Source organism: Ornithorhynchus anatinus, chromosome 1 (genome assembly GCF_004115215.2).
Source record: "Ornithorhynchus anatinus isolate Pmale09 chromosome 1, mOrnAna1.pri.v4, whole genome shotgun sequence".
Lineage (NCBI taxonomy): Eukaryota > Metazoa > Chordata > Mammalia > Monotremata > Ornithorhynchidae > Ornithorhynchus > Ornithorhynchus anatinus.
In genome coordinates, this window is record NC_041728.1 from 106759277 (window position 1) to 106903455 (window position 144179).

General features: G+C 48.1%; 2 protein-coding genes and 1 non-coding gene across 8 annotated transcripts; 2 read left to right on the top strand and 1 right to left on the bottom strand.

The window, feature by feature from the left end:
* Positions 1 to 9485: 9485 nt before the first annotated feature.
* On the top strand, positions 9486 to 9623 carry LOC114815655. The gene has a single exon (XR_003763456.1). It is a non-coding gene; the product is annotated as a small nucleolar RNA SNORA7 (small nucleolar RNA).
* An 11135-nt stretch (positions 9624 to 20758) lies between these two features.
* Positions 20759 to 98021, bottom strand: LOC100074040 (U2 snRNP associated SURP domain containing). Of its 6 annotated transcripts, none has more exons than XM_029061114.1 (28): positions 97933 to 98021; positions 69717 to 69764; positions 64752 to 64886; positions 62116 to 62214; positions 60710 to 60824; positions 59500 to 59633; positions 58510 to 58577; positions 54033 to 54127; positions 53904 to 53936; positions 53731 to 53813; positions 52056 to 52221; positions 51044 to 51255; positions 49996 to 50039; positions 46345 to 46449; positions 45723 to 45789; positions 43020 to 43183; positions 41685 to 41847; positions 41051 to 41130; positions 39933 to 40020; positions 37961 to 38083; positions 36572 to 36728; positions 36045 to 36140; positions 34924 to 34990; positions 32587 to 32749; positions 27205 to 27315; positions 24941 to 25059; positions 23369 to 23545; positions 20759 to 21297 (listed from the first exon to the last, which is right to left on the bottom strand). In XM_029061114.1, the coding sequence occupies exons 1-28, from the start codon at positions 97975 to 97977 to the stop codon at positions 21159 to 21161; spliced, it is 3096 nt and encodes a 1031-aa protein (XP_028916947.1). In that variant the 5' UTR covers positions 97978 to 98021; the 3' UTR covers positions 20759 to 21158. The 6 variants fall into 6 exon arrangements, with proteins under 6 accessions (XP_028916947.1, XP_028916938.1, XP_028916933.1 ...); XM_029061105.1 differs by having other exon boundaries at positions 53901 to 53936; XM_029061100.1 differs by having other exon boundaries at positions 53904 to 53939; positions 97933 to 98019.
* Positions 98022 to 142211: 44190 nt separating this feature from the next.
* On the top strand, positions 142212 to 143793 carry PAQR9 (progestin and adipoQ receptor family member 9). Its single transcript, XM_029062588.1, has 2 exons — positions 142212 to 142236; positions 142339 to 143793. The coding sequence occupies exons 1-2, from the start codon at positions 142212 to 142214 to the stop codon at positions 143385 to 143387; spliced, it is 1074 nt and encodes a 357-aa protein (XP_028918421.1). The 3' UTR covers positions 143388 to 143793.
* Positions 143794 to 144179: the final 386 nt, after the last annotated feature.

The window sequence follows — 144179 nt, forward strand, 5'->3', positions numbered from 1 at the left end:
CCAGGGGTCGATGGTGGGACAGGCATGAACGGGGGACAGTGAGGAGGTAAGCGGCAGAGAAGCGGTGTGTGCGGGAAAGAAGGGAGGTGAGGTAAGCAGGGGCAAGGTGATGGAGAGCTTTGAAGCTGAGAGTGAGGAGTTTTTGCTTGATATGAAGGTTGATAGGCAACCTCTGGAGATTTTTGAGGACAGGTGTGACATGCCCAGAACATTTCTATAGAAAGATAATCCGGACAGCAGAGTGAAGTACAGACTGAAGCAGGGAGAGACAGGAGGTTGGGAGATCAGAAAGGAGGCTGACACAGTAATCCAGTTGGGATATGATGAGAGATTGTACCAGCAATGTAGCTGTTAGGATGGAGAGGAAAGAGCGGATCTTGGCGATGTTGTGAAGGTGAGACCGGCAGGCTTTGGTGATGGATTGGGTGTGTGGGGTGAGTGAGAGAGCAGAGTCAAGGATGACACCAAGGTTGCAGATCTATGAGACGGGAAGGATGGTAGTGCCATCCACAGTGACAGGGAAGTCAGGGAGAGGACAGGGCTTGGGAGGGAAGATAAGGTGCTCAGTCTTGGACATGTTGAGTTTGAGGTGGCGGGCGAACATCCTGGTGGAGATGTCCTGAAGGCAGGAGGAGATACGAACCTGGAGGGAGGGGGAGAGAACAGGGGAGGAGATGTAGATTTGGGTGTCATCTGCATAGAGATGATATTTGAAGCCATGGGTGCCAAGCACTGTTCTGGAGTGCTGGGGTAGATACAAGATAATCAGGTTGTCCCACGTGGGGCTCACACTCTTAATCCCCATTTTACGGATGAGGTGACCGAGGCACAGAGAAGTTAAGTGGCTTGCCCAAAGTCATGCAGCAGATAAATTGCGGAGCCAAGATTAGAACCCACGACCTCTGACTCCCAAGCCCCGTGCTCTTTCCACTAAGCCACCCTAATCAATCAATCCATCAATCAGTGGTATTTACCATGTGCAGCATACTATACTAGGAGCTTGAAAGAGTAGAATGCAGTAGAGTTGGTAGGCCGGATCCCTGTTTTCCAGGAGCTTACCATCTACGCCAGGGGAGGAGAACTTGAAATAAATACCGACAGGGGAAATGGGAAGCTACCACACTGATCGAAGCACTCATCTTTTTCCACCTTGACTAGTGCAGCAACTAGTCAACTAGAAGCAGCGTGGCCTGGTAGAAGCAACGTGGCTTAGTGGAAAGAGCACAGGCTGGGGAGTCGGAGGTCATGGATTCTAACCCCAGCCACTTGGCTGTGTGACCTTGGGCAAGTCACTTCACTTAGCTCTGTGCCTCAGTTCCCTCATCTGTAAAATGGGGATTAAGACTGTGAGCCCCACATGGGACAACCTGATAACTTTGTATCTACCCCAGTGCTTAGAACGGTGCTTGGCATATAGTAAGCGCTTTACAAATACCATCATCATCATTATCATCAACCTCTTCTCTGACCTCCCTGCCTCATTAATAATAATACTAATGATAATGGTATTTGTGAAGTACTTACTGTGTACCAGGCACTGTTTTAAATGCTGCAGTAGATGGAGGATAATCAGGTTGAACACAGTCCCTGTCCTACATAGGGCTCACAGTCTTAATCCCCATTTTGTAGAGGAGGGAACTGAGGCATGGAGAAGTTAAGCGACTTGCCTAAGGTCACATAGCAGACAAGCAGCAGAGCCAGGATTGGAACTCATGACCTTCTAACTCCCAGGTCTGTGCTCTATCCATGTGAACTGGAGTGGGGAGAGACAGGAGGCTGGGAGGTCAGCAAGGAGGCTGATACAGTAATCAAGGCAAAAGAGAATAAGTGCTTGGATTGACATGAAAGCAGTTTGGATGGAGAGCAAAGTGCAGATTTTAGGCAAGTTGTGAAGGTTGAACAGACAGGATTTAGTGATTGATTGAATATGTGGGTTAAATGGTAGAGAGGAGTCAAGGATAATGCCATGGTTACAGACTTGTGAAACAGGAAGGATGGTGGTGCCATCTACATTCATTCATTCAATCGTATTCATTGAGCACTTATTGTGCGCAGAGCACTGTACTAAGCACTTGGAAGGTACAATTCAGCAACAGATAGAGACGATCCCTGCCCAACAACGAGCTCACAGTCTTAAAGGGGGAGACAGCAAATCAAAACAAGTAGAGAGGCATCACTACCATCAAAATAGATAAATAAAACCATAGATATATAGACATCACTAATAAAATAGACAAATAATATATACAAATATACACAAGTGCTGTGAGGAGGGGAAGGGGGTAGAGCAGAGGGTGGGAGTAGAGGAAATGAGGGGAAGAGGGGCAGAGGGAAAGGGAGGGCTCCACAGTGAAGGGAAAGTCAGGAGATGGACAGGGTGTGGGTCGGGGAGGACAAGATATGGCTGGGAAGATAAGGAGTTCTGTTTTAAGGTGTTATGTTTGAAGTGATGAGAGTACATCCAAGTAGAGATGTCTTGAAGGCAGGAGGAGATGTGAGACTGCAGAGAGGAAGAGAGATCAAGGCTGGAGATGAAGATTTGAGAATCATCTACATAGAGGTGGTAGTTGAAGCTATGGAAGCGAATGAGTTCTCCAAGGAAGTGGGTGTAGATGGAGAATAGAAGGGGACCCAGAACTGAACCTTGAAGGACCCCCACACTTGGGGGTCGGGAGACAGAGGAGTCTGCAAAAGAGATCCAAAGTGAGCGGCCAGACAGATAGGAGAAGAACTAGGAGGAGACAGTGTCAGTGAGGGTGAAGTTGGATAATAATAATGTTGGTATTTGTTAAGCGCTTACTATGTGCAGAGCCCTGTTCTAAGCGCTGGGGTAGATGCGGGGTAATCAGGTTGTCCCACGTTCATTCATTCATTCATTCATTCAATAGTATTTATTGAGCGCTTACTATGTGCAGAGCACTGTACTAAGCGCTTGGGATGAACAAGTCGGCAACAGATAGAGACAGTCCCTGCCGTTTGACGGGCTTACAGTCTAATCGGGGGAGACGGACAGACAAGAACAATGGCAATAAACAGCGTCAAGGGGAAGAACATCTCGTAAAAACAATGGCGACTAAATAGAATCGAGGCGATGTACAATTCATTAACAAAATAAATAGGGTAACGAAAATATATACAGTTGAGCGGATGAGTACAGTGCTGTGGGGATGGGAAGGGAGAGGTGGAGGAGCAGAGGGAAAAGGGGAAAATGAGGCTTTAGCTGCGGAGAGGTAAAGGGGGGATGGCAGAGGGAGTAGAGGGGGAAGAGGAGCTCAGTCTGGGAACGCCTCTTGGAGGAGGTGATTTTTAAGTAGGGTTTTGAAGAGGGAAAGAGAATCAGTTTGGCGGAGGTGAGGAGGGAGGGCGTTCCAGGACCGCGGGAGGACGTGACCCGGGGGTCGACGGCGGGATAGGCGAGACCGAGGGACGGTGAGGAAGTGGGCGGCAGAGGAGCGGAGCGTGCGGGGTGGGCGGTAGAAAGAGAGAAGGGAGGAGAGGTAGGAAGGGGCAAGGTGATGGAGAGCCTCGAAGCCTAGAGTGAGGAGTTTTTGTTTGGAGCAGAGGTCGATAGGCAACCACTGGAGTTGTTTAAGAAGGGGAGTGACATGCCCAGATCGTTTCTGCAGGAAGATGAGCCGGGCAGCGGAGTGAAGAATAGACCGGAGCGGGGCGAGAGAGGAGGAAGGGAGGTCAGAGAGAAGGCTGACACAGTAGTCTAGCCGGGATATAACGAGAGCCCGTAACAGTAAGGTAGCCGTTTGGGTGGAGAGGAAAGGGCGGATCTTGGCGATATTGTAGAGGTGAAACCGGCAGGTCTTGGTAACGGATAGGATGTGTGGGGTGAACGAGAGGGACGAGTCAAGGATGACACTGAGATTGCGGGCCTGAGAGACGGGAAGGATGGTCGTGCCATCCACGGTGATAGAGAAGTCTGGGAGAGGACCGGGTTTGGGAGGGAAGATGAGGAGCTCAGTCTTGCTCATGGTAATCAAAGCTTTGATGGTAGTCAAAGCTGTGAGAGCGAATGAGTTCACCGAGGGAGTGAGTGTAAATGGAGAACAGAAGAGGGCCAAGAACTGACCCTTGAGGAACTCCAACAGTTAAAGGATGGGAGGGGGAGGAGGCTCCAGCGAAGGAGACCGAGAATGACCGGCCAGAGAGGTAAGAGGAGACAGAGTCCGTGAAGCCAAGGTGAGATAAGGTATGGAGGAGGAGGGGATGGTCGACAGTGTCAAAGGCAGCAGAGAGGTCAAGGAGGATTAGAATGGAGTAGGAGCCATTGGATTTGGCAAAAAGGAGGTCATGGGTGACCTTAGAGAGAGCAGTCTCGGTAGAGTGGAGGGGACGGAAGCCAGATTGGAGGGGGTCTAGGAGAGAATGGGAGTTAAGGAATTCTAGGCATCGATTGTAGACGACTCGTTCTAGGATTTTGGAAAGGAAGGGTAGTAGGGAGATAGGACGATAACTGGAGGGGGAAGTGGGGTCAAGAGCGGGTTTTTTTAGGATGGGGGAGACGTGGGCATGTTTGAAGGCAGAGGGGAAGGAGCCCTTGGAGATTGAGTGGTTAAAAATATAAGTTAAGGAAGGTAGGAGGGCAGGGGCGATGGTTTTAAGAAGGTGAGAGGGAATGGGGTCCGAGGCACAGGTGGAGGGTGTGGCACGTGCGAGGAGGGAGGAGATCTCCTCTGAGGATACTGCAGGGAAGGATGGGAAAGTAGGGGAGGGGGTTGGTGGGGGGGAGGGGAGAGGCGGGGGGTGACTTTGGGGAGCTCAGACCTGATCGTGTTGATTTTCGTGAGGAAATAGGTGGCCAGATCATTGGGGGTGAGAGATGGGGGAGGGGGAGGAACAGGGGGCCTAAGGAGAGAGTTAAAGGTCCGGAACAATCGGCGGGGGTGACGGGCATGGGTGTCGATGAGGGAGGAGAAGAAGCTTTGCCTGGCGGAGGAGAGGGCAGAGTTAAGGCAGGAAAGGATAAATTTGAAGTGTGTGAGGTCGGCTTGGTGCTTGGACTTTCGCCAGCAGCGCTCAGCAGCTCGAGCATAGGAGCGTAGGAGGCGGACGGAGGAGGTGATCCGGGGCTGTGGGTTAGTGGAGCGAGAGCGACGGAGGGAAAGGGGGGCGAGAGAGTCGAGATGAGTAGAGAGGGTGGAGTTGAGAGCGGAGACCTGATCGTCGAGAGTGGGAAGAGAGGACAGGGTGGCGAGGTGAGGAGAGATGCTATTGGAAAGACGGATGGGATCGAGAGAGCGGAGGTCTCTGTGGGGCAGTAGCGAAGATTTGCAGGGGGAGGGAGTGTGAGAGATGAGGCAGGTGAGAAGGTTACCACGTGAGGCTCACAGTTAATCCCCATTTTACAGATGAGGTCACTGAGGCACAGAGAAGTTAAGTGACTTGCCCACAGTCACACAGCTGACAAGTGGCAGAGCCGGGAGTCGAACCCATGACCCCTGACTCCGAAGCCCAGGATCTTTCCACTGAGCCACGCTGCTTCTTTCCAGGAGAAGGAGGTAGTCGATAGTGTCGAAGGCAGCCGAGAGGGAGGAAGATTAGGATGGAGAAGAGGCTATTGGATTTGGCATGAGGAAGTTCCCTGGTGACTTTTGAGAGGGCAGTTTCTGTGGAGTGAAGGGGACGGAAGCCAGATTGGAGACCGTCAAGGAGAGAATTGGGGGAGTGGGTGTAGACAACTTGCTCAAGGCATTTGGAGAGGAAAGGAAAAAGGGAGATGGGGCGATAAATGGATGGACTCGTGGGGTCAAGGGAAGGGTTTGGCGGTGGGATGGGGAGACGTGGGCGTGTTTGAAAACAGTGGGAAAGAAACCACTGGAGAGCAAACAGCTGAAAGTGGCCGTTAGGAAGGGAAAAAGGGAGGGGGTTAGTGTTTTGTTAAGGTGAGAAGGAAGTGGTTGCCTATCCACCTCATCAGAGGTTCCTTACCACAGGCTTTAAGGCACTCAGACAGTTCTCCCCCTCCTACCTAGCCTTGCAGATCTACTTCAACCCAATCCAAATACTTCACTTTTCCAACACCAACCTACCTTCCACTATCCCACGGTTGACCACTTGTCATGTCCTTCCCCGAGCTTGAAAATCTCTGCCCACCTTCAAAACTCCCCTAAAATCACATCTCCAAGAGGCTTTCCTCGACAAAGACCTCTACCCGCCTTCCCCTCTGCATCACCAATAGGCTTGGCTGTGCACCCTTTAAACACTTTGATACTCACCCCACCCTCACGGCACCTGTGTAAATAAGAATAATAATGATGGTATTTGTTAAGCTCTTTCTATGTGCCGAGCACTGTTCAAAGCACTGGGGAAGACACAAGGTAATCAGGTGGTCCCATGGGGGGCTCACAGTCTTCATCCCCATTTTACAGATAAGATAACTGAGGCACAGAGAAGTGAAGTGACTTGCCCAAAGTCACATAGCTGACAATTGTCAGAGGCGGGATTAGAACCCACGACCTCTGACTCCCAAGCCTGGGATCTTGCCACTAAGCCAAGCTGCTTGAAAAGTAGAATTCAGCACTAAAGAGGGGAGACAGACAACAAAACAAAACAAGTAGGCAACGATAGCATCAAAATAAATAGAATTATAGATATATACACACATCATTAATAAAATAGAGTAATAAATATGGACATATAAACACAAGTGCTATGGGGCGGGGAAGGGGGTAGAGCAGAAGGAGGGAGTAGAGGTGATGGGGAGGGGAGCAGGTGCAGAGGAAAAGGGGGCTCAGTCCGGGAAGGCCTCCTGGAAGAGGTGAGCTCTCAGTAGGGCTTTGAAGGGGGAAGTGAGCTAGTTTGGCTGATGTGAGGAGGGAGGGCATTCCAGGACAGAGGTAGGACGTGGGCCAGGGGTCGATGGTGGGACAGGCAAGAACGAGGCACAGTGAGGAAGTTAGCACCAGAGGAGTGCAGTGTACGGGCTGAGCTGTAGAAGGTGAGAAGGGAGGTGAGGTAGAAGGGGGCAAGGGAATGGAGAGCTTTGAAGCCAAGGATGAGGAGTTTTTGCTTGATAGGAAGGTCGATAGGCAACCACTGGAGGTTTTTAAGGAGGGGAGTGACATGCCCAGAGCGTTTCTGTAGAAAGATAATTCGGGCAGCGGAGTGAAGCATAGACTGAAGTGGGGAAAGACAGGAGGTTGGGAGATCAGAAAGAATGTTGATGCAGTATTCCAGTCGGGATATGATGAGTGACTGTACTAACAACGTAGCGGTTTGGATGGAGAGGAAAAGGCGGATGTTGGCGGTGTTGTGAAGGTTACTCCAGTGCTTGGTACATAGCAAGCGCTTAACAAATACCATAATCATTATTGTTCATTATTATGAATACTGGGGATTCAGAAGCACAGCAGGACCAGTTTTTGCCGCTCGTTTGGATCACTTGGACTGCTGTTCCCCTTCCTGCCAGGCTCTCTAAGGTGCTCCTCTCGTTAGAGCACCCAGCAAGAAGCAGGGTGGTCACACCCTAGACAACGCTGGTGAAATTACCCTCAGGGAAACTAGTACCCAGGTTGGAAAGTGTACCTTGGCTGAAAATGATTCTTGAGAGGGTGAGAACATCTCTCCTCTCACCTCTGTAACTCACATGGAGGAAGTTGAGGGCTATTCTGCAGCCAGAGGATTTGCTACAGCCCCAGCCACCTAGTTTAAAGCATTATTCCAGGCATGGGGTGGGGAGGGAGGGGAGGAGGGTCCTCCCGCCCCCTCCCTCGACCTCACCGGGAGTGGGGGTGCCCAGAATGACTGTCTTCCCCAGCAGTCTAAGGGAAAGGGGAAGCAACCCTGGGCCGGGTCAGAGTTCGCTGGCCACCCTGATGGCACAGATTTCCCGGCTGTCATCTGGAAACGTGATTTCCTTGACTTTTTCCCCTCCTTCTGGTGCTGTGCAGGGTTACCAAATGGTAATTTCCTTAAAGACTTTCCTGTTGCCTCAAGGGCCAAATGGTGGCCTCATGCCCATGGCCGGACATTGTTTCCAGCCAGCAAAAGCGGACGATTCATTCAATAGTATTTATTTATTTCAAAAGTATTTATTGAGCGCTTACTATGTGCAGAGCACTGTACTAAGCGCTTGGGATGAACAAGTCGGCAACAGATAGAGACAGTCCCTGCCGTTTGACGGGCTTACAGTCTAATCGGGGGAGATGGACAGACAAGAACAATGGCAATAAACGATAGACCAGATAGACGATCTGGTCTATCTCACAGTTGCCCCTTTCCCATTTACTCCCCCCCCACATACTCCAGACCCACCACTCTCTCCACCTCCAAAGCACTATTAAGGTCACATCTCCTCCAAAAGACCTTCCCAAGTTAAGCGTTGTTTTCCCTGGCTCACTCTCCCTTCTTCGTTTTCTATGCACTTAACTGACTTTTGAACATTTGCTATTTGCCCCACCCCTAACCCTACACCACTTATGTACATATCTTTAAATTATATATTATTAATTATTTATTGATATTGATGTCCGCCTCCCCCTCTAGACTGTAAGCTTGTTGTGGTCAGGGCTATGTCTGCTAATTCTGTTGTGCTGTACTTTTCCAATAACTTAGTACAGAGCTCTGCATATAATGAGCACTCCATAAATACCATCGATTGATTGATTTAGTTCACCCCTGAGACCCACGTCTCCATGTGCTCTTTTGTCTAGGGCCCTCTTAGGGGCTAGCACAAACACCGGACTCATCTTCCTCTGCAGACTCCTCCTCCAGCTTCTTGGTTTAATTTTCCATCTTAACCCAAAACTCCACCATCTTCCCTGTCCCATAGGCTGACAACCTTGGTCACACACACACACGTTGATCCCTAAGCCTTACTGGTTCTACTTCCACAACAATGCCCACGTTTACTGCTTTCTTTCCAAAAAATAGCCTCTATCCTGATTCAAGCCCTCATGGCTGGATTACTCCATAAGTGGTATTTATTGAGCACTTATTGTGTTCAGGGCACTGTACTAAATGTGTGGGAAAGTGTAATAGAGCTTGTAAATATGATCCCTCCCCACATGGAGCTTAAAGTCTACAGGAAACTCCTCACTGATACCTTAGCTTCTAACCTCCCTTCTCTTCAATACATATTACACATTACTGGCAGGATCAGCTTCCCAAAACATTTGGCAGGCGTGCCTCCCCTTCTCAAAAATCTACAGTGGCTACCCAGTTGTATTTAAAAACAAACCCAGTTTGTTTTTATGGTATTATTAAACACTTACTATATGCCAGGCACCGTACCAAGCCCTGGCAGAGGTACAAGATAATCAGAGTGGACAGAGTCCCTGTCCCACATGGGCTCACAGTCTTAATCTTCATTTTACAATGAGGTAAATGAGAAACAGAGAAGTGACTTGCCCAAGGTCACACAGTTGACAAGTGTCAGAGCCAGGATTAGAACCTAGATGCTTCTGACTCCCCGGCCCGTATCCACTAGGCCACGCAGCTTCTTGTACGTTTGCTTTTTGCTCCCACTGTGTGCACCCCTCTCAGTATCGCTCTTGGAGAGTTTCCAGTACTCTACCAGTCTCGGCTATGGGAGGGAGAGTCAGGCAGAGGCCTGTCCATTCCATTCCTAGCTTGGCCAGTGGCTTGCAAGTGGAAGGCAATCTATTACAAGTCAAAACTCACCCGTGCTGGGCAGCAGCGGCACTGGAGAGAGTCAAGGGTGGAGGTTCAAGTTTACTGCATGGAAGAAGGCAATTGTAAACCACTTCCGTATTTTTACCATTCATTTATTCATTCAGTCAATCGTACCAAGAAAACTCCATGGATACGCTGCCAGAACGATTGCAGATGGAAGTGGGATGTTCTGGGAGAGATGTGCCCATGGTGTGGGCGGAGACAACTCGACAGCATAGATAATACAATACCCGCTGTAATCATACAATTTGTGTCTGCCTGCCTCCACCATTAGAATGTAAACAGCACTAGAGTTTTTATTTTCAGAGTAGTCTCTCAAAGCACCTAGTAGGCAACCCCAACAAATTAGGTGCCCAGAACAGCACTGTGAGGAACATCCTGAGCACCGTAGGTGCCAAACAGAATATTTCTGTCCACAGCTGGTGCCCAGCACAGGGCTCTTCTAGACTGTAAGCTCCTCTAAACCGTAAGCTCCTCTAGAACGTAAGCTCGTTGTGGGCAGGGAATGTGTCTTCCAACTCCATTAAATTATACTCTCCCAAGCGATTAGTACAGTGCTCCACACAAAGTAAGTGCTCGGTAGATACGATTGATTGATCTACACCCAATACTTACATCTTACGAAGGTATCATACACGGTACTTACGTGATAATTAGATGGTATCAGGGATTCCAGACTCCTTCATGGAGGCATGGCTGGATCAGAGACAAGGGTGCCCTGTCAGATCCATTCTCCACTGTCAGTGGTGTAGAGCAGAGATGGGTAAAGAGCTGGGACCTGTCCTCTTCATCCCATTCTAGACAGCCATTCTGGAGGAAGCAACAAGTGACCTGATGCAGGTGTTAGAGTACACTTCCATATCTTTTGGAAATTTCCAACTCAACAGACTGCAAGCTTCATCCAGAGTCCTAGAAACGGTCATTCAAGAACTGTGGGATACTGAAGCCTGCCTGCATCCTGGAAGTCCCACTCAAGAAGCAGCGTGGCCTAGTGAATAGAACACGGGCCCGGGAGTCAGAAGGACCTGGGTTCCAATCCCCACTCTGCCACTTGTCTGCTGGGTGACCTAGGGCAAGTCAGTTCATTTCTCTGTGCCTCAATTACCTTATCTATAAAATGGGGATTAAGTCTGTGACCCCTATGTGGGCCAGGGACTGTGTCCAACCAGATTAATTTGTATCTCCCCCAGCTCTTAATACAATTCTTGGCACACAGTAAGTGCCTAACAAATACCATCATTATTATAATGCGTGGCACATGAAAAGCACTTAGCAAATTCCTCTTTTTAAAAAATAAAAAGGTCTCACATGGGGTCCACAGTCTAAGTAGGAGGGAGAACAGGCACTGATTCCTCATTTTTCAGATAAGAGTACTGAGGTCCAGAGAAGTGAAACGACTTGCCCAAGATCACATAGCAGATAGGTAGCAAGTCCAGGATTAGAAGCCAGAACCTCTGACTCAGGCCCACGCTCTTTCCAGTAGGCCGAGCTGTTTCTTTTTCTTCTCGAGCATAAGTTTCATAAGAAACAAGACACAACAAACAAAAGAGTAAACAGCGGCAGGTGCATCAAACCTAACCCTTCCAGGGACTGCCCCTGTACATGTGTGTGTGTGTTTGTGTGTGTGTGTGTGTGTGTGTGTGTATACAATGAGGCCAGAACTGTGCCCACCCGCATTCATAGGTGAATTTCTCCATCAGTGGCATTTTCGACAGCTTGTCCGTGCATACATTCAATCCTATTTATTTAGCCCTTACCATGTGCAGAGCACTGAACTAAGCGCGTGGGAGAGTACAGTGCAACAATAAACAGACACATTCCCTGTCCACAGTGAGCTTAGAGTCTAGAGGGAGATGCCAACATTAATAGAAATAAGTAAATTACAGATCTATACATAAGTGCTGTGGGGCTGGAAAGGGGGCTGAATAAAGGGAGCAAGTCAGGGTGATGCAGAAGGGGGTGGGAAAAGAGGAAAGAAGGACTTAGTCAGGGAAAGCCTCTTGGAGGAGATTCATTCAATAGTATTTATTGAGCGCTTACTATGTGCACAGCACTGTACTAAGTGCTTGGAATGTACAATTAGGCAACAGATAGAGACAATCCCTGCCTTGGGCAGCAGGGATTGCAGCCGCAGAGACCAGGCTCTGTTCTTTTCCGTCTCGGCATTGACATGGCCGGCCTACTCTGGGGGCCAAAGGGGCTCTGATGCCCTGTGAATGGGCAGGAGACCCCCAGAGAAACAAGATCACAGAGCCCCAACCTTCAGGGTCGCCTCTTTCCTAATGTAGTGATTTCATCTGACCATCCCGGGAGGAAATTGCTATTTCCAGGGGCATCTCTGCCCTTTCCACAGTCTGAAAACCCAGCCTTCAGCTTGCCAATGAAACTAGAAGGGAGGCTTCAAGGGAGAATATCTTGGGTAAGCGGCCCCAAACCCCCAGCTCAACTCAGTTGATTGTTCTGTCCCCTGGCATCTGAGGGAACGCAACTATTGTTTCTATGCCGCAGAGAAAACATCTTGTATTTCACATTTAAGGTGTCAAGGCTCATCTTGAGCTTAGGTGAATAATACAGCAATTCTTTCTGGCAGTGTTTCAGTGCATGCCATTCTCCCTCTGATTTCTCTTTAGCTGATCCCTTGTGTGTGTGTGTGTGTGTTTATATATAGTTGTCTTTCATACACCAAGAAGATGCAACTGAATATGAAATTCATCCACGGGGGCATATTTGGCTGAAAAAGCCAATGAGGGACTCAGAGTCACGACAGTGTTCAAGCCCTAAGTACACTGCTCTGCACGCAGTAAGCGCGCAATAAATACAATTGAATGGAAGAAAGATTGTCCTTGGTCGTACTGTTGTGATTGTTGTTTGCAGTGCGGCCCCATTTTGGCTTTTGCCTCTGTCCCACAAGCCTCTTAAATTTCTGCTCCAAAAAAACTGCTTGTTTCTGAGTTGCATGCCATGCTGGTCTGATTACCTTGTTTCTGGGGGAAGGATTATATTTTTTAAGTGCTTACTATGTGCCCAAGACTGTACTGCACAGGGGTAGATACAAGTTAATCAAGTTGGACACAGTCCAGGTCCTATATGGTACTCAGAGTCTTAATCCCCGTTTGACAGATGAGGGAACTGAGCCACAGAGGAGTGAAGTGACTTGCCCCAGGTCACACACAGGAAACAAGTAGCGGCGCCAGGATTAGAAGTCGGGTCCTTCTGTCTCCAGGGCCCACGCTCTTTCCACTAAGCCACACTGCTTCTCATTCATTCATCCAATCGTATTTATTGAGCGCTTACTGTGTGCAGAGCACTGTACTATGCGCTTGGGAGAGTACAACAATATAACAGACACATTCCCTGTCTACAAGGGATCTTACGGTCTAGAGCTTACGACCTGATGCTTCTCATCGGTGGTTGGCTCCCAGGTTTCAGCAGAGATGCGGCAATTTTAGAGGCTCCATTTCAAATGTTTCTTCTGATCTCCTTGCTTTCGTTTCCCCTATTTCAGCTCAACCTAGAGTGGCCTGCTTGGGTGGGCCCACTGTCGACCATTCTCCCCACAAGTTCCACCCAGCTCAGCGGTTGCCGCTGGAAGACTGAACATCAAAACTCCCGCCTCACGTTTCCCACATCTATGTCTTCTTTGGAAGCTTCCATCGCTGCAAATTGGAGTCAATACTCCAGGTGGGAGCGTCGATAGGAAAGCTTAGGAAAACTATGGAAATTCTAAAGAGGATATCCCTCTCAAGAACGATTTTGAGAGGTTGGATCTGGATAGCTCCCCAAGGAGTCAGCTTCCCCTTTGCTTTTCTCCGTCGTCTTCTCTCCCTTTCTTGGTAACTCTGGAAGCAGCATGACCTAGTAGATAGAGCATGGGCTTAGGAGGCAGAAACCTCTGTTCTAAACCCTGTTCTGCCACTTGTCTGCTGTGTGACCTTGGGCAATCACCTCACTTCTCTGTGCTTCAGTTACCTCATCTGTAAAATGGGAATTTAGACTGTGAGCCCCATGTGGGGCAGGGGCTGCGTCCAATCTGATAAGCTTGTATCCACCCCAGAGCTGAGTGTTGTGCCTGGAACATAACAAATACTATAATTATTATTATTATGTGTCAAGACAAGGGATCAGATTCCTCCAGACTGTGCCAGAATGGAGAATTACACTTTGGGGACTTCTTGAGGCCCTTCTCCCTTCCCCCTCTCTCTTCTGCATCACGCTTGCATTTGAATTTCCACCCTTTATGAACCCCTTGCTCAGTCTCACAGCACTCATGCACATATACTAAATGTATTTGTTTACATTGATGTCTGTCTCCCTCTAGACTGTTAGCTTGCTGTGGGCAGGGAATGTGTCTGTTATATTGTGGTAATAATAATTAGTAGTAATAATTTTGGTATTTCTTAAGTGCTTATTATGTGCCAAGCACTTTACTAAGCCCTGGCTGGGGTGGATACAAGCAAATCGGGTTGCCCCCGTCCCACGTTTTACAATCCCCAGCTTACATTCATTCATTCAATAGTATTTATTGAGTGCTTACTATGTGCAGAGCACTGTACTAAGCACTTGGAATGTACAATTTGGCTACAGATAGAGACAATCCCTGCCCATGGACAGGCTCACAGTCTAATCAGGGGAGACAGACAAAAACAATAACAATAAATAGAATCAGATGAGGTAACTGAGGCACAGAGAAGTGAAGCGACTTGCCAGAGGTCACACAGCAGACAAGTGGCAGAGCCGGGATTAGAAACCATGACCTTCTGACTCCCAGGCCCGTGCTCTAGCCACTACGCTACGCGGCTTCTACGTAAATAAATGTACCATTAGGGTGAGAGGGACTGTCAGAAACTTGGATCTACAACCAGTGCTTAGAACAGTGCTTGGCACGCAGTAAGCACTTAACAAGAACCTTTATTATTATTCTTACTATTATATTATTATATTGCACTTTCCCTCTGCATACCAGAAGCACTCAAATACAATCGACTGCCTGACCCAGATTGTCCATAAGGATCTTAATTAAATTCAGCACAATTTGCTTTTCCCTAAGATAAGCAAAGCTTTCATCTCAGCCACTGCAAGCTTGACCTCTTGAACCAGTCCTCCTCCCGCTCCGAAAAGGAGATTTTACACACCTACTTTAGGGTCGACCCTAGCGGGGAGGAGAACTCTTAGAGCTGCAGCGCTCACCGACTTCAAATCTCCAGTTCCAGTCAAAATCCTTTGAATTGTAGAGTTTATCCCAGCAAGAAGGCGAAAACGCTTGATGGGAATTTAAATCCAATTGCAAATGGCATTCTGAAAAATGTTTTTTTTAAATGGTCAACAGTGCGTAAAGTCTAGATGGAAAACCTCATAAGTAAGTGCCTCTCCCACTCTTTTTTAAAAAATTGGAAAGAGATCATTTGGGTTTTAATCCCATGGGAATGGGCTGCACAAAGCTAAACTAGGCCAGCATAGTGCCCTGCAGCGCAGTCGATCATACAAATAATGAGGCTGGCCCAGGGTCCACCCAATATTTTTGTGTTTGTCACTTCCGTTAGAGTGGAAACTCCTCGTGGGCAGAGAGCATGTCACTGTTCTTCTCCACTTCTCAAGTGCCTACTTCCCCTCTCCCTAGCAAATGGGAGTTTAATAAATGCTTTTACTTCTACTTTTTTTAATGGTACCTTTTATGCGCTTACTATGTGACAGACACTTCGATGATCAGGTTGGACACGGTCCATGTCTCACATAGGATTCAGTCTTAATCCCCAATTTACAGATGAGGTAACTGAAGCACAGAAAAGTTGGGTGACTTGCCCAGGGTCACAGAGCAGACAAGTGGCAGATTCGGAATTAGAACCCAGGTCCTTCTGACTCCCAGGCCCGTGCTCTAACCATTAGGCCACGTTGCTTCTTGGCACCGAACACATTTTCTTGTGAGTCCCTTCTGCCTGCCACGAAGTTCAGAGACAAGGAAGCTTTTGGGGCATTATTACTGGGCTTCAACACAGCTGGACTGGGTAAGACTGTGTGGAGAATGTGCAGCACAAGAGTCCCGTAAAACTGCTAACCTGAGAAACCAAACAAGGCAACTGAAAACAAGATGGGCAGAGGAAATCGAGTCCAATACAGTCGCTACACTGGGAAACAAGGCAACAGAAAACGGGCAGAGGAAATGTTATGAAGGATTCAAGTCCAGCCTCAGGCAACATGACGTCTCAAGCAAAAGCTGGGAGACAAAAAGGGGGCAGACAGATTGCGTGACTCACTACCATCCCGAATGGAGAATGCTTCCTGGATCATTCTTCTGCAGAACTGTTCAGTCCATGTTCCCGCATTCCTCAAGAACCTCCAGGGGCTTCCCATCCCCCTCCATGTAAAACAGGAACTCCTTACCATCGGCTTCAAAACACTCAATCACCTTGTCACGTCCTACCTCACCTCACTGCTCTCCTACTACTTTCCAGCTCGCACACTTCACTCCTCTAATGCTAACCTTCTCACTGTACCTCAGTCTAGACCATCTCACCACCGACCGCTCGCCCGCGATCTGCCTCTGTCCTGGAATGTCCTCCCTCTTCATATCGGGCAGATGATCGCTCTCCCCACCTTCACATTCTTATTAAAAGCACATCTCCAGGAGACTTTTCCCGTCTAAGCCTTCATTTCCTTTTCTCCCACTCTCCTTCTGCATTGTCCCTGCACCCTTCATTTCCTTTTCTCCCACTCTCCTTCTGCATTGTCCCTGCACTTGGATTTGAACCCTGTAGTCACCTCTCCCTCAGCCCCACAGCACTTACGTACATATTCATTCATTCGATCATATTAATTGATCGCTTACTGTGTGCAGAGCACTTTACTAAGCACTTGAACATCTGAACACTGTTCTGCACACAGTAAGCGCTCAATAAATGAGAATGAATGAATAGCTGTAGTTATTTGTATTAATGTCTGTGTCCCCTGCTAGACTGTGAGCTTGTTGTGGGTAGGGAGCATTTCTACCAAGTGTTATATTCTACTCTTCCAAGTGCTTAGTACAGTGCTCTAGCCTACTGTGCTCAAGCTCGCTATGGGTAAGGACTATGTCTGTTGTTGTATTGTACTCTCCGAAGTGCTTAGTCCAGTGCTTTGCACACAGTAAGCGCTCAATCAATACAATTGAAGATTGACTGGGTGGTTCATTATGAGCCAAAGCGTCAAGAGAATTTTAAAACAAAAAGACATAAGACAAAATAGCATCAGGAGCTGCAGACAACCAAATAACAGCCTGAAAGATAGTCTTTAGTTGGGGACATGGGTCCAATATCTGGCTTTTTTTAACCATACAAGGAACATTTCATCACCAGTGGCACATTCTTCAAGGTTTTTTTTTTTAAGTATTTGTTAAATAAAAACAATAATGATGGAATTTGTTAAGCACTTACTATGTGTCAAGCACCATCCTAAGCCCTGGGGTGAATACAAGGACTGGGGTAGAGACGCTTTGGACACAGTCCCTGCCCCACCCGGGACTCACAGGGGCTAAAATCCCCATTTTATAGAAGAGGTAACTGAGGCATAGAGAAGTGAAGTGACTTACCCAAGGTTGCACAGCTGACAAGTGGCAGAGTCGGGATCAAAACCCAGGTCCTACTGATTCCCAGGCCCGTGCTCTTTCCATTAGGCCACACTGATTTTCTTTCTGGATTTGGCAATCTGAGAAAAGGTACAGATGTCTGGATCTCTTCATGCCCTTGGTGAGCATACCTCATGAAAAATGATTTCCTAGAACTGAACCTCTCTATTCACTCGTCATTGCTGTTTCAAAGTAGGTCCTTTGTTTCCACAGAAGGAATTCAATCAATCAATTGTATTTATTGAGCACTTATTGTGTGCAGAGCACTGTACTACGAGCTTGGGAGAGTACAATACAAAAATATAACAGCACATACCCTGCTTACAATGAGCTTACAGCCTAGGGGGGGATAGACATGAATCTAAATAAACTACAGTAGGTATAAGTGTCCCGTGGGGCTGGGAGGGAGGATTAATAAAGAGACCAAGTCAGGTCGACACAGAAGGGTTTGGAAAAAAAAGTAAAGACGGCTTAGTCAGGGAAGACTTCTTAGAGATGTGCCTCAATAAAGCTCTGAAGCGGGGGAGAGTAATTGTCTGTCAGATATGAAAAGGGAGGGTGTTCCAGGCCAGAAGCAGGATGTGGGTGAGAAGTCCGTGGTGAGATAGATAAGACAGGGCTAGATGAGTAGATTGGCATTAGAGGAGCAAAGTGTGCGAGCTGGGTTGAGGTAGGAGAGTAGCAAGATGAGGTAGGCGGGGATAAGGTGATCGAGTGCTTTGAAGCCTATGGTAAGGAGAGGTAGATGGACAACCACTGGAGGCTCTTGAGGAGTGGGAAAACATGGACTGAACATTTCTGTAGCGAAACGATCTAGGCAGCAGAGTGATGTATGGACCGGAGTGGGGACAGACAGGAGGCAGGGAGGTCAGCAAGGAGGCTGATAGAGTAATCAAAGCAGTCCCATCCCCCTCTAGACTGTGAGCTCGTCGTGGGCAGGATTCTATTTATTATTGTACACTCCCGAGCACTTAGTAGAGTGCTTTGTACACAGTAAACACTCAATAAATACAACTGAATGAATGAATCTGAAAAGTGGGAAACTGGAGCCAGAACCCTGAGCCGCACCAGCAAGGGCCACCTTGGTGGGGAAGTTAACTGGCTCACCGGCCCCTTAGTAAAATCAACTGCCCTACCAGCCCGCCCTGGGCTGGCCATCAGAAGTTATTTGCAAGCCCGCACTAGCCCCCAGGCTGACGGCCCTCCTGCCGCACCAACACTGAGGGTATATCTAGTTCTGGTTTCCAGCAAGAGGAGTTCTTGGAATTCCACCCCCATCTTCTCCCCAGCAGGGCCATGAGCAGGATTGAAGAAGATGCTCTAGAGAGGTGTTCATGGTCGGATGAAAAGCTATTTTGTAAACAAAAACCAATGGGCACGGAGCTCTCCTGGCTATCAGCTCATGCCAAAATTTCAAAATCTTCCTCCTTACATGGACCAATCCAGTGAGAACCGTGGCATTATTAAACTCACAATCCCAGCCTTACCGCCCCAATGATCATCTGGCAGCCGAAACCTCGGCAGCTTCATCTTGCGTCGCACGCAGGCGGGTGGGATTTTACCGCAGTGGGCAAAATGTATTAAAACAGAGCTTTTATATCCAGTTTTCTTAAGATCTTCATGATGAATCTACTTTTCAACTTCTCACCTTTACTACTTAAAAGATAAAGCTCCCAAAATATCCTAAATCACCACACAACTGGCATCCCCAAATGGAAACTATTTAGACCGACAGTCAGTATTCTCTACCAGATCCCAAAAGACCCTATTTTGGCAGCCATCTGACAATGATAATGATGGTATTTATTAAGGGCTCACCCAGTACCGGGCACTGAGCTAAATATTCAGATAGATATAAGATGAGCCACCTCTCAGGGTCACACCTGGAAGAGTTTCCAGTACCCTACCAGTCTCGACTACAAGAGGGAGAGTCAAGCAGTAGCCTACCCATTCCAATCCTAGTTTGGGCAGTGGCTAGCGAGCAGAAGGTAATCTGCTACAAGTCAAAACTCACCTGTAATGGGGAGCAGTATGGGAGAGTCAGGGGAGGAGACTCAGGTTTACTGCGTGGAAGGCGGCAATGGTAAACGGCTTCCGTATTTTTACCAAGAAAATTCTACGGATCCACTACCACAACGATCGCAGATGGAGGTGGGGCCTTCTGGGAGAGACGTGTTCGTGACGTCACTATGGTTCAGACACGACAGCATCAAACAAGATAATCAGCTCAGACACAGTCAGTCCCAGGTCCCATGTCTCTGGCCTGGAACTCACTCCCTCTTCATATCCAACAGACGATCACTCTCCCCACCTTCAAGGCCTTATTTAAAGCACATCTTTTCCAAGAAGCTTTCCCCAACTATGCCCTCATCTCCTCTTCTTCCAACTCCCTCCTGTGTCTCCTTTGCTGTGGGATTTGCACCTTTTATTCACCCATCCCTCAGCCCCGGAGCACTTAGGTACACAGCCATATTTTATATTAATAGCTGCATCCCCCTCTAGACTCTAAGCCCCATATGGGCAGGGAACACGCCTACCCTGTTTCAGTATACTCACCCGAGCACTTGATAACAGTGCTCCGCACACAGTAGGCGCTCATTAGATTGATTGATGGGGCTCACAAACTAAGAGACCAGGTCTCTTATTTACACTTCACAGATGAGAGGCCCAACGCCACCCAGCAGGCTAGTGGCAGAGCTGGGTTTAGACCCCTGGTTTCCTGAGTCCCAATTCCAGACTCTTCCCACTAGACGACACTACCTCCTTTCACGTACAGACATTATCCGGCCCTTTCTTCTCCCACCAAAGTCATTCCCTCCAGCCTGAGGTACAAGGGTGCAAAACTTGCAGCAGGGCCAGCACATCTAGGAGCGTTTTCCAACTCTCTTCCAAACTCTCCAAACTCCAAACTCTCTCTTCAATTTTCTAAACAGTCTTTCAGGAAGCTGCCAGTCAGATCTTTTTTATTTTTATTTTTTTGAGATTTGAACGGTGGCAAGTGGAAAAAGATGGTACATAGCTGAAATGCCATAAAGGGGATTCGAAGGGCCACAACAGGACCTACAAACCTCCCTCTCAAAGGCTTTCCCATAACAATAGGGTTAGGAAGTGTAATTATTGGAACTTTTTATTGCTTTCCCCACTCTTTCTGTCCTGTGACCAAGAATCCATCAAACGGACATCTATTTAAAACAAGCAATTCAGAACATGGATTAAGTTGAAACCAAACTCGTTTTGTTAAGAAGAAATATATATGTGTATTTTGCTCCGTTCCCATGACAGAGTAGGTCTTTCCCTGGGCTGGGGCCTAGGGATCTGACTATGAGAGGTCCAGGACGGCAAACGCCGCCAGCTTCTGAATCCTCGGGTGCCAACTCTTCTAGTCATCTTAAGCCCACAGCAAGGGTTGGCTACCTCATAAAGTGCATTCTAGCTACGCGACGTAGTCCACATTCCAGCTCAGATGATCCTGAAGAAAACTCACTGAAAACAGGGGAGGGGAAAGTAAACGACATCTTCATTTTCTGTTGAGATTTTATTTGAAATCTAATTCAAATTGTCAAAGCTACAAAAGGGGGAAAACATCTGTGTGTTATTTTTGCTAGGTCACAACATCCTAAAACAAAATATCACTACTGCCAGCAGATCAGTTACACACATTTCGGATGGAATTCCTAACACAAAAATGTTCCATTTGGGGAAATAGCCACGATGAAGAGATTTTGTACAATATAAAACAATGACAGGTCTACAGATGCAGTTACTCATGAGTGTACACGTGCATTCACAAAAAAAAAAAAAATCAGGAATGCTCTTTTGTTTGATTTTTTTTTTTTTTCCAAACAGACTGTTCAGGCACAAAAACAAAACCGCAATTCCAGGAAGTGACAGCATCATAAAAAACGGGAACGTGTTGTCAGTGTTTGCTTTTCTTTGACTTCTTGTGAGATCTGTGCGGAGATCGGGACTGGGATCTGGATTTTTTCCCTGACTTTTTAGGGGACCGAGATCGGGACCGCCTCGACCTCTTCGGGGTCCTGGATCCGGACGGTGACCTGTAAATAAACCGCAGGGGGTGAGCTGGTGGTCTCTTACAACTACAGAACAAATGACCACCGGACGGGTTTAACACACTCAACTCGCTGGTGAACAGGACACTAAACACGCCGAAACCCTTTAGCTTGGCAGAGCGTCTTGCAACCACTTCAGCTCTGCTTCTACAGGGGCCACTTGTCTCTCTGTGGGACCACCTTACTCTTTTCCTTCCCTGCCCTCTTCCTCTCCAGGAGCAGCTGGGTACCAAGCACGAGCCTCTCCCTCCATTTCCACCCAGGAATGAACCGACACCCGCAATCACGCCGACTACTCAGTGCTGAAAATCAGCTAGAACCAAGTCACAGCTCACTCCCAAAGATTACGAGGAAGCACGCCAACAGATATACCGACTTGCCTCGTAAACCCCTCTCTCCTTTTCTTCTTTTCTGAATGGTATTTATTAAGTACGTGCCAGGCATTGTACGAAAAGCTGGGGCAGAAACAATCTAATCAAGTTGGACACAGCCCATGTCCCACATGGGGCCCAAAGTCTTAGTCTCCACTTTACAGATGAAGTAACTGAGACCCCGAGAAATGAAGGGACTTGTCCAAGGTCCCACAGCAGACCAGTGGAGGATCCGGGACTAGAACTCAAGTCCTTCTGACCCCCGGGGCCATGTTTTACCCACTAGTCCATGCTGCTTCCTTTTCGTAAATTAATTCCACCGATTAGGAACAAGTCCACTGTTCCCCGCTGAGCTAGATCGGGGATGTGGGATGAAAGTAGGCTGTGGAGTCTCCTGTTTTGGACACGGTGAATGGTCAAATCTGCCTGGAAAGAGACAACCGGCAGGGCACCTTGGAGACTACGAGGGGATCTCTGCTCAGCACGGTTTTCGACAACCCCTCAGCTAAGCCCCCTTTTCCCCCTTTCCCTCTGCTCCTCCCCCTCTCCCTTCCCCTCAGCACTGTGCTCATCTGCTCATTTGTATATATTCTTATTACCCTATTTATTTTGTTAATGAGATGTACATCCCCTTGATTCTATTTATTGCTATTGTTTTTGTCTGTCTCCCCTGATTAGACTGTAAGCCCGTCATTGGGCAGGGATTGTCTCTGTTGCCGAATTGTACATTCCAAGCACTTACAGTGCTCTGCACATAGTAAGCACTCAATAAATACTATTGAATGAACGAATGACAACAGCCACCTGACCCAGGCTCCGGCCATGGGCCACCTCCCGGAGTCACACGAATCACTCCAGAGATACAGCCCACAACAGCTGGGGCTCTTTTCTTTAGCTCAAACCTCTCTAGTCCCCGGTGACCCCGATCTCCCCATATCGGAAAACCGTCCAGCAATGCTCAGCTACCGAAGGGAAGCCAGTCTGCTCTGCCACTTGAGAAACAAAAAAAGCGAGCCCATATGCTGCCTGAAAGCTTCCCTCACAAGCTTCCCTCACATGGCTCAGAGAAGAACTGAATCCCTACAATTACCAGGAAAGGTGGGAGTCAGTACGGAGAAATTACACCAAATACTCTTGCAGTTGTAAAGTAACTGAGGAAAATGAGGGAGAAATGCTGACATCAGCCCCACGTCCTCGCCGGGATCCCTACTGCCTTCTAAGGTGCAGGCTGCCGATCTACAGCCCCTCTGCCCTTCCTTCCACTGGGGCTGGCTCAGGCACCTCAGAACCCGAGCAGTGGCGAGGAAAGTTAAGGAGAATCCTATCCAGTTCTTTCCCCCTGAGAAACACTGGTTTTGACCTTTCTTGGATATCTGCCTTGACTTACTTCCTCAAAGCCTTGAATTCACTCCTAAAAAGGAAAACGCAATAATCTAAAAAAAAATTCTGAGACGAGTGGGTGGAGGGAAAATTAAGAGTAAAATACACCACTGAAACCGCATTCCTCAATCTCTCGGCAGTTTTTCAGCACCAAAAGATGGAAGGAACTAGAAAGGAACCAGTTCCCCAGGAGGAACTAGAAAGGAGGCTACGTTTCCAGTATTTTCGAGGACCACAGCACACGAGCCCCTCCCTCCCTCTCCTCCCCCTCCACCCTGTTAAAACCACCATCGACTCCAGTTTACCTTTTGGCTTTTTTACTAACGTCTCTGGGTGAGTCTTTGTGAGATGACCTGGAGCGGGAGCTCTCTTTGTGCGACCTCTCTGATCGTTCTGAGCGTTCCGATTTTGGTGAGGGAGATTTTACTCGTCTACCACTGCTGCTACGGGACGGGCTGGGGGATGTGCTATGCCGCCTCTTCCTGCGCAACAAAATCCCAAAGACAGTCAGCACGAAACAGGGATGGGTGCACCCATCTTTACTTCCACTGGCTCCATGCTCAGACTGTTCAAAGTTATAACAGCTTGACTCTTTCTGGCTACGTCCTCCTTACTTTGGTATCGGTAACTCAGAGTTCAAATTTCCCAAGCGTTTTCTCCGACAAATGATTGACAATCGCTTTCCGATCAATCGACGCCAAGAAAATCATTTTCCTTTCCTGGCAGGAAATGTGATTTTACATTTTCTGCAGCTACCGTCCAGAACGAGCAGTGCATCTATTACTCTGCTGCATTTGTTTAGTCTCTCCTTTACATTCCCACAGAGCTGATTTAAACTGTTGCTCTCAAGGACAAGGGCTCGGGTTGCTTATTTTAGGCAGAATTTGCTTTCTCAAGAGATTTCTTTTTGTGCTCATGCAATTCACCTAAGCTCCTGCTTTTACTGAGGCTTTGGGCTCTGTACCGCGGTCCCTTCGACTAATTTCTAAGAGACCAAAGAGTGGGGCCCCGGAGCTCGGTATGATGCGTCTGGTTGCTGACGCCCATGTTGTTCGCTGGCAAAAGGGCCGGTGAACTGCGGAAGCCCCACGCTCACAGGCGAAGAAGTTGTGGGCTCGCCCAGAATCGCTTCCAGTCTAACAGAGCGTAGACCAGGCCGGACTGCAAGGGGCACAGGGCTCTGCTCAGGCAGCCCAACCACTCGGACTTCGATTTGCCTGGGTTTAAATGGAAGGGGATCTTCCTGGATCTAAAATGCAAGATTTCTGTCAATCCAGAAATACCCACGTTTGGAACTAGAGGGGCCCCTTTAGACTGTTAAGCCCATTGTGTGCAGGAAATGTGTCTAACAACTCTGCTGTGCACTATGCTCCCAAGTGCTTAATACAGTGCTCTGCAAAGAGTGAGCGCTCAATAAATATGACTGATTGATTGACTCCGGGTTGAAGTCAGCTTTCCCAAGGGGATTCTGCTCTTTGGGGTCCATTTCACAGGGGCCTCTCCTCTCCTTCAGTTCCAGAGGAGCATGGTTGCTGCCGGCACTTCGGTTTTGGCAGGACGCTTTGGAAGACTGGCCGGGCTGTTGAAGCCCCGGGTGTGCTATATAACACTGAAACTAAACTCCTTTCTTTAGTACAGGCTGCAGGTCCGATCTCTTCTTCAGTTCCCCTGAGAAAGAGGGCTCCAGCTGACTAGCGCCATGGCAGTTCCAGCTCAGTTCTACCCTGCCCCGTCTGCTCCTGGTTCCACAGCCCCACCTTCCAGTGCTCATTATCCAGTCAGCAGGGAAGCCAGTCCATTTCTCAGCCCAGCAGCAGAGCCAAATCCAACTAGAAACTGCCCAGGAGGCTCAGGCGCGGTGTAAGAAGCAACATTACCTTTCTTTCCGTGTTGGGGTACATTCATCTTTTTCCTTCTTGTCTTTGGATCGAGAGTCTGTTTTTTCCTTGTCCTTCTTGTCTCGGTCACGCTCCCTCTCCAACTCTTTCTCTTTTTCCTAGATTTACACAAACCCCACCAAAAAAAAAAAAAAAAAGGGATTGTTTTGGCCATATTTTGTCATTAGTTTATCAACACTTCTACCCCCAAAAAACTCAACAAGCTGGCTCAAACTATTTTGAGACCATTCAAAACCAAGAAATACTCATTCCTCTCAATCGCGTACTTTTAAAGGATGATTCTAAAGCAGCAAAGAATTTACGAATTTTTGAATCAGCCAGAAAGGGATCTGCATTATTCAGCAAAGCATGTAGATTTACTTCTAAGAATGCTGAATCCCTCAAATGGAAAGTAGCTTCCTAAACCCCAAATATTTGAGATTTAAATAGTCCAACGGTTAAAAAAAAATTTAATGAGCATTAATGTGCAGAGCACTGTCCTAAGCACTTGGAGAATACAAGAGGTTCCAGCTTCTTCCCCCAGGCCTTACGGCTCCTACCTATTCCAGAATCCTTTATCCCCAGGCTCCCTCATACCTACTGCGGGCTGCCAGGGACCGCTGCACTTTGATCTGCCTGTCCTCTTAGGCACCTGATATTCACCACTGAATGAGCGAACAACAAACCAGGTACCGTAAAACCCGCCTTTTCTGCTCCAATAGACCGGCTACCACGATCATGCAGTCACTCATCTTATCCTGCCTGGATTACTGAGTCAGCCTCCTTGCTGGCCTCCCAGCCTCCTCTCTCTCCCCACTCCAGTCCATACGTCACTCTGCTGCCCAGATCATTTTTCTTCAAATATTTTCAGGACATGTCTCTTTGCTCCTCAGAAAACTCCAGTGGTTGCACATCCACCTCCACATCAACAAAAACTCCTTACCATTGGCTATAAAGCACTTAATCACCTCTTACCTCACCTCACTACTCTCCTTATTCAACCCAGCTCCCACACTTAGCTTCTCCAATGCTAACTTTCTCACTGTGCCTCGATCTTGTCTACCTCACCGCCAACCCCTTGCCCACATCCTGCCTCCGGCCTGGAACGCCCTCCCTCCTCAAAGCTGACAATTACTCTCCCTCATTTCAAAGCTGCAGTGAAGGCATATTTCCTCCAAGAGGCCTTTCCTGACTAAGCTCCCCCCTCTCCTCTTCTCTCATTCCCTTCTGCATCGTTCTGACTTGCTCTCTTTGTTCTCTCTCTCCCGGTCCCACGGCACTTTATATTTATATTTATATTAATGTTGTCTCCCCCCCCTCAGATTGTGAGCTCGTTGTGGGCAGGGAATGTGTCAGTTTACTGTTGTATTGTACTCTATCAAGCACTTAGTACATGACTCTGCACACAGTAGCATTCAAAAAATACAACCGAATGAATGAAAGTGTAGCCAAATTAATTGAAAGGCTTTTATAAACTCTTCACTAAGAGGCATATTACTATATTCCTTAGGAGGGTGCATGCACAATGGAGCTCTTTTTGACATCTGTGGACTGACGTTGTATATCAGTAAATCTAAATGTATATCAGTCTAAATGTACATGTAAATCTAAATGTATATCAGTCTGGCTCCACAAAACAACCGACTCAACCTCTAAACCCAGTGGGATCAGAAGTCTAGGGTATAGGGCCTCAAGCACGAGTTAATTCTTTTGTTTGCAGGGCTCACGTGGCAGTTTTAAAACCATTTGATGCATTAATCTTTCTCTGAACATGCCATCTCATCCCTAAGATGGACACAATCACTCCCTGATTCACACTTTCTGATTGACCAGCCTCTAGACTATGCGATCGGGCCCTAATTCAGGGCTACAGTGCTCTTGGCTTGTTTGGACACTTCAATTTGTGAGCAACTGGAACTGGCCCTTTCTGACCGTTCTTTCCCCAGGTGTCACCAAAAGGAAAAGCAGGGGCAGTTGTCCCAACAGGCCCTCTATCACACCTCATGGTTAAATCCAATGACTTCTACCAGGACCAGACCTCCTAAAAGCTCCTTAGCCCGAGAGCGTCTCTTCAGCTCAGTTAAGAGGAAGAGGGATGTGGAGGAGCCCCAGCATCTACCCTGGGACATTCGTCAAAACCTGTGTGACACCTGCCACCCCGGGGCCCACAGCACCAGGGATACCAACCAAATTTCAGAGTTCTTGGTTCTGCCAGGGGCCAGGACGGAGGTGTGTACCCCTGGGTTCAGAAGGGGGTTGCTTACCCTTTGAAGAAGTTTGTCTCTGTAGTGTTCGACCTGTTCCTGAAAACTCTGGCCTGGCTTCTTAGGCCTTTTCCCAGACTCCAATTCGTCCTGAAACTTCATCACTTTAAGCTGTGAGACAGGAAACGTTCACAATCAAGCCCTCATATTACAGCAGGATTACCAAGCAAGAGTTCACAGGGTTAACGGTAAATGATCACAGCTTGTGTGCAATTTTTCTGGTACCAAAGGGTAACGTTTTAGCTAGATCATTTACTTGGCACTGGGGGGTCCATTCCTGAGAGTATAACACCACCACAACAACATCACAGCAACATATGATGTTATCAAACCCACACTGAATAACAAACTCTAATGGATAGTCTAGTGGAAAAGGACAGAAAGCTTTCCTCTCAAAAGATACTGCATGGTTCTCTCTTCATGGAAGAAACTTTCCCACTTTCTCCCAAAAGGAATGCTGAACATGCTAAGGCTTTTAGCATCTTTAAATTCACAAATCCACGATTGGACAACCACCCACCATCCCAGAAACTCAGGATCAACTATTTCCCAAGGCTTCACTTGAACAGAGACAGAAAATATCAGTTACATTTAAATGCAATTTAATTATTCCAGGGCCACAGAGAAATGATTCCCATCCTTGGAATTCTCAGTCTGCTCATCTACACAATATGATCAGAAACTATTTTAACGGCATTTGTTAGGCACTTACGTGCCAGGCACTTTACTAAGTGCTGAGCTAGTTATGAGATAATCAGGTTGGACACAGTCCATGTCCCACATGGGGCTCACAGTTCTAATTCCCATTTTACAGATGACGTATCTGAGGCACAGAAGGGAAGCGACTTGTCCAAGGTCACACAGCAGACAAGTGGCAGAGTTGAATTAGGGCCTCTCACTCCCAGGCCCGTGCTCTTTCCACTAGGCCATGCTGCTTCACCTATCTGGAGAAACAAAGATTGGGCTTTCCAAAAACTGAGTTTCTATGAAATATCTTTCGAGGATAACTCGCTGTAACTAGAGCATTAGTAACACCTGAATTTGGGTGAGCAATTTAACTTCTCCAACCTTACTGACCTGCACACCCACTGCCCATGCCAAATGTTTCACATTTAACTCCCTCCTCAATCCGCCGGTCCCCACGCGTGCACACACGCACGCGCGCACACACGCACGCGCGCACACACACACACACACGATGGCCTTACCTCTTACTTGATCGATAAAACTGAAACCATCAGCCATGGCCTCCCTAAAATCTCCCTTGCTTCTCTCGAGTCCCTTCTTTCTCCTGCCTCTTCCTGGACACCCTTCGCCTTCCCAGCAGTTTCTCAAAAGATCTCCTGCTTCCTCTCAAAATCCACTTCCTCCACCTGCGCCTGCAAACCCATCCCATCACACCTCATCGAAACACTTGCCCCCTCTCATCTGCCCTCCCTGACCGCCATCTTCAATTGCTCACTTTCCAAGAGCTCCTCCCCCATCACTTTCAAACATGCCCATGTATCCCCTATCTTAAAAAAGCTCCCCCTACCATTCCTCTCCAAATTCCTTAAGCAAGTTGACTACACCTGCTGCCTCCACTTTCTCTCCCCCAACTCTCTCCTCAACCCCTGCAATCTGGTTTCTGCCTCCTTTACTCAACGGAAGCAGTGACCTTCTGGCCAAATCCAACGGCCTCTACTCTATTCTAACTCACCTTGATCTCTCAGCTGCCTTCTCCTGGAAACATTATCTAATTTTATCTACCATTATCTAACTTTGGCTTCACTGACACTGTCCTCTCTGGGTTTTCTTCTTCTCTCTAACTGCTCCTTTAGACTCGTCAATTCCTCGTCTAACTTCCACCTTTTAACTGTGGGGGGTCTCTCAGGGTTCAGTTCTAGGGATCCTCCTATTCTCCTACTAAACCCACTCCCTCGTAGAATTCACTCGCTCCCAAAGCTTCAACTACCATTTCTATGCAAATGATGCCCAAGTCTTCCTCTCCAGCCTTGACCTCTCTCCTTCTCTGCAGTTTCCAATTTCCTCCTGCCTTCAGGATCTCTCTCCCTGGATGTCCTGCCGACATCTCAAACATGTCCAAAACTGAACTCCTCATCTTTGCACCCAAACCCTGCCTGCACTCCAGGAAATTCCCATCACTACAGACATCATCACTATCCTCCTTACCTCACAAGCCCATAACCGTGGCATTATCCTTTCCTCATTGCCCATTTATCCCACATAATTAATATGTCACCAAATCCCGTCGGTTCTACCTTCGTAACATGCTAGGATCTGCTCTTTCCCCACAAAACTGCTAAGCTGTTGCAGCACTTAAAATCATATCCCATCTGGACTGCTGCATGAGCTTCCTCGCTGACCTTCCCGCTTCCTCTTTCCCACTCCAGTCCATATTTCACTCTGCTGCCCATAACATTTGTCTAAAAAACCATTCAGTACACATCTTTCCATGCCTCAAAATCATCCCGTAGTTGCCCACCCACCCTCACATCAAACAGAAACTCTTAAGCATCATTTTACGGGAGAAGAGGGAGGGAGGGAGTGCCAGGGCAATTAGAATCAAAATCATGAACAAGCAACCTGTGACAGATTTCTTTGGAGGAGGGGAGCGGGAGAGACTTCCCAAAGAAAGCTGCTTTAGAGAACCAGCGTGGCTTAGTGGAAAGAGCACAGGCTTGGGAGTCAGAGGACGTGGGTTCTAATCCCTGATCTGCCACTTGTCTCCTGTGTGATCTTGGGCAAGTCACTTAATTTCTCTGTGCCTCAGTTCCCTCATCTGTAAAATGGGGATTAAAAGTGTGAGCCCCACGTGGGACAACCTGATTACCTTGTATCTACCCCCCGCTTAGAACAGTGCTTGGCCCATAGTAAGCACTTAACAAATACCATAATTATTATTATTAGTGGTATTTGTTAAGCGCTTACTATGGACCACGAACAAGAAAGTAAGTGCTGGAGTACAATACAAGATAATCAGGTCACACATAGTCCCTATTCTACATGGGGCTCACAGTCTAAGGTCACGACAGGTTGGGTATTTAATCCCCATTTTATAGAGGAGCCAGACAGTAAAAATTCCCATTTGCATTGCCTTTGCAACGGGATTCTTATGATGTCCGAGGGGAGATGGAGAAGAGCAGCATGGCCTGTGGAGAGAGCACAGATCTGGGTGACAGAAGACCTGGGTTTTAATCCCGTCTCCGCCCCTTGCCTGCTGGCTGACAACGGTCCTCGTCTGCAAAATGGGAATTCAATACTTGATCTCCCCATGAGCTCAGTGAGGAAAAGGGAGACTCTGGGCAACCTGATTATCATGCATCTACCCCAGTGTTTCACACAACGTAAGTGCTTAAATACCACAATTATCAATTATTTGAATGAACACAGGTCAGCCAGGAAGAAAAGAGTTGCAGTCCCTACCTAAACCTAGACCCCATCTCTCAATGACAACGATGGCAGAGGTCTTTTGCAATCCGGGTTTCACCTCTGTCACTTGACTCTCTGGAACCCAGGAGATTAGGAATAGGCAGCTTCCTGCTTCCAGATCAAGTTTGCCTCAGCTCCTGACCAGTGGATAGTGTAGCTAAACTGGGCCGTGGCCCGGCTCGGACACCAAGAGCACAACTAGAATTCCCTACACCCACAGATCAGTCATTTCAGGTAGAATGCACGCTTACATTACATGCTTTGATTAGGGCTAGCTAGAATAGGGGAATGCAGCAGCTGTAATACTAGGCATTTAAATATTCACTTTCCCATCCCTTCTCCCCCCATTTACACATAAATCTTTAAACTCCGTTGCTCACCCCCATCTGTAATTTAATTATTGCTTGTCTCCCCACTAGATTGAAAGCTCCCTGAGGGCACAGGTTGTGTCAACTAACTCTTCTGTCTTCTTCCAGGTACTTAACAGTGTTCTTCATAGAGTAAACTCTCAATTAATACTATTACTTATTGTTATTTATGGCATTTGTTAAGCACTTACTATGTGCCAGTCACTGAACTAAGTGCTGGGGTGTCAGGTTGGACAGTCCCTGTCCCACATGGGGCTCCCAAAAGTTAAGTAACTTGCCCAAGATCACACAGCAGACAGGTGGTGGAGCTGGGATTAGAACCCAGATCCTTCCCACTCCCAGGCCCGGGCTCTATCCCTTTGGCCACACTGCTTCCTTAGTTAGTGATTGGGTTCTTTCAGGAATGCCTTTTCAGGGGATGATAGAATCATGGCCTTGTTATCAGATGTTTGTGGGTTTAAATGATACTTGTTAAGCGCTTACTATGTGTCAAGCACTGTTCTAAATACTGGGGTAGATACCAGTTAATCCCCTGTCACACGTGGGGGGTTCAGTCTAAGTAAGAGGAAGAACAGGAGGTCTTGAATCCCCATTTTTACAGATGAAGGACAGAGGTCCGAGAAGTGAAGTGACTTGCCCAAGGTCACAGAGCAAGAGCTGGGATTAGCTCTCAGGCCTGTGCCCAAGGGAACCGTTTGTGGATACTTAAAATTCATAGTTTCCCAGAAAATGATTTTAAGGAGTACAAATTGGCGTCTGTGGAGTGCCAATGACTACTAAGTGTCAGAGAAAGAAGTACACCAGAGTAGGACCCCGGCATCTGCTGGTGACTCTTATCCACGGTTGGCTGGATCTGTACTCACAGCTACGGGCAGCCTTTCTCGTCCACTTCCTCTCCTTGGGGCTGACCTTGGCCATGAGCTGCTGAATATACTTTTGTCTCATTTATGAGGGCCTCTCTCACCACTCCAGGGCACTGAACTGCACTTTCCAAGCGTTTAGTACAGTGCTCTGCACACCATTAGCGCTCAATTAATACGATTGAATCTTGAATTTCAACACGTGCAAAAGATGCCAGGTATTTCAATTACTTTCACACCACCTTTCTCTGAACCCATTAATTCCCCCTGAAACTACTGTTCCTGGGAATTTGGGAGTAGGACGGGGGTTGGCAGGAACCCAGCCACAGCGATGTAGGGGGAAATGCCTGGACATGGCCACATAATTCAGCCTCTGACATACTCTGACAGAAGCAGTGTTGCTCAGTGGATAGAGCACGGGCTTGGGAGTCAGAGGCCATGGGTTTGAATCCAAGGTCTGCCACTTGTCCGCTGTGTGACTGTGGGCAAGTCACTTAACTTCTCTGCACCTCAGTTACCTCATCTGTAAAATGAGGATTAAGACTGTGAGCCTCACGAGGGACAATCTGATTACCCTGTATCTACCCAAGCGCTTAGAACAGTGCTCTGCACATAGTAAGCGCTTTACAAATACCAACATTATTATTATTATGCTCCTAGAACTCTCAATTGTGTCGCTTAAAATTTCTTATGCACATTTTCAATTTCACTTTAGCACTGACCTCAATTTCTCGAAGTTTCGCTCGCTTTTCTTCGCTCATTTCAGAATACTTAACAGAGGACTTGGACTCTGTCATTTCTTCTTTGATGGGATTGGAGTACATATGATGCTCTTCTGACTTGGAACTCTGAGTATCTTCCTCATCTTCACTTTCTTCTTCTTGGCTTTAGGAGTAAAAAGAACATACCGCCATGTTAAAACTGTTGTAGTGACCCATAACTCATGACGTACTTGGGCGATCTCCTTTTCTGCTGGGGAAAAAGGGAGCTATCGGGAGAGAATTAACTCCGATATTCATCCTCATCACCTGGAAGTGAGCTAACCCACCCACCCTAGTCCCTCCTGCTCTCCACATTCTGAACTGATTTGATGCCCTCGAGTGGTTGCAGTCAGATATTTTCCCACTTGAGAATGAAGAACAATCCAATCGGCAGAATTTATTGAGCGCTTACTGGGTGTGGAGCTACAACAGAGTTGGTGGGCTCATTCCCTGCCCACGAGGAGCTAACGGGCTACGGAGCAGGATGAAACAGATGGCTTCTAGGACCACAAGCGAGTCATCAGTCTAGTTCACACTCAACTTCGGTTGGTTTGAGATTTCCAGTAATGGGAGGGCAGGCTGGCCGAATGGAAAGAACTCGAGATTAGGAGTAAGGAGATCCCGGTTCCTAGTCCCGCCTCTGCCATAGGCCTGCTGGGTGACCTTGGGAGAGTCAGAGCTTCTCTGGGCCTCAGTTTCCTCACTTGTAAAATGGGGACATGATAGATTCTATGTCCCACGTGGAGCTCACAGGGTCTGTGTCACATAGGAAGCATTCCAAACCATTATTACTCTTATTATTATTTCTACCTACTCAGCCCCTTGGGATAAAAGAGGGATGATAAACGCATTTGCAAGGCCAATAAAGTAAAATGCTCCTCGTCCCCAGAAATTCCCAAAATCTCCCCAACCTCTCAGCTAATATTCAGCAGGAACAACAGCATCAAATCAAACTGAAAAACACACCCAATCCTACCAGGGCCTTTGCGGAAATATATGGAACGCTTTTCCCCTGGCAGCAGCTTCGAAACTCTGGCTCACACACAAACAGAAAACACTTTCTGCCTTCAGATTCCACTTTCTCTATTCCTCAACTTGGAATAGAGGCTCCTCTGGAGCCCACAAAATCCCCAATCTGAAAACCTATAGGATAAATTTCCACCTCTTATATGGCATCCAAAACCTCACCTCATCTTTCTACCATATTCCTGCTTCCTCAAATGCTGAAATAACCTTTGTCCATCTCACACAGCAAGCACAATGTATTCATCGGTAACCATGTTCCCGACCTGGCCACCAGAGTGCTCCCATTCAGACCTGTACAATTTCAAAGGCACTCAAGAAGAATATTCCCCTTAGCCTTTCACAGACAACTGTAAAAATAAATCCGTGGTTCTTCCACTTCAAAGAGTGGGATTACGGTCATACGTTTTTTTTTTCTTAAAGCAATCTCACAGCCAATGTTTTTCTGTCTATTAGAAAAACAAAAGTGAAATTTAGAAATCCTGGCCACCATTACCTGAAAGTTCCCTTTTCCTTGGTTTCAAATTGTCTCCTCTGATGAAAGCTTTTCGCTATTTATATTGAGTAATTTTCACAATATGTAAGGGATCAATTTCCTCTGTCAGAAATGAAATTGGCCTTTCAGGCCCTCTCTGCCTCTACTCAAGACTGTTCTCTCCCCAGCCGAGAAAGAATAAATATTGCTGAATGATTCTTAGACACCTGAATAAGCAGCCCCAGACAATCCTTTCAAATCCACTTGCAAATCAGTCTTTGAAATGACTTTATTGCATTTTTAAAATGTTCCTACTGTTCAGGTCCATTATGGGTGAAAATTTTCAACGTGACACAATACACATACCAGACTATAAGCTGAAACAGAAGTCCCCAAAGCTCCCTATTTGGGGGGCTTGAGAAGCAGTGTGGCCTGCTGAAAAGTGCCCATGCCTGGGAGTCAGAGGACCTGGGTTCTAATTCTGCCTCTAGCACTCACCTGCTGTGTAATGACACAAGTCACTTAACTTCTCTGTGCCTCGTCTGCAAAATGAGGATCAATACCCGTACTCCCTCCTACTGTGAGCTCCACTTGGGTCCTGTTTATCTTGTATCTAACCTACCCTAGCACTTAGGACAGTGTTTGACACACAGTAAGCGCAAAAGAACTAGCACAATTAGGCATCGTCTTATTATTGAGAATAATTCCCTTCCATTTCTTTTCTCATCGCTTTTTCCTTAAGAGGTATAGTGGAAGTGGCAAACCAAGGAAATGGGTGGGTACATAATCTAGAGTCTTACTTTTGATTTTCTTCCTCTTCTGATTCTTCATGCTGGTCAAATAACTCCCACTTGGATGTTGTTACAGCTGAATGAAAAATGGGGGAGGGGAGGAAAGACAATATTACATGACAAACTAGCACTGCTAAAACTGCTTAAGTTCCAGGAATTAGAGTTGGGTTTCAGGAGAGTGGGTGAGTGAGCGTAGGCCTTAGCAGCAGTGCAGCACTAGTAGCTTAGCTGAGCTCTGAATCCTCTCCATGCCTGCGGTGGGGGTTTGCGTGGACAGAAAATGTATTTATTATATTGCTTCATTGTACGCTCCCATACGCTTAGTACAGTGCTCTTCATATTTATAGAGTGATGAAATGGTGGTGGCCAACCACTGGGGTACTCTCAGGGAGCCCCGAGAGAGCCCTTATTATGGATGACCATAAAGTGTCCTGGGGTTTTTAATGGACGCCCAACCTGAAACCGTTACTGGAAATATCACAGGAGTCCCCAGAGATTGCTGAGGAGGGACCGTCTTTAGCGGTTTAATAATAATAATTACGGTATTTGTTAAGTGCTTACTATATGCCAAGCACTGTTCTAAACAATGAGGTAGATAACAAGGTAATCAGGTTTTAATCCCCATTTTACAGATGAGGGAACTGAGGCACAGAGAAATGAAGCGGCTGGCCCAAGGTCACACAGCAGACAAGTGGTGGAACCGGGATTAGAACCCCGGTCCTCTGACGCCCAAGCCCGTGCTCTTTCCACTAAGCCATAAGTAAAGGTAGAGACGGGTAGCTACAGGTTCATATCTTCATTCGATCATATTTACTGAATGCTTACTGTGTGCAAAGCACTGTACTAAGCGCTTGGGAGAGTACGACACAACCACAGTCAGGTTGGACAGGGCACGGGGAGAGAGGCTATTACAAGAGTGCAGACAACACACAAGTTTCCATGGTAACAGAGCTCCTGGTTCTTGGTATCAGTTGGTCAAAAGCACTTATTGAACATTTACTCTATACAGACGATTGTATTAAGCTCTTGGGAAAGTGCAATAGAGTACGCTAATGATATCCACGATAAAAGTCATACAATTTAAAGGGGACGGCGGTCATATATCTTTACATTTCTTTTTTTCAACTCACCCTGGGCTTCCAATTCAGATTCATCTACAGCTTCCCACTTAGATGGGGCCACTTTAAAGATGGGCTCGTTCTTCTTAGAGTCTTCAGATGGATCCACTGGTGGAGAAAAGAAGAGCAATTCAGTATACAACTATTATTAGGGATGGCTAGCTCAATCCATTTTTTGGGGGGGGGGGTGCTTTTTGTCTTCAGGGGGTGATGGATAGCAATTAACAGATGAACAATGAGGGAATGTCAAATACCCTCAGGTTTATTGGAAGCTAAAAAAAAGTTTACTAAGTAGAGAATAACATTTTCTGTTTCACTGCTCTGATTTCCAAGCTGGGGAGCTTAAGTTTTAAGTTTTAGGCACTGTAGCTGGGGAAATCCAGGGAAAGAAGCAGAAAACGGTTAACGACTAGACATTAAATGAGAGATAATGGGAAAAATGGGCATTCTCCCTTTCCCCCTCTCCCACCGTGGGTGGGGATGGTGATAGAATGCTACACCGCTCGGGAGAAAAGTCGACTTTTAGCTCTTTCTCTTACAAGGCACACCATCCAGATCGTCATCAAGAGATTTAATAGGGATTCCATCCAGATCATCCATCGGAGCAGCATCGATAGGAATTCCGTCCACATCCTCCAATGGGGCACCATCAAGCTCTTCCTCGATGGGGGCCCCATCGAGATCATCAGGCACTTCCTGCAGGGCATACACAGGTTTCCTGAGAGAGTCGTTTATCCTGAACGGGGCAAAGGTCTTCTTCCCACCGTGACCCTGAACAGTCTCTCGAGTGACCCCCTCCAGATGTGCATAAGAAAGGACAAAAGGATCCCTTGTCCTGTATCCAAGCACCCCCACCAGAACTCCCCCAACCACCCAAGCTTCTCATCTCAAGCACATCCACTCGATCCCCTCTTGTGATGGGAACCACAGCCTGCAGCTTCTGGGAAGGTCAGGATCTCAAGCAGGAAGCTACACCAGTGGGCAGAAAAAAGTGAAATGCTACTCCCTGCCTCCAGCCCCACGGCTTTGGGCCAGATGTTAAGAGATCTGATCTGTTGCTAACTGTGGCTAGCCTGTCACTGGAACCCCTCTTAGCGTTACCTTGTTCTCCTGGCCCCAGTCAAGGACTGCAAATTTGTGTGGACGAGAAGAGGCCTGTTTGCCTTCGCCCCACTAGGCAATCTGGCACACTTGGGGGACATGGGAACCCCTAAGCATGAAGGCACTCCCCGATACGCCCAGAGCTAGCTACAGGCCTGTGGGGACCAGTGTGCCCAGCAGCTGCACTTTAGATACTAGTCGCCCCAAGTCTAAACCTCAAAACCTAGGGGGAGCTTCAGACTACTAGATGCCCTGAAGGTGCCCACTTGTACCAATGCCAGACCCACTCCTCTGCTTCACTGAGGATCCAAACCAAGGAGCCACCGAGCAAAAAACCCAGAACTGGTCCGACGGTCCAGGGCCCTGGAGATCCAGCACGACCTCAGAGATGGCCAAGGGGTTCGCAAAGGTTGCTGGAGCTACTGCTGTCCTGGGTTCTGCTCCGATCCCAACTCAGCAATCCAGTAGTACGCCCAAACCCGGGTACATTTAACCTGTGTATGTGTTTTCATGTCCAACTTTAGCCCCGTGCCTATCCAGACAAATGGATGCTGAAAGTACAGTGAATCCCATTTTTACCATCCTCCAGGGTCCATGGAAGATTCAGCAGATGGGACATGAGCAGTTTTAAAATGAGAATTGGGAGGGAAGCACGTTCCCACTACACCAATATTTTATTTTGGCAAAATTCTGGAGCCAGCCCACTATTAATAACATCCTGTGAAACAAAAAGTAAGGTCTGGGTTTACCAACTCCTTCAGAGTGACAATCTATACCCGTACTGAATTTTTTCCCCTTCTGAACTGTTGTTCAGTTCAAGCACCTACCTCAGTTTCCTTTTCTTCTATAATATTTACAAGTCCCAAGAAAATGTTCTGAAGTTTGATCAAAAAGGGTTCAGGATAAATTGCCCAGTCTTCCCACGCTCTGAAGCACGTCATGACCCGTTGCTAAAGACAGAATATGGCCGGTTAACTGACGAGTTGGGTTAGAAATATCTATCCAAGCTGGTCCATGCTAGGTCAACTCCCTTTGCCTTTTCCCAAGCTCTGTACAGACTCGGGGCCCATGCTGGAAATAGCACCTACTGAGGAGGCTTATACAACACGTGGATGCGGCTCTTGGAGAGATGCTAAATAAGATGGGACGGTGTGCAGGGCTAAAATCTCAGCAGCAGGTGTAAGGTGCCTGGAGACACGAATGGGCAAACAGTCCATAATGGATTCCTAGAGGGAGGGCTCGGGAGGTTGGAAATTTGAGATTTCATGGTGGAAACTAGGCATGGCTCACAACAGAAGGAGGCCCACACAATTTTTTTTTCTTTTAAATAGTATGTTGTTAAGTGCTTACTATGTGCCAGCCACTGGGGTAGACACAAGCTGATCAGGTTGGACACAGTCCCTAGCTCACTTAGGGCTTACAGTCTTAATCTCCATTTTACAGATGAGGGAACTGAGGCACAGGGAAAGAAGTTAAGTGACCTCCCCACAGTCACACAGCAGACAAGTGTCGGAGCCCGGATTAGAACCCAGGTCCTTCTGACTCCCAAGCCTGGGCTCCATCCACTAAGCCAACCAGCTTCTAAGAGGCTTCCAGGAAGGTTTCCGCTGTGGCCGTGGTGACTATTGGACGCTGGCTGTCCTGCCCGAGCAGCAGGGAGCCTGAAAACGGTTCCTTCCATCACAGTGTTCTGGAACTCTCAGTCTGTTCCAATTGTCTGAGGGTTCTTATATTACTGTGCCTACAATTATTCAATCTTTCCTTGTGTGCCCACCACCAGCTTTCCAGTCCCTCTTTCAGACTGGGAGCATCCTCGGGCTCAGTGACAAAATCCTATCGACCCTTCACTATATTTCTTCATCAGGGTTTGGTAGTACAGTGCTTTGCACATGGTAGGGAGAAGAAGCGAGGTCTGGTGGAAAGAGTACACGACACAGAGTCAGAAGACTGGGGCTCTAACACTGCTATTGTATGACCTTGGGCAAGGCACTTAATTTCTCTATGGGCCTCAATTTTCTCCTCTGTTCAGTAGGGATTAAATATCACTTCTCTTTCCCTCCTTAGGCTGTGAGCCCCACTTGGGACAGGGACTATATCTGCTCTGGTATCATAACTACCGAACCACTTAACCCAGGCCTTGACACATAGGAAGTGTTTAACAAATAACCAAAATTATTATCATCACAATAATTATCATCATTAAGAGCTTGATAAATACCACTAAAGTTAGGGACAATAGATGGTACAATTGAAATTATGGGAAACACTGGTCCTCCAAGAATCCTGTGGTGATAATCCTGGGATGGATGTTGACATTAAAATTTGGGCAACACCAATCTAACCAAGTGCAGAATTCATTCATTCAATGTGGATTATAAACCAAGAAATTTAATTATTTTTGCCCTTGAGAGGAAACTGGTAAAATATCTTTTCTTAAATTCAGGGTTCCGAGACAAAATATCAATAGTGTACTTAGAATGCAATCTTTCTAACAATGAATCAATCGTATTTATTGAGCGCTTACTGGGTGCAGAGCACTGTATCAAGCGCTTGGGAGAGTACAGTACAACAGAGTGGGTAGACACATTCTCTGATGACAATGAGCTCATGGTCTATAGGGGGAGACAGGTATCAATATAAATAAATTACAGATATGCACATAAGTGCTGTGGTGTTGAGGGAGTGGTGAAATAAAGGATGCAAATCAGGATGCTGCAGAAGGGGGTGGAAAAAGAGGAAATGAGGACTTCTTGGAGATGTGCCCTCAATAAGGCTTTGAAACATGTCCCAGAGAAGTACCTTGAAATTTTCAGATTGCAGGTGACCTTGTATCGTACGGTACGTAGCGTTGAGATCTGAAAATATCTGACATAACTTCGACTCGAAGCTGAAAATGAAAGAAGATTTTCACACACTCTATCATTTCCACCTTCCTGTCAATATCTGGTCACAATCCCAGGTCCCATTTTACTTAAAGTGCTACCTGAGTTGCTTTTCGCTCTAGGTTATACAAAGCTATCGGCTAACTGTGAAACCGGGAAGAGTATTCTGCACACCCTAGTGGGGATATCCACGGGAGTTTTTACTCTGTATTCCTACTAACCTCTGCAACGGAAGCGGCAGATACTCTGGGCTCAGAAAGTTGGGCACGGCTTAATGGCCCAAGAGAAAAATGCTATCAAGGAGTCTGACTGGAACTCTAATGCCAGTCTCAAGTGAAAAAACCAAAAAGAGCAGTACCGACTACTGCTTTAGAAATCAGTTTAAGCCTTTAGAGCTGTTTGGTTCCCTGGGGAAAACAACCCTCTGAATGGAAACCACAGGGAAGATCAAAGATGGGCAGGGAATGGAAGAAATGAGGAAGAGGAGACTTCGGGAAGACCAACTGTCCCAGAGGCACCTTGGTTACAATGAATGCAACTATGAGATACTGCTGGCCTACAATCAGTAATAATGAATAATTATGGTATTTGTTAAGGGTTTACTATGTGCCAAGCGAGGCAGATGCAAGGTAATCAGGTTGTCCCATGTGGGGATCACAGTCTTAATCCCCATTTTACAGGTGAGGGAACTGAGGCCCAGAGAGATTAAGTGGTTTATCCAAGTGGTGAAACCGGGATTAGAACCTATGTCCTCTGACTCCCAAGCCCGTGGTCTTTCTACTAAGCCACGCTGCTCCTCAAAGAGTTAAAAATATTTACAAATAGTTGGACAGCTCTGACCACATGAAATGACCAAGAATAAGGCCAAGAACAGCACCCTCACAATGTTTAAAGCCTTTCTGAGCTTAACACTTCCTCTGGGACGTGGTCGTTCAATTCACTGGCAGAGCAAGTGGATGATTCCATCTCATAAGACTGTGGGTGCGATTCTTTAGAATACATTTTGAAAAATGATCCTAAAATAATTATACTTACAATTTTCTGTAGTATGAAGCATTGGCAACTTTGGCTGAGGAGTTGTACAACACATCAGAAACCAAATACAGTCTGGCAATCTACAATACCAAAAACAGTGATATGAGAACTAGAGCAACACTCTGGCAAGGTCCAAGCTGAGAAGAAATGAGAAAAGAGCATTCTGCCGGAATTTATCCCAATTGGGAAAAACTTGATATAGTAATTACTTGTTGACAGTGCATTTGGGGAGATTGTGGTGAGACCAGAATCATCTTGGTCCAGGTAAAACGTACATTCTACAACTGTGACCTTGGCAGGAACAGGATTTGTGTTCTAAAATTTAACTCCACTCGATGGAGTGCAAACACTCCAATCTTTCATTTGTTCAACCGTATTTATTGAGGACTTACTGTGTGCAGAGCCCTCTACTGAGTGCTTGGAATGTACAATTCTGGTGCAAGTAAAGCAACCTTCTGCAGGTAATTCATTTGAGGATGGAAAAGATAAAGTGGAGTTCTCACAAAGAAAAATGATCAGTGATAAAAAGTGACTTCAACAACAACAAAAAATAACGCAGAAGGGTGCAGAATTTAAAGTATGATCTTAACTGCCCCAAGCGTCTTCAGGGGGAAAAAAGAATCTTCTTACATACCTTCTTTGGAAGTGGTGTTTTCAAGATGGACAATGACTCTGTAATGCAATCTACTATTTCTTCGGCAGCTTCGGCATTGTTCAGACAGAAAACCATTGCGTCTCCTATATCATTCTTCCTTGGGGTTAATCCACGCAGGATTTCTTCCAATTTGTCCCTCTGCCTAAAATGATTTGCAAACTGTAACTAACTTTTGTCTTCAAACCAATACAAATATTTTAGAGGAGGTCTAATTCCCCCTAAGTACCATACCCTAAAAATTACAACCTGGGGAAACAAGCTTTCTGGAGTCTTCCACCATGCTCTTACTTTGAAGCAAGGTGTTAAGGTTTATTCAGTACCAAATTGCCAGGACTATTTTGATAAAACACTAAAACTGTAGCAAACATTTTCCCTCCAGGGATACTGTATTTACCTAATGAGAATCATTCTCAGCCTCGAAAATAGCATCAGTGCGTAGAGCCATGTCAGAAGAAGTCTTCACAAGCAACAAAGGGTTTTCCCAGCCAAACGAGGAAGAACACTACAAACTTCTAGAGTCAGAAAGTGTAAAGGAGGAAAATTCACATAGTCCACCTCTAAACACAAGAGTTGGGTGTCTAGAAAGGAAACTTTCGCTTGGTTCCTTCAAGCACCGTGCTGCCATTTGAGACAGAATACTAAGCTAAATGAATTACCGATCACTCAGAATTGACATTGCTGATGCTTTTATTGCTTTTGAAGAAAACAATGGGTTTAAAAACACTTCCGCAGATGAAAATGACATTTCTTTGAAGCAAAGCTGTTTTCGGATGATACCCAGATTCTAATGTGAGCATAATTAAACAGAGGCAAGTAGTGAAAAAGTCCATTCTGCATTGTGCCAATCTGGACTTAATTCTTCTCGCTACAGATAGATTTGGATGGGAACTCTTGACTTTAGCTAGGAACACCTCCCAGGGAGGTCCCTGGAGATGTAGCTAGGAACACCTCCCAGGGAGGTCCCTGGAGATGTGGGGTGATGCTCTTCATCAGAGCTCCCCAGCGACTCAATGGATCCTGAAACTTCAGGTTCCAGAGGGGGGAAAAAACTTTTGGCCAAGCTTGACATCTTCATATTCCACCAATAGCAACGATTTGACACAGGGAAAAAGGACCAGAGCAGAAACGCTGTGCAGGCCCCACAAACACAAGTGGCTAACATTTAATTGTGTGTCCAGGTTTTTCCCCAGGACAAGAGCAATGGAGTTATCCACATCCAACCACTGCCTGCTGGATATCACTTAAAATGTGTGCTAAAAATGCTTGCAAAAGTAAGTGTTCAAAAGAGACAAAAAAAAAAATAAATCCACTTACTCTTCTTTAAGTGCTCCTTTCTTGCTCGGTTCCTCTACGAAGGCTTCAGTTTCTTGCTCCTCTGACATCCCGTGTAAGTATGGATTTAAGGGTGGCGGCCTCCAAAAAGAGCCATTTTTGAACATTCGAAAGTCTTCTGTCCTCCACTTAGTTGGAGCATCTCCCTAAAGATCAACAAGAATGAGGAATAGAGGAAATCTGTCCTGTTCCTCCACAGAACTCTCTTTTGACCCCATCCACTTTTCTCATAAGTCTCCACACCCAAACTATCTTCTCTTGACTATCAAACTGACACCCTCCACATCACCCTCTCTACTGAACTCTACTTACTGGCTCTCCTATCCCTTTGTCTATCTTATACCACTAAGCCACAGACCTGAATCACCTTCACAGTCTGCTTCCTTCACTCTTAGGCATGAGCCACAGAGCTCTACTGGCGGAAATCTAGGTATCAGGCCAACCTCCTCCACCTCGAGTTCATCCTTGCGTGCTTTAACTTTGCCCTTTCCTGTGGCCACTACAATTACTTCTCCATTCTTTTTGACTCCCATGTCCACTGCCCTCGCCAGTTGTTCCAGACACTGAATTCCCTCTTCAAACCCCTGTCCCCCACCTTCCCCAATCCCTGCCCCTAAGGAACTGGCGACCTACCTTATTGAAAAAATTGAAACCATCAGGCGTGGTCTCCCTAAACTCTCCCCTGCTCCTCTCCGGTCCCTCCCTCCTCCTGCCCCTTCTTCCACTCTCCCATCTTTCCCAGCAGTACCTCCAGAGGCAATCCACCCCCTCCACCTCCACCTCCAACCCCATCCCTTCGTATCATATCAAAGCACTTGCCCCATCCCTTCCCTCCCTGACCACCATCTTCAAGTGTTTGCTCTCCAATGGCTTTTCCCCCACTGCTTTCAAACATGCTTATGGTCTTCCCCATCCTAAAAAACCTCCCTTGACCCTACAGCACCCTCCAGTTATCACCCCATATCCCTTTTACCATTCCTCTCCAAACTCTTGGAGCGAGTTGTCTACACCCATTGTCCCTACTTCCTCTCCTCCAACTCTCCGTGATTCCCTCTAATCTGGCTTCCATCCTCTTCACTTCACAGAAACTGCCCTTTCAAAGGTCACAAACCATATCCTTCTTGCCAAATCCAACGGCCTCTACTCCATCCTAAACCTCCTCGACCTCAACTACCTTTGACACTTGTCAACCACGCCCTTCTCCTAGAAACATTATCCACCTGTGACTTCACTGACACTGTTCTCTCCTGATTCTCCTAGCTCTCTGGCCACTCATTCATTCTGTGGGTTCCTCCTCTGTCTCTCACCCACTAACTGAGGGAGTCTCTCAAGATTCCATTCTGGGTCACATTCTATGGAGAATTCATTCATTCCCATGGCTTCAACTACCATCTCCAACCCACATCTCCCTCCTTCTCTGCAGTCTCACACTTCCTCCTGACTTGAGACCATCTCTCCTTGGATGTACTGACAACACCTCAAACTTAACATGTCCAAAACAGAATTCCTTATCTTCCCACCCAAATTCCGTGCTCCCTGAATTTCCCATCACAGTAGATATCACCACCATCCTTCCTGTCTCATGAGCCTGTAACCTTGGCGTTACCCTCGACTCACCTCTCTCTTTCAACCCATATGTTCAATCTGTCAGTTCAACCATCACAACATCGCTAAAATCCACTCTTTCCTCTTCATCCAAAGTGCTACCAAATTAATCCAAGCATTTATCCTGTCCCAACTTGATTACTGTATCAACCTCCTTGCTGACCTCCCTGCCTCCTATCTCTTCCCATTGTACTCCATATTTCACCCTGCTGGGTGGATCATTTTTCTACAAAAAGGTTCAGCCCATGTTACCCCACTCCTCAAGAACCTCCAGTGGTGGTCCAACCACCTCTGCAACAAATAGAAACTCCTTCTCATCGCACTCAATCACCTTGCCCCCCCCCCCGTCACTTCGCTACCTAGACCGCACACTTCGCTCCTCTAATGCCATCCTGTACCTGTACCTCCATCTCGCCTATCTTGCCGCCGACTTCTCATTCACATTCTGCTTCTGGCCTGAAACACCCTCCTGCCTCTCTTCATAGCTGCCAGATTATCACTCGCCCCACCTTCAAAGCCTTCTTCAAAGGCACATCTCCTCCAAGAGACCTTCTCTAAGCTTTCATTACCTTGTCTTCTACTCCCTTCTGCATTGCACTGCATTTCGATTTTCTCCTTTTGTTCACCCCTCCCTCAACTCCACAGCACTTAGGTACATATTTGTAATTTATACTGATGCCTGTCTTCCCCTCTAGACTGTAAACTCACTTTGGGCAAGGATCATATCCACTGATTCCTGTTGGTTCAACCTTCACAACATTGCTAACTTGCCCCTTCCTCATTACCACATTAATCCATGCACTTATCCTATCCCATCTGATTACTTAAGACTGTAAGCCCCTAGCAGGATGGGGACCATGTCCAACTTAACTTGTACCTTCCCCAGCACTTGGAATGGTGTTTGACACACAGTTAGCACCCAAGAAATACCATAAAAAAGCTCTGTTATACTGTGCTCTCCCAAGTGCTTAGTACAGTGCTCTGCCCAGTAAGTGCTCAATAAATACAATGGGGTGATTGACTGATTAGCGGGAATTATCGTACAGATCGAGCTGGAGCTTATATTGATCCACTACTTGCCTGTAAAATGGAATAAAGCTTCCACCTATAGTACACGTGGGCTGGAGTCTGGTTTTCAAACAAAAACCTAGAAAACAAAAGAAAATATAACGATGCTTATCAAGAAGTTAACTGAAGATGCCATTTAGATGCGGTCCCAGAGGAGTACTAATACAAGAGAGCTGAAATGATACATCATCTGGTTACTCTAAAGGACGTAAGATGACTTAAAATGAAGAACCCAAGAGCATGAGGCAGATGAACTGAGCTTCATGCTTTAATGACTCGGGCACTGAGGCCAGGGACAAATCGTATATGGTTTAGATGTCCACAAATGACTCAAAGTTGCTTAGGTAATTGTTATTAACTGCTTCCCAAAGCAACACAATGGAACAATTTACCAAGCGTGCAACTGATACATTTGATTTCTTCCTTTTGAAAATCTAGTTCAGAGGGAACTAATCACGGAAGATGGTAAATCATTTATTTCTTTTCTGGGTCTCCATTCTGCCCAACTTCCTCTACCCCGCTGACCACTACGAAAGCACGTCTGTACTATTTTGGAACAGCACAGTTCCACTTGCAAGGGCAGAGAATTGCTTAAAAGCCGCGGTGGCAAAGCGAGGTGAAACAGAATATGCACCTGAACATAGGGTTGTTGATTTCTCGGTTCATGATCATAGCTTCAAACATGGGCCCTTCCCGTACCACGAACTCGATCATCCGATGTATCAATGCGAGCAAATTCCTACAACAACAACACAGTTAAAGAAAAATGGATTCAGACCTACCACTATACAAAACTACACTCCACCTAAGATATTATAATTGAGCAGGAGAAGATTATTCTTGCTGACTAGTACAGAATTTTATACCAGATAAAGGAATTTGGAGCATATGTCATAGCTTTGAATTGGGGGAAGGGTGGAGGGGGGACGGGGTGGGGGAAAGAGGGAAGGGAAAGAGGAAAGCACAACACAGCCCGACAAGTTAGAGAACCCATTTCCTAAATGAACTATTCACTCCCATCTTCCAACAATACACAGTATTTTCAATCAGAAAAACATGAAAAACGCTACTCAGCTCTAAAAAACGAGTGACTAAAGCCCTCCGAGGCACTAACCTAGTTAAATAAGAGAAGCATTCCTGATCTAGTTTGTCTCATTGAGATGGATGGGAGAAAAAAAAAAATCTCAAAAGCTGCGTGTTTGGGTGTGTGTTGGTGTTTAATCGGGTGTGACAATCCACTTGGCTAATAATGCAATGTCACCCAAGGACGAATGGACCATGGCCGGGTGAAACAAGTTCACCCGTCTTCCAGGCCACTGAAGGGCCGGAGCTAAACGCTCCCCAGCTCCCCGAACATCTGGGCAGCTGGCTAAGGGCTCTTGGGGTACACCACCTACGCGGGCTTTGTTTGTTACCTGACCAAAAAGGAGCCACACCGATTGACGACACGGCACTTGTGGCGTTTCGGTTTTCTATATTCAATGTTTTCATTTTTAAAAACTCCTTGCCTTCAGGGAATGAGATTCAAAACCAAGTCCTCAAAAGGAAGCCAAGCCCACTCGGCTCCAAGCACGCCAAAGGGGAGAGTGAGACGCATCCCCCAAATAGACAATCTACCTAGCGTGGGCTTTGACGTTTGTGCTAGGCAAGAGACTGAGGTGACCTTCCGTTGCCTGTCAGCGTTGCCAGAGCCTGGAGCAAGGAATGTGTTTTGCAATCTATCATGGTTCCTCAAGTTGTACAGAACAAAAGGGTTTTCAGGTGGAGACTTCAAAAAAGATAAGTCTTAGGGTGAGATGCCACAAGTAATGGGAGTAGCTTTCTCATTAAAAATGTCCCTGATTTCTTTCCTCTCTTCTTTCCCTTAAGCTTAAGCTCCTTATGGACAGAGAATGTGCCTACCAGCTCTGTTATCCAATATTCTCCCAAGCGCTTAATACAGTGCTCTGCACACAGTAAGTGCTCAATAAATGATCGACTAACTGATTCTCTTGCCTACGCATCTGCCACTTGCCTGAAAGAAGACTAGTCAAAAATCAGGTGGGCAAGGCAAAGGGCTATTGGCCTTTGGTACATGGCGTAGACACAATTGATCCCTTCGGCCTTCTCAGAACAGATTTGTTCCGATGTCTGCCGCAACGTGCATAAAAATGATTTTTTTTAAGATATGTAAGAAAATAGAAGGTTTGGCTTTGGATCACCGGTTTCAAAGCATTTTAATTACAATCACCAGGAGTTAAGTTCCACAGCTTTTCTTAATTTTCACATTTCTGGCAAAGCCTTAAGTGGATACTGAATCTTAACCAAAAACAAAAGGGAAAATCAAATTTAAGACTAAAAGAAAAAAAAACCTGTCTGCAAAAGTTTTAGAACTCCAAAGGGTTGACCACCGCCATGTGTAATTATTTTTCTTTCAAAAGAAAGATGTATCAGGTTCTCAAGTTATCTAAAAATGACTTTTTCTGCCCCTATAAAAGCGGTGTTCTTCAAGGTTTAGGCAGTACTTATAAGTCTGAATGGGGAGAAGACTGCTCTTTTCCACAGAAAATGGAATCTTTTGGTGGGTGAAGGGGCTGGCTGGGGGAGGGTAACGGGGACAGTGAAGCCATGATTCATAATTTTAAATGTCCTGCTGATATCAGCCATCTTAGAGACATAGGACATTTTTCATCAGCCTCCACTGCGCAATGTAAAACCAATTACCATCTAGCATCACGTAGGGAAATGGCTGGTAAACTTCATTAGGCAATAATCAGAAACTTCAAAATTTGAAGTTATTCACTAGAATTTTCCAAATTAAAAGGCTATTTCTAGGCAGATGGAAACTGGTTTTGCACCTTGAAACGGGTGCGGGAGAACCCCACTAATTCTTTTCAGCCAGTGAATAGTTTAAACGAGAGTTTAAAAACAGAAATCAATTTTAAGAGTCACACAAAGATGTTCCCCGCAGGAGAGCTTTCCAAATCTCTGCAGAAAACAAACGGGAAGGACTTTTCTTTGGGTGCTGACTAGCTGAGGAAAATAAATTCAGTTTTAAATAGGTTTTGTAACTCTGATCCATCTCTCACAACTCAATAACTTACATATATTGCTTTTAAAATTCCTGCCCAAAATTAAAAATGCTTCCTATGGCTACTTAATTTAAAAAAAAAAAATCCTCAAATTTGGTCAGAATTACCTCTGGCCCTAAAGGGAAACTGCATCGATGACCACCCAATCTGCCTTGACATCTGTGTGCTTTCCTTAAGTTTTACTGCTTAAATTTTCGGGTTTTGACTTTTCTACATGGAAGTGTTGTTTTTTTAATGACAGAATGAAAACAGTGCAGTGCAAAAGGATGAGAATTTAAAGTGCATCATTTTAAAATGTCAATTATCTTACGCTGGGCAACAAAAAAACAAAAAAAAAATTGTCTCTCAGTTATAATAAAACCACATTTATTGGAGCCGATCGTACCAGTGTCTGGTCAAAAACTGTATACTTTCCCATTCCATCCCATGATGCTTTCCTGGTCCCCCGCTGCCGCAGACGGTTCAGCTGGTGTTGCTCACCAAGGCCAATGTCAAAGAGAATTTGGTATTCTTTGGTCTTCATTTATTATTCAACCAGTGTTGTGTTTAGGTGTTTGGGAAAAGGCATAGCTTGACTGAGCAAGGGCATACCCTGAACGCTGCCTGTGCATTACTACTGGCTTTACAAAGAGAGGCCAAAGAGCCAGGAGGGGAAGGGGGAAGGGGGAGGGGAAAGGAAACACAAAACAAAACAAAAAACCAAAAGCAAAATCCAGCCACCCTCTTTCTAACAGAGCGTGCTCTCTCCTGCCCAAGGTTCATCGACTCTGTCACCATCTGTAGACATCCGTTGTTTAAGCCTCGAAAATGTAAAGTTATAGTTTCTGAAAGATCAGACCGAACCAAGGCTGTAGGTGAAGTGCGACTAATTCCACTAACAAGGCAGAGTTGTAACCCTACCTAGAGGCTTCAGGCACAACGGCAAACGACTTGTCCTCTCTCTCGTGCCTGAACCTAAAGCTGTTTGACCCGCATTTCCAGACAAAATTCTCTAGGCTTCTCTGACTAATGCATTGCACAGTCCACAAAGAGAGGTGACATTCAAATAAGAAGGAAAGTCGTGAGAAGGTAAAACCCTAACATTTTCCCTGTAACAGAGTTTGAAGGGGCCTATTGCTCAGTCCAGCCATTACCTTTTCCTCAACATCATCCGTTTAATTCAGAAGGGGATATTTTCTATATTTAGATCAGTAATAATAAAGAAAAACATGTACCTTTCTGTTGGGATAACCACTTTGACTATGGCTTGCGACAGAGTCTGTATATGAAGTCACATCAGATAATAAACATAGAATATGTGAGTATTGTTAACAAGTAACAAGCAAAAATATACATATGCATTGAAAATACTACACATCTAATCACAAGTTTTGCAGGCAATCACTGCTGTGAAGTTATACACTAAGCAATTAACATAAATGCAGAATGGATGTGTTCAGTGAACCATCGACGTTCACGAAATGCAAAGAATCGGAACATTCCTGTCAGAATGCACATCAATGCGCTGAATAGGTACTATGCTGAGAATAAGATAAGGATTTTAATTTGTGGAAATAATTAAATAAAAATTTGCCATTTTACTACTTTGTTCCCAAGCCTATAAAACCAGCCCTGGCTCTTTTTTTTTTTTAAAGTGTCATTCATTAGAGTACCAACATATTCTCAAAACTGAAAACTAAGTTGGTTTATGTTTAAAAAAAAAAATAAGGAATACTCACCCTTTGCTCTTACTATAGTAGTTTGTTGAGGCTTTCTTTTGTTTTCTTAAAACCATACCCTGAAAATACCCTGATACCTAGTTTTTCCTAAAATACTAAGTCAGCTAATAGCCAGCTAAACAAATGTATTATCGAGGAGATCATTCAAATGGATAACTGAGCCAACTGAAATATAATGTAGCATTGCTCAAAACCAAAAAATAAAACCAGGGGCCACAAAATTGGCACCTGGCCAAGCTGAGGGACGAGAGGACAAAGGAAGAAAAAAAAAAAAACAAAAACAAAAAACAAAAACCAATAATGGGAGATTGGAGAAGGAAGGGGCACCAGATTTAGAGGAGTGACGAGAACTCAAAATATGGCCTGGTCCTCCTTCTTGAGGCTTCGGTTCCGGGGGCTCTAAGGCAGGGAACAGCTCTACTCTATTGATCGGGGTTGCCAAGCAGATAAGCACATACAACTCTATAAAACTGTTGAAAAGAAAGACTACCTGCGACTTAGTATTTACAATTAGATGCGGTCCCATGTACGTTTTCTAAATTACCTTCTCGAAATCCTCCTTGTTTTTAGGCGGTGGTAACATTGGAGCATTGGGATTCTTCAACCTCTCCCTGGGCTGGGCATTGAAAGGCAGTCCTGATGGAGGGGGCGGGAGAGTGTGTTCCATCATGGAGGGGGGAATGTATATTGGATGTGGGGGTATGGGTACAGCTTTGCCCCATCCTAGTTTCATTTCAAAGGACATAATCATCTTTCCTGTAAAAGAGAAAAGGCAAATTTTAGGACACAGTCGGAGCAGTAAGAAGCTTTGGGTCTTAGAAAAGCAGTGTGGCACAGTGGGCAGAGCACGGGTCCGGGAGCCAGAAGGTCATGGGTTCTAATCCCAGTCTGCTACTTGTCTGCTGTGTGACCTTGGCCAAATCACTTTACTTCTCTGTGTGCCTCAGATACCTCATTTGCAAAATGGGGACTGAGACTGCAAGCCCCACATGGGACAAGGACTGTGTCCAACCCAATTGGCTTGTATCCACCCCAGTGCGTAAAAGAGTGTCTAACACATAGTAAGCATTTAACATATGCCATAATTATTATTATTTCAAACCAATGATCGGAAAGATAGCCACCACTTTCCTAGTCTCTTCCCTCCATCCTCCAAGAGACAGAACATCTCACAAAAAGGACTTTGGAAATGCTGAAAAAAGGAACTACTTCTCTGCTAGACAATCGTCACAAAATTGTTTATCCAGGACCTGCACTGGGCTCAGTCCTGAACTGAGGACTTGAATGATCAATAAGACAAAGTCCTAGCCCTTAAGGAACCGGCCAGTCCAAGAGGAAAGAAACAGTTAAGAGTTTGACAGTGTGACTACAACTCTCGCCAATGAATCCTAAGAAACCAGAGTTGGAGGGGGGAGTCGCCTCAGCAACCTCCTTCCCTCCTCCATCCCTCCCGCCCTCGCCACCTGGGTGGTAGGGGCCGTAAAGGACTGTCGGCCCCCTGGTTCTATGTTTTTTTTTCCTCTCCCTCCTTTTCGAGAGTCAGTAAAGCTACTTACCATTTAAATTCTTTAAAGCTCGTTCGGCATCTCGGCGATTCATAAAGGCCACGAAGCCACAGTTCCTTTCTCTTGCTCTTTCTTCGTCAGTTCTTGGCCACATAATTTTGACACTGGCTAATGGTCCAAACCGCCCAAATTCTTGGCATAACATTTCCTCGTTCATCTAGAGAAAGAGACTGTTTGTTAGGGTCTTTTCCATCCAGTCACACACATTCACATTGTCGTCATCATCGTCATCATCAAAAATTAATTCCTGAAGAAACTCTCACTTTTCTTCAGTGAATGGAAATTGACATTCATTCCTAACCAAGGGCTCTTCTAAAATCTCTAATTAACCACATATTATCCTAGAGGACATTTAACAATTACAAAAACAAAACCAATCAATGCTACTGATTAAGCAGCTACTGTGTGCAGGACTGTGTACTAAGTGCTCGGGCGAGAAGAGATCTCTGCTCTCGAGAACCTTAGAATTGCAAAGGGGAGACAGACAAAATAATTTCTAGATAGGAGAAAGAAAAGAATGGAAAGAAAGGTTATGTGAAGAATAGGATACCTAGTGCTGTGGGTGACTGAAGGCATAAATGGCCTGCAGGGTTTAGGTGCAGAGCTGGGCAGATGTGAATTAGGGAGCAGAAGAGTCCATAGAGTCTGCTGGAGAAGGCCTCCTGGAAGAGGTGGAATTTCAGAAAGGTTTTGAAGATGGGGAGGGCTGCAGCCTGGCAGATTTTTTTTTTCAGTGGTATTTGTTAAGCGTTTACTATGTGCCAGGCATTGTACTAACCACTGGGATGGAAACAAGCAAATCGGGTTGGACACAGTCCCTGTCATTTTACAGATGAAGTAACTGAGGCCCAGAGAAATGAAGTGACTTGCCCACAGTCACAGAGAAGACAAGTGGCAGAGCTGGGATTAGAACTCATGACCTTCCAACTCCCAGGCCCGCGGTCTCTCCACTGCGCCATGCTGCTTCTGAGATTTGATTTGGGGCCGGGGGGGGAGGGGGTTTCCAGGCAGAGAGAAGGTAGTGAGCAAGGGGTTGGTGGTGGGTTCGATGAGAACGAGGAACAGGGAGGAGGAGCGCTAGAGAGGAACGAAGAGGGTGGACGAGAGTGTAGTGGGAGAAGAGGATGGATAAATAGGAGACACACATTTGAAGGAGAACTTGGAGGTCCATGGTCAGGAGTTTCCGCTTGGTGCGGAGAGGCAAGGGTAATCACTGAAAACTTGCTGGAATGGGGAGACGTGTGCAGAGTGATTTTTTTAGAAAAACGATCCAGGTATGAACTGGGGAGGGGCGACATCGAAGGCATGGACACCAATCAGTCAATCCATGGTATTTTTTTTTTGAGCTCTGCACTGAGCGCTTGAGAGAGTGCAATACAAGAGAGTGCATACAGACATTCCCCGCCCACAAGACGCTCACAGTATAGACCAGAGAGGAGGGTTTTGGCTGGGGAGGAAAGGTGACATCAGCTTTAAATACAACATCGAAGGCTCAAAGAACTGGTCAATTGAAAAGCATTCCAAGAAAGTCACTGGATTTTTGTTCTAAAATGAATCTTAGTTGTGGTTTTTCATCTTTAGGCAAGTGTTTCTTCATGACACTCTATAGTGCAGAAGAAAAGGTCCCGCTCTCAACAAATACCACTCTTCTTTCTCATGCTATTACCTGTGGGTTAATGTTTCCCAGGTACAGATTTGTGGTGCTTGGGTCCCCTACATCATGTGATCCAGGTGCATAGTCATCAAGCACTAAAATAGAGAAAGAGATTGTAACCCCTGAAATTGAATTAGGGAGAACAATTTGGACCGAATAGAAAAAGCAAGAAACTATATTACCACCAGATGATCTGTTTCTTCTTGAAGGAGCATCCACTTCAATAAAAGGAAAAGAACAAACAAAAAAAGAGCGAGTCTCAATTTTCAAAATTAATTGTGGAGAGGGTTTGTACTCGAATAAATATCACTTACTAGAACGGCGCTGGCCATCAGAGTCGGATTGAGGTGGCTCGAAACGACTTAACCTGCCCTTCGTTTTATGCCTCTCGTCCCGCTCTTCTTGGATTCTGTGAAAAATGCAGGGTGACATTCGTAAGAGCGAAGAAACTTTCAATTATAAAAGGTTTAGTAGGGGTGGTGTGAGAGGGTTTAGAAACTGAGGAAACAGGTTAATTGCTAGATAGAGTGGCCAGACTGGCATTCCACCAGAAACTATTTACGGTACTCATGGATTTCCTCATGGATTTCCTACTATGACCCAACTCACGCACTCCACTGATCTAGTTCCAACCTACTCTCTGTACCTTAATCTCATCTAACTCCCTGCCCACCCCCTTGTCCGTGTTCTCCCTTGGGCCTGGAACTCCCTCCCTCTTCATATAATAATAATTATGGTATTTGTCAAGTACTTACTTGCCAAGCAAATAGTATAGACTAAGTGCTGGGGTAGATCCAAGTTAATCGGGCCAGACACAGTCCCTGTCCCACATGAGGCTCAAAGTCTAAGTAGGAGAGAGTAGGACTGAATTGTTTAATGAGATGTACATTACCCTGATTCTATTTATTTGCCATTGTTTTTAGGAGATGTTCTTCCCCTTGACTCTTTTTATTGCCATTGTTCTTGTCTGCCCGTCTCCCCCGATTAGACTGTAAGCCCGTCAAAAGGCAGGGACTGTCTCTATCTGTTGCCAACTTGTACATTCCAAGCGCTTAGTACAGTGCAATGCATATAGTAAGCACTCAATAAATACTACTGAATGAATGAACTGAATCCCCCATTCTACAGGTGAAGGAACTACAAAATTACAGTTTTTGTTAAGCGCTTACTATGTGCCAGGGACTGTACTAAGCGCTGGGGTGGATAAAAGCAAATCAGGTTGGACACAGTCCCTTGGCCACATACTCTGGCCACCGAGCATGGCTCAGTGAAGAGAGCCCGGGCTTGGGAGTCAGAGGTCATGGGTTCTAATTCCGGCTCCACTGCTTGACAGCTGTGTGACTTTGGGCAAGTCACTTAACTTCTCTGTGCCTCAGCAACCGCATCTGTAAAATGGGGATTAAAACTGTGAGCCCCGCGTGGGACAACCTGATCACCTTGTATCCCCCCTGCGCTTAGAACAGTGCTTTGCCCATAGTAAGCGCTTAACAAATACCACCATTATTATTATTATGTTTCGACAGGAGGGGTATAAAGGAGGCCACCCTTGCCGTCCCTTCCCAGGACAAAATGGTGTTGGGTATGCCAAGAGGGGCAGGGGGTGCTGCTGGGAAAGGAGAAGGGAAAGGAAGAGGGCTTACCTTCATTTCAGGCCGCAGTTCTTACCATTATTTACCCCAGAGTTTAGACGGTGACAGCTGCTCATTCATTCATTCATTCCAGTATCAGCTGACCTTATCCCCATCTGACCTAATCCTTAACCATTTTTTATTACGATGCCATTTATTAAGGGCCTAATACGTGCCAGACACTGAGGTAGGCACAAGACAGATTGGACACAACCCCTGTTCCACGTGGGACTCCCAATCTAAGGAACTGGCAGAGCAGATGAGTAGGAGGAGGTCCAGGTAGTCTAAGTGATTAGCCCACAGTCACGAAGGAGGCCTGCAGTGGAGATGGGATTACACCCGTGGGTGACAGGAAATGTGTCTGATCTGATGATCCTGAATCTACCCCAGCACTCAGAACAGTGCTTGGCACATAGTAAGCGCTTACTAATAATAATAATAATTATCATGGCATTTGCTAAGCGTTTATTACGTATCAAACTGATGTTATAAACTCTGGGATAGATACAAATTAATCAAGTTGAACATAGTCCCTACCGACATGGGGCACACGGTCTAAGTACCAAGGAGCACCATTTAAACCCCATTTTACAGATGAGGCAACTGAGGCACAGAGAAGTTAAGGGACTCACCCCTGGTCACACGGCAGACAAGTGACGGAGCTGGGATTAGAACCCGGATCTTGACTCCCAGTGCCGTGCTCTTTCTAGTAGGCTGCACTGCTCCTCTATGCACAATTCGCTGCTGCCCAGAAAAGCACCATGGTAACCACTGCCTTTCTTCGTGCCACTGAGAATCCTGCTCGTGGCATGTTCCGGGCCCACGGGACCGGGGATCAAAGCTGCTCCCATGCACTCTCAAACTACTCCCCGTGGAGGAGAAAAACACCTCAGTAACCACTTCCTTCCTTCCCACCACTGAGGTTCCCTGCTCCCGGCGGGCTCGGGGCACACCGCACCAGGGATAAAAGCTGCTCTGTGCACTCTCAGACGCCCCTCCATCAACTCCGAGAAAAGCACCGTGGTAACCGCTGCCTTCCTTCCCACCAGAGGATCTCTGCCCCAGGCACGCACCGGGCATGCCGGGCTGGGGATAACAGCTTCTCCCACCTGCTCTCAGACCTTTCACCACCACTGAGAAAAGCACTGTGGTAACCACCACCTTCTCTCCCGCCACTGACACTTAGGTCCTATTTTGTCTATTTGTGTTGAGTAATGTTTCAATCCATCAATTTATTGAGTGCTTATTGTGTACAGAGCAGGGTACTGAGAGCTTGGGAGAATACAATAAGAGTGTTGGCAGACCCATTCCCTGCCCACGAGCTCCTGATGTGTCCATCTCTGATGCCTTCTCCCCATTTTTAGATTGTGAACCCCATGAGGGACAGGGAATGTAGCTGGGACAGAAGCAGCCCGGCGTAATGGGTAGACCACAAGCCTGCGAGTCAGAAGGACCTGGGTTCTAATCCCAGCTCTGCCACTTTCATTCAATAGTATTTATTGAGCGCTTACTACGTGCAGAGCACTGTACTAAGCGCTTGGAATGTACAAGTCGGCAACAGATAGAGACAGTCCCTGCCCTTTGACGGGCTTACAGTCTAATCGGGGGAGACGGGCAGACAAGAACAATGGCAATAAATAGAGTCAAGGGGAAGAACATCTCATAAAAAACAATGGCAACTAAATAGAATCAGGGTGATGTACATCTCATTAAACAAAATTAACAAAATAAATAGGGTGATAAAGATATATACAGTTGAGCGGATGAGTACAGTGCTGAGGCGGTGGGACGGGAGAGGGTAAGGGGGAGAAGAGGGTTTAGCTGTGGAGAGGTGAAGGGGGGGTAGAGGGAGCAGAGGGAAAAAGGGGGGAGCTGGGTGACCTTGGGCAAGTCATTTCACTTCTCTGTGCCTCAGTGACCTCATCTGTAAAATGGGGATTGAGACTGTGATCCCCACACGGGACAGGGACTATGTCCAACTGGATTTTCACATATCCACCTCAGAGCTTACTATAATGACTGGCACACAGTAAGCGTTTAACAAATACCATCATTATTATTATTATCATTATTATTAATTCCTACCTATGTATTCATTTATTCATCCAATCGTATTTATTGGGCATTTACTGTGTGCAGAGCACTGTACTAAGCACTTGGAAAGTACAATTTGGCAACAGATAGCGACATTCCCTACCCAACAATGGGTTCACAGTCTAGAAGGAGGAGAAAGACAACAGGCCAAAACAGTGTATTCTCTCCCAGCACTTAGTACAATGATCTGCACCAAGTAAGGGCTTAATAAATTCCATTATTCCTATTGTTTAACAAACACCACAATTATTATTACACAAGGTCTCCGGACTGTCAATCCCCAAATCTTTCAACTATGCCATTCTGCCTCCTGACCTCCATTATCAGACCCAACCTCAATTCTGTAATGGGTTCCTGTGGGTAGGTAAGTCCCTAGCTCTGCCCCTCTCACTAACATAAGACCAAGACCACACTAGTTGCATCGCTAGAGGAAAAAAATTAAAGTTTCCAGTAAATTCAAGAAGCAGGATAAGGATAGAGCATGGGCGCCTGGGAGTCAGGACCACCTGGATTCTAATGCCAGCTCCACCACTTGCTTTGCCCGAGTTGACACTTAACTTCTCCGTGCCTCAGTTACCTCATCTGAAAAATGTGGGTCATGCATTGGGTACTGAGCTAATATCTGTTCCAGTGCTTTGTATTCGGTGCCTGGCACATAGTACGCACTTAAATACCATTACAAGAAAAACAGAAAAAAAAATATTGCTGAAAAAATATCCCACCCAAAAAAATCCCACTACTGGATCCAAGGGCCCTGTGCTGAGACTGATCCCACCAAAATTGGAATTTGGGCCTTAAGGTAATAACTCATTATTCATTATTCTTGAAGTAATAATTCATTAAACTCAGCCTCTGCGGAAGTTAACACAGGGGTAGGGCTTTGAATTTTATTAGCCATAAAGTTTCAATCCCATCCCACTGCATATAATGGTCACCCGGCCTAATAACCAGGCTCATGACAGACCAGATGGTAATGACGGAGTCACGTGGGACATGCTTTCATTCTTGCATCGATCAGGTCGGCTAGCAATAACTGAGAACAATTATTTCCCCACGTTTTAATACTTACTGTTTCAGTTCTTCTTTGAAGAGTTCCAAATTGCTCTTCTTCTTTTCTTTCTCCCCTTTCTTTAAAGGCTAGGAAGGAAATGGCAAATTGTGTTTCAGAACAAGGAATGCTTAACAAAATGAACAGTTCCACAATTACCTCAGTTTTCAATTATACTGACCCCATGGTGACTTTCTAATGAGCATTTCCATTCATAAAAAGGAAGATGAAGGGGACTGCCTTCCTAACGAAGGCCACTTTAAGAGAAATCTCACACTACAGCCCACACCTTAAGGGGTGCCCCGTGCGCAATTATTTATTCCAACACCACAATCGCGTTTTCACCAGGTAGACACAAACTGTCGGATGTATTCTTCCCCAGCGCTTAAAACAGTGCTCTGCACACAGCCGGTGATCTGTAAATACACTTGAATAATTTCCTAAAATCAGTCTATCCAAAATGCATTCCAAAAATGAACATTAAGGAAGAACTGGGTCGGGGGTGGGAAAGGTGGGGAGGGTCGTAGAAGAATATTCTCAATTAAACATACGGTACATGTAAAGTACATGTGTGTCCTGTTCTCTGAATAAGTCAAAGGTGGGCGACTCTTGCCCCAAAAGAAGTGACATCTTGCATTTCCGAGATTTAACGTAGTCAGGTGTTTCCACAGGATCCGAAACTAATGGACCGATCGCAAATTTGTGTGGGATAAAATGGCCGCAAGTGCCCTCATTTCAGAATGGCAACGGCAACTGGGGCCTCCGGACAACTTGTCAGGGGCCACGAGGGGCAACCAAATCCATTCTGGCTGCAGCTGCCATCCTCAAGCTTTTCAGCCTGTGGATAACCAAGGTGGGGGCAAAATGGCCCCAGACTTATCACTATGATAATGAGGGAGTGGGGAGGTGAGGAAAGTTAAGTAGAGGTGTCTGTCACCACCTACAAGGGAAGATCTATACTGGGAAAGGAAGTAGCGTCAGCAGCAGGGTGGTCCTCTTTGGGAAACTTACAGGCTTTTTGGTTTCTATCATGAGAAGGGACGGAGGCTTTTCATTGGATGACTGATTGGGAGGATTCTTCTGATCGGCGAACCTTGACGAGGGCTTGTAGATTTTGCCGCGCTTTTCATCCGTTTCGTGTTCTTCTGCAATTTAAGAAGTCCCAGAGGAGGTTTCAAATGGAAGGCTGCCCGCCCGACCGCCAGAAGGAACGGTGGTCTTCCCTTTGGGCGGCAGGTGGGCTTAGATCAGCCCTGTGGTCAGTCCCGATGCTGCGTCCGTGCTTGGAGGGGCCCAGTCGGGCCCCCGCCAGATTCCCCGTGACCGCTCGGATTCCAGATACACCTGCCAAGAGGCCGAGGGGCCTCTAGCAGAGACACGTCGGAGGGTTTTTAAAGTTCAGCCAGCGCTTGCTTGCCGAAAGGTTGAACATCTAGACCCACAACCCGCGCCTTCCTGCCCTCTCTCCCTCCCCACCTCAGCCTGCCTCCCGATCAAACACCATTGCCGAAAGGAGGGAAAGAAAGAAGTGAAACAAATGGCCAAAAAATGAGGTTGGGGAGTGATGGATGAATTTCCATCATGATGATGATGGTATTTGTTTAGCGCTTACTATGTGCCAAGCACTGTTGTAAGTGCTGGGGTAGATACAAGGTTCATTCATTCATTCAATTGTATTTATTGAGCATATGTGCAGAGCACCGTACTAAGCGCTTGGAACGTACAATTCGGCAACAGAGACAATCCCCGCCCAACAACGGGCTCAACAGTCTAAACAAGGTAATTAGGTTGTCCCACGTAGGGCTCACAGCCCTAATCTCCATTTTACAGATGAGGTAACTGAGACACAGAGAAGTGAAGTGACTTGCCCAAGTGACTTGCACAGTTGACATGGGGCAGAGCCGGGATTAGAACCCACGACCTCTGACTCCCAAGTCTGTGTTCTTTCCACTGAGCCACACTCCGTCTCTCCCTGCTAACTCTATACCCCTTTACCACAGGTAAGCAAACACGACATTTCAACAAGAAGTGAAAGAAAGGTCGGTGTCAAATGAAATATGATGAAAAATACTGATTAAAAAAAAAGAAGACGTATACAGGGAAACAGACGTGGCTTACTCTACTCCGTGAAGAAGCACGTAGAACATGCGTTTCCTCCTACCGTTTCGCCTGGGTCAGTGGCCAGTGGCCAGCGAGGCCTGGGCACCTCCGTCCCACTCACCTTTAGCTGCATTCACAACTCCCCCTCTCACAAACGTTTTCACTTTGTTCCCATCGCTTCCTTCAAAAGCTGCAAGGAATTCTTCGTAAATCTCAGCAGCTGCCTTCTCATCCTCCTGCAGTGAAAGCAAGATGTTAATCATCTGCTTATCCCCCAAACTAGAGATGAATGTCCTCCATCCAGCATGGCTCTGAGTTGACAATACAAGGACCATGAGGTAAGCGTTGTTTCCTTTATTGGTTGAAAAGATTATTTTTTTAATCACACGAAACTTCAAGCATACTGTTTGAGGGGTAAGTCAGAAAAACAATCAAATAGCTAGTGTCTGGACATTTATCAGTGACCATGTGATTTTTACACGTCTGGGGGGGAAAGCCTTGACATGCTTGCTTGAAGGTTTTTAATTTGTGGAAATTACCACCTGGTGAACATGCACATCTGCTCAAGAAGGCCTCTTCAATCATCACGTTGTTATACCAAAGCCAGTCATTTTACTGCTGTATACCTTTAAATGAAGTGTCTAATTCCTTCTCTACTGCAGCTAAGGGGCAGGAGTTCGAAAAGAAATCCTGACTACTTCAGAGGACAGGTGGCCAGGAAACAACGAATACCCTTTTCAGCTGACCGCCGAGTCCTAGAAACTCCACGTGGTTCTGATTCCCAGCAGAGACCCTCTTTGGTCTCTCGCTCATTTTGGCGGGTCCTCCTTCCAGACCCTTCTGTTATCCAGGTGGTTTCAACTCCTCTCAGACTTCCCTGTGGCTCTCTTTACTCCCATTTCTCTTGGTCTCTAACCCTCCTCCCCGCTGGTCTCTTGACTTTTCCCCAGTTTTCCTCCAGTTCCCACTTTTCCCTCTCTGAATCCGGCCAGCAAAGGTTGTGTGAGGACCCCCATCGCCTGCAAGGATTCTCAAGGTAACTGCGGAAAACCCAGCAAAACAGCCTTATTCCCACTGATTTTAAAATTTTAAACGTTTAGACTTCGGGAAGATTTCGCCTTTTCCTAACGCAATTATCACGTTAGGCATGCTCTCCCAGCCCCTTCTGGATGTGTTACAGTATGCAGTGTGGCCTAGTGGAAAGAATACGGGCCTGGAAGCCAGAGGACCTGGATTCTAATCCTGGTTCTGGCAGGTACCTGTTGTGTGACCTTGGGCAAGTCATTTAACTTCTCTGAGCCTCAGTTCCTTCATCTGCAGAACAGGGATTCAATACCTGTTCTCCTTCCTACTTAGACTGTGAGCCCCATGTGGGACTAATCAACTTGTATCTGCCTCAGCAGTAAGTATATTGCTTGGCACAAAGTAAATGCTTAACAAATACTACAATTATTATTATGATGATGATGATGATGATGCAATGCGACCCTGAATTGTTCAATAAACCAATGTTTAATGCAACCTCACCTTCTTCTTTAATTCTTCTTGCTCTTTCTTGCTTAAAGTCCTCTTGGCAGCACTCATCTTCCCGATACTGAAAGCCTTAAGTTTATTTTCCAGAAGCGGCTGTGAAAGGAAGAGACTCGTGATTACATAAACAGCAAAAATCCTATTATCAATTCTCTCTCAGACATCAAAAGAAAATAATTTGAAGATCACACTGGCCTCAGCTTAGTTTAAAGGATGCCTACAGAAAACTTTACAGGTAGTTTAGTACCGGGGTTATTTACTGATCACTTAAACTCACTCTTTCCATCATCTCTTTTCTTAACAAAAATAATGGTCAGATTGACTGAATTAGCAAAAACAGACTGCTTTATTCGCCAACCCCGTCAAAAAAATTAAATACATTTTAAGAGCATCTCATATCTGCTGTCTTTCTAATTGAATTCAGCATTTAACCACACCAAAATAGCTAAGAAAAGCACCTTCCCATTGAATTTATTTTATTCAGCACCCAAAATTGATTGCACAAATTTCTTAACCCTCAACAATATGGGTATTTTACATTAGAAAAGCAACTTCTCTTTTCCACCATGCTGTCATCTACTGAACGAGAGACTATCCGCTTCTCTTGTTGTGGGCAAGGAATGTGTCTGTTATATCGGTGTGTTGTACTCTCCCAATAGCTTAGTATAGTGCTCTGCACACAGTAAGTGCTCAATAGACATGACTGACTCCCTGAATTAGGACAGACTGCTAGTCATTTTGAAAATGATAATAAAAAATAAAATAAAGTCACCTCAATGAGTTCAGAAATACTCTTATCTTAGTCAAAAGAACTTTGTTTAAAGCTCTATAATATGAAAATAATAGTTGAATTCTGTGTGGCATCTACAATTCTTTCAATTGTTACCTACTTAATTTCAATTTTTAAATCTGTTTTGAGTGAGAATACGTGGTTTCCAGCATCCAGTAACATTTCCCCTTTATCTAAAAGAAATAATCTCTATAAACCAGAAGAAAGAAACATGGATACTTTCAGAGATTTCTTTTAAAGCCAGTTTGGAGATCAGTTCAAAACACAAACCACTGACCAACCCTCCCTCTAGTACACCAAAGAAGCAGTGTGGCTTAGTGTTGGGAGTCAGAAGTCATGGGTTCTAACCCCATCTCTGCCACTTGTCTGCTGTGTGACCTTGGGCAAGCCACTTCATTTCTCTGTGCCTCAGTTACCTCATCTATAAAATGGGGACTACAACTGAGCCCCGTGTAGCACAAGCTGACTACCTTGTATTTAATCTAGCACTTAAGACAGTGCTTGGCACTTAGCAAGGGCTTAACAAATACCACTATTATCATTACCATTATTATTATTATTATTATTATTATTAGAGCCCGAGAGTCAGAGGACCTGGAATCTAATCCCGGCTTCGCCACCTGTCTGCTGGGTGACCTTGGGCAAATCAATGAACTTCTCTGTGCCTCGATTACCTCATGTGTAAAATGGGGATTAAGACTGCATGCCCCATGTGGGACATGAACCGTGTCCAACCTGATCAGCTTACATCTACTCAAGCGCTTAGTACAGTGCCTGGCACAGAGTAAATGCTTAACAAATACCATTTTTAAAAAAGGGGGGCGGGGGAGGTTTTCCATACCTGATCTACCAGCTCCTGACACTTCCTTTACTTGTATTTTATGTTCCCAAATAGTAAGTACCTAACAGTGGTCAGGTTGTCTTGGACAGAGGATCCCTTGCACCCCAAGCCCATGAAAAGACAACCACCAAATCTCCTCTGACCCCTTACCATTCAGGCCAGCATTTCTCAGACCCCACCGGTTCAGAGGGGAAACATAGGCCCTACCTTCCGTGGTGAAAACCCGCAGATAAACAGCAGATAACCTCACACTCCGCCCCTTCCTCCATTTTAGCTGGAAGGATGGGGCAGAGGAACCAGAGGTCACCAGAAGCCCTCCCCTTTACAAATCCAGGCCAGGTTTGGACACAGAGGTCAGAGCAAAAAAAACCACAAGGGGAGTTAACTCGCTTTAGCCTTGTAGCCGCATGGGGCAGTCAGTCAGTCGTATTTATTGAGCACTTACTGTGTGCAGAGCACTATATTAAGCATTTGAGAGTGTAGGGCCAGACCCAGCCCTCATTCCCTCAGAGTACTCAAGGGTACAAGAGAGACTCACTCAGAGACACTCATCTAGGCGATGGCGTCTTCGAACAGAAAGGAAAACGCTTAGTACAGTGCTCAATAAATATGATTGAATGAATGAATGAAGGCTTCGCCACCAGCAGGACTTGCACTGAAGTGGTTTCTGCAGGAGTGGTGATGGTTTATGCCGAGCCCTCCATGCTCTTTCCCCGCCTCTTCCCCACTCCCCACCCCACCATGCCGCGTGCTGGCATCGTGAGATGGCTAGGAAGGAACCCGGCTACTGTCCGGTCCAACCAAATACTTCCACAACAAGAGACCCCCATCCGGCCCGTACCCAGGTCAGAGGCCAGTGGCTCAGTAAAGCGCGTCGGGTTAGGGGCGGGGGTAGAAGGGACTGGGGAGAGGGGGGAGGTCTCTTCCACTTTCTTGCCCAAAACATGGAGAAAAGAAAAAAAAAAGAAAAGTATCAGTGCTCGGGGCACTTGGGAATCTTACCCTGGATGATGGGCTTTGGTGTGGAGGGTCACAAACGCTGTCGCGTGAACTTTCCGTTCGGTAACTGTGCTTCCTGGGGCTCTTCGGGCGTGACCGACTTGGCGTGTCCGCCTCTGAAGGTCCTGCTCCTTCCATCTTCAGGAGAATCGCCGAGGGAAGAGGGGGAAACAATTTATAGGCTTTTTTTTTTTTTTGAAATAGGCTCTAGGTTTCCAGAGGGTTAAGAGTGAAAACAAGAAAACTGCCTTGGCCGGCAGATTAGCTTAAATGCTCTTAGAAGTCTAGACAAACTGTGAACTAGGACCTTTAATACCCGCCTAGACTTCAAACTTGCGGTGGACAGGGAACATGTCAACTAATTCCCTGGCTCCTCCTACCCGACCCATTCTCTAACTGTAGGGGTCCCTCAAGGTTCAGTTCTTGGTCGCCTTCTATTCTCCATCTATACTCTCTCCCGTGGAGAACTCAATCGCTCCTCCCTCCTCCCCAATTCTCTGTTCCTCCCTCCAGGCTCGCATCTCCTCCTGCCTTCGGGACATCTCTACTTGGATGTCCTCCCGCCACCTAAAACTTAACATGTCCAAGGCATAGCTTCTTATCTCCCCTCCGAAACCCTGTCCTCTCACGAACTTTCCCATCACTGTGGATGGCACAATCATCCTTGCCATCTCAGAAGCCCGCAACCTCGGTCTCTGGCCTGGAACGCCCTCCCTCCTCAAATCCACCAAACTAATCACTTTTCTCCACTTCAAAGCCCTACTGAAAGCGCACTTCCTCCAAGAGGCCTTCACAGACTAAGCTCCCCTTATCCTCAGCTCCCCCTTCCGCGACCGACTCACTCCCTTTGCTCTACCCCCCTCTCCCGGCCCCACAGCACTTACGCATACATGTATCTATCTATAATTCTATTTATTTATTTTGATGTCTGTATACTTGTTTGAATGTCTGTCTCCCCCCTTCTAGACTATAAACCCGATGTAGGCAGGGATTGTCTCTTTTGCTTAATTGTACTTTCCAAGCGCTTAGTACAGTGCTCTGCACACAGTAAGCACTCAACAAATACGACTGATTGATCAAAAGGCTGGGGCTGCATAAATGTGCTTGTGTTCACCTCTCTCCTTCCCATCAGTTTCCTCTCTAGAAAAGTGAAGGTCAAATTGGGAAAGCTTTTTTGGTGGAGGTAGTCCACAATCCAAACAACAATGTGGGGGAGGTGTGAACTTGCCTTCTTCCTCCAGAAGAGGTGTTAAAACCCTCATGGGTCAACTTTATTCATTCACTCAATCTATTGTATTTACTGAGTGCTTACTATATTCAAAAAAAACTGTACTGAGTGCTTATAAGAGTACAATACAATAACAGACATTCCCAACCCACAATGAGTTCACAGTCTAGGGGGAAAGACAAAAATTAATACACATATATACATAAATAAATTATAGATATAGACAATGTGCTGTGGGGATGAGAGGGAGAATGAATGAAGGGAGCAAGTGAGGGAGACACAAAGGAGTGGGAGAAGAGGAGAGGAGGGCTTAGTCAGGGAAGGCTTCTTGGAGAACTACTTTTATCCCCTTCCTTGCCATCCACTGCTGGCGCCTCAGGTGCTATTAATAACACGGGGGAGGGCTCCAGTCTCCTGCCCCAACTAGTGGCTGCAGAGCCGATCAGAGAGGGGACCCAGGAAGCCCTCAGTTCCCTCACGGCCAAAAAGCTCGGTTGGAATTCTTGGATGCAGGAGAGCTGGGTCCCATTTCTGAGCCTGGGGTGAACTTCCTAGACGATTCCCTATTGGCCCCTGCAAAGGGAGCTAGAAGCTGACCCGATAAGCAGCGTGGCCTGGTGGATAGGGCACAGGACTGGGAGTCAGACGGACTTGGGTTCTAAATCCAGCTCTGCCACTTGTCTGCTGTGGGCCTAAGGGCAAGATACTTAACTTTTCTCCGCCTCAGTTACCTCCTCTGTAAAATGGGGATTAAGACCGTGAGCCCCACGTGAGAATGGACTGTGTCCAATCGGATTCATTTGTATGTATCCTGATGATTAGTACAGTGCCTGGCACATAGGAAGCATGAACAAATGACATAAAAAATGAGGAGGGAGGTCTTTGTTAGGTGATCAGCCTGGAATTAGGTCTCCCAGAAGGACTGATTGCCCCAGACTGATAACCTCAACAGCTGAAAGTGTTAAGTGAGTGAGGTGTTATAAGATCCTTAAGTGATCAGCAATTTCTCCTGATTAAAGGTAAATTAAAGTGCATTTAATTCCAAAGAGGTAATCAACCAATCATTGGCACTTATTGAGTGCTTACTGTGTACAGAGCCCTGTACTAAGCGCTTGGGAGAACATAACAGAGGTAGTAGACATGTTCCCTGCCCACAAAAGAGTTTACAGTCTAGAGAGGGAGATCTAGAGAGGGAGACATACTAATACAATATAAATAAATAACAGGAAGTACACAAGACAGGAAGATCAATTAAAAATTCCAAACCACAGACTGTCCTAAATTGAAATCCTCATCACCTTGTATAAAACTTTCCGAGAAAGAGGAAGGCTTATGAATGTGGAAAGCAGCATGGCCTAGTGGATAGAGCACGTGTAAGGGAGTCAGTGGACCTGTGCTCTAATCCCGGCTGTGCCACCTGTCTGCTGTGTGACCTTGGGCAACTCACTCCACTTGTCTGTGCCTCAGTTACCTCACCTGAAAAACGACGACTAAGACTGAGAGCCCCATATGGGACACGGACAAGGCCCAACCTGATTAGCTTGTATCTACCCCAGTGCTTAGTACAGTGCCTGGCAAATACCAAGCGCTTAACAAATACCTTTACAAAGAAAATTAACCAGCTACTAAGGGGATTACTCATAGGCTTGGAAAAACTTTGCCCCCCGAGACAAGTTTCTAGGAGCTGGGAGCAGGCAGAGAGAGAGGCCAATGGGCAGAGAGAGAGGCCAATGTCCCACCTGAGCTCTTTTAAAAAATTCAGCTTTAAATTTAAAATTTAAATTTAAAAGAGCACTTGGGCAAGGTGGCAAGAAAGGAATTGTCTTTTGAAAGAGAGTAGCTTCTTGGGGACTTTGGGAACCTCCCCTCAGCGGTGGAAGCAAGCCAGAATCAGCCTGAACTCGACTCTGGTGGAAGGCCAAGTCCCAGAATGGGCACCTCCTGCCAGAAGGGCTTGTGGAGGTGGAGAGGGGAAGGAGGAGTGCCCAGGCTCAAGTGGGGCTGGGGCCAGGAGGGCCTGTGCTGTCCAACCCTGCCCCAACAGCCATTACCCCATTTCTCCCATTTAATCTCCCCAGAGGCTGGCTGGCCCTCCCTGCGCCCCCACAAAAGCCTTTCCCCTCGGTCCAATCTGCTACTGTGGGAATCCAAGCAGTTATCCTATCCCACCGTGACTACTCCATCAACCTCTTGGTTGACCTCCCTGCCTCCTGTTTCTCCCTAAATGCCTTTCATTTGGATTCCCTTAGCCATAGGCTTAGGTCAGAAGTGGGAACTAAGAATTCTGCAAATCCCTTACAGCCCTAAGGAATCACCTGCTGATTTCCTCGACAACAGACCTGCCCAGAAATCTGAAACCGGCCTCCTCGTATTTGAGGTTCTTTGTGGAAGAGGAAAGAAGGGCTGCTAACATTGTAAATAATAATTAATCTTGGTATTTGTTAAGCGCTTACTATGTGCAGAGCACTGTTCTAAGCGCTGGGGTAAATACAGGGTAATTAGGTTGTCCCACATGAGGCTCATAGTTAATCCCCATTTTACAGATGAGGTAACAGGCACAGAGAAGTTAAGTGATTTGCCCACAGTCACACAGCTGGAAACACGATACTGTTGATGGTAGAAATGCTCTTCTATTACCTCCTTTCTTAGTTAATTTTCTTTTGGGTTCAGGTAGAGAGCAGTACTGGAGGAGAAAGAGATCCATGGAACATTTGAGAGGCCTGGGACTCAAGCCTATGAATTTTGTAGGACAGAGTGATCCAGGACTGATATTGTGGAGTAAATCAGATTTGGGTATCTGATTTACTTTCAAATGATCAAAAAAGCAATAAAAATTCAAAACTTGAGTGCTGGAAGCTTAATTTAAAATGGCTTTACTGCTGAATATCTGTGCAAATGCATCATCATCATCAATGGTATTGAGCACTTACTATGTGCGTACTAAGCGCTTGAGAGAGTACAATTCAACAGAGATGTGTGCTATGTTCGCTGTCAACAACAAACTTACAGTCTGGAGGAGAAGACAGACATTAATATAAATATTTCATAATATATAAATCATTCATAGACGTGTACAGTTCTGTCAAAATAATTCAATCCCGTGGGGCTGAGGGTGGGGTGACTATCAAATGCCCAAAGCTCATTGTGGGAAGGGAACTGTCTGCCAATTCTGTTGCATTGTACATTTCCCAGCGCTTAGTACAGGGCTCTGCACATAGTAGGCACTCAAATACCACTGACTGACTGAGAGGGAGCCAGGGAAAAGAGGGCTTAACTGGGGGAAGCCTCTGAGAAGAAACGTGGCCTTAAGTCTTTGAAGGCGAGGAGAGTGGTGGTCTGGCAAATATGGAGGGGGAGGGAGTTCCAGACCAGAAGGGAGACATGAGAAAGACGTCGGCAGTGAAACAAAACAAGATCGGGGCACAGTGAGCAAGCTGGTGCTGGAACGGCCAAGTGTGGGGGCTGGGCTGTAGTAGGAGATCGGTGAGGTGATGGAGGAGGGGGCAAACTGATTGAGTGCTTGAACCTAAACGCATCTAAAGTTATTTGGTCATCCAAAAGAGCACAGCTGCCAGTGAGAAATGCCTCTTCCTACTAGGGTGCTTACACGCCTAACCTCCGGTTCGGGCCGGTGGTCTGCCCTCCAAACCCTGGGCCACCAACCATCAAGATCAACAAGTGGACAAGAAAACTCTGCCTTTCTCCCTCGTTGCCCCAACAGCTGTACTTTGGGTACTTACGTGTGCATCAGCAGATCCAGAGGAATGGACCGGGTCTGGTACTCTGGCCTGTGGAGGTGGAAAACATCAGGTCAGTATGGCGCGTACGGGACGGCGGATGGCGAGCGGCAGGGCTCGCCATTTCCTACAGCAGTAGCCACAGCTGACAGCCTGGCAGAACAATGGCAGGCTCTCGGGGAAGAGGCTGGCCAAGGCTGCTCACTTTACAAGGCCACGACAATGGGGCAGCTTCTGGTGCCACGGCTGGGCCTGCCCCCCGAGCTCAGGCCAAGACACCTGAGGAGGATCCTGTCCTGGAGCAAGCAACCCCAGCCCTCTCCACAGACATGGCCAGTCTGCTCCTCACAGTCCTCACACACGTCCCAAACCTAACGCTTTGCCTGAACACCCCCAACCCTCCCTTATTCTCAACTTCCCCATCTCTGCTGACAATACACAGGCAGGCAGGCAGCTGCCCGGGGCCAGAAGCTTGTACCCTTGGCTTATATATCCTTGACTCCTTGTTACTATTCTGCTCTCACAGCCAATCTCTCACCAAAACCTGCCAATTTTTCCTCAGGAGCCTTCTGCAGCTCCACCCTCTCCCCAGGTTCAATCACTCACCCTACTACCTGACATCTTCAGGCCAACTCCGGGCTGCTCTTCTGGTCTTCCCACAGTGTCTCTCAGCAGATACCTCCCCTAGCCACACACCCCTCCAATGGCTGCCAAACTCCCTCCTCAACATGCAAAGACTCCATCGATCCATCCATCAGTGGCGTTTATTAAGCACTTACTGTGTGCAGAGAGCTATACTAAGAGCTTGGGAGAGTACAAGGCAACAGAGTTGGCAGACACGTTCCCTTGCCCACAAGGAGCTTCCAGTCTAATCGATCAATGTATTTATTGAGGGCTTACTGTGTGCAGAGCATTGTACTAAGCGCTCACCCCATGGAATTAGCGGACACGTTCCCTGCCCGCAACGAGCTTCCAGACTAGGGAAGGTACTTCTTAATCCTGCCTTTAAAGCTTCTTCACCTTACTCACCTTCACCTCACCCACTACTCCCTTGTTTGCACTCCCGGTGAAGCCCACCTCCTGGCTGGATCCTTTCTTCGCTTTCTTAACTCTGTACCCTTACTCACACTGTCCATCTTCCTGCCCTCCCCTCCACCTCCCGCCATCGTCTGCCCCACCTCAGCCCTCATCATCAGTGGTATTATTGAGCGCTAGCTGTGTGGGACACTGTACGAAGCACTTAGGAGAGTACAATACATGTTGCTAGACATGTTTCCTGCCCATAGTGAGCTCATTCCCCCCAACTTCAGGGGTCCTAAAATTCCACCTCCTCCAACAAGTCTGTCCCGACTAATAATCAGTCCCACTTCCCGTCGACTCTCAAACCCCCTCCTGCACTTACTCTTTATCTACTTATGTCTCTCTGATCATGAGTAGTAGCCAAGAAGGTGTCCTGGGCTTCTGTTTCATCTCCTCATTAAACACCACCAGCGCTAGTCTGCGGGCAGTCCGACAGGCTTGGAGCAGCAACGGACACTGGCGAGGGGACGGGACCGGTGCTAGTGTCCTGGATGATTACCAGTTTGGGACTCCGTGCCCGGGACCTTCCCTGGGGCCGAAGCGGGTACCAGGCATCGCTCCTTAATTTCTCCACAGCCCCGGCAAGTGCCCAGGTAGAGAGCTGGGGTACAGCGGGAAGAGTGGGCATTTCCCCCAGAACCAGAAAGGACACAAGCGGAGGTGATGGAAGAACACCACCTAGTCCCTTTCGACTGCCTGAGGCTCCTGTTCTACCACCCCGCATCTGCCTTCCTCCTCCCCCAAGATATACCATGGCTGGCTAGTACAGGAACCTTATTTCAGGGGGAAAATAATAATAACTGTTAAGCACCTATGTGCCAAACACTGGGGCAGCTACAATACAATCAGACCGTAAACAGTTCTTGTTGCACATGGGATTCCCAGTCTAAAGGAGAGGGAAAACAGGCATTTAAACCCCCACTTTACAGATGAGGAAACTGAAGCCCAGAGGAGTGACTTTCCCACTGACTTACAGCTGGCAGGTGGTAGAGGTGGGATAAGAACCCAGGTCCCGATTCTTGGGCCTGTGCTCTTTCCACTAGGTACCAAGCTAGAAAGCTGGCACGGCTCTTTAGAGCTGCCTCCAGATCCACCCGTACTTGCGGATTCTTTTATATGGGTTTTGAATGATTACAGAGGACCTGGGGTCCATTTTCCAGACCATTTTAGAGACCTATTCTCTAAGCACAAGCCCTAGGCACACCGTAAGTGCTCAATACCACTGATTGTTAACGCCAAATCAGTGGGCTGATGCTGGAGAAACATTTAAAGTCTAAAATAAAGTCGATCCTCATATAAACTTTTCAGACCATCTTTTAACAGAACACACTTTTAAAACTAAAAAAAAAAAAAAAGTGAGAGAAAGTGGAACTCCGCAGGCTGCCTGGGAGGGATGTGACGGGAAAACCCTGCAGCCACCAGCAGCCAATCAATTCATTAATCACTGGTATTTATTGAGCGCTTATTGTGAGCAGACACTGGACTAAAAATTTGGAGAGTACAAGAGAAGAGTTGGAAGACATGTTCCCTATACACAATGAGCTTACAGTCTAGAGGGGCTTTGTCTTCCCTGAATTCCACTAATTCCCTGGAGGATGAGGCCTACTTCCATTCATTCAATCATATTTATTGAATGTTTAAGTGCAGAGCACTGTACTAAGCACTTATAATAATAATAATAACGGTATTTGTTAAGCGCTATGTGCCAGGCACTGTTCTAAGCACTGGTGGTTGTCCCATGTAGGGTTCAGAGTCTTAATCCCCATTTTACAGATGAGGCAACTGAGGCACAGAGAACTGAAGTGACTTGCCCAAAGTCACACAGCTGACAAGGGGCAGAGTCGGGATTAGAACCCGTACAAAGGAATGATAAGCAGGCACATTCCCGGCCCACACCGAGTTAGCAGATTCCGCTTCTTGGTTGCCTGTAGCCTGCAGGGCCTCATGCCCCGACTGGCACAGGGGCCTCTGTCATCTCAGAAGCAGCGTGGCTCAGTGGAAAGAGCACGGACTTGGGAGTCAGAGGTCATGGGTTCGAATGCCGACTCTGCCACTTGTCATCTGTGTGACTATGGGCAAGTCACTTCACTTCTCTGTGCCTCAGGAACTTCATCTGTAAAATGGGGATGAAGACTGTGAGCCTCACTTGGGAGAACCTGATTACCCTTTATCTACCCCAGCGCTTAAAACACTGCTCTGCACATAGTAAGCGCTTAACAAATACCATTATTATTATTACCTCACCTGTGGCACAGAGCAGGGCACTGTGACGCTATCACCCCGTAGGGACCCTGGGGGGCGGCGGGGGTGGGGGGGTTCAGCATTGAGGTTCCTACGGGCAAGAAGGGGCAGAGCAGCTTGTGACACCTCGGCCCCTTGCTGGCCTCCCCGAAGCTGTCTGACCACAGGGAGAGGGCCTGGGCACCCTCTGCTGCCTGGGGCAGTTAGATCAAGAGGGAGCTGCCCAATGGGGCGTAAGCCAGCAGGTGGAGAATCTGTGGTGAGGGGGGTGGATGGGAGGCAGTGGTGCCTCCATGGAGTCTGAGTAGTCCTGGCACTGCCAATCAGTCAATGGCACTTACTTAAGCAGGCACTGTACTAAGCTGGGCAGAGTACAATACATAGTAGACACCGTCCTGTGCCCACAGGGGGCTTACAGTCCAGAGGACCCAAACTAGACTTTAAACTCGTTTTGCAAAGGAACGTGTCTACCGACTCTGCTATACCGTATTCTTCCAAGAGCTTAGTACGATGTTCTGCACATACTAAGCCCTCGTATGGGAGCCCCATACATCTTTTTCAGAAGCAAAGTGGCAATGTGAAGAACTCCCTCTAGCTCACTCCATTTGGTAATCGGCTATCACCACACCCTACTCCTTTTTCTACCCCCCAGCACCATTAAACCATTTCCCTTTCTCTTCATTCCTCCCAACCATCATGACTTTGAAAATGGTTTCCCCCAGTTTCCCATATTCTGCTTCCCCTACCACCTGCTCCCCTGGAGCTGGGGCTATAAAAATGGCACAGGTGGTACCCAGGCACACTTTCCCATCACTGTAAACGGCATCATCATCCTTCCTGTCTTCCAAGCCCGTAATCTTGGCGTTATCTTTGACTCCTCTCTTTCACTCAGCCCACATATTCAATCTGTTACTAGATCCTCTCGGTCCCACCTTCTCAACATCGCTAAAATCTACCCTTTCCTCTCCATCCAAAGTGCTACCAGGCTAATATGATTACACATCTTATCCCGCCTAGATGACTGTATCAGTCCCCTTGCTGACCTCCCAATCTCTTCTCTCTCCCCACTCCAGTCCATACTGCACTCTGCTGCCCATTTTTCTACAAAAATGTTCAGGACGTGTCACCTCCCCCTCCTCCAAAAACTCCAGTGGTTAGCCATCCACCTCCGTATCAAACAAAAACTCCTCACCACTGGCTTTAAAGCACTCCATCACCTTGCCCCCTCCTACCTCACCTCCTTCTACGGCCCAGCAAACACACTCCGCTCCTCTGCCACTAACCTTTTCACTGTGCCTCAATCTCGCCTGTCTCGCCGCCGACCCCTGACCCATGTCCTGCCTCTGGCCTGGAATGCCCTCCCTCCTCACATCCTCCAGACTATTACTCTCCCCACCCTCAAAGCCTTATTGAAGTCACAATTCTTCCAAGAGGCCTTTCCAGAATAAATCCCCCTTTTCCTCATCTACCACTCCCTTCTGGGTCACTCTGACTTGCTCCCTTTGCTCTTCCCTGTTCCCAGCCCCACAGCACTTATGTACCTATCTTTCATTTTATTTATTTGTACTGATGTCGGTCTCCCCCGCCTCTAGACGGAAGGCATGTTGTGGGCAGGGAATGTCACTGTTTACTGTTGTACTGGACTTTCCCAAGCACTTGGGACACTGCTCTGCACACAAATACAAATGAATAGAGCACTGAGCCATATTGTGGAGAAGCAGTGTGGGCTAGTGGATAGAGCATGGGCCTGGGAGTCAAAAGGACCTGGGTTCTAATCCCGGCTCTGCCACTTGCTGCTGTGTGACCTCGGGTAATTCACTTCACTTCTCTGTGCCTCTGTTACCTCATCTGAAAAATGAGGATTGAGACTGTGAGCCCTACGTGGGGCAGAGACTGGGTCTTACCTGAATGTACCAACCCCAACACTTAGTACAGTGCCTGACACATAGTAAACGCTTAACGAATACCATAAAAACAACCACAAAAACAACCTTGTAACAACTAGGGCTGCCGGAACCTAAGTTGGGGAACAGGGGATCTCTCGCTCCCTTGGGAGTTGCTAGAACAGGTTGTGCAGCGGCAAGCTTGGTTAGACTCGTCTTCAGCGGTGCTTGGCATTTTATGAAATGGCATTTTACGCTGAGCGCCCATCTGTGTTCAGTGAATTCAAGTGAGGCAACGGGTTGGGTCACTCCGAGAACGTTTGTTTCGGCACCTGACTCCAGCCAGATGATGTATTATGGTAGGAATGCCGAAAATGCAGCCCACAAGGCTCAGCTGGCCCAGGAGCAGAGGAGTGAGATGAGCAAGCGACCGCTTCCGCTCTGTCCTGCTCTTGTGGTACAATCAATCCATCGCCGGAGTGGACTGAGCGCTGTGTGCGGAGCACTGTACTGAGCGCTAGGGAGAGAACACAAGAGAGTTCCCTGCCCACAAGGAGGGCCCTGAGGGAAATATATTCGAGTGTGCGTGAGAGTCCGCGTGAATGTGTGCTGTTGCTGACTGGGGCTTATTCATCCCCCCGATTCTGGACCCCTGACCCCAACCCCTCAAAGTCCTGAATCAGCAGGATCTAAAAACGGAGAGTTCCGGTCACCCCTTTTTTCTTCCTTCTACTTGGCACCGAAAATGTTAGAGAACATCCCAAATGTGCAGCTGTTACCAAAGTGCAGCTTCACATGGATGTCTGCTGCATAAGCCGCCCATCCGCATGCTGCTTTACCCCTAACACAAATGCAATTCTCCTCTTTTTTAAAAATAGAATTTCAATCAATTATTTACTGAGTGCCTACTGCGTGCAGCACGTTGTGCTAAGCGCTTGAGAGAAACAGGGTTGGTAGGCCCATTCCCGGCTGACAAAAGCGCTTATTACGTGCCAGGCATAGTACTAAGTACTGAGGTCGATACGAGCTGGACACAGTCCCTGTCCCACATGGAACTCACAATTCATTCATTCATTCATTCATTCAATAGTATTTATTGAGCGCTTACTATGTGCAGAGCACTGTACTAAGCGCTTGGAATGAACAAGTCGGCAACAGATAGAGACAGTCCCTGCTGTTTGACGGGCTTACAGTCTAATTGGGGGAGACAGACAGACAGACAAGAACAATGGCAAGAGAGTCAAGGGGAAGAACACCTCGAAAACAATGTCTTCATCCCCATTTTTAGGATGAGGTAACTGAGGCACAGAGAAGTTAAGTGACTCGCCCAAGGTCACCCAGCAGACAAGTGGTGGAGCTGGGTTAAGAACCCAGGTTTATCGACTCATTTGTTCGTATTTATTAAGCGTTTACTGAGTGCTTGGGAGAATACAACAGCACAATAAACAGACACCTTCCCTGCCCACAATGAGCTTCCAGTCTAACGCTCCCGGTCTCCTTGGCTCAGGCTTTTTAACTGGGTCAGAATGCTGCTCCTATGTACGTGTGGAAGTATTCACTGGTAATTGAATTCATTTCAAGGAATGCTGCTGGAGATTTTTCTCTTTGGCTACTTAAAGCGCATGGATTCTGCTCGTTGCCATCACACCCGGTTCATCGTGGGCTCCCTGACTGCTTGCCGAAGGCCCGGCTCAGGAGCCCAGAAGATAGATTACGGTCATGACCTGCAGCCCAAATCAACAAAACCTCAAAACCCGCACTCTGCTTTAAGACTATACACCGCAATCTCGTCTCGAGAACGTAAGTTCGCCGTGAGCATGGAATGTGTCCATTTTATTGTTCAACTATACTCTCCCAAGTGTTTAGTACAGTGCTCTGCACACGGTAAAGGCTCAATAAATACCACTGATCGACTGACTTAATAACCGCGGAACCTTCTGCTTCCATTAGGTTTAGGGCTTGTAGCCCTAAGTCTGTTTACATGGTAAAACTTCATAATTTTATAAACTGAAGAGAGTACGCTCAGTTCTGCCAACATCTACAGTATTCATCGAGCGCTTACAATGTGCTGAGCACTGTGTCTACAGTATTCGTCGAGCGCTTACTAGGTGCTGAGCACCGTTCTGGGCACTGGGAAGAGAACAATAGAGTTGGCAGACACATTCCCGGCCCACGAGGATCTCGCAGTCTAGAGGGGGAGGTAGACGTTAAAATTCATTACTGAGAGGGGAATGGGAGAGTATATGGATATGTACCTAAGTGCTACGGGGCTGGGCTGAGTATCGAGTGCTTAAGGGGTACACCGCCAAGGGCACAGGTGACACGCGAGAGAGGGCAAATAGGAGAAAATGAGGGCCTAGTCGGGGAAGGTCTCTTGGAGGATGTATGAATTGAGAAGGGCTTCGAAGATCGGGTTGGTACTGGTCTGTCGGCTATAACAGGGGGAGACTTGGGCAAAGGATCGGTGGTGGGAGAGACGAGATGGAGGCACAGCGAGTAGGCTGGCGTTAGAGGATCAGCGGGTCCAGGCTGGGTCGTAGAAGAAGAAACCACATGTTTTCACGATGGGTTTTGGCCAGGACCCAACTAGGCAACTGGGGAAAGTTCCTCTGACCGTGGAAGCCTGTTGGGGCTTGGCATTCTCGGAAGAAACTGCTTGTGCACATGGCATCAGAACGGGGCAAGGACTGCAGCACAAACTTGCTTTAGTGCAAAAAGGATTTTGCAAGAACCCAACTCCTATGGTATAGGACAACTGGGTGTCCCTTGATTACTCCCTAGTAGAGAAGCAGCGTGGCCTAGTGGCAAGAGCATGGGCTCGGGAGCCAGAGGACATGGCTCCAGCACCCAGCTCCACCACCTGTCTGCTGGGTGACCTTGGGCAAATCACTAACTTCTCTGCACCTCAGTCACCTTCATCTGTAAAATAGGGATTAAGGTTGGGTCCAACGTGATGACCTTGTTTGTACCCCGGTGCTTAGAACAGTGCTTGGCACATTGTAAGTGTTAACAAATACCATCATCATTATTATCATTAGAGAAAGAAAGAAGCACAGCCCCAACAAAATAAACAAGTAAAAATGAAAGTGACCCAAAGTTCATTATGGGTAGAGAATGTGTCTACCAACCCTATTATACTGTACTCTCCCAAGCGCTTAGGACGGTGCTCTGCAGACAGTAAGCGCTCAATCAATATCAACCGATTGACTGATTGATTGAGGGAAGTCCATTAAGATCCTGGAGGTTGCCCCCAATCTGCCACTTTGAGAACTTTCCAAAGGAGGGGGGAATTTCTGTTCAGTAGCATCTGGCTTTGGAGGCATTCAGGAACCGAGAAATTAGAGTTCCATTTGAAGGAAGAGGCAACAGGCTCTTCTGAAGATCCTTCGGACCCCCTTTCCTCAAAACCTATCCAGGGGAGGATTCTCCTGGAAACTGCTGCCCCTTTTTCTGCTTTCTCCCATCCTATCCAACCCAAATACAGCCGCTGTCCCTCTCTCACTTAGGAGGAGAACGGAGGAAGGGGGAGAGAGTGCTCCATGCCCAGCTGTTAGCATTATTACCGTTACTGGGCAGGCAGCGTGTCTACTGACTCTATTATAGTGTACTTTCCCGAGTGCTCAGTATGGTGCCCAGCACATAGTAAGCTCTCAAGATATACAACCTATTGATTGATCCCTTGATAGCATGGGTTCTTCATAAATTGAAATATGGGGTTTTTTTTAAATGGCATTTGTTAAGCATTAACTATGGGCCAGGCACTGTACTAAATGCTGGGATAGATACAAGCTCATCGGGTTGAACCCAGTCCATATTGGGCTCGAAGTCTTAATCCCTATTTTACAGATGAGGTAAAAGCCCCAGAGAAGTGAAGCGACTCACCCAAGGTCACACAGCAGACAAGTGGTGGAGCCGGGATTAGATCCCAGCTCCTTCTGACCCCCAAGCCCGTGCACTTCCCACTAGGCCACGCTGCTTCACAGTGCTCACCTGACTCTCTCACTTCCCTCCCACCCAGACTCCAGTTCAAAGTGACTTCCAGGTCCGTTCTCAAGCCTCTCGATGGCAAATTCAAACGTCCTTCTCACTGACTTGCCTGCGCATTACATACAATTAGAACAAAGTGTGACCCAGATAGATGAGCCACACACTCGATCAATGGCATGTACTCGGCGCTTACTATGTGCAGAGCACTGGTCTACGCCCATGGGAAACAACAGAATTAGCAGATACGTTTCCTGCCTATAAGTCTTACAGACTAGATGTTAATATAAATAATTTATAATATATATTTTAAAGGTATGTCTGTAAGGGCTCCGGGGTCATGGCGGGGGGGCGGGGGTGGGGGACTATCAAATGCCCAAAGGTCATAGATCCAAATGCGTAGATGACGCACAAGGGAGAGCGAGCCAGGGTAGAGACGGCTTATTCGGGGAAGGCCTCTTGGAGCAGATGTGACCTTAATAATGCTTTGAAGGTGGAGAGCAGCAGTGTGGTGCACACGGAGGGGAAGGGAGTTCCAGGCTAGGGGGACGACGAGGGAAAGGGGTCGGCGGTGGGAGAGACGAAATGGGGAAACACGTGAAGTAGGCTGGCGCTAGCCGAGTGAAGTGAGCGGGCTGGGCTTTAGGAGGAGAGTAGCGAGGTGAGTAGAAAGGGGCAAGCTGATTGAGTGCTTTTAAGTCGATGGTAAGAAGTCTCTGTTTGATGCAGAGGAGAGTGGGCAGCCACGAGAAGTTCTTGAGGAGACACGGGCTGAACATTTCCATTGACAAAGAACTGGGCAGCAGGGTGAAGTACGGACTGGAGTGGGGAGAGACAGGAGGAAGGGAGGCCAGTGAGGAGGCAGAGCCAGCCTCCTCCTTCATACTTGGAGCAAACTGTCATGAGAAATGGACTTGGGGGGAAACTCATTTTATCACAGTGGCAGTCGTGCTCTAAGGTGAAACGTAGGGCCACCTTGTTGGGATCCTTCTTCTAACCACTGCGAGACAAAGAGCAAAAACGACTACCTTGCTAAATAACCAGGAGAACGCATCACCCGATCCAGCAGTCAATCAGTGATTACCTCTAACGCGCCAGAACCACCTACTTTACTCGGTTTTTCCTGCCGTAATCCATCATCGGGACCCTCCACTATTAAGTTGCTCCTGATTTTTTTTGGCTTTTTTAAGCGCTTACTATGCGTCAGACCCTGTTCTGAGCACTGGGGCAGATACAAGCGGTAGTTCCTGTCCCGTATGTGGTTCACAGTCTAAGTAGGAGCAAACTGAGACTTGGGCCAGTGAGCCGCTCTCTCTGCAGGAGTGGGTTTCAGGTGAAAAACAGTTTTTTTCATTCAATTGTATTTAGTGAGCACTTACTGTGTGCAGAGCACTGGACTAAGTGCTCCCAAAGTACAAGTTGGCAACAGATAGAGATAATCCCTACCCAACAACAGGCTCACAGTCTACAAGGGGGGAAATAGACAACAAAGCAAAAAAGGTACACAGGCATCAAGGGACAAGTACACAGGTCTCAAGAGCATCGATGTAAATAAACAGAATTATAGATATTTCTTTCCAAATCAACCAGCGGTATTTATCGAGCGCTTACTGTGTGCAGAGCACTGTACTGAGCGCTTGGGAGAATACAGTATAACAGAGTTGGTAGACACGTTTCCTGCCCACGACAAGCTTACGGTCTAACTCCTCTGCACTTCAGTTCCCTCATCTGTTCAATGGGGGCCCCACATGGGACAGGGACCACGTCTGACCCAATTTGCTGGGACCCACCCCAGCGTTTAGTACAAAGCCCGGCACACAGTAAGTGCTTAACAAATACCACAATTATGATTATTATTGAGGACAAAGAAAGTTTTTTTCCAAATCCCCGCTGGCCATCAACAGTGAGACCGTGCACCAACGTGCACTCGGAGTAAGAGGCCAACTGGACTCCTGTTGTGACAGTGAAGTGGGTGACATTCTTCCAAAAGTACACCCAATTCACAAAAACCCCCCAGATGAGTCCCTAAGGAACGCTGAGCTAATTAAGAAGCAGAGTTGTGTTTCATAACCGGCCCAGAATGCTTTGAGCTCGATATGGGCAGGGAACGTGCCTGTTAATTCTTCTGTAATGTACTCTCCCAAGCGCTCAGCATGGTGTTCTGCACATAGTAAGCACCCAATAAATACCTCTGACTGCTGGATTGAGATTCCCAGGGCAAGTGAGGTCCAGCTGGAGACCCAGGACCTTCTGGGTACAGCTCGGTTTGTTTGCACAATCCACCGACCGTTGATAAAACCGCCCCTCGAGAATTAAAGCTTAATTAAATGACTCCTAAATCATCTCTCTTCAGGAGCGCCTTTAAACTCCCCACCGTGAAGTTAGTAATTTGTAGCCAAATTTAAGAAGTGAAAAAGCGTTATGTCCAAAAGACAAGGCTATTTTGGGTAACACACACCTCTTCTGGTAAAAACATTCCCTGTGGTGGAATGGTCATTTTTCTCCTTTGAGTCTGTTGCCGTCTCTGCAAACCTGCAGTGTGCCCTCAGTCGAGTCGGCCCACACTTCCTCTTGTCCTGTGAGGTTTTTAACACGTTACCATTCCCCACCTCCTTTTTTAATGCTATTTGTTAAGTGCTTACTGTGTGCCAGGCACTGTACTAAGCGCTGAGGTAAATACTAGCTACTCAGGTTGGACAGTCCCTGTCCCACACAGGGCTCACGGTCTTAATCCCATTTTACAGATGAGGCAACTGAGGCACAGAGACGTTAAATGACTTGCCCAAGGTTACACCTCTCGCCTGCCAGTAGGAAGAAGAGGGGTGGACAACCTGGTTTTCTTTAGGGCCTGAGGATGCAGAATGCTTTCAGGGTAGCAAGGCAAAGGAGAGTGAAATAATAACAACAACAATCGTGGTATTTGTTAAGTGCTTACTCTGTGCCAGACACTGTACTAAGTGCTGGGTTGAATACAAGCATATTGGGTTGGACAGTCCCTGTCCCATGTTGGGCTCACCGTCTCAACCCCCATTTTACAGATGAGGTGATTGAGGCCCAGAGAAGTGAAGTGACTTGCCCAAGGCTCCACAGCAGACACGTGGTAGAGCCAGGATTAGAATCTATGACCTTCTGGCTCCCAGGTCCTTGCTCTATCCACTAAGCCATACTGCTTCCCTGACCTGGGCAGTCTGGCCTCCAATCAGATTCCTTTCCTAGATAGAGGATTTAGAATTAATATTATTATTATTATTATTGTAGTGGTATTAGCGAAGTGCTTACTATGTGCCAAGAACTCTATTTGATCATCAGTTCAGGCATCTTCCCTGTCCCGCTTGGGGCTCAGTTTCCTCATCTGTAAAATGGGCATTTAGCCTGACAGCACTATGTGGGTCATGGACAGTGTCCAATCTGAGTAGCTTGTAGAAGTCACTCCACTTCTCTATACCTCAGTTTCCCCATCGGTAAAACAGGCATTAAGTCTGCCAGCCCCATGTGGGACATGGACAGTATCCAACCTGAGTAGCTTGATTTAGAACAGTGCCCGACACATAGTTAGTGCTTAACAAATACCATTTAAAAAAAAAAAAAATCCTGCAGTGGATTGTACAAAACACCTTGGGTTCCCTAATGATTCCTTACTCGGCCTCTCTTTTTTCCAAGAGAGCATTTACGAAAAATTCTTAATAATAATTATGGTACTTGTTAAGCACTTATAAACCATATAAGCACTCATCAACTATACGTTTAGCGAACAAATACCATTAAATGAATAAATAAGCTAAACCGTAGTTGTTCATCAAAGTACAAGGCTCTAAAATGCAATTTTCACCCACCTTTGCAGTAAATCTCATTTATCAATGTTGTTTCCTTCACAGCAAAGGATGTCTAAAAAAGTTCGGGGAGACAGAGTCTTCTGCAGTTGTCTTAAAGGTGTTAATGATGTCAACTGCTGCAGGGAATTCAGTAGCTCTAAAAAACTAAACGCTCTAAAAACTGCCAAGATTATGCCCAAGGCTTTGATAGGAGACAGGGAGGGGCCTGGGTGTAAACAGCCCAAAGAGTGGGATACATGGGAAAGAGAAAGAGAATTGTGGGGAAGGAGAGAAGGGGGGAGCCGGAGGAAGATGGGGTGAAGTCCAGTGCCCGTCACGTAGTAAGCACTCAATTAATACCATCGATTGATTGGGAGGCCGGAGGTTTACGAGAAAGGGAGATAGAACAAGCCAGTCACCTTCAGCAGCGGACCATTCAACAGCAGCGGGGCAGCCTAATGTGGCCATCCATCTGGGACCGAGATTTCCGTCGCCCTCACGGCACCCTGACCAAAGCCGGCCGCCCACAGGCCAATCGCAAACCACTTCGCTGCCTCTAAAATCCCGGGGCCGGGATTTAATTCACTCAGAAAGAGCCGGACCTTCAGAGCCTGTACTGTATTTTCCTCGAGTGTACTTGCGCTTAACTCCGCTGACGCACTACGTAAAAATCAACCACCCAGAACACCACACGAATGCATCACCCCGGTCAGCGGGCCTCCGGTTTTCCAAGGGGAAACCGAGACTCCTCACAGATCCGGCCCGTGGCTCCTTCCAATATCCACTCGCCTCTCTTGGCCGGCTTCTGCCGCGGCCTCGGAGGTGGACCGAGGGGCCCGAGAGAGCCATGGCCACCTCCCCTGCCCGGCTCCGCTGTGACAGCTCCGGGCCCGGGCTAACGGGGAATGGCCCGGGAGACGCCGACGGGCAACGATGTTCTCCCCAGTGCCCCTGGCATACCCAGTATGGCCTGTGTATACCCAGCCCACGGGCCCCAAGGAGGCCGGCTTCTCATCTGGAACATGAGAATTAAGAGGTGATTCTCCCTCCCCCTTTTAGACCGGGAACCCAACGAGGGACGGGGAGTCTAATATGACTGTCTTTTATCCATCCACGGGCTTGGCACACAGGATTACGATGACGTTGATTATTACGCTAGTATAGTGAGAAGCAGCGTGGTCCAACGGCTAGAGCAGGGGCCTGGGTGTCGGGAGGACTTGGGTTCTAATCCCGGCTCTGCCACTTGTCTGCCGCGTGACCTCGGGCAAGTCACTTCACTTCTCTGGGCCTCAGTTCCCTCATCTGTAAAACGGGGCTCAAGAGTGTGAGCTCCATGTGGGACAGGGACTGGATCCAACCCGATTTGCTTGTATCCACCCCAGCGTTTAGTACAGTGCTTTGGGGGCTGCAGGCTGAGGGGGTGGAAGGAAAGAGGATAGGGTCTCTGGCAATATCACAGGCGTGACTGTCCCGTGACCTGCCAGAACGCCAATTCTCTACAGGGAGGCCCGTCCCCATGCCGAACTGACTCCTGGCGGTGGGCCTCTCCTTCTAGATTGGCCTGGGCCCAATTCCAATACGGTTCAGCCCTCGCTCACCCGGCGACCGAGAGCCAACGCAGCCTGGCTCGGTCCCGATCTCCCATCCGGCCGTTGCGGCCTCTAAAGCACAAGTGTTTCCAGCCCCCGGAGCCCCTCCCGGGAGCCCCCCGGACCAATCCCAATCTCGGGAGGAAGGGTCAGGCGGCCAGAGCGCTCAGTGGCTGGAAGCGACGAGGCCCCAGGGATTTCCTGTCAGGCGGCATGGGGAAAAGGTGTCGTCCGGCACCAGTTCTCGGTCCTGACGCCCCGGCACCTCACAGCCTAAATGGGCAACCGTAAGACCAACAGGCCACAGGTCGGTTGTCCCTGCTCTCAACTTCCTGGTGCCAGAGGTCAGCTCTCTCAGTGGAAAAGAGCATGGCTCCGGGACCCTAGCCCCAGCTCTGCCACCGGCCCCCTGCCTCATCTCTCGGGCTAGCTACTTACCCTTCGTGGGCCTCGGTTTCCTCATCTGTGAAACGAGGAAAATAACAGCTGCTTCTCCCTAACGGGGACGGTGTCGAGTTAAAATGAGATCATGAATGTGAATGATGCGCGCACACACACACAGCTTTAGAAAAATAAAAGCACTAGGCGCATTCATGGCATGACCGCTATTAGAAAGAAGGAAGCAGCTCAATGAGCAAAAGCCATCTTGGCCCGTGTACAGGGCTAACGTGAGTTTGTTCGGGATATAGAAATACATGCGGCAGGAACAAACGGGAGCTGGGAAGGGGCTGGAATAGCAAACACTGCCCACTCTCCTCTCGGGGAAAACTGAGTGGGCAGGCAAGACATCCAAATCTGGGAGCTAGAAATGCCAGGAACTGCAGCAAGAGCCAACGGAACCCTTTCGAGTTGTCGTCGTCTTCTCCCATCTCCATTCACTACTCCCCCATGCACACCAGTACTTTGAACTTAACCGGAGGGTTGAAAAGACGGCCTTTCTATAGAGCACTAGAGAAATCTGTGGTTAATCGATCGACTGTGTTTACTGAGCATTTACTGGGGACAGAGCACTGTACTCGGCGCTTGGGAGAGTACATTACGACAGAGTTGGTAGACGCGTTCCCCGCCCACGACGAGTTTACAGTCTAGAAGGGGAAACATGTTTTCCTTTAATGTATTGGAACAAACCCAATATTTGACGTTGTGAGAAACTTTTAAAGTAAAATTGTCTGGAATCCTGAAATTAACTTTGGTGGCTATCAGGAAGATCTAACCATAAGTGCTAATAACCAAACGCAATAAAAACTGATAAAGTTGTGTTCCCAGAGGCTTCCAATCCCAACGTGTTGTGTGTTATTTTAATACCCAGTAAATATATTCACAGAAGCACAATCATATATTATCCTAAATTTTGTTTACCTTTGGCTAAGATAGAAAGTCACAGTGTAGTAGGGAACGTATCTGCTAATTCTGCTCTATTGTACTCTCTCAAGAACTTAATCCAGTGCTCTACATAGAGTAAGCGCTCTATAAATACGATTGATTGATCGATGGTCCTCTTTAAACAGAGGGCCTCAGGGAGAGGTACTCGGAAATTCCTATTACTATCCTTTTTAAGTTCTGCATACTTCACAAGAGAAATCCAATCACGGGGAGAGAAGGCCTATAAGGTATAAACTAGGTCACTGGCCTTCAAATGTGGCCCGGCAGGCAGCGTGGCTGGGAGTCAGGAGACCTGGGTTCTAATCCTGCCGAGGAACCTTGGGTAAGTCATGCAACCTCTCTGGGCTTGGTTCTCATCTGTCAAATGAGACCAAATACCTGCTCTCCCTCCGTCTTAGACTGTGGGACAGGGACTGTATCTGATCTCCTTAACTTGGATCTATCCCCCGCTTGGTCCCCAGTAAGCACTTAATACCATTGGCATTATTAGAATCATCACCACCAACAGGGGCACGAGTGCCAATGAGGCGATTCTGGTGAGTGCCAACCCGGGGGTTGCCTTTTCTAGGTTCCAGGAGGCAGAGGTCGCGCCCATGACAGATGGAGAGCCGACTGGATTACGCTAGGTGAGTCCAACAGACGGGGCAATCAATGAGTAGGGAGGAAACGGGATGTGTGGTAGAGCGCAGAGAGGAAGGGGAAACCCAGGGGGGAAAAGAAGCTGGGTGGGCCGGCAGAGAGCTGTACAGACCCTGGGTGGGCACTTACAGGAGGGGAGCTCAGTTTTCGATGATCATGATCTGGGCGGTATTTGCTAAGCATTTGCTATGGGCCAGGCACCGTACTAAGTGCTGGGGTAGATGCAAGCTAATCAGGTAGGACACAGGCCCCGTCCCCATTTTACAGATGCGGTAACCGAGGCCCAGAGAAGTGACTTCTCCAAGGTCACACGGCAGATCAGTGGCAGAGCCGGGATTAGAACCCAGGTCCTTTCTGACTCCCGGGTCTGTGCTCTATCCATCAGGCCACACTGCTTCCCTTTTTAAAAAGGAAGCGACTCGAGATGTCGGGGTAGCCACAGCAGAATTTCCTCTGAAGAGCACGGCTTGAAAGAAACCGACTCCCTCCTCCAGCTGGAGGGTGAGGGTGGCTGGGCCTGAACTGTTCCCTTCCAGATTTGATATTCACCCCACCCCCCAAACCCTACAACACTTACGTCCTTATTTATTCATATTAATGTCTGTCTCCCCTCCTAGACTGTAAGCTTAATGTGGGCCGGGAACGTGGCCTGCTAATTCTGTCATATTGTTCTCTCCCCAAGGCTTAGTACAGTGCTGCGCACATAGCGAGCACTCAGTAAACACCAGTAATTGATTGATTCCAGCACCAGGTACTCGAAATAGATTGGCAGAATACCAGGATGAAAAGCTTTAACACTAGTCCACAGTTACAGTTTGTGGAAGAATAACGTCTTGGTAACCAGGGTATCTGGAAAAAAGTCGATTACGATTTTGCACAGGATAAAGAATCCTACCCAACACGGCTCTTTACCTGCAGATCCGTCTACAGACAGTTCTTGACTTACAACATTTTTGGAGTCACCACCAACGGCGATTCCGATTCAGTATCCGTTCTGGCTTTACGATACGAGGCTTGTAACTCTGGGTAAGGAGTATGGGGAAGCAGCAGGACCTAGCGGAGAGAGCCCAGGCCTGGGAGTCAGAAGGACCTGGGTTCTCAGTCTGGCTCTGCCACTTGTCTGCTGGGTGACCTTGGACAAGTCACTTCCCTTCTCTGGGCCTCAGTTACCTCATCTGTAGAAGGGGGATAAGAGTGTGAACCCCATGTGGGACAGGGACTGTGCCCAACCTGATTAAATTGTACCTTCTCCAGTGTTTAGAACGGAGCTTGGCGCATAGTAAGCACGTAACGAACACCATCACCAGGCACGGGGAGGGCAGGGATGGTGGGGGCAGCAGCGGCAAAAGGGAACTGCCTCATACCTTCTTCCCATTGCTCTCCTCCTCCACCAGCTGCCCTCCACCCCAAACCCTCCCCCCACCACACACACACCCTGATCCAGCCCTGGAAGATGGGCACCCGTGGAGAAGGCCAGGGGTGGTGGCTGTGGAAGTAAGAGTCAAAAAAACGGGGGTGGGGGTTTCCACAAAGAGGACAAAGGGACGGGTAAGGGCCAGAAGCCTAGGGTGAGGGAGCGAAGTCTGCTGCGCTTGCGGGGAACTACTTTGGACACTGTAGCTCCACCCACCACACTTGCTCTGCCATAATGCCAGGTCAGTGTGCAAGGTCAATATAAAGACAGATTCATTAATGCACCGACATGTCTCATCTACAATTCAGTGACTACAGTTCTAGGTCACTTTGGTAAAAATAAGATGTCTGGCCTTGAGTCAGGAACCAATCCCCCCCACTGAAACTATTTGCCCACGAGAAGATTGGTCCCAACTCACAACATTTCAGGTTCCGACGTATGTGACGGGAATCGATCGTGTCATTAATCCAAGGACCGCATGTATTTAAGGAATAAGAGCTATATGAAGTCACAGAAGCCTTTCAAGGACGTTAGCTACTTTTGTACATTTGGCATTCCATTTACGATCCCTCGGCAATGACAGATAACTTCTTTTTCGCATCTTAAAATACTTTCTCTGACCCTGGCAGCGCCAGGCATCACTTTCACTCTCCTTTTGTCCACAGGGAAACTGGCCCGGCCCATTCAGTGTTTTGCCCCATCCTGCTCCCGAAGGTCTTGCCAACTACTCTGTTGACAAAACTGACACCCTCAAGCCCGAGCAATCCAAAGCCTCCGCTTCACTTCCTCCTCCTCCTTCCTCCCCCGACCATCTTTCCTCATCCTTCTCGGCAATCTCACGAGTAGTCTCCCACCTGCTTTCAGGACCCGCCCAAGTCTCATTCTCCCTTTCCAAAGACCTCTTCTCCCACCCTTCTTCCCTCTAGACCGTAAACTCGTTGTGGGCGGGGAATGTGTCTGTCCTACTGTACTCACCCAAGTGCTTAGTACAGTGCTCTGCACACAGTCAGCGCTCAATAAGAATGACTGACTCCCTATCCACCCACTTCAACTGCTCACTTTTCTCTGCCTTCAGCCACACTCAGGTCTTTCCTAAGCTGCGAGAGACTTTTCCAGATCTCCCTGCAATCAATGGCATATCTCGAGCGCTCACTCTGTGCAGAGCACTCTTCTAAGCGCTTGGGAAAGTACAATATAAGAGAGTTGGCAGACACGATCCCTGCCCACCAGGACCTTACAGTCTAGAGGAGACAGACATTAAAAGAAATTATGACATGGGAAATGGGCGGGGGTGTACTGATATGCACATGCGAGGTTTGGGGGTGGAGTGAATATCAAGTGCTTATCTGTGCCCTTTCCCGTCTAAAAACTCCAAAGGCTGCAATATACCCACTGTCTTCACTCCCTCTCCTCCAATTCCCTTCTTCGCCCCGACAATCTGATTTCGGCCTCCTTTACTTGTTTCACTAAGCCCGCGGTCTCCAAGACCGTCGACTACCTCGGTATTGCCACATCTCCCGGGGTTATCCTCTAGCCTAATCCTCCTTGACCTGGTCCTCGCCTTCATCAGTGCTGACCACTCGCTTCTTCCCGGAAAAGCATCCAGTCTCGGTCTTCCCATTCTGCCTGCTCTTTTATATCTTCTTCCACGCCTCACCTCCATCTGTGGGTGTCCCTCAGGCGCCTTTCCGGATGCCCTTATTCTTCTTTTACGCTTCCTCCTGGAAATATTATCCAGTCTTGGTTTTCCCACTCTGCCTGCTCTTCTATCTCTTCTTCCACGCCTCGCCCCCAGCTGTGGGTGTCCCTCAGTCGTCTTTCCGGATGCCCTTATTCTTCTTTTACGCTCGCTCATTCATTCACACATCCTTTCGGCTAGCACCTTCCCCTGCGCTCTCACTTCCTTCCGCCATCTCGCATCTCCCCCCGGCCAACCCGCCACAGCTAATGAGCATCCACCCCATGCTCAACGGGTCTAGACCTGGACGCCCCATCTTCCCTCCCAAACCCACTCCTAACTTTCCCATCACGGTGCAAACCCCGCCACCGACTTCCCTGTTTCCGAGGCCCACCGGCGCGGTATTAACCTCGACTCCTTCATTCACTCATTCGGATTTCATAATAATAATAATGTTGGTATTTGTTAAGCGCTTACTATGTGCCGAGCACTGTTCTAAGCGCTGGGGTAGATATATGGTAATCAGGCTGTCCCACGTGAGGCTCACAGTTAATCCCCATTTTACAGACGAGGTAACTGAGGCACAGAGAAGTGAATTGACTTGCCCACAGTCACACAGCTGCCAAGTGGCAGAGCCGGGATTCGAACCCATGACCTCTGATTCCCAAGCCTGGGCTCTTTCCACTGAGCCACGCTGCACCCGATGGTCGTATTTTCTGCACCGCGCCTGACCAGTAATAAGCGCCGAAGACACCCCACCCCACACTGAGCGCTTACCGTGTGCAGAGCACTGTACTAAGCGCCTGGAATGGACAATTCGGCAACAGATAGACAATCCGCCTTTCCACTCTCACATTCACTAAATTCTGCCGGTTCTTCCTCCGTGTCATTTTCTGCAACCAGCTTTTCCTCTCTATCCAAACGGGCCGAAACAGGTACGCACATCACAGGTGTACTGATCTCTTCCCACTTAGACCGTGAGGCCCACGTGGGACCTGATTATCTAGTGTCCACCCACATGCGTAGTGCAGCGCTTGACACAGAGTAAGCGCTTCAATGCCACAATTATTGCCGTTATCGCCTCCATCCTCCCCGATGCAAACTTCAATCTGCGGCCTGGATCGGTAAAGAAACATCACGCCGTACGTACCTCGCGTCTCCTCAAAAAACTCCAATGGCTACCCACTTGGCCGCACCAAGACGGAATAACTGACCACTGCCTCTAGGGTTCTCCATCAGATCTCTCCACCCACTACTCCCCGGCTGGCACTCTTCCTCCCAACGTCACGTTCTCGCTGAATCTTCCTCCCTACTTTGTCCGCTCCCGCCTGACCTCACGCCCATCTGCCTACTTTTCCCGCGACCTAAGCCGTGAACCCGGATTGAACAGGGGCCGCATGTGAGAGCTGCATCGTTAATAATAATTACGTTGGTATCTGTTAAGCGCTTACTAGGTGCAGAGCACTGTTCTAAGCACTGGGGTGGATACAGGGTGATCAGGTTGTCTCACGTGAGGCTCACAGTCTTCATCGCCATTTTACAGATGAGGGAACTGAGGCACAGAGAAGTGACTTGCCCACAGTCACACAGCTGACAAGTGGCCGAGCCGGGATTCGAACCCATGACCTCTGACTCCCAAGCCCGCGCTCTTTCTACTGAGCCACGCTGCACCCGATGGTCGTATTTTCTGCACCGTGCCTGACCAGTAACAAGCGCCGAAGATACACCACAACTAACCCTTCAAATCCCGCAGGCCGTGATGCTCCCCATCTTCCAAACCCTCCTGCAAAAGCACTTCCTCCAAACGCGTTCCCTGTTTAAACTCCACTTCACCCCGTTTCCATCATCCCCCTCAGCCACCCTTAACATTTACACACATTTTCAACTGATCAATCAGTGGTATTTACTAAGCGCTGTTTGCAGAGCACTGTACTATGGGCACGGGAGAGCTCAGTGGAAAGAGCCTGGGCTTGGGAGTCAGAGGTCATGGGTTCAAATCCCAGTTCTGCCACTTGTCAGCTGTGTGACGGTGAGCAAGTCACTTCTCTGTGCCTCAGTTACCTCATCTGGAAAATGGGGATTAACTGTGAGCCTCACGTGGGACAATCTGATTACCCTGCATCTACCCCAGCGCTTAGAATGGTGCTCGGCACGTAGTAAGCGCTTAACAAATACCAACATTATTATCATCACACAGTCGCCCGTCACGACTCCAGGCTTGGGACTGATTTACACTCCTTTTCCGCTACCAAAGCGTTTCGTATTTGACTCGGGCCCGGCAACTCTCCCCCATTAAACTGAAAGCTTGTTGGGGGTAGGGATTATGTCTCGGAAGCGGCATGGCGTAGCGGGTAGAGCACGGGCCAAGGAGTCAGAAGGTCACGGGTTCTAATCCCGGCTCCACCACCTGCTGCGTGACCCTGGGCAAGTCACTTCACTTCTCGGGGCCTCAGTTACCTCATCTGTAACATGGGGATTGAGACTGCGGGCCCTCGGTGGGACAGGGACTATATCCAACTTGATTGGCTTGTATCCGCCCAGTGCTTAGCCGCGTGGCTTAGCAGAGAGAGCACAGGCCTGGGTTCTAGTCCCGCCTCCGCCACTTGTCGGCTGTGCGACCTTGGGCAAGCCACTCAGCTTCTCTGGGCCTCAGTTCCCTCCTCTGGAAAATGGGGATGAAGACTGCGAGCCCCACGTGGGACAACCTGAATACCTTGTATCTACCCCAGCGCTTAGAACGGTGCATGGCACATAGTAAGCGCTTAACAAATGCCATGATTATTATTCTACTCCTCCACGTGTGAAATACGGTGCTCCGCTCCCCGAAGGCGCTCAACAAATGCTCTCGATTAAAGGACTTGGGGGCGGAGAGAGAGGGGGAGCTCAACAAATGGTCTTAACTGGGGGCAACAGCATGGCGTAGTGGAGAGAGCCCGAGCCCGGGAGTCAGAAGGCCATGGGTTCTAATCGCAGCTGCTGTGTGACCTTGGGCAAGTCACTTCCCTCCTCCGGGCCTCCGCTTCCTCCTCTGTAAAATGGGGATTGAGCCTACGAGCCCCACGTGGGACAGGGACTGTGTCCAACCCGATCTGCTTGCATCCAACCCAGCGCTTAGTACAGTGCCCGGCACGCAATAAGCGCTTAGCAAATACTAGAGTTATTATTATAATTAGAGAGCAGGGGGCAGCGGGAGAGAGAGGGAGGGGGCAAGAGCAACAAAAACGACCCTGACACTCTGCGTCTCTGCCCCAGGGGCTTTACTCGTTTTGACGTGTATATATCTATAATTCTATTATTTCTATTGATGCCTGTTTACTAGTTTGGATGTGTACAGATCTATAATTCTATTTCCTTCCAATGATGCCTTTTTACTGGTTTGGATATCTGTCTCCCCCCAACCCCAGCCTGTGAGCCCGGTTTGGGTGGGGAGGGTCTCTCTTTAGAGTCGAATTGTAGTTTCCGAGCGCTTACTACAGTGCTCTGCACCTAGTAAGCGCTCAATAAATACGACCGCATGATTGTTTTGTTGTCTGTCTCCCCCTTTTAGACTGGGAGCCCACTGTTGGGCAGGGATCGTCTCTATCTGTTGCCGAAATGTACAGTCCAAGCGCTTAGTACAGTGCTCTGCACACAATAAGCGGCAGCATGGCTCAGTGGAAAGAGCCCAGGCTTGGGAGTCAAAGGTCATGGGTTCAAATTCCAACTCCGCCGCTTGTCAGCTGTGTGACTTTGGGCAAGTCACTTCACTTCTCTGTGCCTCAGTTACCTCATCTGTAAAACGGGGATAAAGACTGTGAGCCTCACATGGGACAATCTGATGACCCTGTATCTCCGCTGGCGCTTAGAACAGTGCTCGGCACATAGTAAGCGCTTAACCAAAACCAAAATTATTATTATTATTACGACTGCGTGAATGTTTTGCTGTCCGTCTCCCCCCTTCTAGACCGTGAGCCCGTTTTGGGGTAGAGATGGTCTCGCGCTGTGGCCCAATTGTACTTTCCAAAGGCTTAGCCCAGTCCTCTGCACCCAGTAATAACGACCGCATTTGTTAAGCGCTGCTTTGAGAAGCAGTGTGGCTCAGTGGAAAGAGCAGGGGTTGAGGAGTCAGAGGTCGTGGGTTCTAATCCTGGCTCCGCCACCTGTCTTCTGTGTAATTTTGGGCAAGTCACTTCACTTCTCGGTGCCCTCAGTTACCTCATCTGTAAAATGGGGACTAAGACTGTGAGCCCCACATGGGACAACCTCACAGAGAAGCAGCGTGGCTCAGTGCAAAGAGCCCGGGCTTGGGAGTCAGAGGTCTTGGGTTCGAATTCCAGCTCCACCGCTTGTCAGCTGTGTGACTTTGGGCAAAGTCACTTAACTTCTCTGTGCCTCAGTTAACTCATCTGTAAAATGGGGATTAAAAATGTGAGCCCCAGGTGGGACACCATGATCACGCCGTATCTCCCCCAGCGCTTAGAACAGTGTTTTGCACACAGTAAGCGCTTAACAAATACCATTATTATTATTATTACCCTGTATCTCACCCGGTGCTTAGAACAGTGCTCGGCACATAGTAAGCGCTAAACCAATACCAAAATGATTATTTATTATTATTATTATTACGACCGCATCAATGTTTTGCTGTCTCCCCGCTTCTAGTCCGTGAGCCCGTTTTGGGGCAGGGGCGGTCTCTCTCTGTGGCCCAATTGTATACAGAAGCAGCGTGGCTCAGTGGAAAGAGCCCGGACTTGGGAGCCGGAGGTCATGGATTTGAATCCCGGCTCTGCCCCTTGTCACCTGGGTGACTGCGGGCAAGTCACTTCACTTCTCTGTGCCTCAGTGACCTCATCTGGAAAATGGGGATGAAGACCGTGAGCCTCACGTGGGACAACCTGATTCCCCTCTATCTCCCCCCAGCGCTTAGAACAGTGCTCTGCACAGAGTAAGCGCTTAACAAATACCAACATTATTACTTAGCCCAGCACTCCGCCCATAGAAAGTGCTCAGTAAATGCGACTGAATGGAAGGGTTTAAGCCCAGTACTCTGCGCCCCGTCGTGGCTCAGTGGAAAGAGCCCGGACTTGGGAGTCAGAGGTCATGGGTTCGAATCCCGGCTCTGCCACTTGTCAACTGTGTGACTCTGGGCAAGTCACGTAACTTCTCTGTGCCTCAGTTACCTCATCTGGAAAATGGGGATGAAGACTGTGAGCCTCACGTGGGACAACCTGATTACCCTGTATCTCCCCCAGCGCTTAGAACAGTGCTCTGCACATAGTAAGTGCTTAATATAAACATTAAAGAGCCCGGGTTTGGGAGTCAGAGATCATAGGTTTGAATCCCAGTTCTGCCACTTGTCAGCTGTGTGACTGTGGGCAAGTCACTTAACTTCTCTGGGCCTCGGTTACCTCATCTGGAAAATGGGGATTAAGACTGTGAGACTCATGTGGGACAACCTGATGACCCTGTATCTACCCCAGCGCTTAGAACAGTGCTCTGCACACATATTAAGGGTTTAACAAATACCAGCATTATTATTATTATTACTTAGCCCAGCACTCCGCCCATAGTAAGCGCTCAGTAAATGCGACTGAATGGAAGAATTTTAACCCAGTGCTCTGCTCCCCGTAATGACGATGGCATGTGTTAAGCGAAGCAGCGTGACTTAGTGGAAAGAGCACGGCCTTGGAAGTCAGAGGACATGGGTTCTAATCCCGGTTCTCCCGCTTGCCAGCTGTGTGACTTTGAGCAAAGTCACTTCACTTCTCTGTGCCTCAGTTCCCTCATCTCTAAAATGGGGATTAAAACTGTGAACCCCACATAGGACCTCCTGATCAGCCTGTATCCCCCCAGGGCTTAGAACAGTGCTTTGCACATAGTAAGCGCTTAACAAATACCACCATTATTACTTAGCCCAGCGCTCTGCCCATAGTAAGCGCTCAGTAAATGCGACTGAATGGAAGGATTTTAGCCCAGTGCTCTGCGCCCCGTAATGACGATGGCATGTGTTAGGCGCTTCCTACGTGCAAAGCAAGAGCTCAGGCAGTAAAAATGATGGTATTTATTAGGCACTTACAATATGCAAAGCACTATTCTAAACACTGGGGGGATACAAGGTGATCAGTGTGTCCCACGTGGGGCTCCCAGTTTTCATCCCCATTTTCCAGATGAGGGAACTGAGGCCCAGAGAAGGGGCTTGCCCACAGTCACAGAGCAGGCGGGAGATGGAGCCGGGATTACAACCGGCTCTAATAGAGAATTGCTATAATATATTCTAATATAGAATAGAATTGCTGTATTGTATTGACCTCATCTGGAAAATGGGGATGAAAACTGAGAGCCCCACATTGTTCAACCGGATCACCTTGTGTCCCCCAGTGTTTAGAACAGTGCTCTGCACATAGTAAGCCCTTAACAAATACCAGCATTACTATGATTATATTGCTATATTGTATTGATCTCATCTGGAAAATGAGGATGAAAACTGGGAGCCCCACGTGGGACAACCTGATCACCCTGCATCTCCCCCAGCACTTAGAACAGTGCTTGGCACACAGAAAGCGCTTAACAAATACCAGCATTACTATGATTATATTGACCTCATCTGGAAAACAGGGATGAAAACTGGGAGCCCCACGTGGGCCAACCTGATGACCCTGTATCTCCCAGCGCTTAGAACAGTGCTCTGCACACAGTAAGCGCTTAAATACCAGCATTACTATGATTATATTGCTACATTGTATTGACCTCATCTGTAAAGTGAGGATTAAAACCGGGAGCCCCACGTGGGACAACCTGATCACCTTGTATGCCCCAGTGCTTAGAACAGTACTTGGCACATAGAAAGCGCTTAATACCAGCTTTACAATGATTATATTGACCTCATCTGGAAAACGGGGATGAAAACTGGGAGTCCCACGTGGGACAACCTGATGACCCTGTATCCCCCCAGCGCTTAGAACAGTGCTCTGCACATAGTAAGCGCTTAACAAATACCAGCATTACAATGATTATATTGACCTCATCTGGAAAACGGGGATGAAAACTGGGAGCCCCTCGTGGGACAACCTGATCACCTTCTATCTCCCCCAGCGCTTAGAACAGTGCTCTGCACATAGTAAGCGCTTAACAAACACCAGCATTACTATGACTATACTGCTATATTATATTGACCTCATCTGGAAAATGGGGATGAAAACTGGGAGCCCCACGTGGGCCAACCTGATGACCCTGTATCTCCCCCAGCACTTAGAACAGTGCTCTGCACATAGTAAGCGCTTAACAAATACCAGCATTACAATGATTATATTGACCTCATCTGGAAAACGGGGATGAAAACTGGGAGCCCCACGTGGGACAACTTGATCAGCTTCTATCCCCCCAGCGCTTAGAACAGTGCTCTGCACATAGTAAGCACTTAACAAATACCAGCATTATTATAATTATATTGCTATACTGTATTGACCTCTTCTGGAAAATGGGGATGAAAACTGGGAGCCCCACATGGAACAACCAGATGACCCTGTATCTCCCCCAGTGCTTAGAACAGTGCTCGGCACATAGAAAACGCTTAACAAATACCAGCATTATAATTATATTGCTTTATTGCACTGACCTCATCTGTAAAATGAGGATGAAAACTGGGAGCCCCACGTGGGCCAACCTGATGACCCTGCATCTCCCCCAGCGCTTAGAACAGTGCTTGGCACACAGAAAGCGCTTACTAAACACCAGCGTTATTATGATTACATTGCTTTATTGCACTGACCTCATCTGAAAAATGGGGATGAAAACTGGGAGCCCCACGTGGGCCAACCTGATGACCCTACATCTCCCCCAGCGCTTAGAACAGTGCTTGGCACACAGAAAGCGCTTAACAAACACCAGCATTACTATGACTATACTGCTATATTATATTGACCGCATCTGGAAAATGGGGATGAAAACTGGGAGCCCCACGTGGGCCAACCTGATGAGCCTGTATCTCCCCCAGCGCTTAGAACAGTGCTTGGCACACAGAAAGCGCTTAACAAATACCAGCGTTATTATAATTATATTGCTTGATTGCATTGACCTCATCTGGAAAATGAGGATGAAGACTGGGAGCCCCACGTGGGCCAACCTGATGACCCTGTATCTCCCGCAGCGCTTCGAACAGTGCTCTGCACATGGTGAGCGCTTAACAAATACCAAGCCCGGGCTGGAGTGAGCGAAGGCGGGCGGCGGCGGCGACGACGGCGGGCGGCGGGGGCGCATGCGCACGTGCGGGGCTCCCCCTGGGCTCCCGCCGCGGGCCCCGAGCTCCGGAGCGGCGCCGCCCCCCGGCCGGGTTCCGAACTGCGGGTGGCCGCCGCCGCCGCCCCCCGGCCGGGCTCCCGCTCTACGCCAGCCCGAGGCTTCGGGCCGCCCGCAGGCCGCACCGCCCCGCGCCGCCCCGCGCCGCCCGCCGAGCCCCGGCCCCGCCATCCTGCCGCCCCCCGGACGCCGCCCGACCCGCCGCGGCCCCGCCGGACGCCGCCCTGCCCCTCCCGCACCACCTTTGAACTCGACTTCTGCGACCCGCCGGGCGTCTTGTCCGCCATCTTGCGTCCTGCCCCTCCTCGGCGGCGGGAGGCAGGAGGGAGGAGGTCGAGCGCCGAGACGCCGATCCCAGACGACGGCCCCCGCCCGAAGGGCCCGCGGGCGCGATCGGTCGAGCGCCGAGACGCCGATCCCAGCCGACGGCCTCCGCCCGAAGGGCCCGCGGGCGCGACCGGTCGATGGCCGAGACGCCGATCCCAGCCGAGCGCCCCCGCCCGAAGGCCCCGCAGGCGCGACCGGTCGATGGCCGAGACGCCGATCCCAGCCGAGCGCCCCGCCCTCTTTGCCTGCCGCTACAAAGGCCATGGGGCCGGTGCGCACTCTGTGCGAGGTGTTCGGTGGAACGCCGCGCTGACAATGATAATAATAATAATAAATAATAATAAATCATGACAGTGCTATTCGTTAAAAGCTTACCTTCGGTGCCAGGCACGCTTCTAAGCCATACAAGCTGATCGGGGTGGAGCCAGTCCCCGGCCCACATGAGGCTCACTGGCTTCATCTCCATTTTGCACTTGCAGTCACTGAGGCCCAAAATAACAATAATAATAATAATCATAGTGAATAATAACAATGACAATATTCCTTAAGCACTTACTAGGTGCCAGGCACTCTTCTAAGCCATACAAGCTGATCGGGGTGGAGCCAGTCCCCAACCCACATGAGGCTCACTGGCTTCATCTCCATTTTGCACTGGAGGTCACTGAAGCCCAGAATAACAACAATAAAATAATAATAAATAATAATGATAATATTCGTTAAGCACTTACTATGTGCCAGGCACTGTTCTAAGCCATACAAGCTGATCAGGGTGGAGCCAGTCCCACATGAGGCTCACTGGCTTCATCTCCATTTTGCACTAGAGGTCACTGAGGCCCAGAATAAGAATAATAATAATAATAAAGCACTTACTAGGTGCCAGGCACTCTTCTAAGCCATACAAGCTGATCAGGATGGAGCCAGTCCCCTGCCTACATGAGGCTCACTGGCTTCATCTCCATTTCGCACTAGAGGTCACTGAGGCCCAGAATAATAACAATAATAATAATCGTTAAGCACTTACTAGGTGCCAGGCACTCTTGTAAGCCATACAAGCTGATCAGGGTGGAGCCAGTCCCTGGCCCACATGAGGCTCACTGGCTTCATCTCCATTTTGCACTGGAGGTCACTGAGGCCCAGAATAATAATAATAATAATGATGTTAATTAAGCACTTACTAGGTGCCAGGCACTCTTCTAAGCCATACAACCTGATCAGCAGCTGATCAGCAGCAGCCGAGAAGCAACGTGGCTCAGTGGAAAGAGCCCGGGCTTGGGAGGTAAAGGCCATGGGTTTGAATCCCAGCTCTGCCACTTGTCAGCTGTGTGACTGTAGGCAAGTCACTTCACTTCTCTGTGCCTCAGTTCCCTCATCTGTAAAATGGGGATCAAGACTGTGAGCCTCACGTGGGACAACCTGATTACCCTTTATCTACCCCAGTGCTTAGAACAGTGCTCTGCACATAGTAAGCGCTTAACAAATATCAACGTTATTATTATTATCAGGGTGGAGCCAGTCCCCGGCCCACATGAGGCTCACTGGCTTCATCTCCATTTTGCACTGGAGGTCACTGAGGCCCAGAATAATAATAATAATCGTTAAGCACTTACTAGATTAGATGCCAGTCACTCTTCTAAGCCATACAAGCTGATCAGGGTGGAGCCAGTCCCCGGCCCACATGAGGCTCACAGGCTTCATCTCCACTTTGCACTGGAAGTTACAGAGGCCCGGAAAATAATAATAATAGTAATAATAATAATACTAATAGTATTCATTAAGCACTTACTAGGTGCCAGGCACTCTTCTAAGCCAAACAAGCTAATGAGGGTGGACCCAATCCCTGTCCCACATGAGGTTCACAGGTTTCATCTTCATTTTGCACTGGAGGTCACTGAGGCCCAGAAAATAATAATAATAGTAATAATAATAATAATTGTTAAGCACTTACTATGTGCCAGGCTCTCTTCTAAGCCATACAAGCTAATCAGGGTGGAGCCAGTCCCCGGCTCACATGACTCTCACAGGCTTCATCTCCATTTTGCACTTGAGATAACTGAGGCCCAGAGAATAATAATAATAATAATAGTAATTATAATAATATTCATTAAGCATTACTATGTGCTAGGCACTCTTCTAAGCCATTCCAGTTAATCAGGTTGGACCCAGTCCCTGTCCCACATGAGGCTCACAGTCTTCATCTCTATTTTGCTCTTGAGCTAACTGAGGCCCAGAGAATAATAATAATAACAATAGTATTCGTTAAGCACTTAATATGTGCTAGGCACTTTTCTAAGCCATACAAGATAATCATGGTTAGATCCAGTCCCTGTCCCACATGAGGCTCTCCGTCTTCATCTCCATTTTGCACATGAGCCCCAGAGACTAATAATAACAATAATAATGATGATGATGGTATTTGTTAAGCACTTACTATGTGTCAAGCACTGTTCTAAGTGCTGGAGTAGATACAAGGTTATCAGGTGGTCCCACGTGGGGCACATGGTCTTAATCCCCATTTTACAGATGAGGTAGCTGAGGCACAGAGAAGTGAAGTGACTTGCCCATAGTCACACAGCTGACAAGTGGCAGGGCGGTGATTAGACTTCTGACTTCCAGGCCCGTGCTCTGTTCACTATGCCATGCTGCTTCAATAATAATAATGATGATCCTTGTTAAGCGCTTACTATATGCCACGAACTGTTTTAAGCTCTGGAGTAGATGCAAAGTCATCAGTTTGGACAGCATCCCTGTCCCACATAGGGCTCACAGATGAAGAAACTGAGGCCCAAAGAGGTGAGGTGACTTGCCTAAGGTCACGCAGCAGACAAGTGGCAGAGCTGGGATTGGAACCCAAGACCTTCTGACTCCCGGGCCTGTGTTCTGTCCACTAAGCCAAGCCCGCTCCCACCTTCTACTCCATTGCAGGGCAGTTGGTTGGTTATAAGTGAAGTAAAGGCTGCTCACATGTCACAAAGAAAGCAGCATGGCATAGTGGAAAGAGCACCAGTTTAGAAGTCAGAGGGTCGCGGTTCTAATCCCAGCTCTGCCGCTTGTCTGCTGTGTGACCTTGGACAAGTCACTTCCCTTCTCTGGGCCTCAGTTACCTCTTCTGTAAAATGGGGATTGAGACTGTGAGCCCCAGGGGAGACAGGGACTGTGTCCAGCATGGTTTGCTTCTATCCACCCCAGTGCTTAGTACAGTGCCTGGCCCATAGTAAGCACTTAACAAATACCATAATTATCATGAGAAGTAGCATGGCTTGGTGGAAAGAACCCGGGCTTGGGAGTCAGAGGTCCTGAGTTCTAATGCCGCCTCTGCCACTTGTCAGCTAGGTGGCTTTGGGCAAGTCACTTCACTTCTATGTGCCTCAGTTACCACATCTGTACAGTAGGGATAAAGACTGTGAGCCCCACGTGGGACATCCCAATTTTCTTGTATCTACCCCAGTGCTTAGAACAGCACTTGGCACATAGTAAGCGCTTAACAAATACCATCATTATTATTATCATTATTAAAAAACCTTAATTCACAAGTCCCCCTACTTGCTAATTAAGTAACAAGAGGGAGCGTAGGTCCTACGGTCATTGCCAGGGAAACAAATCAGAGTAAAAGCTGGAGGAGAAATAAAGTACAACTGGGTTACACTTAGGTGTTGAAATGTGTTCTTTCATGTAGTAAGCATGTTAACACCTGCTTTTTGACTGGCCACATGTTCCTTTAACACACAAACTCTCAATCAGTTGCATTTAAAGAGCACTACTCTATGTACAACACTGTGCTAAGCACTTGGGAGAGTAGTATATACCAGTTGGTAGACGCGTTCCCTGCTCTCAGTCAATCAATCTTGTTGATTGAGCACATACCGTGTACAGAGCTCTGTACTAAGCTCTTGGAAGAGTACAGTATGGCAATGGACTGATACATTCCCTGCACACAACGAGCTGACAGTCTGGAGTTCGAGTGCTTGGGGTAGTACAGTGTAACAGTTGGTAGATATGTTTCCTGCCCATAATGAGTGTAGAGGGGGAGGCAAATATTAATATAAATAAATTACAGGTAGGTACATAAGTGCTACGGGTAGATGGAGAGCTTTGAAGCCAAGAGTGAGGATTTTTGCTTCATGCCAAGTCCCATGAGTCCCTGTCCCATGTGGGACTCACATTCTCAATCCCCATGTTACAGATGAGGTAACTGAGCTATAGAGAAGTAAAGTGACTTGCCCAAGGCCACACAGAAGACAAGTGGTGGAGCTGGGTTTAGAAGCAATGACCTGCTGCTTCCCAATAATGATGGTATTTGTTAAGCGCTTACCATGTGCCAGGTACTGTACGGAGCACTGGGGTAGACTCAAGCAAATCAGGTTGGACAGTCCCTGTCCCACGTGGGGCTCCCAGTCTCAATCCCCATTTTGCAGATGAGGAAACTGAGGCACTGAGAAGTGAGTGACTTGCCTAAAGTCACACAGTAGACAAGTGCCAGAGCTGAGATTAAAACCCATGACCTTCTGATTCCCAGGCCCGTGCTCTTTCCACAGTGCAGTGCCAAGCACTGTTTATGCACTGAGGTGGATGCGAGTTAATCAAGTGGGACACAATTCATGTACTACGTGGGGCTCAGAGTCTTAATCCCCATTTTACAGATGAGGTAACTGAGGCACTGAGACATCATGTGACTTTCCCAAGCTCATACAGCAGACAAGTGGCAGAGCGCAGATTGGAAGTCCTTCTGACGCCCAGACCCGCGATCTTACTCCTAGACCATGCCGCTTCACAAAAACAGTCATCCTCAGCACATCCCACTGGGTTGTAAATTGCTTGATGGAGGCAGTCAGGGTGGCCTAGTAGAGACCCCAAGCCTTGGAGTCACGGGACACCGTTTCCCATCTCAACTCCGCTGCTGCTGGCCTGCTGTGTGATCTTGGGCAAACCATATGTGCTCTTTGAGTTTCAGTTTCTTCATGCATAAAGTGGAGATCAAACAGCTGCCCTCTGTTTCGCTTATCCTGTGAGCCGCGTACCACTGGGATGGCCAACCGAATGAGAGGGGAGAGTTATGTCTGAAGCCGGTCTTGCTTGTTGGTGGCTGTTAGCTTTAAGATGACTCGAGCCCACAGTAGTGTTTTCCAGGCTCAGCTAGCTGTTTTTCCCCTTATTTCTCCGGGACTCAGTTTCCTCATTTGTAAAATGGGATGAAATACCCTTTCTCCCTCCCCCATCCCCCTGTTCCCCCGGGAATCAGTCTATGTGAGTCCCATGTGGGACAAGGATTGTGTATAATCTTATGATCTTGTATCTACCTCGGCACTTCATTCATTCATTCAATAGTATTTATTGAATTGAGCGCTTACTATGTGCAGAGCACTGTACTAAGCGCTTGGAATGGACAAATCGGCAACAGATAGAGACAACACTTAGTACAGTTGTTCATTCATTCATTCAATCGTATTTATTGAGTGCTTACTGTGTGCAGACCACCGTACTAAGCACTTGGAATGTACAATTCTGCAACAAAGAGAGGCAATCCCTCCCCACAACGGGCTCACAGTCTAAAAGGGGGGAGGCAGACATCAAAACAAGTAAAGAGGCATCAATAGCATCAATACAAATAAACAGAATTAGAGATAAATACACATCATTAATGTAAATAGAATTATAAATATGTACATATATACACAAGCCCCATAGTAAGTGTTCAACAAATATCACAATTCTCAATTACTATCATTATTACTGTGATCTTCTGGAATAGGGATAATGGTGGTGCTATCAGTTGTGATTGGAAAGTTAGGGTGAGGGGAAGGTTTAGGAGGGAAGAAGAGGAGTTCATTCATTCAATCAATTGTATTTACTGAGCACTTACTGTGTGCAGAGCACTCTACTAAGTGCATGGCTTCAGCTATCATCTCTATGCAGATGACACCCAAATCTGCATCTCCTCCCCTGTTCTCTCCCCCTCCCTTCGGGCTCGTATCTCCTCCTGCCTCCAGAACGTCTCCACCTGGATGTCTGCCCACCACCTAAAACCCAACATGTCCAAAACTGAGCTCCTTATCTTCCCTCCCCAACCCTGTCTTCTCCCTGACTTCCTTGTCACTGTGGACGATATTACTATCCTTCCCATCTCACAGGCCCGCAACCTTGGTGTCATCCTTAACTCTGCTCTCTCATTCACCCCACACATCCAATTCGTCACCGACGCCTGCGGTCTCACTTTACAATATTGCCAAGATCCTTCTTTTCCTCTCCATCCAAATGGCTACTGTGCTGGTACAAGCTCTTATAATATCATGGCTGGAATATTGTGTCAGCCTTCTCTCTGATCTCCCTTCCTCCTGTCTCTCCCCACTCCAGACTATTCTTCATTCTGCTGCCCAGATCGTCTTCCTGCAGGAACACTGTGGGCATGTCACTCCCCTCCTTAAAAACCTCCAATGGTTGCCCATCAAACTCCGCGCGAAACCAAAACTCCTCGCTCTTGGCTTCAAAGCTCTCCATCCCCTTGCCCCCTCCTACCTCACCTCCCTTCTCTCCTTCTACAGCCCACCCCATACACTCCGCTCCTCTGCCACCGCCTCTCTCCTCCTCTTTGGGCCTTGTTCTCTCCTGTCCCACCGTCAACCCCTGGCCCACGTCCTACCACTGTCCTGGAATGCCCTCCCTTCTCACCTCTGCCAAACTAACTCTCTTCCCCTCTTCAAAGCCCTACTGAGAGCTAACCTCCTCCAAGAGGCCTTCCCAGACTGACCTTCTCCTTTTCCCTCTGCTCCCTCTGCTCCCTCTCTGCTCTCCCCCTGCCCTCTGCTCCTCCTCCTTCTCTCTTCACCTCCTCTCAGCTAAGCCCCCTTTCCCTCTGCTCTTCCCCCTGCCTTTTCCCCTCCCCTCAGCACTGTGCTCATTTGTATATATTATTTATTACCCTATTTATTTTGTTAATGAGGTGTACATCCCCTTGATTCTATTTAGTTGCCATTGTTTTTACGAGATGTTCTTCCCCTTGACTCTATTTATTGCCATTGTTCTTGTCTGTCCGTCTCCCCCGATGAGACCGTAAGCCTGTCAAACGGCAGGGACTGTCTCTATCTGTTGCCGACTTGTTCATTCCAAGCGCTTAGTACAGTGCTCTGCACGTAGTAAGCGCTCAATAAATACTATTGAATGAAGCAGAGCAAAAGAAGACAACATCTTCACGATAAATAGAATCAAGGGGATGTACACCTCATTTACAAAATAAATAGGGTAATAAATCTGTAAAATGGGGATTGAGACTGTGTACCCCACATGGGACAGGGACTGCGTCCCAACCCGATTTGTTTGTATCCACCCCAGCGCTTAGTACAGTGCCTGTCACATAGTAAGCGCTTAACAAATACCACAGGTATTATTAGCACCGGGGAGACTGAATGATCAGTGGAGGGCAGTTGGTAGAGACAGGTTCTGGATCCATTTTAGAGAAATCTGTCCTCATCAGAGCGGAGGGAGAAGGGGAGAAGTTTTGCAGTCAGACAAGTGCTGGAGACAGCCCTTCCAAATCCATTTCGAGGTAGAAGCAATTTCCTAGTGAGGCTTTTCCCCTGGATTTTATAAATAAATGGAAGACATCCACCCAACCCCCAATCTTTTATAAACCAAATCATCAACCTCAATCACAAACACTCGTCAAGTGCCTGTCCGGCTAGTGTTGGATCTACCTTTATGCTCACCAAGGAACCAGTGGTATTTATTGAGTGTTTTACCATGTGAAGAGCACTGTATTAAGAGCCTGAGAAGGTACCACAGAGTTGTTAGTACACATTCCCTTCCCACAGGGAACTTCAAGTGTTGAGGGGGAGACAAACATTAAAATGAATTATGGATATGTGCATAAGTGCTGTGGGACTGAGATTGGGGTAAATGTCAAGTGCTTAAGGGGTTCAGATCCAAGTGTGTAGGTGACCCAAATGAGAAAGGGAGTAAGGGATATTAGAGGTTAGTCAGGGAAGGTCTCAGTCAATCAATCAATAGCATTTATTGATCATATACTACGTGTAAAACACTGTACTAAGCTCTTGGGAGACTGCAACAGAATTAGCAAATACGTTCCCTGTCCATAACAAGTTTACAGGCTACACAGGAAGAGGACTCTTGGAGGAGGTATAATTTTTGCAAGACTTTGATGATGGGGAAAGTGGTGGTTGGTCATATATGAAGGGGGAGGATGTGGGTAAGGGGTTGGTGGTGAAATAGATGTGACCGAGGTATAGTGAGAAGGTTGGCATTAGAAGAGCACAGTCACTCATCCTACCCCGACTGGATTTCTTCATCAGGCTCCTTTCTGATCTCCCAATCTCCTGTCTCTCCCCACTTCAGTTTGTGCTTCACTCCACTGCCCAGATTATCTTTCTACAGAAATGCTCCGGGTATGTCACCCCTCCTTAAAAACCTCCAATGGTTGCCTATCAACCTTTACATGAAGCAAAAACACCTCACTCTTGGCTTCAAAGCTCTCCATCCCCTGGCCCCCTCCTACCTCACCTCCCTTTTCTCCTTCTATAGCCTACCCCATACACTCAGCTCCTCTGCCACCGCTAACCTCCTCATGGTGCCTCGTTCTCGCCTGACCCGCCGTCGACCCATGGCCCACATCCTACCTCTGGCCTGGAATGGTCTCCCTCCTCAAATCTGCCAAACAGTCACATTTCCCCCCATCAAAGTTCTACTGAAGACTTACCTCCTCCAGGAGGCCTTCCCAGACTAAGCCCCCCTTTTTTCCTCAGCTCCACCTCTCCATTGTCTGGACTCACTCCCTTTGCTCTACCGCCCTCCCCAACCCACAGCATTTGTGCATATATGTACGTACCTATAATTCTATTTATTTATAATTAATGTCTATTTACTTGTTTTGCCATGCATATAATTCTATTTATATTAATGCTACTGATGTCTGTTTACTTGTTTTGATGTCTGTCTCTCCTCTTCTAGAACATGAGCCCACTGTGGGCTGGGATCGTCTCTCTCTGTTGCTGAATTGTATTTTCCAAGTACAGTGCTCTGCACCCAGTAAGTGCTCAATAAATATGACTGAAAGAAGTAATGAATGAAAGAGCGAAATGTGTGGGCTGGGTCGAGGTAGAAAATCAGTGAGATAAGGCAAGAGACCCCTCCTACCTCACCTCCCTTCTCTCCTTCTACAGCCCATCCCATACATTCACCTCCTCTCCCGCCGCTAACCTCCTCACTGGGCCTCGGTCTCACCTGTCCCACCGTCGACCCCTGGCCCACATCCTACCTCTGGGCTGGAATGCCCTCCCTCCTCACATCTGCCAAATTAGCACACTTCCCACCTTCAAAGCCCTACTGAGAGCTCACCTCCTCCAGGAGGCCTTCCCAGACTGAGCCCTCCTTTTCCCTCTGCTCCTTCTCCCCTCCCCATCGCCCCGACTTCCTCCCTCTGCTCTACTCCCCTCCCTGCCCCACAGCACTTGTGTATATATGTACATATTTATTATCCTATTTTAATTAATGATGTGTATATGTCTATAATTCTATTTAATTCATTTAATGCTACTGATGTCCATCTACTATTTTTGTTTTGTTGTCTGTCTTCCCCCTTTCTAGACTGTGAACCCGTTGTTGGCTAGGGATTGCCTCTATCTGTTGCCAAATTGTACTTTCCAAACGCTTAGTACACTGCTCGGCACACAGTGAGCACTCAATAAATATGACTGAATGAATGAATGACTATGCTGTCCCCTAAGAACAGCAATTACTTAAGAACTCATTCATTTCTTCTCCACTTCTTTCTTCCTCAATTCTGTAAGTTATCTGTCTCCTCTGTTAGATCGTCAATTTCACTTTGTCTTCTACCTCTATTGTGATAATAATGATGGCATTTGTTAAGCACTTACTATGTACCAAGCACTGTTCTAAGCGCTGGGGTAGACACAACGTAGTCAGGATGGACACAGTCCCTGTCCCACATGGGGCTCACACTCTTAATCCCCATTAAGCCCAGAGAAGTTAAGTGACTTGCTCAACATCACACAGCAGACATGTGGCAGAGCCGGGATTAGAAACCAGGACCTTCTGACTCCCAGGTCTGGGCTCTATCCGGTCAAGCCGCACTGCTTCTCCAAGTATACTCTCCCAAGTGCTTAATATTCACTGCTCTGTGCACAGAAAGCACACAATGTATTCTTTCAAGTGACTACCTGACTGAATACCTACTGTGTGCAGAGCAGTGGTACGATGAGGACGATGATGACGATGATGATTAATTATCACTGTAATTGTTAAGCACTTCCTATGTGGTAAGAACTGGAGTAGATACAAACTAATCAGGTAGGGTGCAGTCCCTGTCCCATAATAATAATAATAATAATAATGATAATGGTGGTATTTGTTAAGCACTTACTATGTGCAAAGCACTGTTCTAAACGCTGGGGGATACAAGGTGATCAGGTTGTCCCACGTGGGGCTCACAGTTTTAATCCCCATTTTACAGATGAGAGAACTGAGGCCCAGAGAAGTGACTTGCCCAAAGTCACACAGCTGGCAAGTGGCAGAGCCGGGATTAGAACCCATGACCTCTGACTCCCAAGCCCGGGCTCTTGCCACTGCAGAGAAGCAGCGTGACCTCCCATATGGAGGTCACAGTTTAAGTAGGAGGGAAAAGATGATGATGATGATTATCATTGATTTGTTAAGCACTTACGATGTGCCAAGCACTGTACTGAGCACTGGGGTAGGTATAAGTTAATCAGGTTGGTCACAGTCCCTGTCCCACATGGGGCTCTCAATCTAAATAGGAGGAGAACAGGTACTCTAATCACTCGGGGAACACGCAGAAGCAAGATAAGAAGTGGCCTCTGCCCTTGAGGAATTTACAAACTATTGCTGAAGACAAGCCAATATAAATGATAATGATGATGGTGATGATGGTACTTGGGAAGCGCTTATTATGTGCCAAGCACTGTTCTAAGTGCTGGGGGAAGATACAAGGTAATCAAGTTGTCCCCCGTGGGGCTCACAGTCTTCATCCCCATTTTACAGATGAGGTAACTGAGGCATAGAGAAGTGAAGTGACGTACCCAAAGTCACACAGCTGATAAGTGGCAGGTTGGGATTAGAACCTATGACCTCTGACTCTCAAGCCTGGGCTTTTTCCGCAAAGCCATGCTGCATCTCAAAAAAGTATTTAAGCGTTTACTAATAATAATAATAATAATGTTGGTATTTGTTAAGCGCTTACTATGTGCCGAGCACTGTTCTAAGCGCTGGGGTAGACACAGGGGAATCAGGTTGTCCCACGTGGGGCTCACAGTCTTAATCCCCATTTTACAGATGAGGGAACTGAGGCACCGAGAAGTTAAGTGACTTGCCCAAAGTCACACAGCTGGCAAGTGGCAGAGCCAGGGTTCGAACCCATGACCTCTGACTCCAAAGCCCGTGCTCTTTCCAGTGAGCCACGCTGCTTCTCAGCCATGCTGTTTACTATGTGACAAGCAAAGTTCTAAGCGCTGGGGGAGATACAAGGTAATCAGGTTGTCCCCTGTAGGCTCACAGTCTTCAGCCCCATTTTACAGATGGGGTAACTGAGGCATAGAGAAGTTAAATGACTTGCCCAAAATCACATAGCTGACAAGTGGTGGAGTGGAGATTAGAACCCATGACCTCTGACTCCCAAGACTTTCCACTAAGCCTCGCTGCTTAAATCAGTGAATGCTCAATGATGGTTATTATTATTGTTATTATTATTTCTTGCATTTGTTGAGCATTTGCTGTGTGCCCACTCTACACTAAGCAATGGGAAAAAAGTACAAGGATAATAATTCAGACATGATTCTTGGCCGGGGGGAGATCACAGTGTGACAAGGGACAGAAACTGCTGTGACGTTCGCACAAGGAAAGGCTAACGTAATAAAACAAAACCAATAGATTATCAGGAGAAGCAATGAAGCAGCGTGGCTCAGTGGAAGGAGCACGGGCTTGGGAGTCAGAGGTCATGGGTTCAAATTCCGGCTCTGCCACTTGTCAGCTGTATGACTGTGGGCAAGTCACTTAACTTCTCTGTACCTCATCTGTAAAATGGGATTGAAGACTGTGAGCCCCACGTGGGACAACCTGATTACTCTGTATCTACCCCAGTGCTTAGAACAGTGCTCTGCACATAGTAAGTGCTTAACAAATACCAACATTATAGTTATTAGTATTAGTGGTGAAATTGCAGGCCTGGAGTCAGGAATCCCGGATTCTAATCCCAGTTTAGCTACTTGCCTGCTCTGTAACATTGGGCAAATCATGTAACATTCATTCATTCATTCATTCAATCGTATTTACTGAGCGCTTACTGTGGGCAGGGCACTGTACTAAGCGCTTGGAAAGTACAATTCGGCAACAGAGACAATCCCTGCCCAAAGACGGGCTCACAGTCTAGAAGATCTCTGTGCCTCTGTTTCCCCATCTGTAAATATCTGTGTTGGAGAAGGCTTTGCGAATACCACGGACTGCCTGAAAGACAAACAAATGGATTTTAGAGCAAATTAAACCAAAGTGGTCTTTGAAAGGCTAAATGACTCAATTTAGATTAGCATATTTTGAACTCATCATCAGGAGGACTAATTCTCTGGAGAAGACACTAATGTTAGGAAAAGTCCAGGGAAAACGTGGAGGAATCAGACCGGCAGCTAGATGGATAGAGACCGTAACAACTATGACAGAAGAACCATTAAAAAAGTTATGGATTATGGCAGAGGACAGGACGTTCTGGAGAAAGTATATCCATGGAGTCGCTGTGAATCAGAAACACTGCCACGGCACTTAATAATAACAAATAATTCTATTTATTTATTCTGATGCCTGCTTGCAATTCAAAATCTGTTCTCCCCTTCCCTTAGATTGTGAACCCCATCCATTAACAATAGTAATGATGATTTTGGTGTTTGTTAAATGCTTACTATGCGCCCTGCACTATACTAAACTAAACTGTAAATACAGTATAAACAGATTCTATGCAGTTCCTACCCCACATGTGGGTGGGGAGGGGGTGGTTTACATTCTAAGGCAGGTGGGAGACCATGTCTTTAATCCCCATTTTACAGATGAAGTAATTGCAGCACAGAGATTTAAGTGATTTACCCAAGGTCACACAGCAGGTAAGTGGCAGAGGTGGGAATGGAACACAGGTCTCCTGAGTCCTAGGCCTGTGCTCTTTCCTCTAGGCCACACTAATTTTCAGGGACTGTGACTGATCTGATCAGATTCTGTTGTATTTACCTTAGCAATTCAATTCAATTCAATTCACTTCAATTCAGTTCAATTCAATTCAATTCAATTCAATCACCTTTATGGGCGCTTACTGTGTGCAGAACACTGTACTAAGCGCTTGGAAAGTACAATGCAGCAATAAAGAGAGACAGTTCCTGCCCACAGTGGGATTACAGTCTGGATGTGGGGGGCAACAGACATCAAAAAAAGTAAACAGGCATCAGAATAAATAAATAGAATTTATTATTAAGTGTTATTATTACTATTTGTTCTTATTAAGTCTTCCCCATTTAGACTGGGAGCCCGTTATTGGGCAGGGATTGTCTCTAACTGTTGCTGAATTGTACATTCCAAGCACTTAGTATAGTGCTCTGCACATAGTAAGCACTCAATAAATGCTACTGAATGAAGTGCCGTGGAAGTGTTTCTGATGCACAGCTACTCCATGGATATACTTTCTTCAGAACGTCCTGTCCTCTGCCATAATCCGTAACTTTTCTAATGGTTCTTCCATTATCGTTGTTATGGTCTCTATCCATCTACACGCCGGTCTGACTCCTCCACGTTTTCCCTGGACTTTTCCTAACATTCGTGTCTTCTCCAGAGATTTAGTCTTCCTGATTACGTGTCCAAAATATGCTAATCTAAATTGAGTTATTTGGCCTTCCAAAGACCACTTTGGTTTAATTTGCTCTAAAATCCATTTGTTTGTCTTTCAGGCAGTCCGTGGTATTTGAGTCTTCTCCACATTTCAAAAGACTCAATGTTCTTTCTCTCCTGTTTTTTCACCGTCCAGCTTTGGGATCCATACACTGTCAGTGAAAATACCATAGAGTTGACAATTTGTATTTTTGTGGCAATAGTTACATCAGCACATTTGGTGACTTTTCCCAGGGTCTTCATTGTAAGTCATCCTCATATTAATCTCCAGCATATTTCTTGGCTACTATTCATTATTAATTATCGATCCCAGTAGAGAAAAATTGTTATAGACATATACATATATAAGTACCTCCTCATTTTTGGCTTCAGAGCTCTCCATCACCTTGCCCTCACCTACCTCACCTCCCTTCTGTCTTTCTACTTCCCACCCTGTTCACTCCACTCCTCTGCCACCGCCTCTCACCTCCTCACTGGACTTCGTTCTTTCCTGTCCTGCCGTCGACCTCTGGCCCACGTCCTACCTCTGTCCTGGAACGCCCTCCCTCCTCACATCCGCCAAACTAACTCTCTTCTCCTCTTCAAAGCCCTATTGAGAGCTCACCTCCTCCAGGAGGCCTTCCCAGACTGAGCCCTCCTTTTCCCTCTGCTCCTCCTCCCCTCCCCATCCCCCCACTCCCTCCCTCTGCCCTTCACCTCTTCCCCTTCCCACAGTACTTGTGCATATTTGTATATTTTATTACTCTATTTTTTAATGATGTGTATATATCTATGATTCTATTTATCTTGATGATATTGACGCCAGACTAGTTGTTTGGTTTTGTTTTGTTGTCTGTCTCCCCCTTTAGACTGTGAGCCCGTTGTTGGGCATGGATTGTCCCTATCTGTTGCCAAATTGTACATTCCAAGCGCTTAGTCCAGTGCTCTGCTCATATATGCGCTCAATAAATACGATTGAATGAATGAATGGGTAAGTGCTTTGGGCTAGGGAGGGGGGGAAGAGCAAAGGGAGTGAGTGGAGGTAATTTATTTATATTAATGTCTGTCTCCCCCTCTCTTTAAGCTCAGTGTGCACAGGGAATATGTCTGTCATATTATTTTGTACTTTTCCAAGTGCTTAGTAAAGTGCTTTGCACACAGTAAACGCTCAATATGAGTGAAGTCCAGAGGCTCTCGGACTCTCTACTCCATCTGGATCCTCCGCCTTCCCTCTTTTGCTTTTAGTTTTAGAAGTATGAGAAGCAGCATGGTGTAGTGGCTAGAGCACGGGCCTAGAAGTCAGAAGGTCATGGGTTCTAATCCCTGCACTGTCATTTGTCTGCTGTGTGACCTTGAGCAAGTCACTAGACTTCTCTGGGCCTCAGTAACCTCATTTGTAAAATGGGGATTGAGACTGTGAGCCCCAAGTGAGACAGGGACTGTTTCCAACCTAATTTGCTGGTATCCACCCCAGCACTTAAAAGAGTGCCTGGCATATAGTAAGTGCTTCAAGTGTTTAGTACGGTGCTCTGCACATAGTAAGCGCTCAATAAATACTATTGAATAAATGAATTAGTATTTACTCAGCATTGGCTGTGGGCTGGGCACTGTAATAAAAATAAAAATGATAATTGAGATATTTGTTAAGAGCTCAGTGTGCCCAGCGCTGTACTAAGCACTGCTGTGAGGAGCTGAGGAAAAGGGGGCTTAGTCTAGGAAGGCCATAGTGCTCGCTTAAGAAATATTCTTTTTCTTATTATATAGCGGTGTGGCTCAGTGGGAAGAGCCCGGGCTTGGGAGTCAGAGGTCATGGGTTCTAACCCCGGCTCTGCCGCTTTTCAGCTGTGTGACCTTGGGCAAGTCACTTCACTTCTCTGGGCCTCAGTTTCCTCATCTGTAAAATGGGGATGAAGCCTACGTGGGACAACCTGATTACCTTGTATCTACCCCAGTGCTTAGAACAGTGCTTGGCACATAGTAAGCCCTTAACAAATACCAACATCATTATTATTATTATTATTCTTTGAATAAAATGAGGTGTGGGGCGGATCCTTGAGAAATCATCAGCTGGGGTGCTTTTTGCTTACGCAACCACTAGAGGGCGAGCTTTTCAAGGCAATCTGGTCTTTACCGCCCAAAGTTCGAGGACGTGTCAAGGAGAGAAAGGGAAGAAAAAAAGCAATTTATGCAATCGATCAGTGGTATTTATTGAGCGTTTACTATGTAATAATGTTGGTATTTATTTATTAAGCGCTTACTATGTGCAGAGCACTGTTCTAAGCGCTGGGATATATAACGGGTAATCAGGTTGTCCCACGTGAGGCTACTATGTGCAGAACACTCTACTAAGCATCTGGACTACACTCTACTACAGCCCTTTCCTCTCCACCCAAATGGCTATCTTACTGGTACAGGCTCTCATAATATCCCGGCTGGATTATTGTGTCAGCCTGCTCTCTGATCTCCCTTTCTCCTCTCTCGCCCCGCTCCAGTCTATTCTTCACTCCGCTGCCCGGCTCATCTTCCTGCAGAAACGCTCTGGGCCTGTCACTCCCCTTCTTAAACACCTCCAGTGGTTGCCCATCGACCTCCGCACGAAATAAAAACTTCTCACTCTAGGCTTCAAGGCTCTCCATCACCTTGCCCCTTCCTACCTCTCCTCCCTTCTCTTTTTCTACCGCCCACCCCGCACGCTCCGCTCCTCCGCCGCCCACCTCCTCACCGTCCCTCGGTCTCGCCTATCCCGCCGTCGACCCCTGGGCCACGTCCTCCCGCGGTCCCGGAATGCCCTCCCTCCTCACCTCCGCCAAACTAACTCTCTTCCCCTCTTCAAAACCTTACTGAGAGCTCACCTCCTCCAGGAGGCCTTCCCAGACTGAGCTTCCCCTTTTCCCTCTGCTCCCTCTGCTCCTCCTCTACCCCCCTTCATCTCTCCTCAACTAAGCCCTCTTTTCCTCCCTTTCCCTCTGCTCCTCCCCCTCTCCCTTCCCCTCCCCTCAGCACTGTGCTCGACCGCTCAATTGTATATATTTTCATTACCCTATTTATTTTATTAGTGAGCTGTACATCCCCTTGATTCTATTTACTGCTATTGTTTTAATGAGATGTACATCCCTTTGATTCTATTTATTGCTATTGTTTTTGTCTGTCTCCCCCAATTAGACTGCGAGCCCTTCAATGGGCAGGACTGTCTCTATCTGTTGCCGATTTGTACCTTCCAAGCGCTTAGTACAGTGCTCTGCACATAGTAAGCGCCCAGTAAACACTATTGAATGAATGAATGAATGGAAGACACGTGCCCTGCAGGTGACACGGTTCGTCTTAACGGGGAGTCCAACATTAAAATAAATTACAAATATGGACGTACCTGTTGTGGGGTGACTAAATAATAATAATAACGTTGGTATTTGTTAATCACTTACTATGTGCCAAGAACTGTTCTAAGCGTTGGAGGAGATACAAGGTAATCAGGCTGTCCCATGCAAGGCTCACAGTCTTCATCCCCATTTTCCTGAGGAGGTAACTGAGGCACAGAGAAGTTAAGTGACTTGCCCAAAGTCACACAGGTGACAGGTGGCGGAGCCGGGATTAGAACCCGTGGCCTCTGACTCCTAAACCTGTGCTCCTTCCACTGAGCCATACTGCTTCTCTCTGTACAGCCAAGTGCAAGGGCAACCCAGAAGGGAGAGGGAATGGGGGAAATGAGGGCTTAGTCAGGAAAGATCTCTTGGAGGAGATGTGTTTTTAATGATAAGAATAATAATAATAATAATGGTATTTGTTAAGCTTTTATTGTGTGCCAAGCACTGTCCTAAGCTCTGGTGTAGATATGGGATAATCCCACGTAGGAGTCCCACGTAGGGCTCACAGTCTTCATCCCCATTTTACATTGAGGCACAGAGAAGTTAAGTGACTTGCCCAAAGTCACACAGCTAACAAGTGGAAGAGGTGGGATTATAACTCATGACCTTTGACTCCCAAGCCTGGGCTCTTTCTACTAAGTCACGTTTCTTCTCCAGTAAGGCTTTGGAGGTGGAGAGAGTAATTGTCCGTAGGATACGGAGGGAGAGGATGTTCCAGGCCACAGACAAGAGGTGGACGGGAGGCCGGCGGTGAGATAGACGAGATCAAGGTACAGTGAGTAGGTTGGTGTTAGGACATTTGTTTCCTTTGCTGTGGCAGACGATGAGACAGAAGATAGAGAGCGAGTCTGGGATCCAGAAGGGCCTGGATTCTAATCCCGGCTCCGCAACTTGTCTGCTGTGTCACTTTGGGCAAGTAACTTCACTTCTCTGTACCTCAGTTACCTTACCTGGAAAATGGAGATTAAGACTATGAGCCCCTTGCAGGACACTGACCTTGACGAAGGTGATTAGATTGTATCGACCCCAGGGCTTAGTACAGTGCCTGGCACACAATAAGCACTTAATAGGTGCCATTAAAAAGAAAAAAGAGGCAGTCCCAAACAGGGAGAGAAGTTAAACTCCCTGGAGTCCTGGGGAAGGAAGAAGTGTGGGTTGGGAGGGGGTCAGCACTGGGGTTCGGGACATTCTCCTAAGGACACTGACGACCGGCCTGGGATTGATGTTGAAATTGGGTCTGGTTTGGCCCCGGGTGACTGTGAGGAGAAGGACGAGGAGAGGGACATGACCCAGGGCAAGGCCCGTGGTCATGGAAAACAGGGACGAGATGATACCTGGAAATGTAAAGGTCAGAGCCACCGCTCAGCTCCTGCCACACAGAATCCCCAGTCACAGTCACCGTTCCTCAGAGGACCAGGCCGAGCCCAAGGCCATGATTCGGAATTTCCAAACAGCTCTCCTCAACCCTCTCCAGTCTGGCTTTCGACCCCCTCACTTTGCCAAGATGGCTCAGGTCACTGATGATCTCCTTATCATCAAGCGTTTTTGTGGAAAGCTTATAATATTGAAAGCACACAAAAACATTTCTTTCATCATTCATTCATTCATTCATTCAATAGTATTTATTGAGCGCTTACTATGTGCAGAGCACTGTACTAAGTGCTTGGAATGGACAAATCGGTAACAGAGACAGTCCCTGCCCTTTGACGGACTTACAGTCTAATCGGGGGAGACGGACAGACAAGAACAATGGCAATAAATAGAATCAAGGGGTTGAACATCTCATTAAAACAATAGCAAATAAATAGAATCAAGGTGATGTACATTTCATTAACAAAATTAATAGGGTAATGAAAATATATACAGTTGAGCGGATGAGTACAGTGCTGAGGGGATGGGAAGGGAGAGGGGGAGGAGCAGAGGGAAAGGGGGGGGAAGAGGGTTTAGCTGCGGCAAGGTGAAGGGGGGCGGTAGAGGGAGTAGAGGGAGAAGGGGAGCTCAGTCTGGGAAGGCCTCTTGGAGGAGGTGACCTCTAAGTAGGGTTTTGAAGAGGGGAAGAGAATTTGTTTGGCAGAGGTGAGGAGGGAGGGTGTTCCAGGGCAGTGGGAGGACGTGGCCCGGGGGTCGACGGCGGGATAGGTGAGAACGGGGGACAGTGAGGAGGTGGGAGGCAGAGGAGCGGAGCGTCCGGGGTGGGCGGTGGAAAGAGAGAAGGGAGGAGAGGTAGGAGGGGGCAAGGTGATAGCCTTGAAGCCTAGAGTGAGAAGTTTTTGTTTCACGCGGAGGTTGATAGGCAACCACTAGAGGTTTTTAAGAAGGGGAGTGACATGCCCAGAGCGTTTCTGCAGGAAGATGAGCCGGGCAGCGGAGTGAAGAATAGACCGGAGTGGGGAGAGAGAGGAGGAAGGGAGATCAGAGAGCAGGCTGACACAGTAATCTAGCCGGGATATTACGAGAGCCCATAACAGTAAGATAGCCGTTTGGGTGGAGAGGAAAGGGCGGATCTTGGCTATATTATAAAGGTGAGACCAGCAGGTTTTGGTGACAGATCGGATGTGTGGGGTGAATGAGAGGGACGAGTCAAAGATGACACCGAGGTTGTGGGCCTGAGAGATGGGAAGGATGGTCGTACCGTCCACGGTGATAGGGAAGTCAGGGAGAGGACAGGGCTTGGGAGGGAAGATGAGGAGTTCAGTTTTGCTCATGTTGAGTTTTAGGTGGCAGGCAGACATCCAGGTAGAGACGTCCTGGAGGCAGGAGGAGATACGAGCCTGAAGGAAGGGGGAGAGGACAGGGGCAGAGATGTAGATCTGTGTGTCATCTGCATAGAGATGATAGTTGAAGCCGTGAGAGTGAATGAGGGCACTGAGGGAGTGAGTGTAGATGGAGAACAGAAGAGGGCCAAGAACTGACCCTTGAGGAACCCCAACAGTTAGAGAATGGGAGGGGGAGGAGGATCCTGCGAAGGAGACTGAGAATGACCAGCCGGAGAGATAAGAGGAGAACCGGGAGAGGACAGAGTCCGTGAAGCCAAGGTGAGATAAGGTGTGGAGGAGAAGGGGATGGTGGACAGTGTCAAAGGCAGCTGAGAGGTCAAGGAGGATTAAAATAAAGTAGGAGCCATTGGATTTGGCAAGAAGGAGGTCATGGGTGACCTTAGAGAGAGCAGTCTTGGTAGAGTGGAGGGGACAGAAGCCAGATTGGAGGGGCTCCAGGAGAGAATGGGAATTAAGGAGTTCTAGGCAGTGAGTGTAGACAACTTGTTCTAGAATCTTGGAAAGGAAGGGTAGTAGGGAGATAGGGTGGTAACTGGAAGGGGAAGTGGGGTCGAGAGAGGGTTTTTTTAGGCTGGGGGAGACATGGGCATGTTTGAAGGCAGAGGGGAAGAAGCCATTCTCCCTCTCTCTGTAAGCTCATTGTGCACAGGGAATGTGTCTGTTATATTATTTTGTACTTTCTCAAGTGCTTAGTACAGTGCTCTGCACACAATAAACACTCAATATGAGAGAAGTCCAGAAGGCTCTAGGGCTCTCTACTCCATCCTGATCCTCTGCCCTCTCTCTGCTGCTTTTAGTTGTAGAAGTAGTATTTACTCAGCATTGACTGTGTGTTGGGCACTATAATAAAAATAAAAATAATAATTGAGATATGTTAAGAGCTCAGTGTGTCAAGCACTGTACTAAGCACTGCTTTGTCTAGAAGATCATCAGGTTCCACATGGGGCTTACACTCTCAGTAAGAGGGAGAATAAGCTTTGAATCCCCATTGGGCAGGTGAGGGAACTGAGGCAGAGAGAAGTTGTGTGCCCAAGGTCACACAGAAAGCAAGTGGAGGATTGGGAATCAGAACCCAGGTACTCTGACTCCCAAGCCTGTGATTTCGTCAGTCAGGCAATCAATCAGTCAGTTGTATTTATTGAGTGTTTACTGTGCAGAGCACTGTACTAAATGCCCGGGAGAGTACGATGCAACAATAAACCGACACATTCCCTGCCCATAACGAGCTTACGTTCTAGAGAGACGAGCTTACACTAGGCCACGTTGCTTCTCTACTGTACTGTACGAAGCGCTGGGAAAAAACACATAGATGAGACCCAGTGCCTGGATGGTTCATAATCTACAAATAAGGTAGGGAAGGGTTTGGTGACAGATGCAGTAGGAAAGATAATAATAATAATTATGGTATTTGTTAAGCGTTTACGATATGCCAAGCATTGTTCTAAGCGTTGAGATAGATACTCAGGTAATCAGGTAACCCCACATGGGGCTCACAGTCTTAGTCCCCATTTTACAGATGAGGTAGCTGAGGCACAGAGCAGTTAATTGGCTTGCCCAAGGTCATGCAGCAGACAAGTGGTGGAACCTGGATTAGAACCCATGTCCTCTGACTCCCAAACCCGGGCTCTTTCCACTGAACCACGTTTTACAAGACCACATAAAAGACAGAATAAAAGTACAGAGTCCAACAGGTCCAAAGGTGACTTGGAAGGGCCTTCAAAATGTGTAGAGGCTTCATGCTGCTGCTGCTTAAATCAATCAATGAAGCAGCGTGGCTCAGTGGAAAGAGCCCGGGCTTTGGAGTCAGAGGTCATGGATTGGAATCCTGGCTCTGCCACCTGTCAGCTGTGACTGTGGGCAAGTCACTTCACTTCTCTGTGCCTCAGTTCCCTCATCTGTAAAATGGGGATGAAGACTGTGAGCCCCACGTGGGACAACCTGATTCCCCTGTGTCTACCCCAGCGCTTAGAACAGTGCTCTGCACATAGTAAGCACTTAACAAATACCAACATTATTAATCAATGGTGGGTACTGAGTGCTTACTGTGGGCAGAGCACTGTGCTAAGCACACCACTGTGGCATTGGCTCCCTTTCCCTCTGCTCCTCCGCCCCTCCCCATTCCCCCTTCTCCCTCCCTCTGCTCTTCCCCCTTCTCCTCCCCACAGCTCTTGTGCATATTTCTATATATTATTTATTACTCTAGTTATTTTTTTAATGATGTGTATATATCTATGATTCTATTTATCTTGATGATATTGACGCCAGGCTACTTGTTTAGTTTTGTTTTGTTGTCTGTCTACCCCGTTAAGACTGTGAGCCCGTTGTCGGGCAGGGATTGTCTCTATCTGTTGCCGAACTGTACATTCCAAGCGCTTAGTACAGTGCTCTGCACATTTTAAGTGCTCAATAAATATGACTGAATGAATGAATAAATGGGCCTGGTGTCTGCTTTATCATCAAGAGGCCATTCAGCTACTCTCCCCCTTGGCCTGGAACAAATCCAAACAGCTCCCTTTTTTAAAAATTATTTTTTTACATTATCTACCTCAACACTTAGTACAGTGCCTGACACATAGCAAGCACTTAAATACCATTAAAAAAAATGTTCTTGCAAAGGACACATACCCCACAGAGTAACTGTGCACCACTACATTAGAAAAGAGGAACATAATTATCTGTAGTTCTATCTCCTCATTCAAACTCTTCTGAAACATTTTAAGTGCTTAGTACACTGCTCTGCACACAGTAAGTACTCAATAAATACGATTCAATGAACCTCCTTCTCCAGGAGGCATTCCCCGATTAAACTCCCCCAGTCTCCTACCAGTACCATCCCTCTCATCCCCTCAATTTCTCTTATTTATTCATTTTTATTTATTTGTCATTGATTCATTTATCCCCTTGTATTTGTACTCTAGATCTTTCCTCACACTCCTTAAACATTCACATATTTTTATTGGCTTGTCTTCATTAGGACTGTAACCTCTTCAAAGGCAGAGAACTTATCCTTGACTTCTTCCTCTCAGTGCTCTGCCCAAAGTAAACACTCTTTTAAGCATTCAACACAGTGCTCCTCAAACAGGACGTTCATAGCACGGTGCCCTGAAAACTGAAGGCTGTTCAGTACAATGCTAGGCAATCAATCCATCAAATCAATGGTATTTGAGTGCTTGTTGTGTGCAGAGCACTGTACTAAGCACTCGGGAGAGTACAACAGAGATGGTAAACACATCCCCTGCCCACAGTGAGCTTACAGTCTAGAGAGGGAGACAGACTTTATTATAAATAAATTATGGATATGTACACAAGTGCTGTAGGGTGAATATGAAAGTGCTTAAAGGGTCCAGATCCAAGTGCAAAGATGATGCAGAAGGGAGTAGGAGCCAAAGAAAAGAGGGCTTAATCAGGGAAGGCCTCTTGGAGGAGTTGTGACTTTAATAAGGCTTTGAAGGTAGGGAGAGCGGTGATCAAGCAACAGTAAGCAGAGAAGCAGTGTGGCTTAGTCGATAGAGCCTGGGCCTAGGAGTCAGAAAGACCTGGGTTCTAAATCCAGCTCTGCCACACATCTGCTCTGTGACCTAGGACAAGTCACTTCACTTCTCTGTGCATCAGATATGTCATCTGTATAATGGGAATAAGAGTGTGAGCTCCACGTGGGACAGGAACTGTGTACAACTTGATTAACTTGTATCTACCCCAGCACTTAGAGCAGGGCTTGGCACATAGTAAAAGCTTAACAAGTCTATTATTATTATCATTAAGATTTCAGTGCGATACTTTGCTCAGTCAGCCTGGGGGCTTGGGGGAGAGGGGAAAAGGTAGTCCTCCTTTCAGGACATCACATCATTTCTTTAAAGCTCTTTTTAGAATCCAGTTACCTTTGAGACCAAACCCAGTAATAACTGGAGCAAAACCCTGGAATAAGATGCCCACTCAGGGAAATGCTTTCCTCAAATACCAGGAGCTGCAATCGGTATTGGGAAGTTTCAACATTTCCTCTCTCTTGTGTTCTGGGCTTGGTTGATGGAGACGGAAAATGCTTAAAGCCAACCCCGCCCTGGGCCAACCCTGGTGAGGAAAGAGAGTTCAGGGTCAGAGTAGCCTCTCGCCTCTCACCTCTTTCCCACATCCTCCCTCTGGCCTGGAACGCCCTCCCCCCTCAAGTCCCACAGACAATTATTCTCCCCACCTTCAAACCCTTACTAAGGTCACATCTCCTCCTAGAGGCCTTCCTCGATTAAGTCCTCTTTTCCCCGACTCTCTCTCCCTTCTGCATTGTCTGTGCACTTGGATCTGGGCCCTTCGAAAACTTGGTATTCATCCCCCCTTCAACCCCAATGTGCATATCCATAATTCATTTGTTTATATTTATGCCTGCCTGCCAGTCAAGACTGTAAGCTCATTTTGGATAGGGAACATGTCCACTGACTTTGTTAAAATAGATTCTCCCAAGTTCTTAGTACGGTACTCTGCACCCAGCAAATGCTTGATAAATATCATTGATGGAGGGATTGATCTCACCAACCAGAAGCAAAAATAGTACTTTCCAGGCCTGGGACTGCCCCCCGAAGATGCTGCTTACAGCCTGGAGACCACTTGGCCCCCCTGCACAGTTCATACCACAGAGGTACAACATATTAGCAGCGTGGCCTAGTGGACAGAGCATGGGCTGGGAGGCAGAAGGATCTGGGTTCTAATCCCAGATCCACCACTTATCTGCTGTGTAACCTCGGGCAAGTCACTTCACTTCTCTGGGCCTCGGTTACGTCATCTGTAAAATGGGGATTAAGACTGTGAGCCCCACGTAGGACAGGGACTGTGTCCAACCTGTTTAGTTAGTATCTACCCCAGGGCTTAGAACTGTCCTTGACACATAGTAAGCCCTTAACAAATACCATGATTATTATTAGTATTATTACTATTAAGCAAGTGATGACAGCACCTAGGAGTTGCCCTCATCTGTCATCAGGTTTCCTTTTAGTATTTGCTAATGACAGTGAATCACTGGTACTTTTTATTATTAGTAATAGTAGCAGCAATAAGTACTTATTATTATTGCTACTACTAATAATAATAACTATGGTATTTGTTAAGCACTTACTATGTGCCAAGGACTGTTCTAAGCACTGGGGTAGCTATAGGGTAAACAGGTTGGGCACAGCCCCTGTCCCACATGGGGCTCACATTCTTAATCCCCATTTTACAGATGAGTTAACTGAGGCTCAGGGAAATTAAGTGACTTGCCCAAAGTCACACAGCCGACAAGTGGCAGAGCTGGGATTAGAGCCCCGGTCCTCTGACTCTCAGGCCCGTGCTCTTCCCACTAGACCACTCTGCTTCTACAGCACTTCTTGTGTGCAGACCACTGTATTAAGAAGCAGCGTGGCTCAGTGGAAAGAGCATGGGCTTTGGAGTCAGAGATCATGGGTTCGAATCCAGGCTCTGCCACTTGTCAGCTGTGTGACTGTGGGCAAGTCACTTTACTTCTCTGTGCCTCAGTTACCTCATCTGTAAAATGGGGATTAAGACTGTGAGCCCCACGTGGGACAACCTGATCCCCTTGTGTCTACCCCAGCGCTTAGAACAGTGCTCTGCACATAGTAAGTGCTTAACAAATACCAACATTATTATTATTAATATTATGTGGGAGAATACAGTTCAATAACGTTGGGAAATACAATTCCTCGCCTCAAGAAGTTTATGATCTAGAGAAGCAGCATGGAGTTTTGGAGAGAGCACAGCCCTGGGAGTCAGAAGGTCATGGGTTCTAATCCCGGAACAGCCGCTTCTCTGCTGTGTGACTTTGGACAAGTCATTTCGCTTCTCTGTGCTTCAGCTACCTCATCTGTAAAATGGAGATTGAGACTATGAGCCCATATGGGACAGAGACTGTGCCCAACCCGCTTTGCTTGTATCCACCCCAGTGCTTAGAACCGTGCCTTGCACACAGTTAGCGCTTAACAAATCCCACAATTATTATTAGTCAGGGAGACAGGCATTAAAATAAACTACAGGTGGAGGAGCAACGAAGTATAAGGATATGTAAATACCTGTTGTGGACAGAGGGGTTGGGATGTGACAGTCCTCAAGGGCTAAATGAGTAATATGACAATTTGACTTCCCTGGCCTATAGATGTGCGATCGATCAATCAATCAATCGCATTTCTTGAGTGCTTACTGTATGCAGAGCACCACATTAAGCATTTGAAAGAGTACAATAAAACTGAGTTGGCAGACATTTTCTCTGCCCATGAGGAACTTACAGTCTAGAAGGGAAGGCAAACATTAAAATAAATTGCATATATGTATATAAGTACTGAGGGATTAAGGGCGGGGTGAATAAAGGATACGGATCCAGGGGCAGGGGCGATGCAGAAGATGGAGGGAGTAGGGGAAATGAGCCTTTATTCAGGGAAGGCCTCTTGGAGGAGATGGGATTTTAATATGGCCATGAAGGTGGGAAGAACGTTAGCCATGGATATGAAGGGAGGAAAGAGTTCCAGATCAGAGGACGGCCATGGGTGAGGAGTCAGTGGTGAAATAGACGAGGTCGAGGCACAGTGAGTAGGTCGCATTAGAGGAGCAAAGTGTGCGGGCTGGGTTGTAATATGAGAACAACGAGATGAGGAAGGAGGGAGCTGATGGTAGGGAGATTCTGTTTGATGCGGAGGTGGATGGGCAACTCCTGGAGGTTCTTGGGAGTGAGAGAATGTGAACTGAACAGTTTTTTAGGAAAACGATCCAGCAGCAGAATGAAGTAAGGACTGGAGTGGGAAGAGACAGGAGGCAGCGAGGTCAGTGAGAAGGCTGATGCGGTAGCCAAGGCCAGATAGGAGAAGTGCTTGATTCAGCATAGTAGCAGTTTTCCTGGAGAGGAAAGGGCAGATTTTAGTGATGCTGTGAAGGTTGAACTGACAGGATCTGGTGACAGACTGTGGGTTGAACGAGAGAGATAAATCGAGAAACTACTTATCTTCCCACCCACAAACCCTGTCCTCCCCCTGACTTTCCCATCACTGTAGACGGCACCACCATCCTTCCTGTCTCACAAGCCCGTAACCTTGGCATTATCCTTCTTGACTCCTCTTTCTCATTCAACCCACATGTTCAATCCATCATTAAATCCTGTCAGTCCCATCTTCACAACATCACTAAAATCCTGCCTTTCCTCTCCATCCAAACTGCTACCATGTTAATACAATCACTCATCCTATCCGGCCTCCTTGCTGACCCAGCCTTCTCCCTCTCCCCACTCCAGTCCACACTTCCCTGTGCTGCCCACAACATTTTTCCACAAAAACGTTCAGGATGTGTTTCCCCACTCTTCAACAGCCTCCACTGGTGGCCAATCCACCTACACATCAAAAAGGAATTCCTTACCATCAGGTTTAAATTACTCAGTCACCTCACCCCCTCTTACCTCACCTCCTTGCTCTCCTACTATAAACAAGCACACACACTTCACGCCTCTAAAGCCAACGTACTCACTGTACCTCCTACTCATCTATCTTGTCTCGAACCCCTCGCCCTTGTTCTGCCTCCCTCTTTCTATCTGGGAGACAATTACTCTCCTCCCCCTCAAAGCCTTATTGAAGGCACAACTCCTCCAAGAGACCTTCTCTGACTAATCCTCTCTTTCCTCTTCTCCCACTCCCTTCTACTTCATCCTAAACTTGCTCCCTTTGTTCATCTCCCCTCCCAGCCCCACAGGACCTATGTACAAGCTGTAATTTATTGCATTTATATTAATGTCTGTCTCCCCAACCCCCAACACTCTAAGCTCATTGTGGGCAGGGAATGTGTCTGTTTATTGTGGTATCGCACTCTCCCAAGCGTATAGTACAGTGCTCTGCACACAGTAAGTGCTCAATAAATATGATAGAATGATGAATGAGGATAATTCCAAAGGCTTGTGAAACAGGGAAGCTGGTGGTGCTGTCTATAGTGACGGGAAAGTCACTTTGGACCAACCTTCTCGTCCAACTTCCCCCTTTCCTTCAACCATTATGGGACTGAAGCCAATCTTCCCATGTTTCAAAAGCTGGAAAAGCCGCCGCACTATGGAACTAGAGACAGTCATTATATCAGTGAGGTGCCCATGGCCTATCCTTGCCAAACTCTGCTTGGTGGATATATTTACTACTCCTAATATTTTTGTTTTACATTAATTTAGGGAATTAACTGCTCTGTGCCTCAGTTTCCTCATCTTTAAAATGGGGATTCAATGCCTGTTCTCCCTCCTATTTAAAATGTAAACCCCATGTGGGAATGGGACTGTGTTCAACCTGATTAACTTGCATCTCTTAGAATGGAGCTTGACATATAGTAAGCGGTTAATAAACACCTAAAAAAAACTTTTCTCTGTTTCCATGGCATTCTGCTGTTCGATATTTTACCTCCTGTCAGATTGTAACCACCCCCACCTTTTTTTTCTTTTGGCATTTAAGTGCTTACTATGTGCCAAGCACTGTTCTAAGTGCTGGGGTAGATGCAAGATAATCAGGTGAAGCAGCGTGGCTCAGTGGAAAGAGCACGGGCTTTGGAGTCAGAGGTCATGGGTTCAAATCCCGGCTCGGCCACTTGTCAGCTATGTGACTTTGGGCAAGTCACTTCACTTCTCGGTGCCTCAGTTACCTCATCTGTAAAATGGGGATTAAGACTGTGAGCCTCACGTGGGACAAACTGATTCCCCTGTGTCTACCCCAGCGCTTAGAACAGTGCTCGGCACATAGTAAGCGCTTAACAAATACCAACATTATTATTATTAGGTGCATTCATTCATTCATTCAATCGTATTTATTGAGCACTTACTGTGTACTAAGCACTTGGAAAGTACTATTCGGCAACATTTAGAGACTATCCCTACCCAACAATGGGCTCACAGTCTAGGAGGGGGAGACAGACAACAAAACTAACAAGTTGACAGGCAGGTAGACAGGTTGGATACGGTTCATGTTCCACATGGGGTTCACAGTCTTAATCCCCATTATACAGGTGAGGTACCTGAGACATATAGAAGTGAAGAGACTTGCCCAAAGTCACACAGTGGACAAGTGGCAGATCTGGGATTAGAACTCAGGTCCTTTTGACTCCCAGGCCCATATTCTATCCACTAGGCCATGCTGCTTCTCTGGAGTCAAGGATTAAGGCATAATCCTAATCTTGTATTTACCCTAGCACATAGTACGGTGTCTTTCTTTTTAGACTGTAAATTTGTTGTGATCGGGGAATGTGTCTACCAACTCTGCTGTACTCTTCCAAGCACTTAATACAGTACTCTGCACACAGTAAATGCTCAAAAAATAGCATTGATAACATCTCTGTGCCTCAGTTTCCTCACCTGTAAAATGGAGAGTCTTTACTCATTCTCCCTCACCCTGAGATTATGAGTCGCATGTAGGACAAGAACTATGCCCAACTTGATTATCTTGTATCTACCCCAATTCTTAGTACAGTGCTGGGCACATAGTGGGTGCTTAACAAATATTATAATAATTATAATAAAAATAATGAAATACAGGTAATAATTATGTGTTATAATAATAATGTTGGTATTTGTTAAGCGCTTACTATGTGCAGAGCACTGTTCTAAGTGCTGGGGAGAATACAAGGTGATCAGGTTGTCCCATGTGGGGTTCACAGTGTGGGCCCAGGTTGAGACTGTTACTAAGAACATGTCTATGGGTTCAAAATGAAAGTGTCTACAATAATCACAATACCATTATGGTATTTGTTACGCACTTACTGTATTTGTTACGCACTTACTACATGCCAAGCACTGTACTAAGTACTGGGGTAAATGCAAGATAATCAGATTAGACACATTTCCTGTCCCACATGAGGTTCACAGTCTATGTGGAAAGGAGAACAGATATTGAATCCTCATTTTACAGCTGAGGAAACCGAGATACTGAGAAGTCAACTGACTTCCCCAAATAATAATGTTGGTATTTGTTAAGCACTTACTATGTGCAGAGCACTGTTCTAAGCGCTGGGGTAGATACAGGTTAGTCAGGTTGTCCTGTGTGAGGCTCACAGTTAATCCCCCTTTTACAGATGAGGTAACTGAGGCCCAGAGAAGTGAAGTGACTTGCCCACAGTCACACAGCTGCCAAGTGACAGAGTGGGGATTTGAACCCAGGCCCTCTAACTCCCAAACCCGGGCTCTTTCCACTGAGCCACGCTGCTTCTCTAGCCACGCTGCTTCTTGGAAACCAGGAGCTCTGACTCCCAGGCCTGTGCTTTTTCTGTTGGTCCTCACCATGTGTGTGCTTCTAATCCTCAGCCTCCATCCCCTTGCGGTTGGCCCTCCCTGGGGCCAGGATGGGTTCCTGGAGCTGCCCACCACTCCCCCTCTGTATGAGCAGAGATAAGGTTTCAAACTGTCAGGGCGGGCAGGTGGCCAGCAAGGCAGGGAAGGTAGGGACCGGGACCTCCCAAAAGCTTAGGGAAGAAGAGTGAGCTAAGTGGGAGCACCCTCATCCCTCTCTTCTGTTCCACCACTGTCTTCTATTGGCGTCAGGAACACCTGAAAAGACCAGAAAGTAAGCCAAGCTGGGTAGAGAGGAAGAGAGGGCAGGCGAGTCAGCGGGAGGTCGGAGGGGGTCGGGGAGCGGACCCTTGGACCGCAGGACGCCGGACAGGCCGGGGCCGAGGACACCTGCCTCTTTCGCCCAGAGACAGGGACACGTTTCAGAGGGTCATGTCTTCCCGGGACCCTGTGAGACCTCCCTGTGGCCCAGGGGAACCCTGCACCAGGTCCAAATTCCCCAATTGTTTCCTTATTTAACACTTGTCTTCAGTACAGCTCCCATTTAGAAGCTGTGTGGTCTAGTGGAAATATCCCGGGCCTGGGAGTTAGAGGACCTGGATTCTAATCCTGGCTCTGCCACTGGTCTGCTGTGTGACCTTAGGGAAGTCAGCGTTTAGTACAGTGCCTCAGCGCTTAGTATAGTGCCTTGAACATGTAAGTGCTTAACAAGCCCATTGTGGGCAGGGAATGTGTTTCTTTATTGTATTGTACTCTCCCAAGCGCTTAATACAGTGGTCTGTACACAGTAAGTGCTCAATAAATATGATCGAATAAGTGAATTATTATTATTATTATTCTTGTTCTCTGTGCCTCAGTGTCCTCATCTGTAAAATGGGGATTAAATCCTACTCCCTCATTCATTCATTCATTCATTCATATTACTGAGCACTTACTGTGTACAGAACACTGTACTAAGCACTGTACAATACAACAATAAACAGATACATTGCTTGCCCACAACGAACTTAATAATAATAATAATAATGTTGGTATTTGTTAAGCGCTTACTATGTGCAGAGCACTGTTCTAAGCACTGGGGTAGATACAGGGTAATCGCCTTGTCCCACGTGAGGCTCACAGTCTTCATCCCCATTTTACAGATGAGGTAACTGAGGCACCGAGAAGTGAAGTGACTTGCCCACAGTCACACAGCTGGCAAGTGGCCGAGCCGGGATTCGAACCCATGACCTCTGACTCCCTCCTAGACTGTGAGTCCCATGCAGGACAGGGTCTATGTCACCCCTGATAGTTTTGTATCTACCGCAGGGCTTAGAACAGTGCTTGGAATCCAGTAAGCACTTAGCAAATTCCACTGTCATTGTCCCAGACTCGGCCTGAAAGTACTGGCTAAGAAGGGTTTCGGGCCTCTCCGGAGAAGCCTGGCAGCGAGTTGCTTGCAAACCTGATTCATGGGGCATTTCCCTTTGACTTTGCAAGAAGGAAGGAAGCCGGTTCTGGCTGGGATAGCAATCAATCATATTTATTTATAGTAATAATAATAATAATTGTGGTATTTGTTAAGCGCTTACTGTATGACAAGCGCGGTACTCAGCGCTGGGGTGGATACAAGCAAATTAGGTTGACACAGTCCCTGTCCCACATGGGGCTCACAGTTTCAATCCCCATTTTACAGGTGAGGTAACTGAGGCCCAGAGAAGTGAAATGACTTGCCCAAGGTCACACAGCAGACCATGGCATCTATTCAGCACTTACAATGCGCAGAGCACTGTTAGAGTACAATCTAACGGAGTAGGTAGACACCCTTCCTGCCTACCCTGTGCTGCCAACCACAGGGCCCTTCCTTGGCGTTTGCAGGATGAAGGTCACCCCCTTGGTGGGCAGGCACCTGGCAGAGGCTGCAGGGGGGAACTGGACGATGCTGAGCTGGAAACCCGATCCCAAGGTCCCTGGGGTAGGGCCCTGCTACCCGATCCTCGAACCTCGGGCAGGACACCTCAGGCAGCTGGGGAGGCAGCTAGACCAACCCTCCCCCCTACATGTCTTCTGTGTGACCTCAGGCAAGTCGCTTCACTTCTCTGAGTCTCAGTTACCTCATCTGTAAAATGGGAATTAAGATTGTCAGCCCCATGGGGGACTGTGTCCGACCTGACTAACTTGTATCTATTCCAGTGCTTAGAATAGTGCTTGGCATATATTAAGTGTTTAACAAATAATCATTATTGTTATTATTAGAGCCCTGGTACGAAGCCCAGGGACAGCATTCATTCATTAGTATATATTGAGCGCTTAATATGTGCAGAGCACTGTACTAAGCATTTGAAATGTACAAAGCGGTAACAGATAGAGACAGTCCGTGCCCTTTGACGGGCTTACAGTCTAATCGGGGGAGATGGACAGACAAGGACAATCGCAATAAATAGAATCAAAGGGATGAACATCTCATTAAAACAATAGCAGGGGAGGTTCCCTCCCCAGTGCCAACCTGGTTAGAAACAGTCCCCTCCAGCTCCCGCTTCCCATGCCTGCCAGCCACCATATTCCCTAGGAAGCTGCCCAAGGAGCCAGGAGGGTCAGCCCAGATCCCACACCTGCAATGGGACCTGAATGAACATCCCTCCATCTCATCCCCACCCTGCAGACGGCTGCCCCCCTCCAAGAGCCCCTCCCGACCAGCCCCGGTTCTCACCACGGGCCTGACTGTGGGCCACGGTGGGTGTCAGGGAGGAAGCCAGGTGGGCCAGAGGGAGGAGACTGCTCCCTGCCCGCCTGGTTCCTGAAGAGAAACCGTCGATCAAGGCCCAAGGCCCAAGGCTCTCCTGGGTCCCGGCCGGTGAAATTGAGGTCTGTGGTGTCCTGTGGCCCAGACAACAGGAATCCAGGCAGAAGCTGTCTGCTTCGCCAGCAGCCCCTGCCGGGTCCTACCTTGGCTACCTGCTCCTCCTGGTCAGAGGGATTGCTGCCTTGCCGCAGGATTTTTCCTGGGGCTTGTCCCGGCCACAGCCCCTTGGAATTTCCTCTGAGAGACCCCAGACCAGCGCTGATCACCTTCCCAGTGCCCAGTGTTTTGAGTTGGCCCCAGCAGGACCGTGGGTGGGGGAGGGAGTGCATCTTCACAACAGCCTAGGATGGCAAAGCCATATTCACAGACACAGGTGAACCAGGGACACCACACTCCCTGTGCGGAGCAGGGTCCTCGCTGAGTGGCCCGGCAGCTTCTTCTGAGGTGTCCAGACTGAGCCGCAGTGGGTAGGGGCCATCCCCACGGCACTGTAGGCAACTCCGGAACTCCCAGGTGTGAAGGGCTATTAGCAGCAGTCACTGGCTGGTGGTTCTCAGCTGTCTCAGCTGGTACTTTCTGTGCTGGCAGCCCCCAGCTGGTATCTCCTGGCTGGTAGCCTGTGGGCTGGTGGACCGCAGCCATTTCCGAAGACCACGAGAAGAAAATTTCTGAGGGGTCTGGTGGTCCAACCCTGATCCTAGGGGGCTTTCTAGGACCGCCCCCCGGGCCATCCAGGTGGACTTCTGCGGATGGTCCAGAGCAACAGAAATCACTGCCAGAAGGTTTAGAACCCATAAGACCCCGAGCGATGACTCCTGGCGTCTGTCCCATGTCCGCCCAGCCCAGAATGTTCTGACTTCAACAGTGGCCCAAGGACAGCTTGCTCTAGTGGGAAGTGCCTGGGCCTGGGAATCAGAGGACCTGGGTTCTAATCCCAGCTCCACCACTTGTCCGCTGTAACACCTTGGGCAGTTATTTCACTTCTCTGGTCCTCAGTTACCTCATCTGTAAAATGGGGACTAAGACTGTGAGCCCCATGTGGGCATGGACTGTGTCCAACCTGATTAGCTTGTATTTACCTCAGTGCTTAGTACAGTGCCCGGCACATAGTAAGCACTTAACAAATACTATTTAAAAAAAAATAATCTGTTGATATTTTTAGCTGCACCACGTCCTAGGGTAATGAATTCTATTTTTATCACCTCCTGGGTGAAGTGTCTCCTCTTGTTTGTTTTGAACAGATCACCTTCACACTTCAGTGGGTGTCCTTCATCCTGGGGCTAGGGGATTTGGGGAACGACAATTCTGCCTTCACCAAGCCCAAGCGCTTCATCAGTTTGTACACTTTCATTCATTCATTCAATCATATTTATTAAATGCTTACTGTTTGCAGAGCACTGTATTAAGCTCTTGGGAAAGTACAATACAACAATAAACATTGACATTCCCTGACCACAATTAGCTCTCAGACCTGATGTAGGGGGAGACAGACATTAATATAAATAAATAAAATGACAGATATATACATAAGTATTGTGGGGCTGGGTGGGGGGGAAGAGCAAAGGGAGCAAGTCAGAGCAAGGCAGAAGGGAGTGAGAGATGAGGAAAAGTGGGGCTTAATCTGCAAAGGCTTCTTGGAGGAGATGTGCCTTCAGTAAGGCTCTGAAATGGGGGAGAATAATTGCCTGTTGGATTTGAGGAGGGAGGGTGTTTCATCATTTTCCCCCTTTAGCCTATGCCTTTCCAAAGTCCTCATTTTTCCAGTGTTTCCCCATATAGAGAAGCTTCCCCAATCCTCTGGTCATCTTACTTGCCCTCCTCTGAGAAGCAGCGTGGCCTAGGGGATACAGCACAGGCCCGGGAGTTGGAAGGGCCTGGGTTCTAATCCTGGCTCCACCTCTTGCCTGCTCTCTGATCTTGGGCAAGTCACTTAACTTCTCTGGACCTCAGCTGCCCCAACTCTAAAATGGGGATTCAATACCTCCTGTTATTCCTCCAACTTGGACAGTGAGCCCCATGTGGGACAGGGACTGTGGTTTTTGTTGGTTTTGTTTTGAATGGTATTTGTTGAGCACTTACTATGTGCCAAGCACTTTGCTAAGTACCAGGCTAGATACAGTGCCTGGAACGTAGTAAGCACTTAACAAATACCATAATTGTTATTGTTATTTTTATTATTAACACTATTATACAAAATAAGTAGGTCAAACACGATCTCTGTCCCACATGGAGCTCAGGCTAAATAGGAGGGAAAACAGAATTGATTCCCCATTTTACAGATGAGAAAACTGAGCTCTAGAGAAGTTAAGTGACTTACCTAAGCTCAAATGGCAGACAAGTGGCAGAGCCAAGATTAGGACCCAGGTCCTCTTCCTCCCAGGCCCGTGCTCTTTTCACTAGGTCACGCTGCTCCTCTATCTGTCCAATTTGATTCATCTACCTCAGGGCTTCGCACATAGTGAGCACTTAATAAATGGGATTAGTGTTAATATTATTATTGTTCTACTGTGGCCAAAAGAAAAGGAACAGAAATAAAAAAAAAAGGGGGCTTAGCCTGCCTTTCCTGCCGCCAAATCTTGGATGGCCACAACTACTTACAATCGTCGTCTACAATCGATGCCTAGAATTCCTTAACTCCCATTCTCTCCTAGACCCCCTCCAATCTGGCTTCCGTCCCCTCCACTCTACCGAGACTGCTCTCTCTAAGGTCACCCGTGACCTCCTTCTTGCCAAATCCAATGGCTCCTACTCCATTCTGATCCTCCTTGACCTCTCTGCTGCCTTTGACACTGTCGACCATCCCCTCCTCCTCCATACCTTATCTCACCTTGGCTTCACGGACTCTGTCCTCTCCTGGTTCTCCTCTTACCTCTCTGGCCGATCATTCTCGGTCTCCTTCGCTGGAGCCTCCTCCCCCTCCCATCCTTTAACTGTTGGAGTTCCTCAAGGGTCAGTTCTTGGCCCTCTTCTGTTCTCCATTTACACTCACTCCCTCGGTGAACTCATCCGCTCTCACGGCTTTGACTACCATCTCTACGCAGATGACACGCAGATCTACATCTCCGCCCCTGTCCTCTCCCCTCCCTTCAGGCTCGCATCTCCTCCCGCCTCCGGGACGTCTCCACCTGGATGTCGGCCCGCCACCTAAAACTCAACATGAGCAAGACTGAGCTCCTCATCTTCCCTCCCAAGCCCGGTCCGCTCCCAGACTTCTCCATCACCGTGGATGGCACGACCATCCTTCCCGTCCCGCAGGCCCGCAATCTCGGTGTCATCCTTGACTCGTCCCTCTCGTTCACCCCACACATCCTATCCGTTACCAAGACCTGCCGGTTTCACCTCTACAATATCGCCAAGATCCGCCCTTTCCTCTCCACCCAAACGGCTACCTTACTATTACGGGCTCTCGTTATATCCCGGCTAGACTACTGTGTCAGCCTTCTCTCTGACCTCCCTTCCTCCTCTCTCGCCCCGCTCCGGTCTATTCTTCACTCCGCTGCCCGGCTCATCTTCCTGCAGAAACGATCTGGGCATGTCACTCCCCTTCTTAAACAACTCCAGTGGTTGCCTATCGACCTCCGCTCCAAACAAAAACTCCTCACTCTAGGCTTCGAGGCTCTCCATCACCTTGCCCCTTCCTACCTCTCCTCCCTTCTCTCTTTCTACCGCCCACCCCGCACGCTCCGCTCCTCCGCCGCCCACCTCCTCGCCGTCCCTCGGTCTCGCCTATCCCGCCGTCGACCCCTGGGTCACGTCCTCCTGCGGTCCTGGAACACCCTCCCTCCTCACCTCCGCCAAACTGATTCTCTTTCCCTCTTCAAAACCTTACTTAAAAATCACCTCCTCCAAGAGGCCTTCCCAGACTGAGCTCCTCTTCCCCCTCTACTCCCTCTGCCATCCCCCCTTTACCTCTCCGCAGCTAAAGCCTCATTTTCCCCTTTTCCCTCTGCTCCTCCACCTCTCCCTTCCCATCCCCACAGCACTGTACCCGTCCGCTCAACTGTATATATTTTCGTTACCCTTTTTATTTTGTTAATGAATTGTACATCGCCTTGATTCTATTTAGTTGCCATTGTTTTTACGAGATGTTCTTCCCCTTGACGCTGTTTAGTGCCATTGTTCTTGTCTGTCCGTCTCCCCCGATTAGACTGTAAGCCCGTCAAACGGCAGGGACTGTCTCTATCTGTTGCCGACTTGTTCATCCCAAGTGCTTAGTACAGTGCTCTGCACATAGTAAGCGCTCAATAAATACTATTGAATGAATACTTAATCCAGTTCATTGGCCTATTCATCTGCTACAGGCCTCTAGGCTGGAAGTTCGCTGCGGGCCTACCAACTCTGTTGTATTGTACTCTCCCAGGCACTTAGGATAGCGCTCTGAATGCAGTAAACACTCAACACATACACTGATTATACAAGAAACAACCTGATTTTGGGAATTCTCCCTGCTCCATTCCACCGCGCCAGCCAAACTAAAGAATTCACCGAGCCTCTGTGCCGCCTCCTTTTCATCCTTTTCCACCCCACAGTCATCAAGGAACCCCTCTGGCTCCGTGGCTGACTTCCAGCTTTTGACGCACTTGAAACCGCTTTTGTTCTGAGCTTTGGGAGCCCCTGCAAGACGCTCACCAAACACATTTTTGATCCCTCCGTTTCCCATATGCACCTGACCGACTGAGTTTCCCATTACTGAAAGAATGACATTTTCACTCTGATGACCTCTTCTAGCCTTCTGATTAGGCATTTAGGGTTTCTGTTTCCTTAATTTCCTTTCTTCGCTCCACAGTGGGTCTCTAAAATGGTGTTTAACAGACTCTGGGCTTCTGCGTAATTCTAGGATATTTTCTTTTGTCATCCCCTTTCAGTGAATTGAGGTGCGGTGCTGCCTTTGAGGATAAGTAGTTCTCTTAATTTTGAAATGAGTTCACCCACACGTTTTTCCAACAGCCCTTGCATATATTAATGGTAGAGTTTAAGCGCTAACTCTGTACCGAGCGCCGTATTAGCTCTGGGCTGGATACAGATAATCAGGTCGGGCGCAAACTCTGTCCCTCACTGGGCTCACACAATCTAAGAAGGAGAGAGAACAGGTATTAAATCCCCATTTAACAGGTGAGGAAACTGAGGCACAGAGAAGTTGAATGACTTGCCCGAGGCAAGTGGCAGAGAGGGTATTTGGACCAGGGTCTCTGATTCCGTGGCTTGTGTTCTTTCCATTAAGCCACGCTGCTTCTCCCAGAATGTACAGTGTACAGAAACATATCCATGAATGTACCCATAAGACCCTCATGAATCACCCATCACATCTCCTCCAAGAGGCCTTCCCTCATTAAGCCTTTGTTTTCCCGATCCACCCTTCCCTCACTCCCAACTAGGCATTTGGCTGTGAGCCACTTAGGCTCTTTGGATACCTAACCCAGCCCCAAAGGATTTGCCCACTTCCTACTGCTGTCCTGGAATGCCCTCACATCCGCCAAACTAACTCTTCCCCTCTTCAAAGCCCTACTGAGAGCTCACCTCCTCCAGGAGGTCTTCCCAGACTGAGCCTTCCCTTTCCCTCTGCTCCTCCTCCCCTCCCCATTCTCCCACCCTCTGCTCTTCCCCCTTCCCCTCCCCACAGCACTTTTGCATATTTGCATACTTTGTTACTCTATTTTTTTAATGATGTATCTATATCTATGATTCTATTTATCTTGATGATATCTATGCCAGACTACTTATTTTTTGTTCTGTTTTGCTTTGCTGTCCGTCTCCCCAGTTTAGACTGTGAGACCATTATTGGACAGGGACTGTGTTGCCGAATTGCACATTCCAAGCACTTACTACAGTGCTCTGCACATAGTAAGCGCTCAATAAATACGACTGAATGAATGAATGAATATGTTTCCATACACTACTATTCCCCCTATCGGTAATTAATTTTGATGTCTGTCTCCCATAGTAGACTGTAAGCTTCTTGTGGGCAGGGTTCACATTTACCAACAACTCTGTCGTACTGTGCTTTCCCCAGCACCTTAGTACAGAGCCCCGTATAAAATAAGCACTCAATCTGTTCTAGCTATTGATTGAATTAGCAACATATCCAGAACCGTATCCATTTCCTCACATATAGAAATATATCACGCATGGATCCCTAGTCCTCATGTATAATCAATCAGTGGTATTTATCGAGTGCTTACGTTTGTGCAGAGCACTGTCCTAAGCGGTTGGGAGCAGCACGGCATAGCGAATAGAGCACGGGCCTGGGAGTCAGAAGGTCATGGGTTCTAATCCCGGCTCCACCACTTGTCTGCTGTATTTCCTTGGGCAAATCACCTCACTTCACTTCACTTCCCTGGGCCTCGGTTACCTCATCTGTAAAATAGGGATTGAGATTGTGAGCCCCACGTGGGACAAGGGATTGTGTCCAATCTGATTTGGTTGTAACCACCCCAGCGCTTAGCACAGTGCCTGGCACATAGTAAGCGTTTAACAAATACCATAATCATCACTCCCCTGAGTGAGCGCTATCCTTCCTGGGGTGGGGGTCTGGTCCGGCCCAGAGGTGGTGACTTCCTGGTCTTTCCAAACCGGGAGATGAGAAAATTCCCTACTTTCTCTCCTATAGACTGTAAACTTGCTGTGGGCAGGGAACGTGTCTACCAACTCTATTTATACACTACCCTCCCAAATAATAATAATAATAATAATGTTGGTATTTGGTAAGTGCTTACTATGTGCAGAGCTCTGTTCTAAGCGCTGGGGTAGACACAGGGGAATCAGGTTGTCCCACGTGGGGAATCACAGTATTAATCCCCATTTTACAGATGAGGTAACTGAGGCACAGAGAAGTTAAGTGACTTGCCCACTGTCACCCAGCTGACAAGTGGCAGAGCCGGGCTTCGAACCCATGACCTCTGACTCCAGAGCCCGTGCTCTTTCCACTGAGCCACGCTGCTTCCCCATGTGTAGCACATGTGCTCTGCCCACAATGAGCACTCAATAAATACGACTGATTGACTGATTAATCAGCATGGGCCTCAGTTACCTCATCCGTAAAACGGGGATTGAGACTGTAAGCCCCACTTGGGACAGGGACTGTGTCCAATCCGATTTGCTTGGAGCCACCCCAGTGCTTAGAATAGTGGCACACAGTAAGTGCCTAACAAATAGCATAATTATTATTATTATTACAATATAACAGAATTAGAGGACACAGTGCCTTACCATAGCGAGTGGCGAAACCCAGCCATGCCTGTACTGTATCCATAACCCTCAAGTAACAAACACACACAGACACACACACATATGTGTGGTGTGTACCTTGCCCTTTGCCCGGGAGGCCTGGGCTGCGATCGCCAGTCATGTGGCTGACCGGTGCAGCGGGTGACCATCTACCCTCTCCTTGACCAGAGGCCCTCTGGTCTGGGGCTGTCTGGGACTTGGCCACAGTCCGGCAGGAGCACCTGATGGGACTCTGGCCTGGGTCCAAAGGGTACCAAACACGAGGAAAGGTCCAGAAGGCCAGAATGCTCGTGCGGCCGCAGGGAGGGGGACAGACGGCTCAGGGGACAGGATTTTGGATAGAGCCTGGGCCCGCGAGTCAGAAGGTCATGGGCTCTAATCCCGGCTCTGCCACTTATCTGCTGTGTGGCCTTGGGCAAATCATTTCATTTCTCTTTGCCTCAGTTACCTCATCTGTAGTATGGGGATTAAGACTCTGAGGTCCCCTACGAGACAGGGACTGTGTCCAATCTGATTTGCTGGTAACCACCCCAGTGCTTAGTACAGTGCCCGGCACATAGTAAGCACTTAACAAATACCACAATTATCGTTATTATTAGGAGCCCTAAAAGCGGCTCCGTCTTTCAGGAAAATCTCAGGTGGTCAGATCGTTTCCAGGGGAGTCCAAGGAGACGGGTCTCCCTGCCCCAGGTTGGCTCTGGGTTTCTCGTGTTCACCATCGATAGGGATCCACGGGCCTCGGAGTCAGAAGGTCACGCCTTCTATTCTCATGAGTTCGAATCCCAGCTCTGCCGCTTGTCGGCTGTGTGACTGTGGGCAAGTCACTTAACTTCTCCGTGCCTCAGTTCCCTCATCTGTAAAATGGGGATTAAGACTGTGAGCCCCACGTGGGACAACCTGATTCCCCTATGTCTACCCCAGCGCTTAGAACAGTGCTCGGCACATAGTAAGTGCTTAACAAATACCAACATTATTATTATTATTATTATTCCCGGCTCCGCCACTTGTCTGCTGCGTGACCTTGGGCAAGTCATTTCCCTTCTCTGGGCCTCAGTCTCCTCATCTGTAAAATAAGGATTGAGCCTGTGAGCCCCATGGGGGACGAGGACTGCGTCCGGCCCGATTCGCTTGTATCCACTCCAGTGCTTTATACAGTGCCTGGCCCATAAGTGCTTAACGAAATGCCATTGTTATTTTGCTAGAGGTGTATTTCCCATGTCATTTTATTTTCTCCTAGTTGCATAAGCATCCTGATTATACAACTGGGCTGCTGCCACTGCTGCTGCTAAATGCAGGATCTAATGAATGGCTTCATCAAGGCCAAGGCGAGTGGGAGGGAGGGGGTAGGGGGCAGCCCAAGCAGGGGGCTGAAGGGGGAGAGGCGGGAGCGTCTCCCTGCCCCTTCCCCCCACCGCCCACTGGCCCATTGGTTTCTAAGAATGCAAAAGTATATTTTCGGTACCATTTCTGAATTTATAGATAGATCTCTACCAACTCTGTGAAAGCAACATATATAAAATAAAAATCTCTTTAGTCCCAGGCTAACTTTCGAAATAAAGCTCTGGAATGGTTACAACATGTACATATCTATAATTCTATTTATTTATATTGGTCCCTGATTACTTGTTTGGTCATGGGTTCGAATCCCGGCTCAACCACTTGTCAGCTGTGTGACTTTGGGCAAGTCACTTAACTTCTCGGTGCCTCAGTGACCTCATCTGTAAAATGGGGATTAAGACTGTGAGCCCCACGTGGGACAACCCGATTCCCTTGTGTCTACCCCAGCGCTTAGAACAGTGCTCGGTACATAGTAAGCGCTTAACGAATACCAACATTATTATTATTATTGTTTTGGTGTGCATATATCTCTATTTATATTGATGCCCGTTCACTTGTTTTGATGCCTGTCTCCCCCATTCCAGACTGTAAACCTGATGTGGTCAGGGATTATCTCTATTGCTGAATCGTACTTTCCAAGAGCTTAGTACAGTGCTCCGCACAGGGCAAGCACTCAATAAATGAATAAATTAATGAATAAGTTCTGCCCTGTCTATAGGCATGGGCTCAGCTTTCCAAGTCACCTGTCACCTTAGGCCTGGGGGCTTCCCCTGCAGCCCCTCCCGGGGCCGGGACAGACAGGACCGACCGGATCCTTCTCTGCCGGGGCTTCTCCCGCGGGACAGCTCTTGGACCCGGACGGGACCGGACAGGATAGGACTGGACAGGACCGGCCTGACCCAGCCGCTTCTCTGGTGGGACCCGAGCCGCTGGACACTGGGTCTGCACCTGGTGGGGGGCTTCTCCCGCGGGACCAGCTCTTGGACCCGAACCGAAGCGTACCGGACCGGACAGGACCGGACAGGGCCGGACAGGACAGACCCGGACAGGACCGGCCCAGCCCCTATTCTGCTGGGATCCGCACCTGGTAGGGGGCTTCTCCCGCGGGACCAACTCTTGGGCCAGGACCGAACCGGACAGGACCGGACCGGAAAGGATAGGACTGGACCGGGCAGGACTGGACCAGACAGGACCGGCCCAGTCCCTTCTCTGGTGGGAGCCGGGCGGCTGGATATTGGGTCCGCACCTGGTGGGGGGCTTCTCCCGCGGGACCAGCTCTTGGGCCAGGACCGAACCGGACCGGATCGGACCGGAAAGGATAGGACAGGACCGGACAGGACAGACCCGGACAGGACCGGCCCAATCCCTTCTCTGGTGGGAGCCGGGCAGCTGGACACTGGGTTCGCACCTGGTGCGGGGACCAGCTCTTGGGCCGGGACCGGACCGGACAGGACCGGCCCAGCCCCTATTCTGCTGGGAGCCGGGCAGCTGGACACTGGGTCCGCACCTGGTGGGGGGCTTCTCCAGCGGGAACAGCTCTTGGGCCGGGACCGAACCGGACAGGACCGGCCCAGCCCTTTTTCTGGTGGGAGCCGGGTGGCTGGACACTGGGTGTGCACCTGGTGGGGGGCTTCTCCCGCGGGACCAGCTCATGGACTGGGACCGAACCGGACGGCACCCGAATTTCCCCCCTCTCTGTGGGCGCGGGGCGGGTCCTGGGGGCGGGGGCACCGGGGGAAGGGAAAAGGAGCCCGCCGCCCCCAAACCCCGCCCCTGGAGGATCCCTCCCGGGGACCGCTCCCTGCCCTAAGGCCGCCGCGATTGCAGCGGGCACCGCAGAGGGCACCGCAGCCCACACTGCGGCGGGCACCGCAGCGGGCACTGCAGCCATCGCCGCAGGGAGGAGGAGGAGGAGGAGGAGGAGGAGGAGGAGGAGGAGGAGGAGGTGAGGCTGCAGGCTCCCGGCGCCTCCGGCCTGGCACGATTCGGCTGAAGCCACGCTCGCAGTCCGTCCCCGGCCTTCCGACCATCCCTCTGTCCACCCCTCCGTCCCTCCCTCCCTGCATCCATCCTTCCCCCACCCCTCCGTCCATCCCTCCCTCCATCCATCCTTCCCCCACCCCTCCGTCCACCCCTCCATCCGTCCCTCCGTCCACCCCTGAGTCCCTCCCTCCATTCACCCCTCCGTCCACCCCCTCGTCCGTCCCTCCGTCCACCCCCATCGGTCCCTCCATCCACCCTTAAGTCCCTCCCTCCATTCGCCCCTCCGTCCACCCCCTCGTCCGTCCCTCCGTCCATCCCTGCGTCCACCCCCCATCCGTCGCTCCTTCCACCCCTAAGTCCACCCCTCCATCCGTGCCTCCGTCCACCCCTCCGCCCACCCCCCCATCCGTCCCCCCGTCCCCCCCTCCGCCCGTCCCCGAGTCCACCCCTCCGTCTGTCCGGCGAAGACGGCCGGGCGGCAGGACCGGCCCCGGTCCGAGCCGGGAGCGGGTCCGCCGGTCCGGGCAAGACAGAGCCTCCCGGGTGAGCCGTGCCTTCCCCGGCCGCCCCCCATCGCACCATGCCGCTGCGGCTGCAGACCCCCGGCCCGGGGCAGCCGGGGCTGCCCGCCAAGGACCGGCCCCGACCTCCCTCCCCGACCCGGGCCCCGGCCCGGCCCCCTGAGCCGGCCCCGGCCCCGGCCCCGGCCCCGGCCCCGGCCCCGGCCCCCGGGGGTCTCCTGCGCTGGGACGAGGTCCCCCCGGACTTCGTGGAGTGCTTCATCCTGTCCGGCTACCGCCGGCGCCCCGACTCCCTGCGCCAGTGCCTGGCCACCCTGCTGCAGCCCACCAACGAGACCCTCAACTTCTGGACGCACTTCGTCCCGCTGCTGCTCTTCCTGGCCCGCTTCGCCCGGCTGCTGCTGCTGGGGGGCGGGGGCCGTCCGGGGCAGCCCCCTCCCCGGGCCCTGGCCCCGGCCCTGCTGCCCCTCTGGTGCTACGCGTCCGGCGTGTTGCTGACCCTGGCCGTGAGCTGCGCCGCCCACCTGTGCAGCTGCTTGGCCCCCCGCCGCCGGGCCGCCCTCTTCTACCTGGACTACGCCTCCATCAGCTACTACGGCTTCGCGTCCACCTTGGCCTACCACCACTACCTGCTGCCGGGCCTCCGCCTGCTGGACGCGGCCGCGCTGGACCCTCTGGTCCAAGCCAGGCTGGGCTGGAGGGTGGACTGCGCCCGCCTGCTGGCCGCCTACCGCGCCCTGGTCCTGCCCGTGGGCTTCGCGCTGGCCGTGGCCTGCACCGTGGCCTGCTGCCGGAGCCGCTCGGCCCGCTGCGCCCACCCCTTCGCCCTGCGCACCTTCGTCTTCGCCCTGCCGCTCAGCATGGCCTGCCCCATCGCCCTGGAGGGCCTGCTCTTCGACCTCAGGCTCCGGGACCCCGCTCTGCTGGCGCGCTTCGTCCGCCGCTACCTCTGGCTGGGCCTGGCGGCCTTCTTCAACGTCAGCAAGCTCCCCGAGCGCGCCTGGCCCGGGCGCTTCGACATCGTGGGTCATAGCCACCAGCTCTTCCACGTCTTCACGGCCCTGGGCATCTACGAGCAGGTGTGCTACGTGGAGGACGCTCTGGGACGCTCCCTGGACACCGCCGCGCCCACGCTGCCCGGCACCGTGGGCTACATGGCCCTGCTGGCGCTCTGCCTCGGGCTCGTGGTGCGACGCTTCCTCGCCGGCTCGGACCCGGTGGCCAAGCGGGACTGACCACCCTCCCGGCCACCCCCCGGACGGTCCTCCCGCCCCCGACCCCAGGCCCGCAGACCGTCCCGCCCTCGCTGGGGCCGCCCGACCCTCCCCCGGCCCTGCCCAGACATCCCTGGCCGGGGCGCAGGGGTAGCTGGAAGGTGGGAAGGGGGTCGCTCACCCTGCGGATCCCCCGAGGGACTGACGGGCGTGGACGTCGGCGCGGATCCGTGGGCATCGCGTGGGCATGACAGCCCCCACGTGGTGGGAATTCCCCGACAGTGGACACCTGGCTTTGCTTTTTTTCCCCCAATTTGGTGGCTTTAGAGGCCTCCGCCCCACCACATACACCGGAACTGGATTGTGAGTGCAAACGGATCCCCAGCTGCCTGCCTGTCTGTCTAAACAATGTTTCCTTTCCACTGTGTGCACGTGTGTGGTCATACCTAAGTGTGTATGTGTATGGGCACACGTGTATGGGCATATGCGTTTGGGGGGGGGGACGGTACCTATGTGTGTTTGTGTATGGTCACACATATGTGTATGTGTGAAAGGGCGTTCGTGTGTGTTTGGGGGGGTCAAACCTATATGTGTTTGTGTGTGGGGGTGTCATACTTAGGTGTGTTTGTGTATGGGCACACATAAGTATATGTGTGTAAGGACATATGTGTGTGAGAGATGATCTGACTGTGCAAGACACAGCCCAGGGAGACTGGTTAGGAAACAGTCTCTGGCTCACAGTTGTGCTTGTCACTGTCGAGACACTGCAGTGTCCCTTCAGTTTTCTGCCCCCCGTCCCGTTGTCACCCCCGC

Excerpts from the sequence above, each read along its gene's own strand:
- PAQR9 (XM_029062588.1), top strand. The coding sequence starts at position 142,212 with ATGCCGCTGCGGCTGCAGACCCCCG. Across the intron at positions 142,237-142,338 it reads GCTGCGGCTGCAGACCCCCG|CCCCGGCCCCGGCCCCGGCC; the intron begins GCCCGGGGCAGC and ends CCCCGGCCCCGG.
- LOC100074040 (XM_029061093.1), bottom strand. The coding sequence starts at position 97,977 with ATGGCGGACAAGACGCCCGGCGGGTCGCAGAAGTCGAGTTCAAAG. Across the intron at positions 52,222-53,730 it reads TGGGAAACATTAACCCACAG|ATGAACGAGGAAATGTTATG; the intron begins GTAATAGCATGA and ends CTCTTTCTCTAG. Across the intron at positions 50,040-51,043 it reads ACAAGGAGGATTTCGAGAAG|ACTCTGTCGCAAGCCATAGT; the intron begins GTAATTTAGAAA and ends CTTCATATACAG.